Consider the following 143,384-nt stretch of genomic DNA (forward strand, 5'->3'; position numbering starts at 1 on the left):
ACTGTGGGAATCCAAATGTGGTTAAATCTTTGCAAGAAGGTTCATCCCAATAATGCCAGCTGTAGGATCCCTGTGGATTGGGGAATAATCCATAATCATCCCACAAGAAGCAGAAGTGCTCTCTGGAAGAATTCACAGGAGATGGTTGTTGCAAGCCTGGAGGTGCATCAGAGCATGAGACGCTGAAGAACACAGTCCTTGGCTTCCATATGAACAGGGGAGGGCCAGGCTTTTATAAACTGCAAGGAAAAGATAGGTGGAAGAAAAAGATTTACATGTTGGAGCACATCTAGCCCATGTCTAAAGCTGGCATTCATGTCTGGGAATTTGTTCAAGGACAGTTACTCCAGCAGAGGAACAAGTGGAGTCTGCAATGTCAGGAGAGCAAGGGCTGGTGCAAGTGAAAACTACCTGAGTTTGGACTGGGGCTCCTCTGCCCGGCTCATCATCACTGCTGCTGTTTCCTCAGGGCAGGGAATATTTCTCAGGGCCTCGTCTTCCTTCTAAGGGAGAGGACTAAAATTTTTCCACAAGTGGAAGAAGAAAACTGCCTAGAAATTGATCTTAATAAGTAGCTGGCACTTGAAGCGGTAGAGCATGTCTATCTAGGAGTAGTTATGCTGCTTTTTAGACTTCAGCAGCACCTCAGCTGGTCTCCTAGTAAACAGGCATCTGCTTTGCTCTGATACCTTTCTTTCATCACTTATGGAGTGCATTGTATCTGGAATTGAATACTGTGTGTTTTGGAGGAAATCCACCATCTTGAGTTTGCCCTTCCCTTCGTTTTGTAGCCTGTTACCTGCACAGGGATGTGGCAGCAACTTCAAGTTTTGTGTGCAGTGACAGGAGTAGAATTATCAAGGTCTTTTAGACTTCAATCACATTAAAGGTGAAAAAAATATTAAATCTGGGACTAAAAATAACTTTTTTTTTATCCCTTCTGAGATCAGAATTAAGTGTGCCACAGTAGGAATAACAATTCTTATATTCCAATTCACCATAAAACCTCAGAACTACTAAACAATAACCTGAGGATTTGATGAAAAATCTCATCTAACAAGAGCAGTCTTTTCTTTCCAGTGAATCTCTGCACACATGCAGAGATAACTCACTCCCAGCTCACAGAATAACTTCAACAAGGAATCAGACTGCCAAGATAACCTGGCTCTACCTTTACCTTCCCTATATTTGTGCCTTCCAAAATGTGCAGGGTGAGTCAAGGAGCCTGACCCCTGCAGCCCAGTTTTGGGACTGTGGTTTCCACATTCAGGCCAGTTTTTTTTGTTTTTTTTTTTTTTTTTTCAAAATACAGAGTCTAAAACTGGCCTTATATTCCTGTAGCACAGGGAAAACAACTGGCTAAAGGGGAGGCTACAGCTCTCAGTACAGTATTTAGTCTTTAAAAAGCACTTAAAGGAATGCGCAACATTTTGAAGAAAAATGGTAAAGAATTTGGAGCCTTATTGCTTGTGAGTGTGTTAAGAACTTCTGCTAAAACATCTGTCCTTTGAGAGTGCTCTTTCTTCTGAAAAGGGCAACTGCCTCACTTCTGCTGATTGTATTTACAAAGGGTAAAGAGAGGTTTTGCTGTACCCTTAATGGACAGAGGCTAGTGGCAAATCTTGCTATTTCATAAATCTCAGCATTCCTCATGGTGTCTGCTGTCAGAATCGATTAGGAGTAAGTGCTTGGACTGCAGAGCTGTGGAGGGGCGGTGCGTCTCCTGCAGTGCCATGCAAAGCCAGGCAGAGAGTCCTCCAGCACGGGGGGTGGGGTGGGTGTGTGCCCAGGCACCCGGGAAAGCAGCCCCCGGTCCCTGCAGTGGGGACAGCACAGGCAGCGGCTCCTCGCACAGCCAGCCAACAGCTGAGCTGGGAAACATGAGTGATGGCTGGTAGGGGCCAGAGCTGAGTCATCTGTAATATAATCATAAGGAAACACACATTTTTCCTGAGAGAAAATCAATAGAACTTTGCACTTTTCCTTGTAATATTTCCAGTCTGCGCCATCAGCCACAGCTCGCTCACAGTTATACTGCCATAAATTCACTGCGAGTTAATGGATTTCTACAAAAATGAATGGATTTAAAGCAGTGTAACAGAGCTGAGGCTAGAGCCATGTACATGTAAAAATGCATGGAGCAAAAGTAGTTTCACAGCACACAGCTGACCTTTAAAGTGCCAACACCTACCAAGTAAAAACAAAAATTAGCTAGTTCCTGGTGTGCTCCTTTTCTGGCAAAAGTCCCAAGGCAAATGAAGTCTGCAGTGCTGAAAGCCTCGCTGTGCATGGCAAGAGGGCCAGACCCACCGAAAGGAAGATGGGTGAGTGAGCAGCTTCACGCTGTGATGGAGAGTGCAAAAGACTGTCTGAACATGTCATTTGTCATTTCCTGCATAAAACATTTTGGAGCCTAGTCTCACTTAGAATTAGTAAGTAAGTAAATAATGTGCTCCCAAACTGGTGTGTCAAAACTAGGTTGGTTAATGTATGAGCTGCCTCCGTTGCATTTGTTACTCCGCAGCAAATTTCATGCTTAGCCAGAGGCTGGCAAAGTTCATTTATTCATTATCCCCAAACTTTGGGCAGTTATTATTCAAACTCCCCTAGTACATCTATTTAATAAGAAGAGAACAGAAAATTGATGGGATCAGAAATGTTAAAGTCTTAATTAATGCTTTTAGCAAAGACTGATTGGAGGGGGGTTGTTGTGCGAATATTAATGTGCCACAAGCGTGTGTGCTGGCTGGCGTCGCTGAGCACGGGGAGGGTTCTGCCAGCCCTGCCAGGGAGCTCAGCCCCTGCACCCCAGTGAGCTGAGGGCCCAGGGGGACACCATTCGTGTCACCCCGGGGGCTCTGTGCCACCAGGGCAGGGAAAACCAGTGCTGCACAGCATGGGAGTGCGCTGAAATACCAGCGTACGTGAATTATAGCTGATAATGAATAAAGCGGGTGTTTAAATGATAGAACATTGGTTTACAGCAGGAAAAAGACGTGGGATTTTAATTCTTTGCTGTTCTGGGGCTTTGGTGGTGTTTCTGTCTCTCAGCAGCCACGCAGGGCTGCAGGTCACTGAGCTGTGGTGGGGGGATGCCGGGCATCCATGGGCATCACTCACTGAACAGATGCCCCGAGGCAGCACCCAGGGCTGTGGGCACACGGGGACCAGTTTGGGGTCTGTGCACACAGGAGAGGTTACAATTATTCCATAAGAAAATTAACTGGCCTTAAAACAAAGGGAATGGGATGAAGGCTGGAAGAATCACAGCAAGGCAGGAGGGTGGCCCTGAGGGCCCCCAGACGTGCCCCAGAGCAGCAGCAGCCACGTGGTTTGACAGGGGGTGGGGAAGAGGAAGGGTGGCCAGGGGGGTTTGTTGCTGGGTTTAGATCATGATTTTAAAACCCAGCAATCTCTGTTGAGTAAAGATGGATATTGTTATAAATGAAGCCAGGCAGGGAAAATGTGTGCTTCAGATCTGCATCAGTGACAGTCCAAAATTTAGCACTGGACAAGGGGGCTTTTTTAAAGGATCTGTCCTAATGCCAATGAATGGATTGAAATCTCCTATTTCTCCTCTGGTGAGCGCCTGCCTACTAATTATAGCAATTATGGACATTCTAAGCAAAACACAGTTGCATTCAGAGTGGAATCGAAGAGGACTTTGATGTAGAGTTATTTCATGGATTTCCCTATTTGTTGCCTATAGATTTCCTTTCTTGTTATTGTATAAATGGGTGGTAAATCTCACATCAAAAATCATCTATAGCATAATACAAACTAAATTGCCAAGATCATGATAAGTGACTCAAAAATGTTTACAGCTCAGTTGAGGATTATACTTTTCCAATAGGAAATTTCTGGAATCTACTCTAGGGAAGGTGGGAAAGAGGGTGTTAAGCAACTTTTTTTTCTGTTCCATGAGCAGACCTCTCAAAAACTTTAATTCATCTCTGTATTAGTATTACCCTTGAAATAGGAAGCAGCAGGTTAAGACTTTGAGAATGCTATGCAGGATTTAAAAACAGATGACCACAAAAATGGGCTCTTATTTTTGAATTTCTTTGTTATTTTCCTTGGAAATCTGAAGTCATTGTGGTTTTTTAACAAAATAGAATGTGAATTCTCCATTATTAATATTCTTCAGGCTTGTTAGTTGCTCTGACAATCCAGTTAGAATCATGACTCATTTTGGGGTTTAGGATGATCAACATAGTATGTAGGGAGGTGATGGTATTTAGGCTGATGGTCAAAGTCAACTGTTTGACAAAAATTAGTAGGTTATTTCTGATTTCCAAGTGCTATGTTTTTATAATAGCTTTTAATTTCTTCTCTTTTTTTAACAAAGTCCTGTATTCACAGGCTGTGTTAGACAAGACATTTAGCTCTCAATTCCCATGGCAGAGTCTTTTATTAATGTATATGCTGTAATTTAGTGACTTACTGTTCCGGGCAGTTGCATTTCAGTGCTTCCAGAGTTGTCAGAGCTGATCCAAGTGACTGATACCTGTCAGTATGTCATTAATCAGCTGTCTTTGCAGCGTTACAAATGTGTCATGTCTGTGCTCTCAGGCCGGGTCTGAGGGAGGTCAGTGCCAGGACTGACACCCTGCCTCGGCTCGCCCCATTCTTCCCTCACAAGAGCAACCTGGTGGGTTGCTGTGCCTGAGAGATGAGGAGCTTGGCCAGATGTCAGCAAAGGACCAGAGAACTAAATTACCCCCTGGGACACTCTGATGCCTTCTGATGGCATCAGGCAGCCCTGGGCTGGGGGATACTCAGTCCTCTGAGACCTGCACTCGGAGAATCAGTTCTCTGGAGCCTACAGAGCATCACCAACGTGGTGGTGAGGACTTAATTCTTCTCTGCCTTCTGGGATCTCCTCACAAGCACTGAAAGCAGGATGGCAGGGGCTGTATTCCCTGGCCTCCAATGGCCAGTGCAGCTCAGGAAACCTCTTTCCCTGTATCCCAGGGCACTGCTCAGCCTGGCATGCCCTGGTCTGGCAGGACAGCCACCACTTCTCCCCCAGCTTTGAGTAGGCAAGGACAGTGGGAGCACAAGGCCACCCATCAGTTCCTGAAGGGACCCTCAAGTGCCTCAGGATTTAAAAGCCTGCTTTCCTCAGGTAAACCAATCCTGTGTCTCTGACAGGAATTAGGGTGTTGTTGAAACCCCCCACATTGCTATACTGAATTTGCAGTGCCCTGAGCTCTGGCAGGTTGGCACTACCTGCTCAGTGTGTCTCATTGTGACTAAGCCAAGCAGTACACGAGCTCAGGAGCTGTGCTTGCTTGGGAATGCTGATAAATCTTTGGACAAAGACACAGTGTGCACATCTAAATCCAAGTCAAGCCAAGGAATAACTGTACTGAATGATGATCTAGGCCCAGCTATGTCTGTCAGTGATACCTGTTAGCCTGAGGGGAATGCAGCACTTGAGAAAGTGCACAAGAGAAGGTAAAGGCAACAAAATCAAACGAGACAATGAAAATTTACAATTTGATAAAGGAAACATCAGTTACTTTATGGTCTTTACCAGATACACTCCTGTTTGTTATTCATTTATGTTAATTCAGTGCAAGGCAGTAAAAGTACAATCATTCGGTGCTACAAATAATAACAATAGTGTAATCCATTTACAGACTGCTTGGATATAATTTCAACTTTTATAGTGTAGTGGTATGAAAGTCTCAAGTTAGTTAAATGCACAGCAAGGTGCTAATTGCAATGCTGGTTAAAATCAACCTCCATTTATGGTTAAGTTGCTGATAATGACTTTGCACCCCAGCTATCCACGTCCCACTGAAGTCTGCAGCCAGACACCTTACAGAGGGACATCTTTTAATAATTAATAACCCTGGCTTAGAGAAGAAAGCAGGATTTGACAAGACAGGAAGACCAAAACTGAGTACCTACGAGTGCATTAATCCCGTGAGGGTCTGTTGATGTGACCACCTTGCAGTTTTCCAGCACATAGGGAGAGGTAGAAGGTGGGCTCACCCTGCTGCTGCCAGGGCTGAGGGCTCCAACCCCAGCAAAGAACAGTCAGCCACCACACCAGGCACCTGTCAAAATCAGAACTGTAACATGATTTAATATCAAGACTGAGTAAAAGGAACTAAATCCATCTTGCCATGGTGTCAAATGTGAGCAGATGAACTTTTTGCAATATTTTTTTAAGAACGTGAACTCTCTTTATTAACCTGAGTTAATTATTTTATTACCAGGGAGGTCTTGTGCTGTGAGACTAAAGCATTTCACTAAAGTAAACCATCTCAAAAGCAAATGCTTGGAGCCTTGCTGGGTTCAAAGAGTGTTTGTCAACCTGTTTGTAAATGGGCACGGAAAAGTCAACCCAGTTTAGGCTCATTACCCCGGGTAATTCAAACCTTGCCACTGCAGGTTTCTGGAGCAGAGCAGCACCAGAGAAAGCACTGCTCATGTTCAGGGCCATGAAAATGCCATGTGTTCACCCAGCACGTTTCCCTTCATTCAGTACTGATCTCTGTTGCTGCTGGCATTTACTGAGCTTGGGGAAATCATCCGTCCAGTTTGTTGTTTACAGCTGGGAATGTGACTGCAAATGGCAAGGGAGCAGGGGAGCCACAGGGACCACTTCCCTGGGGACACTGAATGTCACCTTCTGTGGGGTCTCAGGAGTAGGAGACAGATGTGCTGCATGGCCTGCTCAGGGAATGGGCTCAGTGAGCTCTGCAGTCATGCTGAAGCCATTTATTTCTATTTTAGCAACACTCAACATTCCCGAAACAGATGGATGGAGCTGATGGACAGGTGAATAAGCAAGAGCAGCACGATTAGCCACAGCTCAAAGTTTCACTCTGCTCCAAAACAAGCTTTTCTCAGTGGAGAAAAAGAGGTGGGGGGGGGGGGTGAGTGTTTTTCCTTCATGTGCTGAACCAAGAAGCAGAATAAGGTGTTTTCCCAAATAAATGCGCTGATAATGGTTTTCGTCATGCATCCCTAACTAATTGGGGGGCGATGAAGTGCATAATTCCAATGCTATCAAGCCTGAGGGCTTAAAGAAAAGCTTAACTCTGCCTGCAAAGCAGAGTGGAGATAGCTGGTGTGACAACTGCCTATCAGTGGGCTGCAGGCTTTCAAACCAGCTGCGACACAGGGGTCCTGTCTGACTGCAGCTCCAATTCTGCCCACAGTCCTGCCTCCTGGGTTCAGCATCGTCACTCCATGGCCAATAAGGCCTTAAATAGGCACAATGCACGGCTTATTTCAGGAGGAAATATTTTAACAGCACAGGTGACTGTCATGCATGCATTAAGAAAACCAGGACACAGCATACCAAATTTAGTTTAGCTACAGTAAAATAACTGAAACAGAGCAATGCTGACCCCAGCTAGTGAATGGTGAGACCTGGCTTTTGCTGCACAGGAGAGATTAGGTTCTTCTGATTTGTTTTCCTCCCTGTCTCTATATATTTCATATATATAGCATATAGTCACATAAATATAGCATATATTTAGTATTCAGATGTTTGAGACAAAACCCCAACATTTTAGAAACAGAAGTGTCCTTCAAGCTCAGCAGCACAAACTGTGGTCTCACAGAAATAGCAATTGCAAGTGGAAAATAGCCCCTGCTGTGCAACACCTCCACTTTGTTATATTGTAATACATTTTCTTGTTTTTCATGTGACCCTGCCAGTATGTAAAAATGGTTGTTGACAGTTTCTTTGGTTTGGTTTTATTATGATGTAATTTATGGGATGCTGAAAGTCTGCAAGTACTTGTACTTGACTGACATTTCTCTGAGAGTCAAAAGATTGCTCTTGTATACTTGACTGAGATTAAAATGGGTAGACTGCTTATAGCTGTATTCTGCTTTCAAAGTGCAGGATTGGATAGCTTCCATTAAATTGTTATTTTCAGTTATTATTAGCTCCTAAATCAGTTAATATAATTCCTTTCCCATAATGAATGCACAGCATTGTAAGCCTAAATGCCATATTTTCTATTGATCTATTTCCACAACCTGTTTAGTGAAATAATTAAAATGATTTACAAGGCTGACCCAATATCTTAGTGGTTTAGTAAATCACACTGCCATCTGGGATGCTCAGCTGGTTTTAAGATCCCAGCTCCTGGCAGCAGCAGGACCTGGGAGCAGAGCTGTAGGACGTGCTGTGCTGCTCCTGAAGGTGTGCTGGGCTCTGGAAACACTTCCTCCAGTGCTCAGGGAGAACAAGGGCTCCAGCTGCTTTGCTCAGTCATCACCTCTTTTCAAAGAAGGGAAATTTCTTGGTGCTACCCAGCCAGAGCAGAATCTGAGTTCAAAGAAGGGAAATTTCTTGGTGCTACCCAGCCAGAGTAAAATCTGAGCTGCAATCCGCAGGGAAGTATCTACACTAGCAACTTGAACATCCTTGTTTTCTATCCCCAGAACTGACCCCACGTGTCTGTGCTGACACCAAAAGCATCTCAGCTGTGGAGCTTGGTTTTTTACATGCAAGACAATGTGTGGGAAATTATCATTTCTATCTTCTGTTTTTGTTGTTTTAACTTATTAGAAGAGGACAACTATAAATACGTTGTCTGTTTAAATGTCAGGCTTATGGAAGGGCTCAGTTGGATTCAGTACTGTCAGGACAAAGATGAACTAAGGCATGCCCTGAAGTCTCTTACAGTCTCTGGAAGTCCCTTTGGTAATCTCAGAGTCCCCCATGTGACTCCTCAGGTGATAGGGAGGGCTTCATTAAGATGATCTCTGCACACAGGAGCCCCTTCTGTGATAATACAGGTTCTCCTGACTCCTCCATGTCTCCCACAGCTCTTACAGACAAACACACAGAGCTCACGCTGGTAGGGCTTAGAGGATATTCCTGGGTTTGCTCCTAGCTCACCTCCCAGTGTTATGGAAACACCAACAGAGAGCCCTTGAAGGAGGGGCAGAAGGACAATGCAGCAGTGCCTGGGAGGAGACACAGTAGCCAGACTCTCTGGCAAGAGTGGCAAGAGCAAACTCTACTAAAAATACTATAATGAAAAGCAGGTAACAACCCTCTTTCTCATGAAAAGTGCGGATTTGGACAGCTGCAGTCTGGAACAAAAGGGATTGAGGTGACTTCTGTGGAATCAGGGCAATGGCTGCAAAGCAGGGAGTGTGCACCAAGGGCCAGCCCTCGTGGGGATCTCAGCTCTTCAGGGTCCTGCCCTGGCCAGGCAGGCAGGGAGGATATCCCTTGGGTACACCTGTATGGGCAGGAAGGGCACAGACCTCCATCCTGGAAGGACAGAGCCCATAGTTCTGAAATCAGTGTTTGAGAACCACTTATAATGCCTCCACTTGCAACCCCTGAGCAAGCCTTGACTTCACTTTTAGCATCTAGTGTATTTATTTTTAGTTCTATTATTTTGCATAATTACACAAAGAAAAGAGAAAAACATCCTAAACAAAACTTTAAAATTTGAAGACAGTTGTTGGATGCACTTTGCAGCAGATGTCATTATCTTCCTTCCCTGACCCTGACCCACAACCATTTCTATTTTGCTTTAAATGGACCTGCAATTTCATCAGATGTATTCAGCTGGAACTCCTTTTTGTTAAATAAACTTTACCCTTTTGCAGACTGCTCCAAGCTCTGAAAAGAAACATTCCTTGCTTGTGACTGTTCCAAAATGTAGGTCTGAAATTCATAAAGGAAGTGTTGGTAAATGGGCTGTAATCATACCGAAAGACAAGTAAGTATTCTTCCTCTAAGGCAGAAGAAAATAAAGGAAAATCTGCTTTGCTTCTGCTGCCTCAATGCTGATAATTTTACAGATCAGAGGGCTTTTTTTTAGAAAGAAGCCTGCTGTGCTGCAGTGTGTGTTTCAGTGCTGAAATACCTGTCGTAAAGCTTTTAATGTCACAGTTGGACATGTAAATCAGGGCCTCATTTCATGACCTGACACTGCTGGCAGCAGAGGGTCTGTGCCCTGGCACACACCGCCACAGGCAGCAGCACCCCGGGGTTCACCACGGCGCAGAGCACGCAATGGTGATGGTGTGTCTGTCCTCCAACACGGGCAGCTGTGCCTCTGAGAGCTGGAGGGGTGTCCATGAGAGCTCCATGGCTGGGACAAATAGGATCGAAGTGATACAAGAGCCAAAAACGACCTCAGAGAGGGACTCACTGCCTGAGTGCACGGCGGGGTCACAGTGCCCTCCTCACTGCCTCCCACCTCAGGTGAACATCCCCACTTTGATGTCTGTCTGGCCTCAGGGCTGGTTTTCTTCCAGAACAGGACAACCACAAACCAGAAGGTGCTGGGCAGCTCTGTGGGTGGTGTGTGCCCCATGGCTAAAGCAGAGGGATCCTGAGCAGAGACTGGCTCACTGCCCTGAGCCCAGAGGGCACGCACAGCTCTGCTGGTGATCACCAGCACGCTCTTTCATGCAGGTTAGCCCTTTCCTGCAGCTTCTCCGTGCACCTGCCAAAGCATCCTTGTGCTTACTGTAGTCCCTAATAACCTCTGTTCTTCCTGTAGGTGGGATCCACCACTGCAGCACTCCTCATTTCACACTCACATAACTCTCAGAAATCCTTTAAACCACAGTAACACAGAGTAACTCGAGCTACCTGCTAACTAGGGCTCTGTACTTACTGAGCTGTGGCAAAGCCAAGGAGCCCCTGGCAGCTGTCTGCAAGTGTGCCTTGGGTCAGGTATAAGCCTGTGATTAGTTAATTCTGTTTAGAGGATCTGATTAAATGAGACATTTTCTCTCCCATTTTCACACCCTGTTCTGTTTTTAATAAGTATAAGGTGCTTGATAATCTCCACCACCTGAAATGATCACTGGCAGGATGAAAGCTCTACCCCTCCCACCCTTGCCATTTTGTCCCACTGCAAAACTTATAAATTAATCCCATGCTAAAATTAACATATATTGCTGAGGCAAATGAATTGGCATCTCCATGTATATCTATTAGTTTCCAGCATTTCCTGAGAGGGTTTTCATTTAATTACCAGCCTGACAGGCTAACTCACTCCCGAACTGCAGCCACATTTATTACTTTTATCTCCTTGGACACCTGCCTCTCTCCATGGTTTATCAGATTCCTACAGAAGAGGGGGACAGAATATTTTCTATTGCACCAGGTTATTGTTTCTTTAAAAGGCACTTACCAGAGCACAGACCTCAAACAGGGTGGTTGTGTGGTTTTTTTTGGTTGGCTTTGGATGAGCTTTTTTCTTTTTCAATTATAGGAGCACTGCAGCAGCGTTAACCCTCTCACTGCCCCACCACACTCCAGCAGTTCAGAAGAAATCGGATTACAGATAGGGAGCTGAAAGCCTCACCTCCAGCTCCGTGCAAGCAGCTGACCACCACTCATAAAGACCCTGCCTGCAGTGGGAGCCCAAGCCCTCAGATGATGTGGCTGCTTTTCACACTCCCACGGAGGAAAACTTCATGTGAAAAAGCTGAGAGATTCCTGAGCATGGCTCAGTGCCCTCCACTGCAGTCCAGTGACAGGGATCTACCTGAATTCCTCTGGATGGTTTGGATCACAGTTTATATATATAGTCGCTGATGCCTCTATAGTTGGTTGACTAAAAGTCAACACAGATACATGGAACATTATAAAAATAATTCTGTCTACATGCATTACCAGCATAGACACAGGCAGCACTAGGGGTTATCAGCACTCTGGGTGATTACACACCACCCCGTTACAGCTGGGTATCACAGCTCTTCTCTTGGATTGCCTCTGGCAGCAGCTCAGGACCCTTCTAGTTCAGGTGCTGAGTGTGGCCACAGGGCTCATTCAGCCCAGTCTCAACAGACAAATAGATTCCCCTTGTTTTTCTCTGGGTCACACTTCCTGAGACACACAGATCCCCTGGGCAGGGCTCTCGTGAGCTGGTGTGTTGTGACAGACACGCTCAGATCCCAGTGGAACCATGGTTCCTTGGAAGGTGAGCCCTTCCTGTGTGTGCACTCAGCACTGCATCCCTTTGGAGATGCTCAAGCTAATGTGCCTTGTTAAAAGGAATGGCTCGATCCTGACAGCCTCAGTGTGCTGCTTCCAAAGAGTCTGGCAGGAACAGAGCCTTGCTGGTAGTGATGCCTTGGAGAAAGGCACCTCATTACAGGGGAAAAATGAGAAATTTGTATCTGTTTCATTATTGAACCTGTTTAACTTCCTTGGGATTTCATGCCAGTTCCTAACTCCAGGCACAGTGGGTGTTTGGCACAAGCACCTGCTGGCTGTGAGCTGTGCAGGAGGAGGCTGTGCTGGGGACGCTGCCCTGCGTGGCTGGAGCCTCCTGCTTCTTCATGGGTCAGGGTAGCAGAGGCAGCGCCCATGGCCCCATCCAGAGCCCCCTGAGCCTCAAGCAGTTTGTGCTTAAGCACCTGCTGGGAAACGCAGCTTAAAGATGTTCAGTGAAACAAGAATTATTTTAACATACCTTGCCTTGTGCAAAATGTGCCCCTTCCTTCCTGTCACCACAGTCCCAGTAAAAACTGGTTTGACTGACTCCAGGGCCTTGGGGCTGAGTTACACACAGCACGTGTAACACTCCTGTTTATGTCTAGGAGCTCATGGTGTGGGGTCCTTGAGCTCGTGGGTGCTCTGGCAGCACCCAGGGGTTTGAGGTGACCAGAGGAAGCAGCCTGGCTGACACAGATTTGACCTACAATGGGTTAAGAAAAAAAAATCTCTAGAAAAAAGCCCAAACAGTCTTTATTAAAATCCACCATAGTTGATTTTTGACTCTAAAGCCTTTTTATTTGTATAGGTTTTCAAATTTTAATGAATTATGTTAATTTTATGTAGTTTAACCAAAACCAAATTAAATACATTAAACTGTTCAATCTGCTACAGCTCCAGTGACTATTATCACTTTATAATTTATTATTTTTAATACTCGTTTTTGCATCATACATCCCTATCCCATATGAGCCAATGTTAATTACATTTTAAAATAAAATATTCAGCAAGATCTAAATGAGACTCAAAGCATAGCAAAAGTAATGACTGGGAGACAGACTGTCATGAAATAATACATGAAAGCCTAATGCTGGTATTAATTAGTAAATACAAGCTGTTCAGGAGGAGCAGTGGTGTGTGTTTGGATCATACATGATCCTAGCATGCAGCAAAACCAAATATCAGCTGCCAAAGCCTCGGCTTTCTGACTGCTCATTGGTGTTTGGGGGAGCGAGTGCCGCTATTTTAGCGCTGCTCAGCAAGGCAAGGCTGGGTAGTTCTAGTTTGCAGTAGTTATCTCCAGGTATTCTAGGGTCACCCATATTTTAAATATTTTAAGACGGATATAGCTTCTTATTATGACATAAGAATCTACTGGTGTTTAAAAAGTGGCCTTCTTAACTCGTGGTGAAATTGAATTCCTCCAAAATCCTCTTTCCACTGATAATGTTACTGTGATTCAGAAGAGGTTGTTGTACGAGAGATCTGGAGTCCTGCATGCTAAACCGAGCTGCAAACAGGCACATTTCTTCCAAAAGAGGAAACAATTTGTAAACTTTTTTTTTTTTTTTTTTTTTTTTCCCCACTCGAAGCAGTGAGCTGAATTCCAAAAGCCGCAGCACTGCACAGTCTCGGGCTGCCCTCTAGTGCGAGCAGCCGCAGGGACAGGGCACCAGCCTGCCAAAAACCTGCCCTGCCTCACGCTTTGCTTTTTAGAACACGGCTTTTAAATCACTGGGATTTTCCGAAAACATTTCGGGATTATTATTTGCTTCTGATTTCTGTGCCACTGAGATCTATTTGGATTATGTTTCCAAGGGCTTTCTTGTTTCTGTCAGGCACAGACAAGCCAGTCTTTTGTCTCTGCCCTGAAGCAGCAGCTGCAACTCGAGATGAGAAGGAGCCAGGACTGCAAGGAAATAATGAACCTTCAGCTGGGAAATACAGTTTATCAGCTCAGGGCGGCGGTAAGAACACAATGATGCCAGGGACATACATCTCATCCTAAGCCCAGTTAAGGATGAGCTGATAAATCAGAAAAACTTACAGGAAAATATATGGAAAAGAAACATTTGAGGGATACAGGTTACTTCAGAAGACGATGCCATCTAAAATCAGTCAACCCAGCCCATAATGCAGGAGTCTGGGCTTCCACACAACAAAACTTACAAACTTTCCTCTAGCAAACCTACACTGACACGAGATGAAAATTCAAACACTCCACATACCTACTGGGCTGGACAGCAGTTTTCCCCCTGCCCACCCACCACCACACCCAGACACAACCCTTTCCTAGACGGGTTTTTCCAGGGAACCCCAAGTATTGACTCCCTGGAAAGGTACCACTGATGCCAGGCAGCGCTGGCCTGGCTGCACAGCCAGGGCTGGGAGGAAGCAGGTGTGCCAAGGTGCCCTCAAACCGCTGGCACTGAGCAGCTCCACGTTCCCTCCAGCCCCAGAGGAGATGTCAGCAGGAGCGGGTCAAGGCCTGGTGCAGGCAGGAGGTGCTGGGACAGTGGCAGGGCTGACCCCACACTGCTGCCTCTGTGCAGCCATAGGAGGGGGGTCTGAATTGTATTAACAGCTTGATACCTGGACAGAGGAAATCAGATCAGAGGCCTTTAAATGGAAATTATTTTCATGAGTACAGATGTCCCTAAGGAACAAATTCAGCTGCTAATACAATTTGGCTAAGAGGAATAAACTATATTGATCTTGAGAGCTCAAATGCTTGCTGAGACAGTCTTCTAGAGAATTACAGTATTTATTTCTTGTATCACTGGCAGTCAGCAAAAGTGTAACAGTGATTACAGCCCGGTGACTTTTTACACACACCAGTTAACTTCACATTCATCTCTTGCTTCAGTTCATAATTACTTTTCTTTAAAAAAACCACAGATCTGCTATTCTTGTGTCGCACAAATATCTTCAGCTACTGCTTCTGGTCACTCTGCATCTCAAGTTTTAGCTTTCTGTCACTATAAAGCTCATTCTGTAACTACTCCACAGCCACCCAGCTTTCCCAGGACACTGGGAAAGGACACTGTTCCTCAGCCTGATCTGCACATGCGTTTTTGCAGAGTAACAACTCCAACAGGTACAGCAATATCCTCCCCTTGGGCACACAGGTAGATTGTGTCCATGGTGGGGGTTTGCATAGGTGGGTTTTTTCATTATAATTTTTAGAGAAAAATATATAAAGCCATACATATATATTTAATAGGATAAGAAACACCAATATATATATTGGTGTATATTGGTGTATATATATATACACCAATATATATATATAGGTGTATAAATTTGTATTAATAATATATATTAGGGAATTATCAGAACAAATCTATTCCATGGCAACTTTCTTGAAGTAAAAAGCTTCAAAACTCTAAGACAGTAAGACAGGCAGAGCAGGTAATGTTGCACATTACAAAACAGGCATTACAGTTATTTTGTTGACATATTTTCACTTCATTTTGTATTCACATTTTACCCATCTCTCCTCATTTCTCTGAGCCTTCTCTTTCTTATCTACAAACTGTCTTTGCCTGTTCTCTGGTTTCTCAGTTTCTTCCCCTATTCTTTTTCATGTTTATTTGATGGGAGTCCTCAACCCCTGACACGGAGCCTTCTTGCTGGGGACACACACTTACACACCGTGATCTCACTGCCTCTCACGTTATACCTGAAGATAGAGTGGGAAATGAAGATGTAGAGCTGTTGGAAGAGACTGGTTTCCCCAGGCACCAGTTTAGCTTGGATCGTTGGATTTACAACACCAGCACCGCCAACACTGATTTGACTATTAATCCCTGAAGTGCCCTAGGAAATGCAGCATAAATCCAGCCAAGGAGCACTCATACGGCCCTAAAGACCCATAGCGCTTATCCTGGTACTCCATTCATGAAAATTGATCTTCTCTTTGTAGCAATGACAACTCAAGGAGTCCATGCTTTGTGAAACCCAGAGATTCACTTGCCGTGGTAATGCACTGCCAGGAGGTCTGTGGTACAAACCAGCCAGCGTTCACACTTAGTACTCTGCAGAGAGCGGCCCTTTCTCCTTTACACACACACACACAGATCTACTATTTCATTCCCTGACAGGGATCATTTTAGTACCTCTGAGCCCCACAGCAGCACTCAACAAAATCACCATGTCTTCTACAGGCTGCCTCAGTAACTCCCTCACCACGCATCCTTTACCAAGCAGAGCTTAATTAAGTGCTAAGCCAATATCCCCACGTGACAAGAATATAAACCTCATCTGTATTTGGAGAACACTCATGTCTGAGCAGAGAAACACATGAGCTGGGACTGGGCTGGCGAGGAAAGGAAATAGGCTTCTCTGCTTTCAAGGTACCTCTGTGTTGTAAGTGAGCAGGACTTTGTCCTATCCCAGGAGGGAAGAGAAGGTAAACCTCATAGAGAGTGGAATCTTCCTGGTTTTTGGACCTTGATTTTTTAGAAACATGAGGACAGACTTTAAACAAAGATCTCACGTTGCTGGATGTGTCATTCCAAGCACAGATTTGACACACTGTTCACTGCCGAGAACAGAGCCAGGCACTGGCTGGAGAGGCCTTGAAGGATAGGCTGGAACTAGGAAAGACTTTTCTCCTACCAAGAGAAGTGGGATGGGAAGAACTCTGGCAGTGAGCAGAGAGGGCCTGTGCCTGCCCATGGCCCAGGGAGCTCAGGCAGTGGCTGACTCCAGCACATTTGTAAATCCTGGGAGAGATCTCCAGAAAAAATGAGGCAACAAAAAGTGGAAGGTGAGAGGACTGTAGGATGGAAGGGTAGAAATGGGTGTCCCAGCATCTCTGGTGGGAGTGACTGCAGGATTAGAGAGAAGTGGGGGTTGACATGTCCAGGCTGCCCATCACCAGTGTCCAGGCTCTGAATCAGTGCTGTTATTACAGGAAGGACACTAACAAATCAATACTCAAACAACAGACTTGTCTGCTCCAAATCTCCATGACCAAACTGAAGTGGTGGATGACTACAGAAAATAAGGTGGCCCATGTTACAGAAGGTATGATTGACAAGACTTTTTTCTTTAAAAGACATTTCCCTATGATTGTAACTGAAATATCTGCTGCTCAACTTCCTCTCCCAATTCAGAGACTTTATTAGTACAAAAGCAATAAATAACAGCCAAATTTCATTTGTAAGACTGTTTCTTTGTCTTTGGCTAGAAATAATGTTAATTTTGTATACCAATCTCTGCTCAAATAAAACCTTGACTTGAGTAATAGTAATAACATGACTGTTCAGACATCCAGCAGAAGTTCAAGGTCTTAAGTCATCCCCACCTAAATGAATTAATCTAAAAATCTAATCTAACAATCTACCCTGACCACAGAGCCCCTCTTTGTAGAACCTCATGGCTGCAATAACCACGGTCACTTCCCTGGTTTACATTCTTTTCTTTGGATTTTGGTCTCAGCAATGGCTTCCCTGTGAACCAGCATCCAGCACGGTCTGTGTTTTATGAGGGACACTGAGCTCTTCAGGATCCCAGTGCCAGCCACGTTAGGGAATAAGCCAGGAATGCTGGTGTATGTAGGGAGGTTCCTCTTCCTGGGACATAAAAGTCTTGGTTACCTCTAGCAGTGCAGCCTCCAAAATTTGAGGTTAAGGCAGGGATTTGCTACTCTAAACAGATGACATTTCTTTTGATACGCTGAGTAGTATGAACTCTCTATGAAAAGCTTTTTAGCAAGCAGAATGAGACTGGTCAACCTCCAATCCCAGATCAAGCATTGGGCCACCTAAAGGGGGTATTCGGCGTGTCGGGAGCGTTGTCCTGAAATCCCACCTGACAGTGCTCCATGCCCTCTTTTATCTTGCTGTCCTGGAGTGGGAACCCCCTTTCCTGGAAGTTCTCCAAGGTTTCGTGTCAGGACCTTCACACGGGTGGATGTTTGAGACATCTCTCTCAGCGCCCGGGCGGTCTCCCCGTGCCCTCCTTCCCAGCCAAGGTGAGTCTCACCTCGTGAACCAGCACCAGAGACCCAGCTCGGGTGGGCTTGGTTTTCTGCTTGGTCTCCTATACACACACACACACACACACACACACACACACACACACAAACACACGCGCTTTTTCTGGCTCCCATTTGCTGAAAAACTTTCGGTGTGATGTTTTTTTTTTCTTCCCCTCTGTCCCTGCCGCCCAGGGCAGGGTTGGAGGGCGAGGGCTGGGCTCCCCCATTGCCTCCACGCCTCCGCGCGTCCCTGCGGGCTCTGCCGGGAGGTCCTTCATCCCACGGTAAGGCGCCGTTCCGGGTGTATTCCCGGTGTGTTCCCTGTATATTCCCATTCCACTCCCGTTCCCAGCCCCGTCGCTGTCACCGAACCCCGGCGGGTCCCGCGGGCGGTGGCGCCGCCTGGCGGCCGGCACGGGCAGCGGCGCTGTGCGCAGGCGGCGCCGCACGCGCCGTCATCGCCCCGCGCCGGCAGCGCCGCGGCCGCCATGGAGGGTGAGGGGTGGGGGAGAGGGAGAGGGAGAGACGAGGGGAGCGGAGCGGTGAGCCATGGAGAGTGAGGGGTGTAGGAGCGAGGGATGGAGGGAGAGGGACGCGGGGTGATGGAGGGCGAGCGGTGGAGGGAGAGGAGCGGGCGGCGCTGGGGGGGTGGTGAGAGAATCATCGAATCAGATGGGTTGGGAAGGACCTCTGAGATCATCGAGTCCAGCCCTTGATCCCCTACCACCGCAGTTACCAGACTGTGGCACTAAGGGCCACGTCCAGTCTCTTCCTAAACACCTCCAGGGACGGAGAATCCACCGCCTCCCTGGGCAGCCCATTCCAGTGGGTGATGGAGGCTGAGAGGGATGGAGGGGGGAGAGGGATCGAGGGCGAGCGGTGGAGGACGAGGGAGTGAAGAGGGATCGAGGGCGAGCGGTGGAGGGTGTGAGGGATGCGGAGTGAGCGGTGGAGGGTGAGGGAAGGTGGGCGATGGAGGGCTAACCCCGCTCGGCCGTGCCCCGCAGAGCAGCTGTACCGCCGGCTGCCGCCCGAGGACACCGGGGACCTGCGGATACAGGTACCGAGGGGCCCGGGAGCGCCGCGCCGGGGGGGGGGGAACTTCATTTAAATGAGCTGGTTTAAAGTCTCCATTAACATATCTCTAGCCTCAAGGCTCAGAAGAGGCCAAGGAGTTTGTACATGCTGTCCTGAAGCGTAGCATGCCCCAAATGAAGGATGAAGCCATTCAGGAGTTTTTAACTCGGAAAGCTCTAGTTCTTGAGTATTATCCAAAAAAAAAGACTAAGCAAAAGAGGAGGAAGGCGAAAGGTTTTACTGCCAAGCAGAGGCGGGAGCTGCGCCTGTTTGAAATTGAACCTGAACAGCAGAGGTAAGACCTTGAATGTCTTCTGTGTGTAGAAAAAGTGGAAGTACATCAGAAGTATGGAAAAGCAGCAGCATGTGCACGTGGATACGAACCCTTCAGTATGTAAACTCGGTCTGAGATGATGCTTGTGGTATTTCACCGTAAGAAACAGTTCTTTCGTCTGTATAGCTGGAAAGTTCATTTCTGTTTGTTACTAATTCTGTTTCCTTTTGTATATCTAAATATCACATGAAACCAAACCCAAATATAATTGCCTCTGATTTCACTTTTTAAAGTTGGACTGCCTGTGACTGGAGAGTCAAAATTCTGCATAAGGTCCCTCAATGCATGTTGAATGAAGCCCCTGCTTCAGGGGAGTTAGTGGGGAGATAAAAGAGTAGAAATCTCTTCAGTCTTAGGTGTAGTCTGATCCTCTAAAACACATCAGTTCTTTAAGTTGGTATAGAGGAGCATGCTTGTTTTATGAAGTAAACCAGCAGTTTGGAGTGGGTCACCCTTCAGGTATATTGAGAACAGATTGTATATATCTTATAAATGTCGGTCTTAGCTCTGTTGGAAATACAATCTGTTGACCACTTCAGTAAACAAACAATAGTTTTTCTATAACTTACGTTCTGTGTATTATTGTATGTCTTTTTTCCTGCAGGTATGCCATCTTCCTGCCACTCCATGAGCTCTGGAAACAGTACATCAGAGACCTGTGCCACGGACTCAAGCCAGACACGTAAGTTGAGTTACTTTAGGATTAACGTGGTTTTGATTTAGTGGATACTTCCAGGTTTACTGAGTTACTGCTTGAAACACTGTGCTTAATTGATAAGGGTATGTACTGTTTCTGTAAGCTTTGATCATGATTACAACTGTCATGGTCTCATTCTGTTAACCTGACTTTCTATATGATTTTTTCCCCCTTCTTTCTGATCCCCCACTATTCTTCAAGGCAACCCCATATGATTCAGAGCAAACTGCTAAAAGCTGATCTCCATGGAGCTATTGTTACAGGTATTGTTTGTTTGCTTTTATATCATCTGAAGTTAAGTAGATGTTCCTGTAGTTCAGGTGCTTTCAGTATCATTAACTCTAAAATCATATATCATACAGATCATACATTGATGGATTATTTCTCTCCTTAAAATGCTAATGATCTTTTAACTGCTCCAAAAATCGTGTTGTTAGTTAAAAAGGTTAACTGCATGTTTTGCCAGTGATGACTGTAAGTCCATTATTTCACAGTACTGCAAACTAATTTTTAAGATCATGAGGCAACAGGAGAAGAGCAAACAAACTACATCTGAAATTTTCTAATACACATTTCTGTTCTTTCAGTCACAAAATCAAAGTGCCCCTCTTATGTTGGGATAACAGGAATCATTCTACAGGAGTTTAAACATGTCTTCAAAATTATCACTAAAGAGGACAAATTAAAAGGTATATAAGACATTTTTTTCAGTGCTTTTACAACTAGAATTGTCAAAAATTTCTTAAACACGCTGTTCATCTTGCACCTCTGAGTGCATAGAATTGGAGAAGTGTCTTTACTGACCACCCAACGGCCCAGTACCTTACCAAAAAGGCATCTCACTTTTTAAAAAAAAGGCATTTTCATTGAACCCAGCATGATTATGCCCATGGCTCATTCCTCTGGTTCACCTTAGATGTTCCCTGCAACACTTAACTGCATGCACTTGAAAGAGGACTAACTTTGGTAATTACAGTTAAATTTGGAGGTTTGGGTTGTTTTTGTTCTCTTGCTGCACTATAAACACCTTGAAATGTGGCAAACCTCAAGTGAATACAAGTGAGTAACATCCCCTAGTATATCAGTATGTTTTCATGACAGGGATTCACATTAGCCCACTTTGTTCAGTTTGTTTCCTTTTGCACTTTCAGTTGTTCCCAAACTCAACAACGTATTTAGCTTGGAGACTGATGGATTCATTTCCTACATCTATGGAAGCAAGTTCCTGCTGAGAGCAAGCGAGCGATCTGCAAAAAAATTCAAGGTGAAAGGAACCATTGACCTATGATTTCATGGAAAATCAGGAGTATTAATAGAAATATCTGCTGTTTTCCTGCCATTTAAAGAGATGGAAAATGGAACAGCCATGTGAAATGTTTTTAAAGCATTTTATTCTCATTCTTAAAGAATGAGCAATATCCATTGTCTTTAAGCAAGACTGTTGGAGTTGGTGTATCTGTTTTGTTACTTGTATGTAATATTCTGGCTTTTATTAAACTTATATGATATTAGTGTTGATTACCTGACTTCTGTTTCAATTTATACTTGTAAATTTGCACGACAAAAATTACACCTTGTAACTCTGATAAATTGCCCAGATTACAATCTCTCATCAACTGGGCAGGTTTGACTTGTTTGGGAGGTGGAAGTGACCCCTGTGTTTAGATCATTCAACGTTTTTCTGTTATAAAAATGCTCCTGTGGTGTTTATGTTTTAAATGTAGTTTTCAGAAGCTTTCAGTTTCAAGAAGAAATGAAAGACTTGTGTGTAGGAAGAGTTTTTCCCTGTCCCCAAGCATTTGTAGCCAACCAGGGCCATTTCTTTAAAGAGAACAGAGCTGTTCCTCACACACATCACAGGCCAAAGAAAGCTGAGTAACTGGGGTTAGGAGAACAGCTAGAGCTCTTAAGTGCACTGCAGGGCACAGGAGCCAGAGATCATTGCCACCTCCAACCACAGTCCTATAAAAACAAACAAACAAAAAAGGAGGGTTTTTTGTAAAAAAAAAACAAAACACCTAACTAGCCTCCAAATCTCCCACTTCCTTTGGAATCAGGAAATAAAAGCACTTGGTACAGAAATAAATCTTTGTTGCAATTACATGAAGTGCTGCCCTTGAGATGGGGAAAACTGTTTTTACCAGAGATATTTTATGCAGGGAAACACTTGACACCAATGAGAATTTCGGTCTGTGAAGTAAGAACAAGATGTGTTGAAGTTGTTAGACCCAAGTTGTTATTCTACCTTGTGCCCATTGCTCCTTTGAATGTTCTCTAAAATGAAATCTCTTGGTTTCCTGTAAGAGGTCAGAAGATAAAACAAACAAAGAGGTAGAAAACATAAATCATAGCAGAAACCTTCAGGACAATAACCTAATTTTAATTTTGTTCACAGCCTTCAGTGTAACATCTAATTAAGACATCTGTTAAATGCCTATAATATTAAATTAATAGGGGGAAGCTAATAGAACTTTATTGGCATAGTCCGGTTAATTAACATTAGGGCCCTTTAATGGATGTCTTAAAGAGACATTAATGGGAATGCCATACAAATTAGAATTAGGCACAATCACGTTTCATTGTGCTGTGAAGGACAAAACATGTTCTACCATAGGGACACATAGATGAACATGACACAACTTCTCAGAGCTACTGGCATTTCCATTTTTTAACCAAAAAAGACAAACACTGCCCAGCGGTGCCTTGTGATAAATAAGAGCAGGGCTTTTGTCATTTACAGTGGAGAGTGCCCAGGAGGTGTTCAAAGGGCTCCTCAAGGTGGTCAGGGTAGTGGCACAGAAAGACAGGTAACAGATGAAGAATAACAAGAGCTGAACAGCCCACACATTCAAGACTCCTTTACTGCAGCAGGTAGATCACCTGCAGAGGCCTTTTTGCAGTGACTCAGAGGTGTTCCAAGCAGCCCAGCCGCGATCGCTGTCCACCCACCAGCACATCAAGACAACCCCTGTCCCGCCTGCCTTCTCCAGGACATGGCCTTGTGGTCACCTGTCCCTGGAACACCTTACACTCCCCACTGCTTGTCAAGGAACTTCCCTAGAAACTGGGAAACATGAAAATGACAGCTCACCAGCCCTCCCCTGCCGATTCATGGCCATTCTCCACCTCTTCATTAGCTGAGACAGTAAATACTTAATGGATTTAATATTGGAAAATTGGAGAACTAATCACAGCTGTCTCTAATAGGCTTCTTCCTTCATGTGTTCCACTCTGAATTGCACTCAGCAGACACGTTTTTTTGTAATGATTTTTATACCTGAACTCTCACTAAAGAAGAGACTAACGAGGGAATAACAACAATGAACAATGTCTCACTACCCTACACACATTTCTACTTTCCTATTACTGTGTATATATAATATATTTATAGCCAATATGTATATTTATAGCCAATATGAACTAAAACAATTGTAAACAATCCAAATTTTGAACACTTAAGCAAGAATGGAAAAACAAAACAAAAAAAATCCCATAATTTCTGTTTAAAACCTCAAAATAATTCATTGTAGGAAATGTCTGAAATTAAAGCTGTCACATCCAAGAAAACACACAGAATATTCTGTTTGAGGGGGGTTTTATACTTCATCTTAAAGATGGATTACACAACAATACAGTGGAAACCCCCAAAAACCTTCTGAGACTCTCCTTTGGAAACTCATAATAAATCACTGAAATAACAGCAGCACGTTGCTGATATTAACTATTTATTCAAGCCACCCAATGTTTTAAAGAAGCATAAGAGAGAGTATAAAATTCTGATCCAGACCATGCTCCCCTTCCTTAACTCTGTCATTCCTATGGTAACTAACTCCAGTTCTAAGTCACTTTCCCTACTGTGTGTAATGAAAATGTATTATTTTGGTGAGGTAGTGGACTGGTTTAATTAAATCAATGGGCAAAAGTGAAAAATAGCAGATCAAGCATCCACTGCTGCTGAGAGGAGCAGTTACATCTGGCAAACACAAACCTCCTGGGCTGCAGAACAAACAGGACTTGAAGCTCCACCTTCAGATGGATTTTGACACCTACCTCTGCACACACTGCCTGCTGGATGGGGATTATGGAGTACCCAGCAACATTTAATGCTGAATTAAGAGCTCTCCCTCTTAAGAGAGCTCTCTGGTGCTTTATATTATTACTTAGATAAGATACAATACCTTATAGCCATTAAGAAGAGGGGGAAAAATGGGTATACAATTAATTGAAATAACCGATAGGAAAAGGCACGGGCTTGAACTTTACAGTCTATCCTGTTCTGCTCCTCAGCCTGTTTTTAGGCTATTGCTTTTTTTCATTCTGCTAAGAACTACTCCCATAGCACCTAACTATTACCAAACCATACTGATATAAAACATGTTATTTTCATGTACTTTCAAGCACTGACCAATAGCCATCCCCTTCTACAGGCAGCTGAACAGCACGTTAAGGATCTGCAGTACAGGCCTGTTAATCTGAAATCCCTTCCTGCTGTATTAGTCAATAAATTCAGCCTTATTTCTTCCAGCTCTCAGAATAAGCTCCCACTCTCATGACATATGTGCATACTTTTGACTGAGGAACTAATCTTGAAAGATTCAAAAATACATAGTAATATAGTTAGAACATTATTTGTAATATTCATATCAAAGGGCTTTGGCTTCACCTCAAAAATTTTAAATCAACCAAAATTGAATATAAATGATAAAGTCCTTATATGCTTGTTAAAGACAAGACTTCAAAAACAAAACCTCAAGCACGAATGCCTTCACTTGACTGATTCAGGGCTTCTCAGCTGAGCCTTGTGGCTCTGGGGCCACAGGCTTGTAACAGAATGTTTAGGGAAATGTTATTTGTTGTGTGTGGGAGTCCAGCTGCCAACACACAACTCTGGCTAGAAGCTCCTTGGACATTCTCTTCTGTAAACACAGTGTCAGCCCCAAAATAGACTCCACTTTATAGCACTATCACTCTGGGAGGGAGGGAAAAAATAGGCTTATGCACTTCTTGTAAATGTTAGAATAATCCCATCAATCTGAATAAAATGAATTTTTTTTTTTTTGGTGAAATTGTCTGCAACACTCTGCCATGCATATTCTTCCTCTAAAGGATTATTTCAAAATTATGGACTCAGAAATGTTCAGCTGGATAGTTCTTGGGTGGCTGAGGTGCTCACTGAAGAATTTAAATGATGTAATAGCTATTGAACACCCCATTATATGGCTGCCTAATTAATGTGAATGATAGTTATGTCTTACTCACAGAAGATTATTTTACACGGAGGAAAATCTACTCACTGCCACAGTAGCCATTTCGATAGTTTTTATAGGAGCAGTTGCATTATGGCTTCATTGAGTAAAAGGTAAGTAGCCGTCCTAAATAATGAAGATTGAAGGTTTAATAGTCCCAATAAAGAATCCTGCAGGTTTTTTATTTCAAAAATTAGAGTTTGATTGCAAGCGTATGATAATGAGAGGGAAAAGAGCACTGGTATGTGCAATCCTTTCGGTTCCTTGGGAACTTCCTGCAGAAATACAGAAGAATAAGGACAGCAAAAAAAGAAAATAAGCCCTTCTTTACTTTTCATGACAGCATGTCCAAGCTCCAAGCCTGTCCCCGTGGCACCATTTCAGTGGATGAGGATGTGCTGGATTGCTCCTGTTACACTCACAAGGCTGACATGACTGCAACAGCTGCAGGCGGCTGATCACGTACACACAAATAACCTCAAAAAACGTGAAGAGCCCAGCTTAGACCCATTTGAATGATGATATGCAGACATAAGCCAGCCCTGCAAACTTGTCTCAGAATTGTAGCCTATTACAGCAACCCTTTTTTTTGTGAGGCAATAGTCAAGGGACTCGGCATTTCTGTTACGAGACCCTATTTCCAGGGTTATATATCAGAGATTATAACAGCTATAAAAATTCAAATGAGATTTAAAACTTGGCACGAGCCTTCTCGCTTGGGATCTAATATTTTTTAAGCAAATCTTTGCAGGAAAAGCTAAAAGTTTACTTGATTCACTTGTTATTTTAGGTCTCTGTTGGTACATAATTCTCTATCTAGATTCTTAGGTGCCCCCCATCGCAGTTACCTGAGTAATCTCTTTTCACAGCTGCATTTTCAGAGTGGCAATTCAAAGCCAGGACAATTGATTTGGCATTTGTTTCTCCAAACACCAAACTTTCAGGAAGGGTTTTAAAAGAACTTCTGTTCCAAAGCAGCCACTTTTTTTTCAGCTATAAAGCACCACATGTGTTTTAGTGAGTAAAAAGTGGCAACAACATTAACCTGAATTATGGTAACAATGACTACAAAACAAGCTGTCTGGGGATTTGCAAACACAATTTCCAGATGTCTGCAAAAGATCTGATTTATCAAATACACTCCAGGCAGGATTTGTTGTGGGTTTGTACTTCCTAATAAAAGAGGTCTGTGGTATTTATTTACTATTAGTGCCAGTGAAAGGTGCTACCCTTGTGATATCTTTCAGAAAGATGAGTGTATCCCTTTTAAATAATCCACGGGATACACAGAGAGACACAGACTTCAGAAATTAGACCTTGGAATTACCAATGAAACAGGATGCAGCTGAAGGTTAAGTATAAGGAGAGGGAAAAAGGGTTGTAGGCATTGGAGGCAGCCTCAAGAAAAAGTCTCAGATAGTGCCAAGGGGAAGTCCAGTGTACTGGACCTGGCTGCAGGGACAGGTTAGAAGCCCTAAGTGCAAACTATGGAGGATGCAATTGTATTTTGTCAGCACAGCCTGTGGCCATTTAAAATGCTTCCCTCTGTGTGGGGCCTTAAAAGCACCGCAATGAAGAGTAAAGGCCACTTCCACCTCTAGCTTTGATCCACAGCCTGGCTGCTGAGGCTGTGATGGGCAGCCCTGGCTTAGTGCTCACTTTAGGAATGATTTTTGTGATATGACTCCTTGCCACACAAGTGCTGGACTGACATGAACACACTGTTTCCAAGCAGGCCCCCACACAGCCCTCCCCACAGATAAATGCAAGCTTGAAATACATCATCACTTGTGTTAGTGATGTCAGAGTGGCACAGGTACAAGCAGAAACAGTGGGACCAGTACATTACATTTATATTCCCTCACCTTCACTGTCACAGTTCAGCCATGCAGTAGTTGGACTGAAAACAAGTGCTTTACACAAAGAATATCAGAGGTTTTTATCCTAGACTCACTATCCAGGGGTGGGGGGGAAACTTACATATGTACACAGAAGTAAAATAGGTAAAACACCTGGTCCATATTTTTAATTTAGCATTTACAGAGCAATACCTCCTATTTGCAATGACTTGAAAATAACAGCTTTAGGACAGCACCACATCAAGACAATTATCTTTTTTTTTTGGTTTGTTGAGTTGTTTTTTGGTTTTTTTACAGCAACAAAGTTGAGCCAATTCTTTGGGATTATTTAGAAAACCCAAGGCTTACCCAGAGAATGATAGCACCTCCTGGTTTTGAACAATGACTTACTTCTGATTAAAGGAAAATGAGTTACTAAGGTGAACAGATTGAGTAATCAAGCTCAATTAAGCATGCGCAATATGCACTGTTACAACATTCACTGTTTGGTGAAGTAATAAAACAGCTTTATTTTCTTTTGACTTCTGGTAGCCTACCTCCAAAAACCATTCACTCCTATTTCTACCCAGCTAGCATTTCCATGAGGATGCATCATGAATTTCAGCTGCTTTGCCAAAGATACTATTGCGGAGGAAAACAAAGGAAAACATTCTACTGCTATAACCAGGAGACAATACCAGCACCCACACAGGCATCAAGCTGCACGGGTACAGCCCATACTCTGATCAAACATTGCTTTCATAGAGGACAGCAGGGTTGTGCTTTAGAAGACAAGACACTTTGGGGGTTACAAGTCTGAAAGTTTCAAAAGGCAGTTTTCTTCCCACACAGAAGAATGGTTTGTATCTTCAGGAAAACTACATTAATAGCTTGCAGCTTGACCCCAGGACACATTCATTTTAGTGTATTATTATTAATTCTTTTGCTGCTGTTTTTGTTGTTGCTAACACAGAAATTATACAGAAATCTTAACCTCAGTCTATATCCAGAGCAACGCATTTTGCTTTGGTACCAGAAGATGGAGCCACATGCTCACAGTTTTAAAGCGATTTTTTTTTTCCTGCTCTGCCAGAAAACCCACCCATGAAAGCAGACAGTGCCTAGAAACTGCTCCCTTACCTTACATGAACTTGCCTTTTACTGCGTCTGTGTGTACAGCTAATCTGGTGCGTGCGTTACCCCATGTCAGCTGCCTCGCTCAGATGTTTCCATAACAACTCCATTTTCCCTGCTGCAAATATATTTTCTGAATTGCCTACCGTGTCAAAATGAAATCAGGAAACAGAACCAAACGAATCCAGGCATTTCCAGCTGCTAAAATATCACCCTTTTCATCCCCTTCATGAAAGAATATACTCCTAAAGGGAGCCACACATATCCCAGAACCACCAACATAAGACTCCTAACTCCTCATCTTCTTAAAAGGCCAAATAATGCAGATATAATATCATGTTTATTCTGTGTCCCAAAGCTCAAAAATATGTGCTCAGATGAGAGAACAGGCTAGGTTTGTGCTCTGCAAACCCCAACACCAGGCATGGTGGAGCATCTCCTTTTTTTTGGGGGGGGGCTTCTTTGACAAGTCAGTTTTGAAGCAGCCCCCGTCCACTGCCCCACAGTGCATCCTGTGCTGGTGGCAGCTGCTCCACAGGCAGGGCAGGCAGGGAGAAGGCAGGGACAAGGCCAGACAAGTGAGAGCAAGTCTGCTAAACCCTGCCCCTCATCCCCTGCACCCAGCCATCTCCAGTAAGATGAAAAGAGCCTTTGTAAAATGACATACATCAGTGGGGAAGACAAACTCTTCGCTAAAGGTATTAAAGCCTGTTAGGGCTTTCCTTTGTTGGCTACTTGTGTCAGCTGTATGAGCAGCCAGTCCTAGAGAGTCAGATCAAAGCAAGATAATGGCATTCCTAATAAAGCCAGCAGAGATCTTTCAGGTGAAAATGTTTATTGTTTGAGAACACTGTCAGGTTCTTTCATGTCCTTTCCTGACCTGGCAATGTCCCAGGTTACTACAGAACTGCTTTAAATACACAGGTTTTATTATTCTTTTTGCTGCTCTTTCAGACTGATCTCAGGCAACTAGTTTTACTCTCATTCATTTCCTCAGTACAATGCTGTAACCTCTTTATAATAAATCCTCCACCACAACATTTAACATCTCTCTAATGTGGCATTAAAAATTAAGCCAGCAAAACATTCTATCAAAGTGTTCATAAAAAAAAAAAAAAAAAAAAAAAAAAAAAAAAAAAAAAAAAAAAAAAAAAGACATAATTTCATTTTTACAAAATCTAAATAGGGAGAAAGCACACTGCCTCTATAGTTCTGAATACTGCAACTTATATCAGCAGAGGATATTCACACATGGCTTCAGTTCCCACCAGTCCTTGAGGAACCACCCTCTGATGGGGAAAACCAGAAGGATGTGCATAACATTGAGTGGAGCCCACAATGAGAGACATTGACACAAGTGTCACCCTCTATCCAGAGCTTGTGGGTACCACAAGAAGACTTTGGCATCTGGAACAACTAGAGTAAACTTTACCATTAATTCTCAGTTTTTATTTAAAAAATTGTACTTGCAAGTTTATCTCCACCAGTTAAAGGCACCCTGAGCAACAAATTTGAAGAGAATGTTGTAACAACCCTTTCTGCTCCCAGTGCTGTGGCCAAAAGCCCAATAAAGCTTTGGCTGCCAGGGTTTCTGGGCAGTGGCTCCAGCACTACCTGTATGACTTTCAGACAAACACTCAAAAACTTGGATTTGCTTCCTCTGCCTGTAACATGTGAACAATCCTCAAAGTCCTTAGGGCAGCACGGCATTTAGGAATTGCCTTGGGGCTATGCAAGCACTCTGTAGGTGTAAGGGAGCTTGGGATCGGGGTGCTGTGGCATTCCTCAACACAAACTAAAGGACTTTCCTCCCATCTGCAGTTGGGGTCCCTTGCAGAGCAGCCACAGCTGTAACAGTTCCCAATCAAACTGCAGGACCTGGAGACATCTCAGCCATGTACCCAGAGCAGGCAGAGATCAGCTGTGTGCAAAACTCCCAAAAAATGGATGTACCCTGCACCCACCAGGCTTAATCCGTGTTAGACTGTGGAACCCACCAAGGCGCCACTTGTGTGGTGTGCAATGTGTATCCCAAACACATCACCCACACTGCTCATGCTCTCCCTACTGGCAATCCCAGACAGCAGTACAGGATTCCTAGGGAAGAGCTGCCCTGAAATGATGCAAGCTGAGGAAATCCCCAGGAGGAGCAGAAAAGGCCACACTGATGATTGACTCCCGTGTCTGCAAGATGGATGAGAACTTGAACCCCTTTCTAAGGGACCAAACATATCACTTAATAAAAACAAGGCATCCTACAATGAACCTCTCTTGCCCATATTTATTCCCCTCTAAACACAGCAGTGCACAGATTATAGGAAATGGTTTTACATTTAACTTCAACCCCAAGTGGTAAAGAAACGGATTGTATCTCACAATGTAAATTTGCATCTACCATAATTTAATGGATGTTTTATACATTCTATCTGCTACTGTGTTTTTATGGAAAGGCAAAAAAATTACTTGGGAATTTGTTTTTAATTAAGCAATAAGGCTCAATGGGGTACTGCTATCATGCAATAAAACCACTCCTGGGGTGTTGTGAGGCATTTGGTCCAGATGAGTGCTTCAAATCACCCCCAGATTGTGATTAGATGATTACTCCCTGGAGTTAATATTAGATGGTTCTCTCTAGAGTTGTCTTATTGCTATTATAAAAAGTCTTCAACATGGGGAAACTAAGTAGTTTTTGTGCTTGAAGAAGATGAAGTTTGCAGTTTCCACTGTTGAGTGGCTGTGTGAGCTGTGTGGGTCCCATAGATCAAATCACCTATTTAGCTAGCGTGAAAGATCATCTCGGGGCATTTCTTTGACCCAAACAGTTTTACAATTAAGTGGCTTTCTTCTTCTTTTTTTTTTTTTTTTTTTTTTTTTTTTTTTTTTTTTTTTTTTTTTTTTTTTTTTTTTTTTTTTTTTTTTTTTTTTTTTTTTTTTTTTTTTTTTTTTTTTTTTTTGTCTAGGAGATGGAAGGATATAAAGAGCAAACAACTCCACAATAAAGCAATCCCAAGACAAGGTGCAGAGGAATTTGATTCAGAGATATGTATTACGGGCTTTATCTTTTTGTAGGGAATAATGAATCCTAATCGTTATTATGCTAATGGTATTAATGAAGGCTAATGCATGCGGCAGCAGCAAGAGATTCTCCTAGGTTGGGTACATGAGGAGGTACACGGCCTGAGGTGCTTGTGGGGACTCCCAAGATAATGAATTCAAACAACCCAAATGGTAGAGAGACAAACTGCAGTGCCTTCCCCTGCCTACCCCCAGCTGCTCTTCAGGGTTGAGAAAAGAAATATTTCATTCTGAAAACAGACAGAAAACTCCAAAACAAATGAAAATCCCCAACAAATCAAAAACAAAATAAAATAAAATAAAAAAAAAAAACCAAACAAACCAAAAACAACAACAAAAAAAACCCCAACAACGACATAACACAGAGCTTCCTGTGTTTCAATTTACCAGTAAGAGAGAAATCTCAAGAAAACATTCACTCTTGCAAAACTCTCCCCAAAAGGCAGGATGGTACCACACGCACATGGACAATTTTTGCACAGCTTGAACTGAAGTACAGACCAGAATCCTCAGCTCCTCCTTCAGGTGTCCCTCAACTGCCCACCACATACATCCTATTACACAACAATGTTTCTCAACCAGACAACAATTTTTACACTTCACAAATTAAGGTGTGATAATTCAAACATCGTCTATGTCACATCTTATACACCCTGCACAGCCCAGTCAGCAAAACAATCTCTTTTTTCCCCCCTTCCACTTTCACAGAGCTCTTTGCAGATGCACTTGATGGGTGAAACTTCCCCGGGCAATCACAGCAGCCTCCCTGCACAAAAGGCACTGTTGTGAGGCAAGGCACACGTCCCTTATTTTTCCTTTTGGGGCAACACACACACTCGGCCTGGGCATCAGTTCCAAAGGAGAGAGACCAAAGCATGTTCTTCACATAAATAGAAGCTATATCCATGGGCAAAGCAAGGTTCAGGAATGAAACTCTTTTATGCCTTTGACTAATCAGTCAATCATAGGTGAGCACATATACATCTTCTTGAGTTAACTAGTGATTATCACACTCTTGCTCCCTGTGCTTTTTCCCCACTTCCATATTTAAAATGCCTAATCTACCTCAGTTTAGTGTTTGAAACACACATTTGTTCACTAAGATTTATCTTGTGCAATAAAAGCACACTGAATATGAGATCACAGTTTAGACAGTAGGAAAAGAGTTCAGAAGAACATGCACAGAATGGTGTATTCTGGAAGGAAGGCTGAACCCAGAAGATGCAGTACTCACTCATAGCATGCTGCAAAATGCATTCAGCAGCTTTTTTAGACACATCTCTTTTCTCCACGTTCATTTCATATGTTTTTCCTTTAATATTACACCTCTCTCCGCACTAAACACCTGCATCTTGTCACAGTTCTGGCATTTCATATTCTCTTACCTCAGCTCTTCCTCACCTTTGCCTTTTGTATGTTGTCTGGAGCCTGTTCCCATTACTGGGGAGCACTACTTGGAAACAGTGGTCTGGCAGCATGTCAAACTGCTTGTTTGGCAGTCTGTGCTCACCCATCCCACCCCTCAGGAGAGCACAAACTTCTAAGCTCTCCTGTTGTAAAGCCCTGCCCTGGGCAATTCCTGGGTGCAACTTAAGAGATGCATCACGGCCAGCCCACTTGATCAACCCACTCAAAAAATAGGCACAAAGCTCATGCTGCTAAGGATGAAAGAAAACATGAGTTATTCACAGCATGCAAAAAAACTGAGAGTAGGTAACCTGGGTTAAAAAACAAACAAACAAACAAACAAAAAAACCAAACTCAAACAAACCTTTTCCACTGAAACATAACTCTTTCCTTGTTTGGTTCTTCTCACTTTTCGGCTACAAACTGCCCTTGCTGCCTTCAACAGCCCACGTGGGAGAAGCCACAGAGCTGTCAGGGGACACTGGGAGGAGGCAGGGAAAGGGCTGCCAGGTGAGGGTATTTCTGCATCACAAGATGAGGGGCATCCACACTCCTGGCAGCCCCAGCTCCCCACTCACCCCTTCCCACAGCCAGGTCCAGCGTGCCCTGCTGACACTCACCACACTTCTGCACACTCTCCACTTGACCCCGTGACCATAAATCAGCGTATTTGGTTCACTCATGGTTTTAAATCCCCAGTTTTATCTTGTCTCCTGCTCACAGTACACTCTATCAGGCAGAATGCTACGCACTGGTCACATCATATAAAGATTTTTTCAGTGACAAAATGCCCTCAGTATTTTACAGTTAAGAAGGGGATATAAATGGAACTACATATTATATGCTGGTCCAAAACAGAAACCAGAACTCTTATCAAGCTTTGGATCAGATCTTCTAACCACTTTTGTGATTACAGTTACAAACCACTATGAAGAGAACCAGATGTTAACACCAAAATTGGCTTTGCATTCCTCTCTCTCCCTGTATGTTTCACCACTGCTATTTATCACTGAAAATTTAGAAGGAACAAGCAAAATACCCCATGCCTTCACTAAGATCCACAGGCAACTGCTAAAGCTTAGTTCAAACACCAGCATACAGCCTAGAGCTGATATAGCTTTCAAATCATTCTCTTAGTGCTGCTCCTTCTTTTTTTTCCTATAACCCAACCACGAGCAAATGTGTATTATGTATTTATACACAGCATTTAAATTTCGTCTCTGCTGTTTACCTGCTTGGTCGTTATCAGTTATTCAAGACTGAAGTTCCAACTCCGAGGGCCACACACAGCACTGCACACTTGTAGCCAGGGGAGCAGGGATCTGAGATCTGAGCAGGGAAGGACAAGGCACAGCAAACACCAAGGCTCTTATCATGTGAATTTGTGACATTACAATCCGCAGGTGTGAGTGGTTTTGTGGTCCTTGCACACAACAGCCTTTGTAAAGGTCACAGATTTGTGAGCTGGGACATGACCCTGTGAGGAGGCACACGGGCTGTGAGTCAGGAGCTCTGGGGGGATGTTCCTCACCCACCCAAGTGACTCACTCTGAGCCAGAGCCTGTTGCTACTGAAGACAACAGCAAATAACCCACTATTCCTGTGTCAGTGATCAAAGGCCATATGACCATACATAACTCTCCAGGAGTGTAACTGTGAAGTGGTACAAACCCTCACACAATTATCAGAGGAGCAGGCAGATCTCAAAAATTGCTTCCAGAAGTACTTTCACCACTCTGACAATCATTTTGCAGCCAGGCTCCCTGAACCACTCAAGAAGTGGGTAATTTCCTGCATGAGGGTCGAGATATGTCTCAGAGACACAAGCACGCTCTAAAACAGTTTTGCTGGGTGGTGGTTTCATGGCATGTGGACTAGTGAGAATTTGGAAGCTTACACTCTGAAATTTTCAGTCTGTACCAACAGAGCCGAGCAGGGCTCTGCTTTCTGCACTGTCAGACTTGGAAGCAACTCATTTCTAAAGCACAGAGATGATGTTGGTAGGGCTTTAAAGATACAAATCAATCACAGCAAATCACACATTTATAAAATAGGCTGATTAGCTGAATCCACTGGGAGCCAGATCAGACAAAGATTCATCCCTCCATGCACAGCACGCTCTTGCAGAGCACAGGACAGAGGTCATTCATGCTTACAAGAAACATGTATAATGAACACACTTTGTCTTATTCCCTCATTAAGAGTATTCCAAGCTCAGTTCAATAAAATCTCCATTGCTAAAAGGTGTCTTGTCCACTGATGAAATGCCCCATGTAGTCAATTAGTAAAAACCACTGTCATATGATCACAGTGGGTTCCTAACACTCCAAACTGAATCTAAATATTGAGTTTTATTCAGAAGAATTTTATCAAATGCCTAGGTTGTTGTTTCTCTTTTTTTTTTTTTTTAACACGCACTAAACATACACTGAACTCAGAATTTAACAGATGTTTTTGTTACTATTATAATCTAATCTTTTTCTGCAGGCTGTTGTAGTAATTTTGCCACTAGAAGATAATAAAAAAACATTTTCTCCCCTGCAGAGCTTACCTTTGGCTGACTCAGCTGAGCAGCTGCAGTTGCCTTTCCTTGCTTTGAAATTATTGCATCCCAATTGGGCAAGATATTTCTGCTACTGAGAAACAAGTGGTTTTGGAGAAAATGCCAGAGGCAATAGATCAGATAAAGTCTCTTTACCTTGCTCGAGTTGCATTAAAAGCTGGTAATTTGTGCTGCAGCTTTTTCAAGTGGTCCCACAAATGTTTGCTTTTGCAGCCAGATGAAAAGAGCTCCTGAGTCTGCCTATCAAACAGCTCTTAAGATTACTGGTGAAACTCAGAGTTTGTATCTCAGTAAGAAATTCAAACAAGGATGTAACAGCTTCCAAAACAAACAAACAAAATACCAACAGAAAGTCAGCTCTGGAGTGCAAGTGCTTCATAATGACTGCGTGCCCAGCGTGGATCTCAGGGCTTCCCTCGCCTCATGCAACAGTTCCCTGAACACGCCTCCACTTCTGACTGAAGACGGAGAAAGAAAAAAAAACACATCAAATATCAGGTTGTTGGGCTAACCCAGTGCTGTGTTTGGCTGATGTGTTGTCCAGGTGAGCATACTGAGAAACAACAAGAAAAATAAACCAAAGTATTACATCTCAGTAATAAAGACTATGATTAAGATAACATGAGAGCAAATTCAGAATAATTTACACATAAGAGAAAAAAAACAGTTTCAACATAATAATCTGTGGCTTGTTAGGTCTGAATTAGTCTGCTAAGACAAATTCCGAGGTATTTATTTTAGTGCCTTGTAAAGTTGCATAGTTATCATGTAAAACTAATTATTTCCATAGTTAGATCATATTAAAAAATTTTTTTTGAGAATTAATTTATAAGCTGGGCAGATATCCCCAGACCTAGTACACTGCTTGCAAGGTAGCCAGGACAGAGGTAGCTGGTAGCCAGGCTCAACACAAAACTGCTCCCAGCTGCAAGAATGTCTGCAAAGGCAGCCCACCCTCCTCCCACTGACAGATCACTCAGTCCTGCTCTTCTACAGAAAAGGCAAGAGGACAGAAAAGGCCCCACAGGAAAGCCCCGAGGATAACCTGAGTCTGTGCTCAGCCCAGCCTGCCCTCTGTCCTGAGCTCTCCCAGGTTTTTAGAGGTTTGTAAACGATCTGTGACTCTCTCTGTAATCCTCCCTCATACACTGCTAGGCAGCCACAGACTGCAATTAACTTAGTCCACGTCCTCCTTCATCTGCTCATCTAACACAAACACAAAGTGTGAAAAAATAAGGTCTTGTGGAAACTCCCATGGCTGCCCAAGCACTTTAGCTCTAAAGTGCACCATAAGTTTCTCAGCCCACATTATTATTTCCAAAGAAAATTAAAACCTGGAAAAAAAAATATTTCTAATACCTTGACAGGTCCATCAGTTCCCATTAAAAATAGAAAAGCTATTACAGAAAGTGAGAAAGCACCTGAATTATAGATCAGCACAGGCCTGGGCAGCTGGGGGTTGTGTTATTTCACCAGACAAGGGCCAGAGCTCAGCTGCCCTGCATCCTGTGGCATCTGCAGTGGGTGCTGGGGAATGCCCATGGCCTCTGCCCACTCATCCCACCAACCTCATGGTAGCAACATGTGGTGGCCTGCGGCCCATACAGTGGGAGAGAGGAATGCAAAGGATTTCCCTGCAAAGCCAATTTCGGTGTTAACAGCTTGCTCTCTTCACAGTGGTCTGTAACTGTAATCACAAAAGTGGTCAGAAGATCTGATCTAAAGCTTGGTAAGAGTTCTGGTTTCTCTTCTGATGTGGAGTTCCATTTATATCCTCCTTCTAAACTGCAAAATACCGAGAGCATTTTACCACTGAAATAATCTTTATATGATGTCATGCCTGTGCACCATCCTCCACGACAGGGTATCCTGCGAGCAGGAGACACGATCAAACTTGGAAACTTAAAAACCACGAGCGAACCAAATAGTACACCGATTTGGGCGCATCTTCGCGACACTCGTGGGGTCAAGAGGAGGGTGTGCAGGAGCGCGGTGGATGTCAGCAGGCACACGCAGCCCCGGGGGAACCCCGGGAACAAGCAGCCCTCGGGCACAGAGACCCACGGCACCCACGCACCCCCGCGGAGCGGCAGCCCCGTCCCGCCGTGCCCATTGGCCGCGGTGGCGGTGGGCGGGCCGCGGGGCCGCGGCGGGGCCGGCCCGGGGAGCGCGGCGGATCCGCCCGGTGCGGGCGGCGGGAGCGCGGCCGGGGGAGGTCTGGGAGGTACGGCCGGAGCGGGGTCCGGGCCGGGCGGGGGGGTCTGCGCGGGGCTGGGCGGGCGGTGCGGAGCGGGACAGCGCTGGGAGAGCTCCGGGACAGTCGGGGGGTTCCGCGGGGACGGGACGGGACGGGACGAGGCGGGGGGAGCGGGACGGACTGGCGGCCGCTCCGCCCGCGGGGGGACAGAGCGACCGGGGGGGTGGGGCTCGTCCTGGGGGTCCCGCGGCGTGTCCTGCCCACCCAGGGGTCTCGTCCCGCGTGTGCGGTGCCTGCAGCCCCGCGGGGTCTGTGCGTGACCCGAGCGCCGCTCGGAGGGGCGGGTTTGTTGGGGTTTTTAAGAGGGTCTCTTTAAATTACCAAGTTTGGCCGTGTGCCAGAATCCCAGAAAGTGCGCCCTCCGCGGAGCTGTAAGGGGAACCCCCGCCTGGGCTGTGCGCCTCTTCCAAAGGGACGCACAGCGGGCTCTGGGGCGCTGGGAGGGACAGGGAATTAATTGTCTCTTCCCTCGGTGGTCGCCCACCCTGGCCAGCCAGCCCGCGTGTCGTTCCCACGAGCCCTTGTCCAGCCTGAGCGTGGCCAAGTGTTGTCACATTGGTCCTGTCAGCTCCAGCGCCCGAGAGTTCCTGACGGGGGGCTTTTCCCTGTGCCTCGGGGAGGGGAGCAGAAGGTGCTGTTCTGCCTGGGGATGTGTGCATGGATAGAGCAAGGGAGAGGGAGGGAGCGAGGCATTTCCTTGAGTTTCGGGTTTTCCTTCCTCCCTTCCTATGCTGCTGGGGCGCCTCTGAGCCTGGCTGGCACTCGCAAGAGCCACAGCTGAACTCAGCCTGCCAACGAGTGGGTTTGGTAGCATCAGTCTGAGCTCCTCAAAAGCCGCTGCTCGGCAAGTCCTTTTGTCCTGGCCCTGTGCTGAACGTGGCAAGAAGCTTGGTAGCTCAGTCCATACCCCGCCAGGGCTGGTGACATTCTCAAAGTCGTAATGTGACAGCCAGTCCCAAAATGTACATGTGCTGAATTTGGTTCTTCATGAGCATGGCAGAAAGGGGGTTGCCAGAGCCTGACCCCTTTCCACCCAGCAGTTACAGCATGCCGGGAAAGAGGGAGAGGCAAGCTGAAATCCCCTCAGGCAGGAGAAGGAGAGGAACTCTGGTTTGCTTGCTCTGAGTGCCTGCTCTGGCGGCTGCGTCCTGCCTACTGTGCCTGGTGAGCAAGAGCTTATGCCAGCCCTAACTCCAGGAGACATTGCTCAGCTGAGCAAAGCAGAAAGAGGGAGTAAGGGAGAGCTGCAGAGAGATGAGGCTTGGGGCATTTTCTGCTGTCAGAGCTCAGCAGTCAGATCTCAGTGCGCTGATCCTCATGGACCATCCCATGCATGTGGTGTGCATTAGGTATGCAATGGATACCAGGACTGTCACCTCTGTCTGATGGCAAGAGCAGAAGGATCAGGTAGAACAGCTCACTACATCAGTACACCTAAGCCTTAGATACACACAGTCCTGAAAAACATACCCCAGACTCGGTGACCCAGGAACTTAAGTCGAAATGCTCTGCCTGGCATGCATCAACATGGCTGTTTATAATCCCAAGTGAACAAGCACTCATTGTTAAAAGTCGTGGCGTGCTTACTTCTGGAGTGGAGTGCCAAGCAGTATTTTTTTCCTTTGAGTATCAGTCATACTCACTGCTTAGTCTTTGATCACATGCAGAACCAACAGATCTTGATGAAAATAACCAGCCCCAAAATTTGCCATGCCAAAAGCCTCTGAAAAGCAGCATGGTGGTAAAGTACATCTTCCCACCCTCATTTCAGCTGGATAAGATGCTGCTGTATGTGGCACATGGACACACGTAGCACTTGGTAATAAGCACTGTGACCCTGCTGACCTGACATGGCAAACAGGAAAAAAATATTTACCAAAAGCAATAAAATAGATTAGACTTCATATGCTCATTTTGTTCCAAAGGGAGAGGCTCTCATCTCCCAGGAAAGGCGACCAGAATAACACTCAGCAGCTATCTTTATTTACCCAATTCACAAAGTACTTGCATTCCAAAGCCAAACTGTGCATTATTTTCAATGACTCACAATATTGACATGAAATTGGGTTTTATGTGGTTAGTCAAGCTGAGCACTCTCTGGAACTCAGGGCAGGATTGATCTGGCTTGTGGTGGGATGTGGTGAGTCACCCTCTCAGATGGCTGTTGCCCACCCACACAAGTGGATATGCTTAACACTGTCCCAGCTCCATGCAATGCATTCTAGTGCTTTGAGGCCCTGAGGATACACATCCTTCTCTCCAGTTTGAGGCTCTTCAGGAGCACTGGCCACTCAATGTTTCTTTGTGAAAGCTATTTCTACAGGGTAGGTCACTTCATTTAGGTCTCCCAGGGCTAAACCTGGGTCTTGGCCTTGTGCCTTTTTACCCTGCCGTGCTCTAGAGAAGAAAATTCTGGGAACTCAACAGAATTGACTTGTCTATCTGCCAGATAGCTCAGGCAAGAGGTGAATGGTGTGCAGCAGCCTTCAGCAGCAGCTGTGTGGTTTCCCTTCCAGCATAGTGAAAGGGTGATTTGGGGTGAAGGGCAAGGGTAGAATGTAAATCATCGTTGTCCCAAACACACAGGACCAGGCGTGCTGTCATCCTCCTCTTCCTTTTCTCCTCCAGCCTCCACAGTAGCAGGCACTCTGGACAAGGAGGACAGGGAAAGCAGTGAAGGGTGGCTCTGCATTAGTGGCTCAGTGAACCAGGGCAACACACATCCCTGTGATCTCGGAGCTGCCTCGTGATGGCTGAGATACCTCTCTGGAGGAGGAAGTGACTCACATTCCCATGGCCAGCTGGCCTGGGGCAGCTCCTTCAATGCATGAGGGGAAGGGGCAACACAAAATGAACTTACAAGGAATGCCTTCCTTACTCCAAACTACCTTCCTTACTGCAAACATTTGCTTTCACTTCAAAGTTACCCTTACCTAGGTTTTCTAGTAAAACAGAAACCAACAGACTAACAAAACTCCAGATTGAGAACTCCAGATGAGAAGGAGGGTGCGGAGTTGTGGGAGGGATGATCGTGCTGCATTCCACTTCCCCTTCAGCAGAGAGCAGAACTGTTTTCAGAATGATGTGTCTTGCAACTGGAAGCACTGGCAGCCCTGGGGTAATGGAGTAAAGGCTTGCTCATATATATTCACATATTCACACTAACAGGGCCTTTTCTCTTTTTTTCTGTTTTTATCATGCAGGGAGGACCAGTGGGAACAAGTGATACCCCAGTGTTTCATTTTGTTCCTGCCTCAGCTCTGGCCCAAAATGGGGCTATGGGGGGGGGGGGTGTCTGTAATTAATCCTTGAGAAAGCAGGTGTGCAGTCAGAAATGGAAGGCTTGCTCCCAAAACCATGGATCTCCTCCCTGAGCCCGTGTCTAGCCCATCATAACTTATCTCCCAGCACCAAGAGGGATTGACAGGGCAGGTCCTGGTACCCTTCAGGTGTCACAGTACCATGACTCCTTAGTACTTAGATCTGCATGAAAGCAGGTTCAGAGCAAGCAGCTTCCTTTACTAAGGGCACAGAGTTATACTGGTGAAAAGCACAGCTGTAATGGAAGAGCTGGCTCTGCCTTCAGGGGCTTCCATTGCTGCAAACTGAACTATCCCAGTACAGACTGGGCTGTTGCAAAGTGAGGCCAGAAAGTTTGGAACGTTAATTTTAAAAAGTAACAAGCTAAAGTGCGGAGTGCTCGGGAGATTACTTGTACCCTGGGGTTGCCTTAGGAGCATCTCACCTGTGCAGACATTACCTGCTCACCCCCACCCAGTGCAGATGTTTGCAGCTTCACCACTTCCCTCTTTGTTTTCCTCTCTCCAGAGTGAGCTGGAGATGGTGGACCATCTTGCAAACACCGAGATCAACAGCCAGCGCATTGCTGCTGTGGAAAACTGCTTTGGGGCTTCCGGGCAGCCCTTAGCCTTGCCTGGAAGGGTCCTTCTAGGAGAAGGGATTTTAACCAAAGAATGCCGCAAGAAACCAAAGCCTCGCATATTCTTCCTTTTCAACGACATCCTCGTCTACGGCAGCATAGTCATCAACAAAAGGAAGTACAACTCCCAGCACATCATTCCCCTTGAAGATGTCACTTTGGAGACGCTGCCAGACACTTTGCAGATGAAGAACCGCTGGATGATCAAAACCTCCAAGAAGTCCTTCGTGGTTTCCGCGGCCTCCCTGACGGAGCGGAAGGAGTGGATCAGCCATCTGGAGGAGTGCATCAGGCACCTGCTGACGAAGACAGGCCGGCAGCCCTCCACGGAGCACGCTGCTCCCTGGATCCCAGACAAGGCGACGGACATCTGCATGCGCTGCACGCAGACCAAGTTCTCCACGCTCACCCGAAGGCACCACTGCCGCAAGTGCGGCTTCGTCGTCTGCGCTGACTGCTCCAGGCAGAGGTTCCTGATGCCCCGGCTGTCCCCCAAGCCCCTGAGGGTCTGCAACCTGTGCTACAGGCAGCTGCTGGCAGAGAAGAAGAAGGAGGCAGAGGCAGATCTGAGGCAGGCGGAGCCGATCTGCTCTGCCATCCAGGGCTACGAACCCTGCAGCGGCGATGACAGCGACAAGTCTGACGACGACAAAGCTGACCGGTGGCCAGCAGACACGGAGTTTTATACCTCACCAGTGTCCTGGTCGTCTTTCCATAGCTGACCTCCCTGGGAGCCGGTGGAGTTTACACATTGGGAAGCCGATGTCTGGCCTCCAGTGTGTGTCCTTGATGTTTTCTCTGGAGGCCGTGCCTAGGAAGGTGGATCTGGGCCTCTGTATATGGTGCCTGTGGGGGAAGCAGAGACGAGGTTGCCCCTCTGAGAACGTGTCTTATACGACGTGTGTGCAGAGAAGAACAGCTCAGTGAATAGCAGGGACTGGGGCACAGACCTGCAGATCAGTCATGGCCAATCGAGCTTGCCCTTCAGTGCCTTAGCCTTCCTCTCCACAAAAACACAGCAATACTAACTCCTGTTTTGAAGTGTTTTGAGATTGGCTCTTGGGAGAAAAAGAAGCAAGAAGTCCTGGAGTTGGACACGCTTGCCTGCTCGCAGTGTGTTCCTCTGTCGTGGCAGAGGGGCCGTTTTCCATGAACGTTGCCGGAGATTGTCACTGCAAGAGTGCCAGCCCCAGGGAATCGCTGCTCATCCTGGCATGGTAAGGCTGGCACTGGCTTCTGTGTCTACACCTGGGTCTCTCAATGTTGGAAACACTGAGAGAATGGTGCTCTGAATGAGGCTTGGTGTGGGCAGCCCTAGCAAAGCACTGAGCATCCAGCTCTCACATGGAAAGAGACCGTGGGGGTGGTACCAGGACAGGAGGGAGGAAAGAGAGGAGAAAGGGACAGGTAAAATTACACTGAGCAGTGAAATAAGGAGATAGGGATGTACTAATGTACTAAAGTTGGCTCAGCTAAGTTGAGTTGACTGCAGAGCCCAGATCTCAAATACAAATATCAGATTACTAGAAACTTGAAGAACTCAAGCCTACCCGGTAAAAGAGCAGCCCAGGGAAGACTTTTAACAAGTCTTGAAAAATCCAGGAAAATATTTCCCCAAATTAAGATCCTATGAAGTACAGCACTCCAACTTCCCCTTCCCTCCTTGGCTGCTGCCCAAGGCATTGAATTCTCACTTGTGGGCTCACCTCTTGTCTGTCAGTCTCACAAGTCCAAAGTTAAAGTCCTTTATGTACCTCAAGGATCGGAGCCAAAGACTTTACAGTTAACTTGAGATCAACTTTAAAGTTCAAATTAAGTTAGAAATAAGCTGTGTTTAACCAAGTATTCTATCATAATGTAGCATGGGAATAAATATACAGGAAATCAGACAACAGCAATTTTTTTGCAGCAGACATTTCTACAATCTCCAATATTACTTTTAGTGTATTTTTCTATCATGTATTTTATGCTCTGGAAAAGCAACATGGCTGGGAATACATGGGCCAATGTTATAAACTGTTTTCTTACCATGACCTGTTACAAGCAGTGCATCGCTTGACAGACAGCCAGACTTTGGGTTTTTTAAATTTCAGTTCAAATTGATCATTCTTAATGTCTTTGATAAACTGCCACTGTTCCAATGAATTTGTATCACTTGACTGTGTGTGAATAAAGATATGGCCAACAGGAAGAAGCCAGGAAAACAGGACAATAAAGTGTGTTGTTATTGAACAAGAGTCTTAAACAAGAGCTGGGATTCAGGCCTGGCTGACCAGCACGAGTTCAGACTCCTCAGCTGAGGGGAAACTGCTCTGGGTTTCTATTTACTGCCTGAAGGTAAGGGTGAGTGAAAAAAAAAATCTGAATCTGATGCTTCCTTTCTATTTATGCCATGTTATCATCTGACAGACTTTCCCCAGGTCTTTAGCAATCCCCTGCAGTAGTCTGTATTAATTGGAATGGTATTTTTCCGGTGGGGACACAGCTTAGAGTGGGCCAACAAACCTTATGACCTAAGCAGATGTTTTTGGGTTTTAAAGCAATAAGTACACCGAGTTCTGTTTTTTCCATCACTCTCCAAGCTTAGTTCCTAACTCTGCACAGCAGTGACTGTTTTTACAATGCCTCCCACCCACCAGAAGGGTGTACATGCTATGCAAACAGAAAATGACCTTAAAAATAAACAGCCATTTAAAATGGCTCACAAGCCAAAAATAGCCCAGCTGCTGAATCCGTGTCCATTGCGGACGTTCCAGTTCCCTGCTCCTGAAGTGAAACTCCCAGTTTCGTCCTGGTAACTGGCTCCAGAGATGTATTCCAGTTTTGAACCTAATCCTTAGTTCTCTTTGAGATCAGCTTTTCTTTATCTCATGTGTTCAAAGGTCTTACAATTATCAGCCCCGAAAGAGCTATGAACTGTTTTTATCCACTAATGAGAGACAGACATGCCTCTAGCGAATGCCTTCTTGGTGAGCAAGAGCTTTTCTTAATCACAGCAGGAAAAAAAAAAGTCTGAAAAACCAAACAAACTCTACCAAAAACAACCCACCCCCTTTGTTTTGATGGCCTCTGGGGAAACACACACACCTTCCAGCCCCTGGTACAGCTCCAGCCCTCAGGGTGGAAGAGCTGGGACACACCTGAGTTAACCGGTAAGGGTGGCTCACATCACATACACTGCAATTCTGAAACAGTGTTTCGGAGGTGCCCAGGAGCACTTGCACTTTCAGAGGCTTCTCAGGCACTGCCTCGTGTGTTGCACTTTGTTCTCCCCTTTCATTCCCTGCTGGTATCCAGCTCCCAGCTCTGAGCTGTGCAGGAAGCATCAGGCATTGCGGAGCAGCTCCTGCCGGGCAGGGAGGCATGGAAAGGCTGGAGGCGGCCACAGGTTCAAGAGGACACCTGCCATGGAAGCCCCAAGAAACCCAGTGACTCTTCAAACTGTTAATGTGTATGGTAAAAGGATCCTGCCCAGGAAGACGTGGGGAAATTTAAATAAAGCCGCTCCCCCTCTTCCTGTAGCTCTGTTAGCCAAGTTGCGGAGCTCAGCACTGGGATTAGAGCCTGGGGCTCCTGGCTTCTGGCCTGCTGAACACATGGGTTTTACATCACAGGCAGTGCTGTTACAGTCCAGCCTAGAGTCTTCCAGCCTGATTCAATCTCCAGTGCATTAATGGGGCACTTCCTGATGGTTTGGGTTTTTTCTTTTTTTAGCTAAATAAACGCCTTTACCAGAGATTTGTTACAGTTTGCAGCCCCAGGCAACTACAAAAAGAGCAGTAGCTTGAGTGCTCACCTTGGGAAACATCTGCAGGATGGGGGTTTTGTGGGGTCACCTCCTCCTCCTGCAGGGCTCCCAAGCAAGGAGATCCCAGTGGGGATCAGTTGCCAGAAGGGATTCCATGCTCAGCCCCTGCCTGAAGGTGTCACGATCCAAAGGGCACAGCAGGGTGAAGCTGTCCCTGCTGCACTCCAGCCTTGGCACTGCCTGATCCTGGGGTGTGCTGCCTCAGGAAACCATACTGGCTGAAAAATGCTCCTTCTGCTTCCTCAAGTAGAAACTGGAGCCCAGGCACATTTAGAAAAATCCAAGAGTTTTTTGGCCTGCAGGAAAATGGTTCCTTTTCAGCTAGACACACACGAGCCAGTGTACAGTCCCTGTAGCTGTCAGGAGTGAGAACACTAGTGTGCTGAACATGGAGAGCAAAACAAACATTAGTGTCAGAGCTGCTGAAACCGCTGGGAATCCTCCAGCACAGAGGAAAACAGAGCTAAGGACCATGCAGTAAAGCATGAAATAATAAAAATTCTCTTGTGCTCTTCAGGCAGCTGGAAGGGGAGGAAGAGGATGGCACTGGTGCAGCAGCCAGTCACAAAAGCCCAAGGAAAGGCAATAGGGAGATTTGATCTGTGAATAAACTGAAAGGATCAAAGAGGTTCAATGAAACCCATGTGTTCTGCCATCCCAAGGCACAGCCCAGGCACACCGCAGCTCCCATCATGGTGCTGACTCAGCATTCACAAGCATTCAGCCAGGAGAAATAAGCCAGCTGCTCAGCCAGAGCCTTGCTCCAGTTACTCAAACACTGTTTCCATCCAAGCTGGAATTCTGGCTCTGCCACAGCCCACAGCCTCTTCCGACTCACTGCTGCTGCAAGGCAGTTTCCCATGTTCCTCAGCCTGGGATTTTTGATTAGCAGGAGGAACTGAGGAGCACAGATGGTCCCAGCTGCTGCTGAGCTGTGAAGTGATGTGTCTCCAATGAAAAATACAGGCTTCTGTTTTTGAGTCTTTCTGCTCCAGGCCGTGGACTGTAAGAAAGGTGTTGGCAGGGAGATGTTACACTACTGTCACTTCCATGGTGGACACAATACATCAAAGCAGCTCCAAGAAAGCCTTGCCTGAGAGCTGAGTGCTGGAGCTGCTCTCCGGAGCCCCCAGGGAGGAACACTGTGCTCCAGGGCAGCACAGGCTGCACACTGTGGTGTAAAGCACTGCGGGGCAACACACAGCCAGGTCTGCTCCATGTGGCACATCACAGGCAGGAACAACCCCACTGCCACACAGGTGTGTGGGAAGGAGCCTCTTCTGCCTGTGCACTTTTTCATAAAACCTCACAGCAGCCAGTGCTGTGATCCTGTGCAGCAGCTGGAGGAGAAGAGGCAGGCAGGGAGGTGGTATCGAGTGCTGAGGAATGTGGACTCTGATGTTGGCATTTGGCTTCATTTCCAGTAAGGCCCAGAAGCAACGAAGCAATAACCAGGTTTTCCGTAACCTCTTACGGAGAGGTTTATGGCCGAGTTACACAACCTCCCCAGCCTGCTACTGTAGGAAGAAGAGAGAGAAAGGAGGAGAGGAGTTAGATAAGAGGTTTTACTTTAGCAGAACACTCACGTGCAGTTCCTTCTGTTGTACGGTCAAACCAACCTGGGGCAGAGCATCTGCTGCCATCAGCAATCCTGCTGCCAGGGATCCTGCTGCCCAGACTGCCCCATGCAGCAAGGGAATGCTGCTGGCTTTGTCTAGCCTCTCCTTTTTCTTTTTTTTTTCCCTAAACACGATGTGTTTTGATGAGAACTTTTGGCAAGCAATGTATTTGAGAAGCAAAAGGCGTTAACTCAAGGCTAGACAGGTCTCTTTTCTTCTAACAGCAACAAGAAAAAAAAGTCACACGTGGTTTCTACAGGAAGACTTACACATTGTGTAAGAACAGAGCTTCATATATGAAGGATCTTCCAGAGGCACCAGAGGGAAAAGTAAGTGTGGCACTGATGCCTCTCCATGGATTTGTTCCCCCTCCCATTGAGGCCTGCAGGAGGAACCACGTCCCCCAACACACATCGCATCCTCGTGCAGTCTTCAGCCTGCGATGGCCACCTCACAGGCCAAGCTGGACGAGCCCCTGAGCCTGCCTGAGCTGCACATCACCCATGTGTGGCCCGTGGGTTCTGCCAGAGCTCCAGAGCGAGCCCTGTGCCCGGCAGTGTGCAGGAGGGCAGTGCTTTGTGAGCACAACCATTCTCAAATGTCTCAAATGGCTCAAACCGCTCGAGGTGTGAGCCAGCAAACCAAGCCACAAACCAGAACCACCAGCACCCAGGTCACAGCTTCCTGGCTCCATCAAAGCCTCTGACTTGATGAGCGTTCAGTAGCAAGTTCCACACAAACCAACGTGAGTCTTCAGATCCTTCCAAAGACGTCCTTGAGCTCACTTGTTTACTGTTTGAGCAGCCCAGGCAGCCCAGCAGTTTTGCTGTGAGTGGTGTTCATAGTTCAAAGGTCTTTTATATGCCACCATAAGGCCTTGCACATCCTGTGCAGCCAGCCCTGCTCCCCAGGTACCCAGCACCAGCCCTCCAGTCCAGCCTCTATGGCTGGGGCCACGGAACCAGGGCAGCTGCCCCGTCATCTTCCTCCCACACAGCTCCGTGGGCAGCAGGGAGCCTCCCACCACCTGGAGGGTTGTCTTCTCTGTGGGGAGAGGCTGTTTTTCACTGGCTCGGCAGGACCCAGCTGTTCTCCTTGACACACTCCTAAGCACAGCTGTCTGCACACCCCAGGGGAGCACAGTGGGGAGTGATGCTGTGCATTAACCCTGCCAGGGCCCCTGCAGCACAGCTTCCTGCTGCAGTTCATACGGGGGAGATGCCTTACCCGTAAACCTCAGCAGAGACAGGCTGGTTCAGTCACATCCGGCCCGAGGTTGGGGGAGGACTTGTCCTGCAGGGTGTCCTGCTGCCCCTGCATTTGTTCATTCCACCAGTACCAGGTTCAAGGCAGATACAACACCTGAGACCGAGCAAGCCCCTCTGTCTGTGCTGGGTCCCACAGGCACTGGGGATGTCACAGTCTGCAGCCATCTGTTTGCAAGGAAACAGCTTGAACGATGAGAGGCTCTACAAAATCCACTGGCAAAGAGCTATGGTGCTAATCTGGGGAGGATGACATCACACTTTGCTACTGCAAGACTTCAGCAGCACCGCTGCTGTCCCTATAATACAGTAGTTAAGATATGTTACCTCCATAAAAATGGGGTCTGTAATGCAGCTGGTGTAGCCCCCGAGCTGGGGCAGCCCTCACAGCATGGCCCTGGAGCCCAAGGACAGCCCTCTGGAGCAGCAGCTCTGCCAGCACCCTGGCAATCACCAGCACCCTGGCAATCACCAAGCAAGCACCCCTCACACCACCTGACATTCTCCCCCTCTCCTCGGGGGCACACAGTAGCCAAAGCCCAGCACGTGGCTGTGTCACAGAAGGGATTCTAAAGGATGTGTTTGTTGGTTGAGACCTGACAAGTTAGGGGTAAAAACAGGGTCGCTCCTCTACACAGCTTCCCCTCATTTCAGTGCCCTCACCACTCAGAAGAACCATCTGGGCAATGCATGAAGAATGGGGGAGCCCCCAGCACTGTAAATGCTGTTCCCTATGGGAGATGGGGAAGGGTCCTGTGCTGGAAGCAAGCAGAGGAGCTGGTCATTACCTGAGCACAAGCAATGCAGCTCCCTGGAAATAAACTTTCACAGGCTGGTCCAGAACAGATGTGGTGTTAACAGCTGTGTGAGCAAAATCACCTCCAGTACAGCTCTGCCTCCCACCCAACAGCACTTGAACTGTCTCCTCCTGCTCATCCACCAGGATTTGCCTCTGGAGGCTGGATTTTCCTGGTGCCAGGTGTCCCAGCTACACCGGTAGGATGCAGCTACAGTGGGCAGGGCATCCCTCCATCTGAACCAGCCCTGCACAACAGGTGCCTCTGTGAGCTGTGGGTTCCTGGCTGCAGGTTTAGGAAGAACAGCAAGACAGGGGAGGAGAAGGAGAATTTTAAATCAGTTCAGTGAGAACCCTTAAACATTCAAAATGAAACATGAGGAACTTGACCCATGTAATCTCTGTCAAACAATTTCCCTTTTGCAAAATAAAGTAGTAGCATGACCATGTTTTAATACAACTTCCACTTTATAAGGGTATGAATAAAGGAGTTTTTCTTCTTTAAAAATACTGCTGAGTGCTTTGGATTCTGGAGGTATTTTCCATGCGATGCAAGCAATAACAATATTTGGTTTAATTTTTAAGTTCATATTGCAGTTCTGAGACCATGAAATAACTGATTGCAACTGATGGACCAAGAGAGGTTAGTGTCTCCCACCTCTGTTTAATCGCTTTTCTGTACACAGGAAAGCACTCAGGGAGGAAGGCTCCACTCCTGAGTGGGATAAAAGGCACAAAGGCAAATGGGCAGGTCCTCCCTATCACAGGAAAACCCTTTTGTACAATACAAAGCATACCACGCTTTGTTCAGAGCACGATTGCTTTGGCAGCACATACGTCGTATTCTACTCACAGCAGCACATATGTTGGCACAACACTGCAGAAATGGTGTGCAGCATGGGTTTGGGAGAACATGAAAGCAGACTTAATAAACTAGAGCCAGAGTTCACCTGTCCCAAAATCACGAGGGAGGCACCTACAGAGCGATACTTCTGCTGCTTTAGTCTCTTCTCAGGCCCTGGTGAGAAACTTTTGGAGGCAGTGGTTGGTTCTGGACCTGTGTGACCAACCCCCTCTGACATCAAGCTGCCTAATCGCTTTCTGAACACATTTCTGTTTTGGCACCTAGAGCATCCTGTGCCAATGAGCTCCACAATTCCCTGTTACACTGTGTGAACAAGCACTTCCTTTCACCTCTGCAGTTCTGTGGGTGCACTCTGCCTTCTCTGCCACGGCATTATTCCTCCTGTTCATCCCTGTGCCATTCACAGATGTTACCAAATCTCTCCCCTTTAAGTGTCTTCTCCAGGTTGAACAGTTTAAATCAGCACATCTTTCTTTACACGAGTGCCCTCTAATACTGTGTTATCCTTCCGTGTATCTTTCCTAGCTCTGTAATGCCCTTTTTGGCTCCAAAAGGAGTAACCTGAGTGAATCAAACAGCCTGCATAGACTATTCAAGATGTGGCTGCTACCTGGATTTATTCAGTGACCTAACTACATTCACTACCTTCTCAGTTTCCTTTCCCATCTCTCCTAACCTTCCCATTGTCTTCTGACCCACTGCTGAGCACCGTGCTTGTATTGTCAGAAATCTGCCCAGTGACCTGAAGATCCTTCCTGAGAGAAAATAGGCCACTCAGAGCTCAGCACTGTACAATCAGGGTTATCTTTCTTCTGGTGGCATTTACCAGTACCACAGTTCTGCTGACTGCAGGCTCGTGAGGGCGTTTGCAGCTGCTGTTTTCCATGAATGTCCAAGGCTCCCAAAGATGCACCAAGGCCAACCAAAAGGCACGGGGCAGCTTTGAAGCTGGCCCAGCTGTCGGGATGTGAGCAGCCAGTCATTGGTTAATTGATTTCCTGTTTGTTATCTGAAGACACCATCCAATTTTGGTTTATTGCACAACAATGCAGCACAGTTACATTACACACAACAGAAACACATACCTTTTTCACAAGGCAGCTTAATTAGTTAGCAGGCAGCAGAGCACTTTGAAGACGTAAAGCACTCTGAGAGTGCTCCTTATTATCCTCGGTCTACTTATCCTTAGTGGCACAATGTGAAGGCTGATCTTCGCCCTGTACTCACCGGGGATGTGCTGCTGCCATTGTCAGCGGCACCAGCCCCACGGGGCCGGGCTGGGCAAATGAAAGCCCAAAATTAGGATTAGACTCAGCCTCAGTACAGGCTCCTGCAGAGTTAAACTTCAGAGCCGGCAGAAAGCCTCAAGTATGCAGGCGGCTGCCAGTTTGCTGTGGTTGTGGAGCAAATATTTTTATACACGGATTCCTGGAGAGAATGGCTAGGAAAAGGCATGCAAGCCCCTTTTATGGAAACCAGCAAAATCACATCCAGGAGCCTGCCTCGCCAGCACCCTGGTTAGCCTTTCATTACCGACTTTGTTCCTGCATAAGCAATTAATAAACTGCAGTTTGGTCAAGAGGCTGCTGCGTGAACTCTGGCTCACAAACAGGCACAGAGCAGGCAGCTGATTCCTCCCAATGCTCCAACAAGTATTCAGCTTCCACATTGTATTTGCTGAACTGTTTTGCTCTGTTCCTTGCTTTCTTGAGTAACAAATCATTTGCTCTTGCACTCTATATCTCTCCCAAACCCAAATATTACATTCAGCTGTTGCATCTTTTTTATCCTTGCCCTAAGAGGGAGCAAACCTTTAAGTTAAGATTTTGAAAACCTGGTTATGCAGGGCTTCAAATTTACCTGGAAGTGCAAGGTAGAAGCAAGGGAGATGGGCCCCTCATTTTTGGCCAGGAAGAATAGGATTCTTAGAGTCAGAAGGGTTTGAGTAAATGCAGATGGCAGTCAAAAGTCTTATTTTGTTATAATGACCCCAAATTACCAAGATTATTCATAATATTTCACTGACTGATTATTCATCATATCTCACTGACTGATACAGAAACAACAAGCCTTTCATTCTGTCTCCATATTACACCTACAAGGTAATCTGAGAATGCTCTACTCCCAAAGCAGCATGTCAGAGTATAGGAATGATTTAATTTCACCCTAAATCACTCCTGCTCACTGAGGCTGATAAGGAAATAAGGAGTACAAAACATTTTCACTCTGCTAGACACTCCTGTGCAGGGTCTAATTAGTTAAGGTCAAACACTAGTGTAGATTTTTCATTCCCCTGCCACAAAGAATGTAGTTCCATTTCAGAACTTAGCAGTTTCTTCTTTGTCTCAACTGCTGTGAACTTCTACTAACACTTATTACATTCCTTCTTTGATGCTTATGTCCTGACAGCAGGATCAGAGAATGGTCAGCTGTACAGCAGGGCTATCACATTTCTGTAACACACCATTTCCTATTGATAGGTTACAAAACGTTTAACAAAAAAACCTCCATATAGGATCTAGATGGGAAGTTACTCAAGGTCACTCAGCAAACAAGCAGAAGAGCAAAAGAAGGCGATACCTCTTCTGAGGCCCAGCAAAATGGGCTTGCCCTCAAACCACACTGCTTTCCCTGCCGACAGATGAAGGGTAATCTTGGGTGAAAGATCAGCAGTGACGCGGAGGGAATTGCAAAGGTACAGGTGCCCGAATGCAGTGTCTTTACGGAATGCTGAAAGCTGTAATGCTCACATTAAATCCTTCTGCTGAACAGTCATCCAACGAAATGAATACCTTCATTTTTGCAGACTTCAGAATAATTTTATATATTTACCTCGTAGGCTCTTCTGGAATTCATAAATCACACTTAATGAGAAGTATTAGCACACACTTACTGCAATTACGTGATGAATGTTTGATTTCTGGCTTACAGCCTGAAAAATACATAGATTTCTGTGATCTCTAGAAAGGTAGAGATGAAACCTCATGTTTTAATTAGGGGCTAATAGCTTTAGTTCACTGTAATGCAAAGGCCTTTGGTTTTTTTAAAAGCTTTCCAACCCAGCTGAAAGTCTGCTCTTCAATTAGTCTGGAGCTATACATCAGCTGATCAAGCAATGACAGCCTAAGAAGTTATTGCTTTCTCTGTAAGAGCTTTTACTTGGGGGAAAAAAAGCATGGCTTTTACATCCTGTGGCTGCACAAGTGCTGCTAAACTGCTGATGAAGACCAAGCTCAGCAGGTCCTACCACTGCAGCTACACAGTTTCAAACCCCTGAGTCTGCCCGGATTCCAATAGTGAGCACTGCTGGAGCTGCTGCAAAATTCAACCTCCACGTGAACCTGCAGTTTTTAACAGAAATATTAATTTTGCAAAAAATAATGTATGACTGGAAGCATCTGTGTGTGAAAGCACCAGAACAACAATTAACAGAGAGGCCTATCTGGATGAGGAGGGATGCCATTCCATCAAATGGAGAATACATTCCCAGACGTGAGTGCCCGGCAGAGATGGTTGCACAGCACCCCCTCCTGCCAGCAGCCCTCAGGAGCCCTGAGAGAGATGGAGACTGTCTCTTTTGGGGGCGTTCTTCTCCAGCAAAGCCCCTCTGTAGGTGCAGGGTGTGCAGCCCTGGGAGGACAGAGCCCTTGGAAAAACTGCCCATGGAACACTAATCCCTGTTACTTTTCATACTGGAGCACAAAGTAGAGATGACATGACAAATACGAGACCTTCCTTTGTGAGGGCATATTTCACACTGCAGAACTCAGCTCTGAGGTTCACAGTAGCTCTGTCTGCTCACCTTTTGGGCAGATCACTGCTGCTGGTGAACTTCTCACTGCCTGCTGCACGCTCAGCATCAGCCAGTTCATGGGATCTCAGGACTGCTTCCAGAGCTCTTGTGCACTCCAGAGGCAGGGGGTAAATACAGGATCTCATCACAACCCTGTGAAACCTCCAGCTAATGAGAACTGGAGTATCTAACTAAGCAGAGATGTGAGCCACACCAGCACTGTTCTCTATGGAGTCATAGAGCATGCTGAGTTGGAAGGGACACATCAGGATCATCGAGTCCAACTCCTGGTCCTGCACAGGACACCCCAAGAGCCACACCATTAGCCTGAAAGTGTTGTCCAAATACTTCTGGAGCTCTGTCAAGCTTGGTGCTGTGACCACTGCCCTGGGGAGCCTGTTCAGTGTCCAATCACCCTCTGGGTGAAAAACTTCTTCCTGATATCCAAACTAAACCTCCCCTGACTCAGCTCCACCTGTTTCCTCGAGTCCTCTCACTGGGCTCGAGTAAAAAGATCAGTGCCTGCCCCTCTGCTTCCCCTTGTGAGGACGTTGAAGACCACAATGAGATCTCCCCTCAGTCTCCTTTTCTCCAGGCTGAACAGACCAAGCACCCTCACCCACTCCTCATACGGCTTCCTTTCCAGGCCCTTCCCCATCCTCGTGGCCTCCTTTGGATGCTCTCTAACAGTTTAATGTCTTTTTTATATTGTTCAAGGCCTCTGTTGCAGTTCTCATGCTGCTCCAGAGGATCAAGCTGGGGAGCCCCTGCCATGCATTGGGAATGGGACCTTTAGGAAGTTTGTGCTTTGACAGTGACCAGCAAAAGACAGGATTTCCTCAGTCCCGCAGGATCTTGGCAATCAGCAGTTACACACAGGCCGCTCCAAAGGTTGTGTGGGCCCAGGCAGAGCTGCTGCAGGTGCAGACTCGAAGGTGACGGAACTGAACAAGGAAATGCAGCTCTCCAATAAACAAACTCCTCCCTGCCTCGCCAATTCTACTGCGGTCAATCCATCTTCGCAAACTGGCTGCTGCTCAGCTCTCAAAATCCACTTGTCCTCCAGTAATCACGAAGTAAACCGCCCTCCTCTGCCTGATTGTGTATTTTCTCACTATAATTAAACGTGACATGCAGCTGCAGTAAATATTTGTGCTGTCATAGCTCACATATGATTATGACCAAAAAAACAACTTCAGCAGGGAATGCATATAAATTCTAGTCTAGTCTGTAGCTGGGCTGATATTTGCAGTCAAATACAAATTCACTAAAGCCAGGAATTTGACAGAGTAAGAGCAAAAAAAGAACTTAATCTTACTTTTCATGGAAAAGGTAACTGTGTTATCCATATACTGAGGCAGCCTTGAAAGGATGAGTTTAAAAAATAATCTGCCACTAGATGGCACATCTCAATTACTAATCTATATTTGAATTCAGGATTGCCTTTTAAGAATATATATATACTCCCTCTCTTTGCTAACATAACACTTTGTGTTGCTTTCTATTTTGACATCAGAAAGCTTAAAAAAAAACCCACATAGAAAAAAAAAAGGAACTGCAAACTAAAAATACACCACCTGCCAGTGAAAACCTAGCTTGATTCTGTCACATCTTCAACCAAACCAGGTTAATAACCAGCATCACAGATGGTTTCTTTACATAAATATGTACATTTCCCCATAGTGACTCTTTCAGCTGCTTCCCAAAACTGCTGGCACCGTGTTACCTTGTTTCCTTGGCAATAGCTGTGCCTTACACTCAGCCTGAACGTTATACAGCTGGAGTGGATTTCAGAAGATGCCATCCCCTGCCTGTGGCTGTTTCCAGCACCAACAAGGGATGCAGGGGTGGACAGCCACATCTTTACCAAAGAACAGCAACAGATGGATATTAGAGACATTCTTGGGCAGCTGGTCTTTTCCTCAGATGATCTAATCTGCTGAAGAGTTCTTTTAACTTGCCCAAATCCCCACATAAGGCTACATACCAAATATCATGGTGACCTTGATATGGCAGCACAGGGCTATAGACAGAGCAATAAAGGTACAATTTGAACTTTCAGCAGCATTCAGCAACGTGAATTGTCAAGAACTACCACCACACAAACAACAAAACCGTTGTGGGTGCCATGCCCGTTCTCCATCAGTAATTAAGGGTCTCTGCAATCAAAAGAGGTTATTTCCTAATTCTCCTATGTCCAAACTCATTAAAGATGAACACTTCAGCTCATTTCTCCTCTTCTATTGCCAGCAGTAAAATGTGTCTCACACCAATCTCCAAACCTACTGCTACCACTCTGAAAACCTGCCACCTTCTGAGAAGTTTCAAGAGCATCAAACCTGCTAAATAATGATTCAGAAAACAAACAGAATCCAATTCATTTTTTCCTGATTCTACTCCAGTCATCTGAAAAACTCTAGAAGTTAAATTTAATATAATGACTGAGACCATGCTACTCTGTGGCATGGAGTCTAAAGCTCAGCAGCATTGGGGTTTGACATAAACCAGATTAGCAACTACATGGACATTTCTCTTGGTATCCATATGGCACATGCCCCCTTTATACCACAGCGAAGGCTAAAAGATTGTAGTTCTTGCCAGTTTATAATTTCTATGGGGGTAATAAAAAGTGTTTCAAGGAGTACTCCAAGAAAGAGAATAACACAGAAGAGCAGAGGCTGAGACTCACATGATCACTAGTTCCATCCACACTGCTACAAGTGATAAAAATCAATTCACTACTTATGTTTGGGCCCAAATTTATGAATACCTGTAAAATGAAGGTCATGATATTGATGTCTGAACTACTCTGAAACTTGTAATCATCTCTTTAAATACTAAACATTATCACAGATGAACTGGAACCCCCATCTTTCCTATGGCCTGCTCTGCACTCGGATGTCAGCTCCTCTCATTCTGGGTTTGAACAGCCGAGCATAAGATGGCAAGTTCCATCCCACTGGATCATTCAATCATCTGCCACTGTTAGCAGTGTGTTATTAAAGGGAAATACTAAATTAATTTGTGACATATTTAGAAAATTGCAAATAGAAGTAATTCCAGTCATAAAAATAGTATTTTAAAACACATATACAAAGTTTGTAAAATCTTTAAAAAGCTGCAGTGTGTGTAATCTGTCAGTGAAACAGAAAACCCACTCATTTCAGACTTGGCATTATGAAACTGTGACAAGGTTAAGAGTGCCCACTTATCATTCACTTTCCCTTTCACACCACTGAAAGTGTTATCAAATGCTGAGAACAATCACTGCCCTGCGCTCCACTGAATTTATCAATGGCAAATGGTACCTCCAGAAGTCAATTAATCAAATGTATACAACAGCAACTTCTGAGTTTAAAGCTTTATCATTTAAACCTCAACTTCTAGAAACCTTACCACACATAGAGAGCTAGACCTTTATTTTAAGCAAAAAATGAACTGCCAGAGCAGTTTCACTTGTTTTTACATAGAAAGAAGGCACACCTGCACATTTTTCTACTTCCAAACTTCTTTTACAAGTGCCTTGAAACCAAATGTGAACAACTGGCTGGGACATTCAGCAACATGGCATTTGAGCTTACAGTAATAACTGCAGCTGGCACATCCCTCTACCCCACCACCACCACTGCTGCCAACTGCTGGCTGCCCAGTACAGGCCTGGCTTCCTTCTTAAAGAGTTCATTTCATTTAACACAAAACACAGATCACTAGGATGCTTCTTATGAATATTTTAATGAAAACAGAGGACCAGCTGTTCAGATTCAGTCAAGAAACCAATGCTGAAATAACAACCCTGATGCTAGGGCCAATATAAAGGCAGCAGACTCAGCTCCCCGGTTTTTAAAAAGAATATTCTTGCCATGCCTTCCCATTATAGGGCACCAGAAACTTGGTGAGAATGAAACTGAAAACTGAACTGAAATTGTTCACAGTTTGTTTTCTTGTTGCTTGAAATCTTGTTTAGGCATCTGCTTCACTTCTTACATAAAGAAATAAATAACTCAAGAATTACAATAAAAATGTGACCAACAACATAGTAAGGATTGAGTCCTTTGAGTTCACAGTAGAAGAACATATTGTCTTATAATTTCCCTTGGCAAGACTGAAACAGACAGTAGGTAAAACCCTTCAAAGTGCCCTATATACTTTGGCACCTTATTGTCATTCACAGAAAAAAATTAAAGCACTTACACAAACAGAAATAAATCTCCTAAATAAAACACAATGACTTTAAAAATTTTGACTAGTGATAGATTAACATAAGGGAAACATAATTCCCTTCAGCTATCTGAATTAGTCCTAGTGCAAAGTAATTAAAAATTACATAGCAAGTCAGTGTCAGTTAATGCTGCAATCTAACACTATCCCTAAAAATCCACACAAAACAAAAATAATAAAAAAAAAATCCTAAACACCAAACCCAACACCCAAACAATAGTCAGATCTGCCTATATTTATAATTAGGTAACTAATAATTGCTATGTTGCAGAATCACAACTGTCAATAAAATCCATTACAGTGTGAAAGGCGTGCTCTGCAAAGGTTCATTCTCCGTACTCTATCTGTGCCCTCAGCTCTTTGGAGAGGTAGTTGACCAGCACTGCTGTGAGCTTCTGCTGCAGACTAGCATTGCCCATGACCAGAGCAGTCAGCTGCACGACATCAGTCCAGTCTAAGTGCCTGATAACATCAACAGCTTCACCATAGAGTTTCTGCTGCTCAGTAGGAGGCAATTCCAGTAAAATCTGAGGGACTGGCTTGAACTGTCCAGAAGTCATCCAGGCACCAAGCAATCCACCAAATGCTCCACCTAGAAAAGACAGAGAGTTGTTGGTCTTTACCAGTTAAAGACCGAAATTCCATCCACAGTCTTCATCAACAACATTCCCACCTTTATTATGTGTCTTCTTTAACTAGGTTTATACACAATACTCAAAGCACTCAGAAGGATTTCTAAAGCACCTTACATTCACAGCAATCACAAAGAAACTCTTTACACAACCAATGCTAATACTTTCAAGCTAGAAATCAGAAACAGAACACTCCCCAGGACACTGGTCTCTTTAAGATAAGCTCTACTACTAAATAAAACCATGCCTAAGGAAAACACCAGACCAACAACTGCCTTATCAGTGTCATTAACACTACTCTTACTAAAGATTCCCAGACTGATCCAAGTTTTCTGCTTCTTTAGAGTCACACACTGCAGCCTCTACTCCCATGAAGTCCAGCCCTGAAGGTGCTCAGAGACCAAACCCATTAGACACATTCATGCTTTCATCTACCAAACCCACCCCCCACCCACACCAGCTGGACAGGACACGCTCGGGGTCAGTAGAGGGTTCCAGGTCATCAAGGGAACAGCAGAGGGATCCTCTACAGCTGCTGTGACTGGGGCTGCTGCTGGGAAAGCAGCCTGGCAGTCCTACACACTGTTCTCTGACACCAGCCTGACATGCACCACAGCAATGCACAGGACTGACACCTGCCCAGAGCACACACCCTGCTGAAGGAAGGAGAACCCTCACCATGGAGAGGTGTCAGAACCCACCCTCCCTCCAAACTGCCACCCCCAGCAACTGCTCCTAAAAAGTCATTTATGCACTCCCAGGGATGCAGTTTTTCATTAGACAAAAATTCTGTAATTTGCAGCTTTTCCTCAGTTGGCAGTTTTTCCCATGATACCACAGAAATACTTGAAAGCCTACGATGGCTGAATTCATCTTCAAGGGACTTTTATGAGAACATCAATACCTGATTTAGGGGCACTTAATGCAAAAGGCACTAAAAGTATTGATGTCTAAGCTCCACATCCATTGGCACAAGATTTGTTATGTGATCACACTTTTCCCCCCCAGGCAACACACCCACAGTCCATTCTTCTCAGAGCAAGCAGTTCTTAGAAAGCAGGATTGCTCCAAGTTCCTCCAGTTTCTGTTGCAGATGGAAGGTAACTCATCCTCTAATTCTTAATGCAAGGCAGCAAGAAGTACAATGCCTGCTACCCAGTCCCACAGTCATCCAGGCTGTTTGAAACTGTAAATGAAAGTATTTAGTGTCCTAAATACTCAGGGTTATTTATACATACTTGGGACTGGGAGACATTAGGAAGGCCTAAACAAACACTTAAGAGGGAACATATCCAAGAATAACTTCAGTGTTTCTCATCACCTCACTCAAGAATGAGGCCACTTACATTATTGCATTATTATCTTTACTTCTGATTTTAAGCTTACAAATTTCTTACAAAAGCTTAATTTCCCTTCTTTGTCCCTGACAGCTTCAGTCATGTTTGTCAAAACACTATTTTGGCTATTAATTAAGCTTTGTACTTGTAATAGGAGTAAGTACATAGCTTCACTTTGCATTTTCTGTTATCACTTCTCACATACAATTTCCTTATTTTTTTGTAACTCAGCCTTGCTAACCCTCACACAGGAATATTGCAATTCACTCCAATACCAATAAGCCCGTGAAATTGCTGGAATTGCTTGCAGGAGTAAGAAGCATTCAAGGACCAGAGCTGACAGGACTTCATTGACAAGGCAGCTTTTAAACTTAGACAACTCTTAATTCAAGAGTTACAGAGGAGAGACAGCTCTTTACTATTAGACTTCGCCTTTCCTGTAATTTTGCATATTAGGAAAAAAACCAAAGTGACAGGGGATAATGAATCCCAGAGGGCAAAAAATTCATCAAGAAATTATTGCAGGAACTTTTAAAATAAAGAAATAAACATAATTTTTAAAAAGATCATTCGGAAGATGATCCTGTCCCATGCTAAGGCTAAGGATGCTTACTCACCTCACTCTACACCTTAGCTTGCTTTCTTCTGTGCCACCAGGTACCAACATCCCCCCTATTGCTGCCATCATCTCTGTGCTCCTTCCTCCCTGCCTCACTCCTCTCCTCTTCACTCCCCACTGGGGCACGAAATCTCAACACTGAATGCCCCTTTCCTTCAACCTACACCTACTACACAGACTGCCAAGTTTCTCCACTCAGGGATTTAACCACCCTCTTGTTCCCAAAGCAAAACACACTTACCTACAGCGATTCCAGGGGGACCTCCCATCAGACCCCCAAGAAAGGCTGTGGCACCTGCCAGCAGTGCTCCCCGACCAGAGTGCTTGACAGCAGCTTTCATCCCCCTCGCCTCAGAGACGTGGCAGAGCAGCTGCATCACATCATCAACAGGGATGGGCATCTTGGCCAGTTAAGATCCTGGAAAGAACGTTGTAAGTTATCTTCTGATCACTGCAACAGAGATTAAATCTGGCTGCTAAACGAATTTCAGGAATAAAACCGGTGTTCATGAGACTGTAAGACAAAAAGGACAGATGCACAGGAAATACTGTGTGCAAAACTGCTTTCTCTTTCGGTTCTGGGAAAACTAACTCTATTGGCAAGCAGCTGACAATAACTGAACTGTAAACGAAACCTCAGAGGAGACCAGAAAAAACTGGGTTTCACAGAAATGTCACAGAATATTCTGAGTTGAAAGGGACCCAACATGGATCATCAAGTCCAGCTCTCAAGTGAATGGCCCAACAGGGACTGAACTCACAACCTAGGGTGTTATTAGCACCAAGCTCTAACCAGCTGAGCTGAGAAATTCAGTGATTCAATGCTATGCAGTTCTACAGTATATGGCTTTTACCGTGAGCAATTCTCACGTGTGTTCAGCATCACACACAACTCTGGGAAAAAGACAAAGCAGAGCCTTACTCTACCACAACCAGCAGACTGTAAATGACAAATCAGTCAGGTATTTTCTCCCTGTCCTAATTCTTGCTACAAATCAGTTGGTTATTTTCACATACCAGTTCTTCTCCCTGTTTTGTTACAGGCTTAAATGCTTCCATGCTGATTTCTGAAGGTAGAAGGCTCTCTGTAGAAACCAAAGAGCTGAGGAAGGGACAGATTACAGAAGGAAAGTCAGAGGAAAGACCTGGGACTGGGAATAAACGCTCTGGAGACAGCCCATCAGAAATGCAGGGGTGTATGTTACAGCAGTCAGGACTTAGAGCACACACACCAGACAACTCTCATCTAAGAGGAGGCAGAGAGAGGGGACCTGTTACACACTGTGACATGTCCTCAACACAGAGCAGAGACCTGTCCCTGAGAATGAACTCTCTGAGACCAAAACTTTTCCACCCCATTCACTTGCTACTGCTGCTCATTTAGCAAATACCTCCCACCCTGCACACCAAATGAGGAAAGGGCTTGCAGGGATAAAAAAAAAAGTATTTGATAGAATTAAAAACATAATCACATATACACAAGCAGCAGATTTCTTGTTGTACATGTAATATCAGCACTATAGAACAGATAGGCGTTTGATTTTCAGCCCCTAGAACATCTCTTATCCCAGCCCATGCCAACCTGTCTTCAAGTCTTTCTTGAATAGATCTCAGTGCAAAGTGAAAGTGGAGTGGTATCACACCATTTTTCATATTAAAAATTAACTACTGTGGCAGCAGCAGCTTTCTTTTGCAGTAAAATGGCTGACTGCAAATCATCCACATCCCTGCAGTATGCAAGCACTGCTGACACTAAACAAAAGTCTGGGTTTTGGGAAGGGACTGCTTATACTCCACAGCAGCAAAGAGGCACAGTAGGAAATTCATCAAATAGTTGATTTCTCTCACTACTTCATTCATCTTCATGCCAGTCTAAAGAAAACATCCTAGTGTCATCATTTTACCACTGTTGCTTTTGGGTTTTTGGCAGGCCCACGGCACAGCAGTGGATCAGCATGGCAGTGTGCGCTGGTTAGAGACAGCAGAGCGACATGCTCTGCTTCCAGAGTTACACATCATCTCATTCAGTGGGATTCAAGCTCAGAGTAATAAACAAATGGCTGCTCTGTCTGACCTAGAATAGGGAAAAAACTCCAACCACCCAAATATACAACTGGTACAGCTCACACTGCCAAGCCTGGGAATGATGGAAAATGAGACAATTAAGTGTTTGCCTTTACCCTCCTAGCAAAGGGTGAGCAGTTTGCCACTCAGGAATAACCTCCTCACCAGCACCAGGGCAGCCTTAAGTGCTGCGGGATTCACTTCCTCCCCTCAGGGAGACAGAAGGTGAATCCTGCTTGTCCTGCACCTCCTTAGCATGCCCTAGGACTAATCCAATGTGCTGAAATGAATTTGCATCTTCTCTGAGGGCTAAACCCAACAAATGTCTCACATGAAGCTCTACAGCATGAAGGCTCTGCAGCACGGGAGGGACAACACGAGTTGGAGAGCTGGCAACACACACGGCTCTCGCTGAGTGTTATCTGCTTTCCCCCAGTAAAACCAACGGAATTCCACAATTTCCTAAACCAATCTCACTGTAATAGATGTGAAATGATGTTCTGTGAGCAGAGACACCCAAAGCTGAAGCCCCAGGCTACTGCAGCAGGCCGAAGCTGGCTGCCCATAGAAAACCGCCCGCCTTACTCCATCCTCCACACAGCCAACACCAGGACGTGTTCTTGCACTGACGTGGCATTGCAAGCAGTGCAAAGGTGATCAGCTCTACCCTGGGGTTCCTCTGAATAAATAAAACACCCTTTCGTGACCAGCTTCGAAGTGCAATTGGCCTAAAGGTGAAAAAAACCAGACTGTAATAAAAATAGAAGTCCCACTGCTATCTGGTGGTGTGAGCATGGCAAACACACGAATTCATAACTGCTTATCAGGTAAAGCAGAAACATGCTGGAATGCAAGTAACCATAAGCAGTCTTTCCACAGTGAATTATTTTACAGTTTTACTCCTCTCAAGAAGAAAAAACTTCCCTGAAGGAAATTTCCACTCACAAAATCAACACTTATTTGGGGTTTTTTTGGCTTTACTGAATAAAGTTCTTGACACAGAAAAGCTATTCCTGCTTAATTCTGAATGTGAGCGAGCATAACACTCAAAAGTCTCAGACATTACAAGGAGCATTCATTTCTCTCAACTCTTACAAGTATTTTTATGATCTCTTAGCATACTCCCTGTATTTTAAATCCTGCAGTGAACATTAGTGAATACAGTAGCTGATGCTCAGCACATACAAGTTGTCTTTTTTAAACTGTACATACAGAGCACTAGTGGGAGCCACTGAAACATAAACCACGTATTACAACATGTAAAGTAATCCCAGATTCCTACATTCAGCACAAAGACACATGAGTGGATCAACATCGTAGAGATGTTTTACGAAGTCATATCATTAAGAATTTCTTGGAAAATTTCAGGTTCCAGTGAAGAATCAAGGTGCTCAATCAGGCAATTTTCAGTAAGCAATACTTTCTTAATCATGCACTGCAGGCCATCAAAGCAGGATATTTTCACAATACAATAACAGAATAGAACAAAAGGAGCTGTAAGTTTTGTGTGTCAGAGGTAGAATCAGACGATAGCCAAAAATATTTACAGACTCTGACTGTGTAACTGACACGTAAACAAAAGTGCAATTTGATCCTATTACCAAATTATTCCCTACAGAATTCAACAGATGTTAAGAAATACCAGGATTGTGAAATACTGGATTTGCTCTAATGGAGAAATAGAAATGTCAACATCCTTAAGACTGTGCCCAGCTTTCAGAGCTGTCGAGGGGTCCCCACAGCTCCTACTGACTTCACATGGCACTGAGAATCTTCAGCACTTCGAGAAAAAAACAAAACCAAACCCAAGAGTTTTGGAACACGAAGCCATTGAGAAAGCACGATTTGTTGTTTAACTGACCTTCCTTTGTTGTTCTACTGCATTCCTTTTATATTTGTCGTCTCCCCCAAATACTCATCCGAGATATCAGACTCTGTACTTCTCTCTAAATTAGACGATGCTCTCTCTTTCACCTCAAAGATAGGGGATCAAAGTGAGCAGGGATCCTGCTCTCCCTATTCAAAGGGAATGGTAACATCATGTGTTTGTATCTCAACTTTGAACATACAACCAACAGGTTTTCCTAAGAAGAAGAATGCCATATGAAGAATTAAAATAACAGCATTGTACCAAATTCACTCAAATTCCTGCTAATGCAAAAAATTAAAGAGGGTCCTCAGATTACCCTGTGGTGTGAACCTCATTTCAGCTCTTCCCAGTTTTACACTCCCATCTCATCACCCTACTTCCCCCTTCACAGAATGATGACTTTAGACAAGCAAAAGCGCTTTTAACCCTTGGGCTCACTGTCCTTCCCAAATGAACACCTTCCCAAATGTCCCCACGGGAGATTTTCTAACCAGATATTCTAACACAGCCTGGCCCACCACCCAGCTGTCCTCACTGCTCCTTACAGCCTCTTACTGAGTTAACTGAGAAAACTCTTCAGTAAACATCTCTGCAATGTGCACAGCATAAAAAAAAAACAAATTCCAAACCCACCAGGCAAAGAGGGCATAGATCTAAGTCCCCTTACCTGGAGCTATCTTTATTGTGGTGGACACCATTTGGTGATAAGCAAGGATGTGAGGTGAGAATCTCCACACAAGTGCTAGAAAGCATACAAGTGCTCTCTGAAGATCTTCAGACTGTTTAACTTCAAGGGCTCAGCAAACATTTATGCAAGCATGTGTGTCCAGATCACACAGGACTATTTCTTGTCTCAATTGTACAGCAACAGCTCTATCTGTACTGCAACTTTTTATAAGGAACATCAGAACAGCACCGGAGCAAAACCACTACCTTGCAAAACAAGGTACTCAGCAGCCGAGGCAGACTCAAGAACACGACTTCACAAACTACAGTGGGCACAGAGATGTGACCTGATGATTGACCAGGCCAGAAGTTCATTAACTATTTCAATAAAAGCAGGTGGATAGACGGGGGATCAACACATTCCCATCTGCAAAGAACGACTGTCTCATCACTGGTCCCTACACATACTGTTGGCTTGAGGAGCACCTGTGCTCCTAAATCATCACTTTCTGAAAATCCTACCTTTAGAGCCTGGTCTAGTACCTGAAATCCACAAAGCACGTGGTCTGTCTGATTTAAATCATGTCTGGCATGGGCAGCCAGTAAAACTTGGTTTAAATACACCAGTTTTAAACCTGCTCTGCATTTGTAATTTTAGGTTATTTTGCTAAGAAGGGTTTACTCCTACTTAGTGGTGTAAAGATTAAAACATGCTGATTGCCATTCTTATCTCAGCTTTCAGTACTCTTCTTTCCCAAACATGAGGATTCACTACCTCTACAAATATTTACTGTAATAATATAATTATGTTGCTGACTATAAATTTATTTAGATGTTCGATTTTTTAGTTTCAATTATATTAGGAGAGGGTAAAAAACTCTTGTATTTGTTAGACAATCTGAATTCAATTGAAATGCATTAAAGAGCATTTTAATATTGTTTTGTAAGAACTGCGACCCTAAGAGCATTGCTTACTTCTTCTGTGTATTTATCAAAGCATGTAAATTTATCAAAGCATTTAATTGGTTTATTTAACACAAGAGGCAACAAATTTACTCATTAGATTACAACAAACCACTTCTAGGAACACAGAAGATCATTGTACAAGGCCCCCGGATGCCTAAAAATGCAGGTAAATATTCAGTGGGAACTATGTCATTCCACTGATATAGAAGGAAATTTGGCATCTAACCTGTCTAGGCGCGTAGGATATCCAGTTCACCTGGTCTGCTGAATTACACGGTATCTGTGAAAGACCGGCCATAACTCCTTCCGCCCCTGAAGTTTTACACACATACTCAATGTCTTTCGAATTTATAAATTAAGAATGATTTTTTTTTTCCATTTCCTAACCAGTTTCTCCATTTTCAAGGCTGTGTTCAACAAAGTTACAGGCCACTTGCATCAGCTAGCTGATACTGGAGCCAACAATCAGACTTACAGTTAAGAAAGAAAAGAGAGCTGACATCAAGAATACACAAATAGCAGAGCTGTTGCCCTGTAGAGGTTTTTGGTGCAGCACGCTGCAGTGGTATCTTCAAAATCTAAACTAAGCCTGAAAATTAAAGATGTTTTCCCTGACTCACTGCAAAAAAAAAACCATAAAACTTCACCTCATTAAAATTAATCAACGTATTCTGAATGTTTCAAAATTTATTAAAAACGTTATGACTAAAATAGGCTGAGCATAAAATGTAATTATGAGCCCTTTCAAACAGACGAAATTTAATTACACTTCAGCCAGCTTTTTATTTATTTTCCTACAGCGCCCCGTTCCAGGTTTACTATTGCTTGAAGAGACGCTCCGGCCTAAACGTGACTTGCGAGAGGCGAAGAGAAATCAGTTCACTCAAACCGCACCAAAGTTCCTCCAAACCCCACCCAAACCCACCTGGGCGCGTTCCTGGGTCACCGGCTCCGGGTGGCCCTGCCCGCGGCCGCCGGGCCCTGATGGTTCCCTGAGCCTAAGGGGGGTTCGGTGGGGCCTGAACGTCTCTAAGGGTGTAATCCCTGTATCCAAAGGATGCCCCCGGCTCCAGGGATGGCCCCAGGGGCTGGAGCGGCTCCCGCGGCCCCGCAGCCCCCGGCGGCCTCTCCGGGCCCTCCCCGGGAGGGAACCCCGCGGGCCGGGCCGGGGCTATCCGGGGAGCGGAGCGGGCACAGCAGGGCCCGCTCGGGCTCAGCTCCGTCCGCCGCGGCCCTTCCCTCCTTCTCTCCTCCACCTCCTCCTCCCTTCCATCCTCCTTCCCCCGCCTACCTCCGCGGCAGCGCCCGGCTCCGGGCCCGGCCGGGCACGACACTGCGGCGGCGCCGGAGGAGGGGCGGCCCCGCAGCGCAGCCGCCGGCCCTGCCCGCGCCGGGCTGACACCGCCGCTCGGCCGGGCTGACACCGCCCGGGCTCTGCTGGGCTCGGCCGGGCTGACACCGCCCGGGCTCTGCTGGGCTCGGCTCGGGTCGGCTCCGCCGGGCCCGGGAAGCAATCCCGGGCCGTCCGCGGGCACCGGGCTGTGCAGCCGCCGCCTCCTCCCGCCCCCGGGCTCAACCCGCTCCCGGGTGCGGCTGCTCCTCCGGGGACACTCCCCGGCCCCTGTGCCGGGTGGGGCACTGCCACGAGGGCAGGGGACAGGCCGAGGTGCTCAGGGGGATGGAGCGCCTCTCCTGCCAGGAAAGGCTGGGAGGATCGGGATTGCTGGGACGGCTTCGGGGTGACCTCATTGCGGCCTTTCCGTGCCCGGAGGGAGCCTACAAGGAAGATGGAGAGAGACTATTGACAAGAGTGACAGGACAAGGGGGAATGGCTTCACACTGACAGAGACTAGGGTTAGATTAGATATTAGGAAGAAATTCCTCCCTGTGAGGGTGGTGAGGCCCTGGCAAAGGTTGCCCAGGGAAGCTGTGGCTGCCCCATCCCTGGCAGTGTCCAAGGGCAGGTTGTACGGGGTTTGGAACAACCTGGGATAGTGGAAGGTGTCCCTGCCCGTGGCAGAGGATTGTAATGAGATGATCATCAAGGTCCCCTTCCAACCCAAACTGTTCTATGATTTAATGATTTTAGGAACCTGTTTATGGAACAGCACATCCCGATCCCAGCTGAGCTGGGATACAGGACAAGGAAGAGAGGAGCTGTTAGGACATCCCTGGCCCTGCTCTGAGAATTTAATCTCAGAATATTTTTGCGTGGTTTTCACCCGGGTTTGTTTCAGTCACCAGCTCAGAAAAGTGCAGTGTGCCAGTCTGATAGAGCACCACGAGTAATCAAACAAGCGTTACAACAGCTGTGCCACATATGGCTCCTGAAATATCACACTGGTTTGTAACACCAGTACAATCTTGGAAAAATTACTGCCTAATGTTAAAAATGCTGCCATTTCCCCAAGAGTGGGTTATTAACAGAGGGTTTTGGTTTTGTAAACTAAGCCTTCATTATGATTTTGTTTCTGATTTAAGGTAAACCATCTCCCCTGTTCCATGTTGAAAAGACAAAAAAGCAGGATGAGGAAATGAAGGAGAAATACAACTCACAATTTCTGTCCCTTTCCTGTGGCTGCACTGGGGACTTCTTAACCTCCCCATGCTTTATACGATCACATAAAATAACTCTCTGTGTAACAACTCAAAATGTTACAGGTCTACTGGTGCTCTTGATTTTTACGATTTGGATGTAAAAGGCAAATGTAATTCCTAAAATGAACAAAGAACCTAAATGCCACGTACATTTTAAAAAGTAACACCCCAAATTCCAGCTGTAAGCAGCCTTCCAAGGGGCAATATTAAAAGCAATGAAGTTTGCCAACCAGCAAAGGAGGGAATTTTTATCACTTTATTCCAAAACTGAATGATTACTTCACTACTCCAGTTAAAAATAAACACAGATTTTAGGGCCACATCAGCAGGTATTTATTAGGTCTATTTTTTAAATGTGATAAAAGTTACTAAAATGAAAATTTAAGATAACAATGCAAAGTGTATCCTGGAAGGATATACACAAATCATGCTACATTCATACAAACTCATGACTGTTGAAGTCAACGGGAATGTGCTGCCCGGCGGCTCCACCTGGCGGCTTCCTACTCCTCGGGAGCATCTCCTCACCTGTAACCTCAGGAAATCCCCCACCTCCTCCCCTGTGTCCTTGGGAGAGCCTGCACCTCCGAATGCCAGCAGGAACAGCTCTGCTCCGTGCGTCTCCGGGCATCTGTGTGTTCTGCCTGGATCTGTCACTTGTTCCAGAATGTATTTATGCACCTCAACACGCACCCTTCACAAGAAATTAGTACCTGAGAGAGGTGTTCACGTGCTTTTTAATTCCAGGAGCTGGTGGAGTGAGAGCAGTTCAAGGTGGTCCTGCTCCAAATCAGATCCTGTCAATCCCTCATTGTATTCTCTCTATATTAAGGGACTGGAGCATCTCTCTTTTGAGAAAAGGCTGAGGGAGTTGGGCTGTTCAGTCTTGAGAAGACACATCTGAGAGGGGACCTCATCAGTATGTAGAAATATCTAAAGGGGGAGTGCCAAGAAGATGGACCAGGCTCTGCTCAGGGGTGCCCAGCAATAGGACAAGAGGCAACGGTAGGAACTGATGCCCAGGAAGTTCCACCTGAACATGAGAAAAAACTTCTTTCCTGTGCAGTGACTGAGCACTGGAAGTGATTGTCCAGAGAGGGTGAGGAGTCTCCCTCACAGGGGATAGTCAAGAACTGTCTGGACACAATCCAGTGCCACGTATGTGCTCTGGGATGACACTGCCTGGGCAGGGAAGCTGGACCAGATGACCCACTGAGGTCCCTTTCAACCTGACCCATTCTGTGATTCTGTATTCTCTGCAGTGTGCTGGGCTCTTAGAAGTACTAGACGTCATCGCTCTTCCTACATCTCTTTTATCAGCACTGATTCACTATTTAATTTCCTGTATCAGGATGTTTTACATATTTTTCCTCTTCAGGTTACTAGGAACTCCACGCTTTTAAAAACCAAGACAAAAAAGCACATTCCCTGTCACCCCCCAGAAGAGTCATCTGTCATAGGCAGGTATCAGAAATCAATCACAGCAATGGTGCACCGGCATTCTGGTCTGATGAGCCACTTGGCAGGTTTTTGTCAAGTCCTTCCCTAACATACAGCAGAACCCAAAATAGCTGCAGGCCTGTTCAGCCTGTCCTCAGTGTGCTGCATTCATTGCACATTTTCACAGCTTTTGACATACTAAGAGAGAGGCCAAGGGGCACCATGAAGGATTTCAGCTGGAGATGGGCTGTTGCTACCAAAACAATGATTCATTCTGGCTTCCAGCGTGCTCCTTTCAACATCTCAAGAAAATGCCCATCAGAAGCACACTCAGTCTAAAGGAACCGGCCAGAAACACCTGATCCAATTATCTGGCATACCTATTACCTTCACAGGAAACCATGACAGATTCTTTTTTTATGATGAGGCACTTAATCTTGTTGGACAGAAAGAAGCTGTTTCTCTAAATTTTCTTCTGTGCTAGAGATTCACAGAGAAACCAGGGGGATTAGGCAACTGTATGTGACAGATTTCGTTTCATTGCTTCACTTAGTTACACTTTTTGTTTTCTTAAAATCTTTGTTTATTTGTTTGTTTTTAAATCACAATGGCAAGACAAAAGCCATTCCAAACTTGGGGCACGCGTTAAGTAATATTCATCCATTTGCCTAAGTTTGCAAAGCACCTAAAAATACCCCTGAGGTTTCTCTTTTGTATCGATGCATTGCTTGGACATGGGCGGGTATGGTTTAATTTACAGTCTTAGATCAAAGCAAGGAGAAAAGAGGGAAAAGGAAGAAATGTCATACGTTCTCTAGAACACATCGTGAGAGTGGTCCACAGAGAAGAAAGGAATGGAAGCTGAAACAAAGCAGGTTTCTGATCACATCTGAGTTCAGAAGGGTATGAGATTTCTCTCCTTTCCCCCTGAAATCTGGGAAACCCTCTGTTGCAGTGATGAAAAGCTGTTTTGCTTATATCTTTTTGATGTCCAGGGCTCTAGACAAGCTCCATCTCTCCCTTGGTGCTGTAATGCCCTAGTATGTGTGCTCTTACAGTGTCACAGCTCTCACAGTGTCATAACAGCAGCTGTTCTGGAAGAGTCTGCTTCATATTATAGTGATAATTTGAACGTTTTCCTTCCTGACAACACAACAGTTTTATAACTTCTGAGTTTCCTCATATTATACCCTGGATTGCCAGAAAAATGGGGAGCCTTCACAAGATCAAACAAGGCACAACTGTATCAAAAAAGAAAATGAATATGAAAGTAATGCTGCAGCATTTAAATCCTTAAAACAGAGCCACTTAGTAAGGGAAATTTTGCAACTGTAGAATGGCTGTTTAAAAGGAATGAGAAAAGGCAACATTTCTAAAAGCAGGAACATAACTCTAATTGTCACCTATTAACACTCTTCACCTCTGAGCTCGAAGGTGTAAATAATGCAGCAGAAATGACCCAATCGCTTCAGGAAGACACAATAGCAGGTTACTGAGACCCACTACAAGCAAAGCATATGCTTGATGGCAAATCTTTTCCCCATTTCCTACATTAGATATTCATCAGGGTCTGACTTCTAATTGAATGCAAATAAAGAATATAACAGGTTTTTGCATATGAAGTGAAGCTATAGAACATCTGCCTCTTCACAGCCTTTCAATGTACCTTATGTGACATTAAGCAAAGAAGAGGTTTGCCTCATCAGCTTGTAGGAAACCGTGAATTTGAAGAACAGTTTGACTGAACTAAATCATTCCACTGCTGCTGTAAAAGGTGTCTCTCTGATCCCCCCCGTGCAGTCCTAGGTGATAAAATGCCAAGTTGGGCAAAATCAGTTTCAATGCCAAAGAGATGGACTGCTGGTGCAGAAGGTCACAAAACACTATTAATTGCCTTATATCATCTCAGTCTTGAAAGATGATCCAGAAATATAGGCTGGTGCTTTGGAATAGAGCACACATTGCTGGCTAGAGCTATCCAAGCAAGCTGTTAAAGGTACTTAAAGCATAACCTTACCTGCAAATGGTATAACCTATCTCCTTCTTCTTTAGACTCTTTTACAGCAGTCATTTATTCTGGTTTTTTACTTCCTCGGCAGCCTAATTCACTAATTGTGTTTACTGGTACAGAGAAGTCATTTTGTGACCTTTTCAGAAAAAAAAGCTACAGCCATTCTGTGTCCTGAAAATTAGCTTACATGTTTATATGTTATAGCATATATGAACACTGAAGTGGAAATAAAATCCTGGCTAAAAAAATAGCTACACAAAATACCTGCAAGCTTGCCACTCTTTTGCAGAATGTATCTAAGAAGAGTGCATCTGAGGTTTCTTCAAACCCCTAATTAAAGGGCATACATAAAGTAGACAAATGTCAAAATCAGATCTAAAATGTCTGTTGTAAATTCAGTTAAGGAACAAAGCATTCTAGTATCAAGGATGGATGACATTTGAAGGTGTCTGGAACAACATCAGTGATACATTTCCGTGCTTGGTACTATTTAGTGGTCTGAGAAACGTGTACCATAATGTGTACTGATGCTTGTCCGAAAATAGTAAATGTTCAGCTACATGTAATTCTGGCCCCCAACATACAGAACAATTCTCTCCGGCATTTCTGGGTCTGAGTTCTGACAGTGTGGCAGGCAGGAGGGGAGCTCACAGTCAGACAGGGAGAGGGGTGGAAGAGGCAAGCTTGTACAGATTGCATTGCCTGATTTTTTATCATATGCTAAGTTGGAGGCAAGAAGATAAAAAAGGTGTTCCTATCTACAATGATGGGCCACATTCAAAGCTTCCATAAGTCACTGCAAATATTCAAATGTGCTACAATGAGATTTTCAGACTTACACAGTTACTATTTTAATATTGTCTCCTGGGTCACCTCTTAGCATAACGTGCAACCACAAAGGTGTCATCATCTGGATCACCTAATGCCTATGTGGCTGCAACAGGGGTCTCTGAAGAGCTAAGCCAAATGAAGAGCAGTGTTTATACCATATTTATAGTTGTTCTATAACATGATGTAGACTTTAGAAACAAAAAGAACTGGAAACTCTTTGCAAACTATGAAGGGGCCCTTTGCTGGCTTTCTGCAGCCCTCATTTTGAGAACCACTGCCTTAAAAAATGCTACAGATGACTGCATAAGGAGTAAAGTGATGTGCATTCAAACCCAGTAACGGGCATAATTTATACAGAACAGCAAATGGCAAATGACTTTACCTACAACAGTGTGCAGATACATAAACACAAGAGGTAAGTGCCTCTACTGGCGTAGAGGGCACTGCCCAAGCAGGTGACTGAATGCTAGAAAGGGAAAGAACTGGGCAGCTCTTTTTCTATGATAAGTTCCAGGGGATTCTTCATTCTGCCCTAAGCTGACAAGCAATAATTTCTCAAAAGTCTGTTGGAAAGACTCACAGCAGGATGTGCCAATCCAGCTATACCACGGAAGGATAAAAGGCCAAGATTTTGCTGCTGTCAGAATAAACAACTGTCCTTAATTCCCGTCAAACAGTAGCTGTGTCTCTGCTAGTATTTGAAACGTGTGTAACATGTTGTTATGTTACACCTCCACAGCCAGCACTATTACTCTTTTTTTCCAGCCTATATTCCCATCGTGCATCATAGAAAAACCCACAGGGGATGAAAGAGAACCCTGAGTCCACACCCAAGAACAGAGCCCAGTAAAAGCAAGAAATTATAAAATCTACTGAAGAGATTTTCTTCAGGAAGATCACAGGTCTCATGCTTTAGCTTGTGGCCTGCTCCTTTGCCAGCAGGTTCAGAGAGAGTGATCTGAGCGAGCTAAGTGATTTCTTTCACGTAAGCTGCTCATGATGACTACAGAAACCTCAAGGATTACAGTGCACAAACAATGGGAGAAAAGCTGCTTCAAATAATACACCCAGACAATGGAGTTGCCATTATGGTAGCAATGCAAAATATAGACAGGGATTTAAATGAAACGGGTGATATCTGTATACTTTGGAGGGCTCACGTGTGCCAAATTTGGCAGCATGAGTGTTCATATTGCTTGTTGCTCCACCCCTTGAACAATGAGGCTAAACCCCATATGTGCAGGAGTTGGTAGAGCACAAGCAGTTTTGCTAATCATGCTGCATGCAAAAGCAAAAAGACAAAGGAAACTAGCAATGCTTAGACTAACATTGGGGAAATAATTAAGCATGAATGAAATATTGTATGTGGATTTGAAATGAATGTTCTTGGAAACAATTGTGCTGTTTCAGTTGTGCTGCTTTCCCCCCTAAGTTTCACAAAGTAATTTGCATGTCATTTAAATAAATACCATAAATTATTGCAAACTTTTTGTTTTTATTTACATAAAACAAAGTGCTCATTTCCATTATTGTTCGGATTACCTGACAAGAGTGAAATGCAGAGGTCTGAGAGGAAACTTGTCTCTCCCCAAAGTATTAGAGGTTTCTCATGCGTGAGAGAGCCAGAAAGCAGGACCCCATCTTCAGCTTTGCCTTACATAGACAAGGAATGCTCTGTACATAAAACAGAGATATGGGATCAGATCCCCCAGCTGATCCAAGCTGGAGTGGCGAGCTGGTTGAGGGTATCGGCTGCCTTGTACCTGTCTGAGTTTCATGGCCCTTCCTGAACATAACAGCCTCAGCACTGCCTGTCCTGCTGGCCAGGCCTGCTTTGTCTGGGATACCTCAGTTCTTTGCAGGTTAAGCACACACAGAAAACAACATTTCCTCTCCAGCCATACAGAACTCGGCAGAATCCACAGAGGATGCTCAGTACGGCTGTCACACGCTGGGAGGTCAGGACACTGTTAACTTGTGTTTCTCTGATGAATCCTCCGCCTCTCTTCGAGAACTCATATGAGGTTACCTTCAGCCACCACAACTTACAGTTCCATTATTCTGTACTATTCTCTGATGCTCATATTGCTTTCACTTTCTTTCAGTGCTACCCACACGTCACCAGTTTGATTTCACCTCTGATAAATATTTGCCTTCCTTCTTGACTATGTAATTACACTCTCTCACAGTCCTTCTCAAAACTGCTTTCTCCTCTCACCCCATCATGGGGTCAACAGCAGCCAATTCAGAACCCTTGACATTCTGTGTGTTCAGACAATTCAAAAGAAATCAAATTACTGAAATACACAAATCCAGGAAAAAATGAAGGCATGGTAGCCTTAAATGTTAGGAAGGTGCACATTTCTCTACAGGATTATATAGAGCCTGTTGGCAACTGAAAATCAAACACAGGAACCATCACCTGAAAAACCAAGTGACCTAACATTCCACAGAAAGAGGAATTTAATAGATAATATAAATTTTAGTGTTCTGGGTACAAGACAGTAAATGATGATTTGAGTTTCTGACCTTTGAAGCCCATCTGCATGCTTCCTCCTCAGTGTTTGTATTTACATCTGGTTGCTTTCTCCCGTCCAAATGGGAACCCAACAAATATTCTCCTCTCTTCTCACATAAGCCTGGGCTGCTTTTCCCCGTGATCTGTTGTTAAATATGTCAAACACTGTAGATTGCAAGCCAGGTGAACTCATTATACAGATGTTCTTTTCACAGAGAAGTTGCCTGTAGTTTCAATTTCTAAGGATGTTTTTTGTTTTGTAAACTCACTTCCCATCTTGGATATGAAGGCATTTAGGCACTTACTTTCCTGGCTTTGCTTACTGGAATCCTAAGATGTGCACAAAGAAAGTAAAACTGACTGGGTCTAACTTCGTGGTTTCGAGATATCACTAGGGTGTGCTGTAGATCATGAAATTTCAGTAAAGCACAGTTAACAGGGAAAAATCTAGCTGCTACACTAAATATTTTAAATTAATTACAAACACAGAAACAACACTGACTCAAATTCCTTTTAAAACAACATACACACTCAGGAGACATAACATCTTTAAAATTAAAAACATCTTTGTACACGGGCTTGGTCAGCCCAGTGTGATACACAACAGAAAACTAACTAGAGGCAGGCAGATAATCACACACCTAAACTGCACGTAGATAACTAAAATTCAGGCACACAGTCTGGTGGGAGTTGAAAAATTGGGTCTAGAACCAATACCCATAACAAACCAGATAACAAGATAATAAGGGATCCTTTGTGGAAAACTTTCTTTGAAAAAAACAACTATGAGACTATAAAAGCCACTGAAACACACAGAGGTAAGGCCTGGGGTGCAGAATCAGGGGATGAACTGTAATTACCTACACGAATTAATTTATATAAGCAATGTTGATGAAATTTCCAGTGAGAAGAACAGCGGGACTGGGCCAAATTCATCTCAGGAGACTGGCACCTCTCAGGTATCAGCTCTTAGTACAAGCGTACCCAGAAAGCAGCCTGGGGAGGAAGGAAAGTGTCAGCTCCCATCTCTGGGCTTCTAGTCCCTGCAGGAGCAGGGAACACTTGATACAACCTACACCCAACCACCTATGAGAGAGCACCTTCCTCCTCTTGCACCCGTAACCTTCAGGCTAGGAAAGAAATACACACCCTGGCACCCCATCCTTCAGTGCCCATCAGCTCCCAGGATGGCCATGGAGTGATGGTGGGATCATGAACCCAGCGCATTAAGGTTTTTAAGCACAGCTAACTTGAAGCATATATTTACACTAACAACCACAGACTCAAATGCAAATTTAAAAAGAAGCACCTATTGAAATATGAACAAAAGCTTAACTGGGGCCCCAACTGTCAAGACATATCCAGGATGCCACAGTTAGTGGTAACAGCAAACAGGATTGTCAAGTGATGCTTCGGCAATCTCTATGAACTAAGTTTGGTAGTCTTGCACCATGAACCACATATTCATTATTATAACAATTTGTATTTCTATTTGTAGCATCTAGGGAACCCCAATCAGGGCTCTATTGTGTGACAGACTGTACAAGCACACAAAAATAGGATGGCTTTTATAATGAGTACATCACAAGCCCCACTACCATAATTAACATTGATTAGCATCGATGCAAACAGCATGGGAAGACAAAGATTGAGCCAGTTTGGAAGCTGAGGTACTCTCTCACCCTTTAAGGTGGCTCCTCTGGTTCCCAACTGCAGAACAGAGGGGAGGCTGTTTCACTGGGGCAGACTGCAGCCTCCAGTGCTCCCAGGAGCACATTCTAGGACACAGGATTCAAAGAGGCATCTTTGTCACTTACTAAGCCAGTTTCTACCACAGGCAAGTACGTGGCAACCACCACCATCAATTCTGATCGAAAAGGACCGTTGGCAGCCTCTGATCTACTCAGTGTGTTAGAAAAGACCCCAGAAAGCCAGATCCACTTAAAATCTCAAAAGAGTGACCCCAATGGGCATGGGATGTGGAGCTGCATGTAATAAACTTCCTCTCTCCAACAAACAGCCCTTGCTAGGACTGTAGCTATCACATGCATCTCATCCCAAGAATATGGGATATTGAATATGTTGATTGTGTTACTGAAATTACCTTCAGCAACCAAACTGAGATTTCAGACCCAAAACCTTCCTAGGAACCCTCCTCTCCTCCAAAATGTTCCTGCACTTCCTTTATTGCGTAACCTAACAAAATACAGACACCTGGAAATTTACTGCCACATTCAGCACCAGGGAAAATATATCCACAGAAAATGCCTTCACACTAGAAATTTTGTTCAGTTCCCCATGTCATAACCTGCAGTCTGCTCTCTCTTCAGACTTGCTGCTTGTTTCAAGAATTCTCACATGCTTTAAACTGAACATGGATGTAAATATTTGCAGGATTAAACTGTAGCCACAATTTCAATTGCAATCAGGATACATTTGTGTGCTCAACTGTACTTGGGGTCCAGTGTTTTGCTATTTTTTTGCTGTTCTGGTAAAGTTTCTTAATTTGTTTTGGGTGATTTTTTTCTAATATACTTCCTACAATTTCACTCACAGGGAAATGAAACATAATTCTATAAAGCCTAAAAATAAACTTGGATCTGCTAAAAAATTCATCATTTCACTCCCAGGCTTCCACCAGCTGGGCTTGTCTGCTTTAGGTTTGACACCCCTGAGAGCTACAAGCATGAGTTACAAAGATGAGCAAGTTTACATGAGAATGATGAAAAGATCCAATTTTTTAAATCTTTACTTTGCCAAAATACTGTCCAGGGCACTCACTACTTGAAGACCTTTATTTTTGGCAATTTCTCACTCCCCTTTAATACAGTACTTCTGTTATTTGCGGATTTGGAGAGGTAATATCCAAATACATATGCTGCTTTACATGTACTTCTTTCAGGTTTGCTCATTACATTCGTTAAACTATTTAATTCTCAAGGATCTACTGGAGATACACTGAAGACCCCCTGAACACCAGTTAAGAATAAACCAGTAATGAGAATAAATTACACATGCATATCAATTACTACAAGTCCTGTAAGGAGTGAGACCTTTCTACATCAACATCTGCTGCAGAATTAAATCTGATACATTAATAAAGCTCTCCCCACCCAAACCAAACAATGGAAGTGTAACAGTTACCCGATCAGTTAAAAGAATAAACCTTTCAAATAAATAAATTTGCGCTTCACCAATTTATGTCACTGTGGTACTTAAGGCGAAACCTTTTAAAGGAATAGATTTACTGTGCATACAGATCTCCACTGGGTATGTGTAATTATGCAAAGGAAAGGCATTACTTTTAAAGTGGATGAATGGCTGATACTTTTTGATTTACTGCTAGAAACAGAAAAATGGTAATGGCATGAAATAAGCATTTGCAAAACCGTTGTGGCAGACGGAAAATGTTTGATTTACCTAGGGCATCCATCAGGTTCTATATTTTAGATCAAAGTAGATAAATGGAAAGGCAAATGGATATTTGAAAAAAAAAAAAATCTACTGCCTTTCTGTCAGCCCTGCAAGTAAGTTAAATGTTTGGATGAGGAAAAAGCCCAAGGCTCTTTGGATGGAAGGAAGTAATGATTCATCACAGGTCTGGCAACTACAGCTTTCTGTATTTACCTGAAAAGGTGACATGGAAATCGTTGTCACTGTCTCATTCTGGGCTTGATTTTAGAGGTGATTTGAAGGCACTGGCAGAGCTCAGCATTTCCACCTGATACTGGAAACAGACAATGAGTATCCTGGGTCATATTTTCCTCTCAAGTTCTAATTGTTCATTTTCTTTTTCTCTCCTCTACTGTTTGAGTTTACATTGGTGAAGAAAATGTGTTCCAGTTAAGACACACACCCCCAAAATTGGAACCCACTGCCTTCTCAGATCCTGCTGAAGTTTGTGCCATAGGAAAGCACACTGAAGGTGGGGTAAGGCTTATGCACAATTACCTGTGACAAGTCAGGAGATCAAAAAAAACAGTTTCTTCCTGCGCCAGAATTCTTCCAAGAGGTTCCCAGTGAAAAGCACGATGTCTGATTGTGACATGATCCTGTTTTGAACTTCTCCTATACCAGAATGCATCTCCAGGAGCTGTGTAGTGTCCAGCCCTTAGAGCATCACCAGCCTGGTGGTACATGTGTTGCACAGATGGTCTGAAACATGCAGAGTTAATCCAAAATGTTTGGGACACATCCAATTTGTTATGCTTGTGAAAATCCACAGGAGGGCACATGCACAGGAGCCCCAGCCACATGGGATGCACTGTGAGTGTGCACACCACGTGCAGTGGCCATTTCCAGTTAGTGTCAGATTTGCTGTTCGTGCACAGTAGAAAGGATTTGCTCATGTGCTGGGAAAAGGCTGGGATTACTAGACATCTGGAAATCTTGACAAACATACATAATCCTTGAACATAACCCTCTTGACAAAATGTCTGGTGTGGGAAGGACACATCTGGAGAAATTAAACATATGTCCCTCTGCCTGCTCCATCAGGAAATAATGGAGAGTAAGGTGTGGCCTCTCCAGCTCTCTCCACAGTATTTGGAACATGAACAGCAAATCCACCAGCTACTTTTGCATCCAGTTATTCTGTGGGTGAATAAATTCTACAGAAGAGTCCCCCAGCTCTTAAAAAGGCCAAAGACCAATCAAAACTCACATATCTTGCCTAGACAGGTAAAAAGCCAGCAGTATTGTAATTACACAAGAACAGGGAGCTGCTCTCTAGGAAGCTCATTTCATACAAGTATCATAACAAAACAGGCAGACTTCTGGTCCTTGGTGACTTACATGGCCTATTTTTTAACTCAGTAGCTTATCCTCGACCACCGAAATACTGGAACAGGTTACCCAGAGAGGTTGTGGAAACACTATCCTCGCAGATATTTGTAACCCGTCTGGACAAGATCCTGAGCAACCTGTTCTCACTGAGTGTGCTTTGAGCTGGTGGGTCAGACTAGATGATGGTCTTTACAACCTCTCCTGTTCTCTAATTCTGTGGTGAAGAACTTTCCCTTCAGTTTTGTAGATGCCCTTCCTTCCAAGAAGTAGCTGATTGATCATAATACCTACCCTAAGCCATGGTTATCACTCTATACAGAGTTCAAAGATGCTGTGTTTGTGGAGCAGGCCAAATCCTCTGCAGTGATAAACCTGAAATTACTAAAAAAAGAAAAAAGTAGTTTTACCAACAAGAGACCAAGAGGGATGTTGCTGGCCCTCTGATGCAATCCAGTGTCTGTGACTTTACATACACAGCTCCACAGAGGAGCTGGAAGCCAACACATCTTCATACCAGGCTCAGCAAGCACCCCCAGACCCTTTCACACCTACATGCCCTTCAATCTTCCCTCTTCTCTCCCCAAGCTTCTCTTTAGTTATGTCTGCCTGAAATAACAACCCCACCACAGACTTCCACATACATAAAACTCTTCAAATGAAGACTCATGACTGTAAGACCACCAAATTCAGGATACATGTACAGCTACATGTCAATGTACCTCTGTGAGCTGCAGATTTGTTCCCATCCAGGGACACCAGAAAGTTGTGCACTGTCTGTAGAAAAAGTCATTGCAAGCTTCCATGCAAGGAACAAAATAAGCATTAAAATATTGAGCTAGAAGTAAGGCCAGACCGTATTTCTCCTCTTGCAATAAATCAGCACTATATGTATATATTAAATCCAATCCCTTGATGTGTCCAGTTTCAGTGATAAAAACTTAGTGAGCAGGGCAAAAGTTATTGGGTAGAGATCAATATTCTTGCTTGTTGTCCTTGATTGGCAATAATGTGACGCTTTCTCCTTGACTGTAAGAGGTGCTTTTGTGATTTGGGAGCGTAAAGAAATTCTGTACTCGACAGATTTATACAGTAGGAATACGCTAATGTCCTTTGACCCGCTTAAGAATAAATACGACCTACCAAATTGTCATTTTTATGGGTATTTACAACTGAGGCACTTTGTAAACCTTAGGACTAATATTTCCCAAAGGAAATCTGTGCTCTCGAATCTTGATAAATTATTGAAAAATACAAGGCACTACCAGCCCTACAAATTTTCTCTTCTATTTCTCCTATTTTTAGTTACACAGGAGTTGTCAAGGCAGATTGGACCACTGATCTATTTCACCAGGTATGTTGCTGCAGCCGTGGTTAGCCAGAGGAATCCTGTAATATTTTTGGCTATTTGATCAAGGCAGTATAAAAAACAAACCTATTTCCTGAAACTTGAAGGTTTTTTTGATGCACGACTGAAATATTAGTTATATAATTCTTTAAATTCTCAAATTACTGTTAGAAGAGTATTACAAACTCTAATTTCCACAGCTCAAATGCCACCAGCTGCATTTGCTCTCATGAATGCCTCAGCTGATAAACAGGAGTAAGAATAAGCAAGGAGTAGAATAAGCCATCCCAGTTCACCCAAACTCCAGTGCTGTCTGATGGATGTAGGGCAGATATTCCAGTAATTTAATAACTTGTTGCTGACCAACTAAATCCTTAGTTTCTTAACTCTGCAGGCCAAGTGACCCAGAAGCCTTCACTTGATTGGTGTATCTCAGCTCCACTTCACCTCACTTACCCACCCACTTGCCTCACAAATTTCTTCCACCATCTTTAGGCTGTCTCTGCCCATAAATGCTTTCAGAAAAGACAAAGTAACTCCCCACAGAGGAGAGATGGAAACTAATGAGATGAGGACCTCTGCCCTTCATAAGCCTCCTCTGAAAGATGGCAGCACATGACTACACCTCTATAGCTTGGTCTTAAGGAAACAGAAGTTTTTGACACAGAACTGATTATTAACATTGTCATCCATGACAGAATAGTTGAAAGCTATTTCCTTTTATCCTTCTTTGCCATCTGAAAGTTGACGAAAAGTCAACACTACTCCGGGCAGTGTCTAAGACACGAGACTTACAGAAGCTTATTGTTTCACCTCTCGGTTATATCCCTGCACAACAGCACAGAAGCTCTCAAAGACTTTCAATACATCAGATTCTGACTAAAGCATCATGACGTGGCACTCGGCTCTACTTTTACTCCATTTCTAAGGGCAGCTGCTTTTCTATTTTTCTTTGCGCATCTGTGGACAACAAAATCTTTTCTCTCTCACAAGAATGTCTTCATTAAGTCAGTTTCTGCCTTCAGCTTATTCTTAGTCTTCTGCATACTATAATCTATGTATATGCACAAGAAAGGCTTGAGAAGCAGACTGAATGAGCAGGAAGCTGGAATAAACAATGAGGCAGGAACTGCAGGAAACTTAAGCATCTTTTCTTGCCTTTACTGCGCTGCCTTCCTTTTCATCCTTGTTTACTGCTGAATTTGGGATTCCTCCTACATTTGTATGAAATAGGATTTCAGTGTCCTCTGTTCTGTGACCTCTTTCTGACAGCAGCATGACATGGCACATCTAATAGGGTGACTGTGGCACAACGTCAAACAATTCTGAGTTTAAACTACTACCTTGAACAGTTGTTTTCATATCAGATTTGGCATATTTAGATATGCAAAGTTTCTTGTACACTTAACTTACACTTTTACACTTCATGTCGTTTACTAAGTAATAAAAAGGTCCTAAGTGCCCACCAGTTCATCAGCTCCTACTCCCTATTATGGATTTTCCATTTCCCTTTGCACAGGTAGTAGAACAGAAGCAAAAATTGCATTTTAATAAACAAAACATTCAATAACCCAGTAATCCATGCACCTAGCAGCATTTCTGTCCCATTCATTTCAAGAAGAGTGAAGTCCTTTGAAAAAAGAAACTGTAAAACACTAACATTTGATGACACTGAATTTATTTTGTGAAACAACGAAAATCTGACAGTGACAGGAAGGACAGGAGTTAAACATAGATAGGGAATTTCAGCCCAAATCAGCAAATCCCTTCTTGACACCTTGAAAAATACCTGATATAAGATGAACAAATTTTTTAATCAAGATAATTACCCTCACACATCTTTTCCTATCCTTAAGTGTTTAACAAGGAACATCTTAGGCTCTCCTTAGCTCTACTACTTCTAAAGATCCAAACTGTAAGCAAAGAAACAGATTATGTTGTGAATTGCAACCCTTCTGCCTCACGTGAAAGGCTTTCCTGTTTGCATTGAAAGAAAGACTTTTTTCTCCCGAAAATTATCTGTGCATTTAAAAATTAGGGTGAAAAAGCATCTACTACTCTTGAGATTTCACTAGAAACCGTCTGGCCTTACTTTTAGTTCGGCTGCACCAGGGGAGGTTTAGGTTGGATATTACAGAAAACATCTTCAGCAAAAGGGTGGTCAATTCTACTACACACCATGGCATTGCAGCCCAGAACAGGAATATCTCAGCCCAGTTCTCCACCCTTTCTGAAAAATATGTCCTTTAAGTCACAGAGACAAGCACTGTTAATGCGCAACAAAAAAGCCACGGCCAGTTCTGTTCCTAAACTCAACTTTCAAGTTCCTCAGCACAGCAAACACTGTCAGGGCAAAGGCACAGGTAGTAAGTGATCTTTAAAGGTTTCTTTTTAGAGATATATACATCTAAATCCGCTCTTGATCCACAGAGCTGAGAATCTCAAGTCTAGATTTTTCTACAGGTATCACCTCCCATACTGCCATAATTATCCTGCAAAACATCAGCTTTCACTTAGAAAAAAGTATCTCCCTAAGCACACAACAGCAGGGATGATCTTGGAAACACACCCCAGGTGCAAACTCAGAAGTCTTAGCTGAAGAGGCTGCAAACAACCTGAAACTACAGCAAACATCCCCATTCACTTCTCTCAGAGGAGCCATGAAACGCAGCAACCTGTTATGGACTTCAAGACTTTGCTAAAGCCGAATATTTTGGTTTCCTTTGCTCTTCCTGCTCTGCCAGGACTTGCCCTCAAGTTCTTTAGATTCCCCAGTCTCCCCACAGTGAGCAGTGCATTGGAAAAGGTGCAGCAAACAAGAACTGGACTCTAAGTTGTAATTAGGGAATCTGCAGAGTCAAAATAGTGGGATGAAAGAACACCCCAGAAGCTGGGTAAGTTGCCAAAATAGCACTTAAGAAAATCTCTGAAAATTACCCATAAATCTTACAAGTTTATATATTTTCAGCACCAAAACAGGTAAAAATCCATTTGTCATATTAAGTACAGATAAAAATATTCAAGTTTTATGGATGGAATGAGAGTTTATGAAGATTTATACATTGATTTAGACTACAAAGTCTATTATTAGCAGTGAGTTTTATTTACCTGTAATTTCACTAAGGAGACCCCACTGTACTAGGTATCTTTCCTGTTCTAAAGGTGATATTGAATCTTCATGCAAAGTCATTTTGCTACACAAATGGACACTTACGTTCTCTCTGTTGGGATCATAAGATAACAGCAGGAACCACATGTGAAGTTTGGGTGGGCAATTACTGTTATATTTTCACAATCTATTGCTGGGGTTTTTTTTTCTGTTCAGCACAGAACAGACAGAAGTAAGAACAGTAACCATGTAAGAGCAAAATCTGAGAGAAAGAAGAGATCCAACAAGAAATGGAGGCTACTATCTGACATTTTAAAAGGGCAAATTGAAAGCAATCAACACCCAACAGAACGCTCAATGTAAGATGAGGTGATAGCTTAGGCTATACTTAGGATAGTGTAATGAGGCTAACAAGTGCTGTGTGTTTTAATGTAAATTAACACAAGATAATCTCTTCACATATTTAAGTGATGCACTTCAAGTTAATTAATACATATTTAATAGAAGTCTTCTTGAACAGCTGTTATTTACTTCTGGAGTTTCTACACATTAGCACTGCCTGCTTTGTTCTGCTCTGAAGTTGTTCATGCTCCAAAGTACTTTAACAACTTGGGCTGTATAAAAATTGAACAGTCTTCCCAAAAGAGACAGGCTTTCTGATAACTTCATATTTTTGCGTTAAATATTCAAACACTTTCTGAACAAAAGGTCAAATTCTACTTACAGCATCTGTGTGAAACAGGCAAGCAGATGCTTTATGCTGCTAGACAAATACTTTTGGCACAAAGAATGATGTAGAGCTGGCGATCAGTCACGTTTTCAGGCTTTAAAATCAGCTTTCCTTTACTTCTGTTCCCTAAATTCTGCACTTGCCACTCATATGTACGAAAACAGACCCAAATTATGGCCTCCTTCCACAAGTATTACACAGTGGTGTGTTAAATGAAATCCTGACAGTGAAAGTGCTGTCTACAGCACTGACTGCATGTTATGAGTATTACACCAACTCATTAGGGCCTCTGCCTTAAACAACTGCTGCACATGACATTACTGCCTTTACCCCTTGCATACAGCACTCAAGAAGTTCTCACTTACCCCCACTGGATTTATTCAGGTGAAAATCCATTTGAGTTTCAAGCACTTCTGAGTTTTTAGGAATAAGCAGAAACCAGTTCAAAAACCACACTGGTAACACATTTTCCCACTCACAGTGATGAACATGACTTTTGACAACAGTCACCAGTTTCTCTGAAAACAACTATCATCACTGAACAACTATCAATACACTGAACAAGCAGTGTATCAATTCAGCTGACTACTTGAAGATTTTTACTCTTGTTACGACTGGCAAGTGCTCATTGCTTGCATGTCAGCCTTTCCAGCTTACAGGTTTACTGAAAGGAACTTTCAAATTGGCAACAATTATATGGATATGTACCTGCTGGGACAACCTTCATTAAATCTTCTGTGCAATGATGTATGGAAAACTGTACAACTTGTGAAAGGCCTGAAAAGAGTCCTAAATGCACAAAGATCAAACACATTTACTCATTTAAGCACAGTGATATTACTGGTATCTTTTTTTTTTTAACTTAATGTCCTGTTTTTCATAATAGAGGGCATAAAACTGGCACTCATTACTTAGGCTAAGGCTTTAAAGACTAAACTGGATCAATGCATGACCTGGTAAATAAGCTGTGGCTGAATGAATGTGAGCAAGACAGATTTAGAGGGCATCTTCATGATCCTTAAATAATTTTGCACCAGTAGCCTGGAGTCATGAGTTGTAGATGCAAGGAATGAGGAAGATGATATAAATTCTCCACCCACCACTCCCACAAGCATGGCTGGTACAAGACTGGGTTAGGTTTCAGCTAGAATGAGATTCCTGACCCCCGTAAGGCCACAGGAATCTTCAGAGCAGCATGGGCACTCTGCCAGCTGACACAAAAACACGTTTGTACACTTGCTTTGATATTTGCAATATAACTTCCATTAGCATCAGCTGAAGCTTCATCACAAAGGAAAGAGAGAGATCCCAGAGGACAAACTTCACTCCCAGTCCCAAGGAATGAAAACATTTGCCCACATTTTATACAGCCATGACATAACAGGTATTCCTTGGGTTCTTTGACTCTTCCTTGGAGCTAAAAGATCAAATTCAAGAGGAATCTCTTACAACATACACTGTGAGAGTGAGAGTAATATTTTTCCTCCGTATTTTACAGGAAAAATGAAAATCTGTGTTTAACCATCAGCTTTGGCAGAAAGGTTTCTATCATACTTTTATCTCATGTATTGGAAGGAACTTGGCAGTTTTTAATATCACTAATACTAGTCTGGAGAGGTACAAAGCTGGAGGCACTTGCTGGAAAATAATAAACCTTTATTAAAATTTCCAATTTTGGCAAAAACATTTTGACTAAATTCCAACTCCACTTAAAGTGTAATTAAATATTTACATTTATTCTCTAATAAGCATTGTAAGTAAATCAATATCCCAATTATCTTAAACTTTTGTGTGTCATACAATCACTTCATTTTTGTAATAAATGCACAATTCTAATGAAAAAATAATGATCTTGAACTTTAAAAGAGCCCTTCATTTGAAGAGATGAAAGTGCTGTACACCCGTTCATTCATTATATCTTACAGCCCCTGTGTGATGTAGGTACTATTATCATTTTACAGAAGGGGAAACTGAAAGCCTAATTAACTTGTCCAATTTACAATACTTTTAGCAGTAAACTTAGGGCATCCTATTGTACTTAAAGGCAAAACAGAACTCAGCTCACCTGTGACAAATATTTACTATAAATTCCTTAACTCCGTAAGAATTTCAGTTATAGGAGAGGATATATCACACAAGCCTTCAGGATTGGGTTTGCGTGGATGATGGCTTTGAGCACCCCAGAAATGTGCTGCCTAGGAGCCAACAGAGCACCAGTTCACTGCAAAGCGTCACCGTGTTTCCCAGCTAGTTATGGAGATGTCGTGCATTTTTATTTGATGTTATTCACCAGCCCGCCACACATTTGTGCTTTAACTCTGTACAATCTACCGTACTGCATTTATACACTCACACAAGCAAATACTGTTTACTGACAAGCTCATTCCCTCAGTGGACTTATGTGCTCCATAAATTTCTTTACTCGGTCAGGATCAACAGCATTTGCCCAATAACCTTCTTTCTTGAAATACGAACCAATTATTAGAGCATTTGCATCCAAGTAATTCCCTACATTCTCCAGAGTCACTCCAGACCCAATCAGCACAGGAATCTTCACAGCTTGCTTAACCTCTGAAGAGAAGAAAACCAAAATTAGGGTTAAACCCTGTCTTCGAAATTCAATTGATAAAGACATTAATTTGCCTAGTTTTTCAACAAAAAAAGCTATCAAGAAATTCATGATCACAGTATTTATTACTTTACTACAGAATGAAACAAGTTGTCTAGAAAAAACACCTTTAGCTGTAAACAGCTGTTAAGAAAAAAAATCTCACTTTTTACATTATGTTCTATGAAACACTTCATATATTTGCTTGTATGAAAAACAGCTGGGATCATACAGACACCAGTGATAGCTCCATCCAGTGTTCCAAAAATCAAAAGCTAGAAAGAGAAGTGGTCTTTATCACTCCTAGAAATGTCATAGAACAAAAAAGCCACTTATTTTTCCTATATGCAGTGTTATTTAATCATCTGACGTTTTACCTAGCCCCAATAGGAGAAATAGCAAGAAAAGAGGCTCAAAATATTATAGATCCACTTCATCTGTCAGCACAGGGGTGGATCTCAGCCCACGGCCCTGGTGAGTACGTTCACTGTGAAACGTGTGTGTTCTCACAGTGCAGAAACTTCTCCAGGGCTCAGTTACCAGAGTTCACATCTTCTGGAATAAAACCAAAAAGGGATGGCTGTTTTGAGCATGGAAAGGCTCCCCATAGATAACTGAAATGTTATTACAGTCTTTGCTGCAGAACTTGGGTCAGTACTAGCTTGAGGGGAGGGAAGGCCAGTTCAAGCATCCCTCTCTCATCCTACCATTTCAAACTGACCATCCTAAGAGTCACTCATAGGGCTGGATGCTCCATGCCTTGGAGAAACGTTGTGAGGCATTATTTCTGACCTTTAAAAAACATATAAATTGGCTTAATTGGTGATTATCTGATGTAAGGTGGTTATAGCTTGAGGTAACTAGGGGAAAGCACATATGCAACAAATAAAAGTCTGCTTCAAACCACTGCTTAAATGAAGTTTCATCAGAAGCCTAACTTATTAATTATGCTTCAGGGAAGACTAATTATTTACCACCTTCCTACTTCACTGAAGAAAGGGGATCAATTAAAATGCTCTTGAATCTCTTTTTAGGTCACGTGCACTACCATTTTTCCATCTAGGAACAATAACCCTTCTTAAAAACATTTTTACATAAAAATGAAACCATTCCACACAGCCCTTCCTGAAAATGTAAACCAGATCACATGGATCATGCTTATGTGATTGAAACTTTAGTTATTTCTATGCATATTTGATACTCTTAGTCATTCTGCTTACAGCAACAGTTCATTTTTAGTTATTTATAGCATGATTACTGATACCCTCTTCCAGAAAAATCAGATTTTTTGGTATAATATCTATGCGCTCTTAGAAATACCTTATCTGCTTTATACTGATACCAATGCAAAATTAAGGTGCTACAACTGACCAGAGATTTGTGCAGCAGTACTCCAGTGTATCCCCAGAGGAACTGTGCTTCAAGTCAATATTTGCTTTTATGACAAGTGCATAAGGCACATTAGCAGGTAGTGGATTCATAATTATTTCACATCAGCAGGAAAAATGAGGAGCCAAATAATTAAATAGAGCATATTCACATGGGTCTGAGGCAATAGCTCAGCCCCACTAGGCAAAGAGAAAAACCCTGAGACTGATCTGAAACTCTAAAACACCCCAAAGCTTTCCAAAGTAGCGAGGTATCCAACTGCTGCTGTGATCCACACATGACACATGGAGTCCACACTCATCTCCTGTGCTGGAGATTTATTCAGACTGACAATGTGAAGAACGGCAAAGGGAGTGCTCAGTGTGCAGTGAGACTGTGTTACCTCATTAGGAATGCTACAGATGCTACTTTTAAAGTCCTTTCCAAGCACATCAAGCCTAAAGTTGATTAGTAGAAGGTGATTTGTCTATTGGCTGTGTTAATACAAATTCTAACCTGTAAAAGAAAATAAAGCAACAGCAGTGAGACGTGCTTTCGTATGGCAATGTTCAGGCACTGTCAAAATGTCTCTAAACACAGAGCTTTGCTTTAAATCTCTCAGCTTTCTTGGCTGTTCTTTTTCTGATTTTTTTCTTTGTTTGACACAGTGAGGAAAAGGAGACAATTTTGTGATGTTACAGTAACAAGACTGAAGTTTACACAACTCGCATGTTTCCCCGTTTCCACGGGCTGTAACTAGAGGGCACTGTGCTCTTTCTTGTGGCAGCACAGCTGCAGACAGGTCTTTAATAAAATCCAATGAAATAGTGCTTGGTTGCAAAGCACAATGAAAGCATTTGAACTATGGTATGCACAAGTTTCGTGAAATAAAGGCCAAATGCTCCTAGCTTGAAAACAATGACGAAGAGCAGTGTAAAAATAAGCACCACAGTGCCAATAACTTGCTCGACTACTCTTCTTTAACAGCTTTTTCATTGCAGTGATCACTGTACCATACACAACACTATGTTTATGGTAATGCTCCACTGTAACACATTTTTGGTTTTTAATTCAAAGGACTTGTTCTCTGCCATTAAATCTAGGGCTCAGAAAAAGTACTGATCACTCACGTCTCCTGTTTATCTCTGAGGGTACCACAAAGGCAGCAGCCTCTATTTTGACCATCAAAAGATGAGAGGGTGAATCAGTCTTGATGCCCCTTTTATGAACAATAATTAAGGAGGTGACAGTCACAGCCAGCTGTTGGATTTCATTATGTACCTGTTTTCCACTGGTTACTCAGCTGAGGCACTTTGCTTTGTGCAAAGAGATTAACTGAGCAGTCATTACACAAAGCTTTGGTCACTTAAAATACAGACTGAATGCAAAGCAGGTATTGCAGCAGTTATATCCAAAGGAAAAAATCTGGTAGATTCACACACTCCAACCAAAGAACATTCCACAAAGCAGAAAACTGGAACAAACTTCTACAAGCTCTTAAATGAAAAGATGGTTTGTTAATGAATTGCAATTTAAAGCGCTCAGCTATAATTCTTGCTCCTTAACAACCTGAAGTCTGGTTTTCAGACCTCATACTCCATCGACCACTGGTGCCCTGGTGTGCCCAGGCAGCCCTGAAGCAAAGCCTGCCAGCCTGTGCAAGGAGAGGTGCTGGAAGCTGCCTATAGAAGGGAGCGACACAAAGTACAAGCACAGTTCTCTGTCTTGACAGGGAAGCACTCACTTCCCACAGCCCATCACAAATCAGTCAATTCCACACAAAGACACAAAGGCAAAACCACTTCTGTGTTACTGCACAACAAAGCTGGAAAAAAGACATGACGAAAATCTCATCTGTCTCTCGGTTCTGCTTTCAAGAGATGCTTTGCAGTGTGATGAAAGGTGCCCAATTGTGTGTATCACTGTAATACAGCACTTCCAGGGCTGCATAAATTCGTGAAATGCAAAATTTCACTCACATCAACACCAACTTTGTAGCATGTAGATCTGATCCCTTTTAAGAATCTCCTGACATAGATATGCCTAATTTGTCATTTCCTTATACTGTGGAATATTGATTTTTAAGTTATTCTCTTAACAGTTTTAAGACAACATCCTTCTCATGAGAGGGCCTGCTAACATCCAGAATGCTGTGATCTAAGTAAAATAAACCCATGATCTGCAGACTCTTGCTTTCATAACACAAATCCAAACACAAAATTAATGTGTACTTCATTACAGCTGCCAACTCTGATTCATTTTGTTCTTTGGACCCAGAAGGAGAACAAGACAGAGACTGACATGTTTGTTCACATGAAAGAAAAGCAGAAGCCATGGTACTGTCTGGTTGAAAGTCCTGTGACAAAAAAAACTCTGGGCCTACAGATCAGGTTTTGCTCTCTGATGCAGGAAATCAGTGGAGGTTGCACATGCATATGTGAGAGCAGAATTTAACCTAGGATTTTGCCCAAAGACTTATCAAATTTTTTTTTAATGATTTAATCTGTATTAATACATTAACTGCAGACAGGTCTGGAGCTCTAGATTAAGGAAATTTTGCAGTCTCTAAAGGATGCTTAGCTTTCATCATCACCTGTTCAATGTATCAACATTCATTTTAAATGCTTTTAAGCATGTATGATAGATATTAAACCCTGAAAACACTGAATGATTTCACGTTATTTAAGAAGATGCTTGAGGTCCAGGTAATCTGCGGCAAGTAAAGTACATTTTTCATGCTGATCTGTTAGCAAAAGTTGAATACAATACACTGCACGGGAACTATGTTAAAGCATGTCAGAAAGAGTAAAACCTTAAAAATACACATTCTACTTAATGTAGTGAGACATTCAAATTCAAGCCATTAATCTAAATTAAAATTAGTGATGAAAATTAAATGTCCCCATGATGGAACTTTAATTCTAGCATGGGAGCAATACAGTTTCATGAAGACAGCCCAAACTTATGCCAATATAAAAATATGAAGAATCATAGCACTCCTGCAAAGGTCAGAACTCAGAGGTCAAATGAGCCTCCCCTGATAAGAAGTCCACACCACTTAAAAATTATTTTGATGTTAATATCCTCCTATCTACCCATGAACTTGTGTTCTTTCTGAACATCTTCCAAGCCATACTTTCCCTGGTATTACTGTTTGAAATGCTGCCTCATCAAAATGCCCCTCTCCTTGCAGGACTTTCATTTTCACTGTGAAAGGTAAGAATGCTGAACTCTTCAATGGAAAGATTCATAGTTAGTTAGATTCCTAATAAAGCAATAAAGTAGCTTTTTCTTATATTAGGACTTTTTAGGAATTAAACAGAGAATTTTTTTTTTTGGTCATTTAAGCTTCAGCATCATACAAAAGCTTGAAATAACTGTCGTTTTTGTCCTGCCAAACCACTGTTTAGAAACATACCACAGCCAATCTGAACTGAACAGCACCTCAAACTGTATAAAACCAAACCCCACGGTGAAAAGTTTCTTCTCTTCCCACCCCCCGCCCCACCTTAAGGAAGGTACAGATTTCCCCTTAAGTGAATATATGGATTTCTACATGAATGCAGAGTTCAGTGCCTGCTGAGCAAGCCTTGTGTGACATCCCTCACCTTGCAGCTCGCAGGGATCCGCAGGCAGTGCCGTGGCTGTGCCGGTCAGCACCACCCCATCGGCCAGGAAGAGCTGGGCAGCCTGTGCTGTCTGGGCCACGCTGACATCGGCCGTCAGAGCGTGGGCACTGCAACAGCAGGACCCTGGTTACTGTCAGCACACATTTGATACCCACATCCTGCAATCTAGACTGTGTTTCTTCTGCCAGCACAATCCAAGGCAGGCTTTGCGAGGGAGGGTGAGTGTCCTGGTTTAAATTGGGAAGTAACATCACAATCCAAGCAGGAGTTAAAGATCAATCTCAACAACCACTTCCATCAGAACTGATGGACCTGTTGCTCCAGGTCTCCTGTCTCTAAAGAGTGATTGCTGAGTGTGAGCCACCAAGTGTCAATTGAGACGGCTGCTTACATGTCGAGCACCTGTGTTTCAGAAATGTTGAGCACACAGAGCTCTCTGACTTCAAGTGGGAGCTGTGGATGTTCATTCATAAATCAGATCCTGCTGCCTAGAACAGAATCAACAGCCTCCACGTCATTGCACAAGTCCAACTAACTGAAAGTATAGTTATTACCTATGATATAATCACAGGAATCATCTTACACAGCAATTACAAGCATCAATTACCTGCAACCCAGCTGTTCAACAGCAGGCTTTGATGTATGGGTGACACGCTTTGAAACCTATAGAAATAGCAGCTATTAACTTCAGCAGTCCTAAACTTGGAAGGAATTCCAGCCATTGCTGGTTCAACATCTGACTGTTGTTTCTGTATTTCCATCTAAATAGAAAACAAAAGCTATGGCCAACACGTTGCACTGCTGAGTGGTGAAGGCACCAACCCCCTCATGAATCAGTCTGCACGGACAACACTTGGGAAAGGGTTATTAGAGGGTTAAAAAGTGATATGATGCAATCAATTTATTTTACAGAAAAGACTAATGAAATGTATTTTATTTATATATATCAAAAATCATTAGAAAGAAAACACTCTGAAAGTACCTGAAAAGCTTAATTTGACCACACTGCATTGTTTAGTTTCTATTTTGAAATTTATTACTTTTTTATTATATATTTAAGATCTTTCAGACTTGGCTATTCTCATGATTACTCACATACTACACACAAACATTTTAATTAGGTTATTTAGCATGTATAATACATAGCACTTGAGCAGTTCTTCTGGGGAAAAAAAAAACAAAAGACTGACATCTAAATTGCTGAACGTGCCATGTGACAGGTAAGATAAAGTAGCAGCAGAAAAGAAACTGGATTTGTTTGTCATAAGTTTCTTCTGTTTGATAATCATAGAACATAACCTGTATGTAGACTGCACTGATTTAAGTAGAAGAAATCAGTATTATTGGCAGGAAAGAGGAGAAAGATTTTTAAAATGCCAAAATATTATGATTTGGATGCTTTTATATAGCAACTGCTTACATGACTAAAAAATAACCTTAGATACATAACTTTCAGAAAAAAAATTTCTTTACACATAATAGGCATATACACAAATCTCACTTAATACCAGATGCAAGACTTTTACAATCTGCATTTTTAAATCCTAAATGTTAAAAAATTACAAACTTCACAGATAGAGCAACCAGCAACTTAGAGGTGCAAATTTATCTCTAAATCTATTCCTTAACAGCACTGCAAGACCTTGCTTAAATAATAAACTCCCTATATCATTAATGGTCCTGACACTAAATCTGCACTAATCAGAAATTGGGGAAAAATATAAAACCATGGTTATATTCATATTTACAAAAAAATATTGCTTATATTTACCTATGTTTCTTTTTAATATCGGCAAAAATCTGAATGTTCTCTGCTCCAACTTGTTTTCTGTATCGTAGCAGGTCACCTGCACAGGCATTTATAATCCCTTCATCAGCCACATGAGAAAACACAAACCCTTCAGCCCGGATAAAATCAAGACCTGAAAACAATAAAAAGCAGTATTTTAAAGCCTAGGAAACAGAAATACTAAACCCAAACAGAATCTACCTTACTGCCCTCTTAATTTGATCCCAACACAAGTTCTTTCACATGTTCTAAGACTAACAAACATTGTTTTTCCACAAATTTAAGTTTTACACGCTTTCTTTTCACCCATATTCTGACCTCTTTTGCATCTAACAGGTCTGATCTCTCCCACCAATTTTCTCCCTATCCCTGTGGTTCCCTTCTTTTTCATCCCTCAGTTTGTTCTTGTGTGGCTCAGAAAAAGCAGCTGCACACCCTGCCCTTCCTCTTGCCAGTGGGCATACACTGACAGAGGAGCAGGTAGGTCAAAACACAGCTCCTTTGTCCTAATAACCTGTTTTCTCTCTCCAAAAAGGGCCATTAGCTTGCATTTCTTCCCTTTTTCCAGAAATTCTTTCCCAACATCTATTCCCCTGTTAAATGTGCCTCAAGTTGGCCATCAGGTCAAAAACCATCAAGGACACAGACACAGAGGAATAGCATTGTTATCTTTCTTTACGAAATTAGGCATGAAAACACAATCTGAAACGCAACCCAGCTGACTCCATCTGAATGTAGCATGTTTTCTAAAGAGCACCCCATCAATAAATTACTTCCAGAGCTGTGCCAAAGGTACAAAAAGGTTTGGGAAGAGTGAAACATTTTACACTGTACTCCAAACTTAATCTGACCATCAATTCTACCATCTCTGCAACACAGGTTCCACCATATTCATTAATGTTTTACACTAGGAAGGTTTTGTGAGATACGTATTTAAGAGGAAGACTATGAATAGGAATTACTTCACACAGGCCATTCACTGATTATCAGGGACCCCTACACAGCCTTGAAATATCTGTTGTAATACTGGAGCCTTGGACCATAATGTAATAAGCCAAAGTTGTGAGGCACAAGACTGAATCCTGACTCCCTCATTGTACTCCCCTCTTCTCCCAAGTCTTTCAGAGCCCTGAAGTTTATTTCACCCATCACTTAACATCTGCATAGAAGTTCTGCACTCATCTTGTGCAGTTTTGCTGTTATTCCATTGCTTTAGAGGGCTCTTCTGAGCCCTACTGAAGCTCTGCTGCTGCTCCAGCTTTGGAATCAGCTGCACATTTAATTAGAGCTGACATCATACCAAGGAAAGCAATGCATGTGGAAGCAGCCATCAGGAATGCAGTCCCATCCACCAGAGAACTGCTTAGGCAACAGAGGCATCACCTTAGCACATTTCAGATACAAAGAGAAATGATCTCGAAAATTTATTTACCAAATGACAAGGTGCCTGTTTATTTTAAAATTTCAGTTTCATTCCCAAAGACCTGAAGTTGCAGAAACAGAAGCTTATGCCTGATGGAGAAGAGCCTGTATTGCTTAGCAACACAGACTCCAGCTAACAAGAAACATCACAGATGGATGCCAAATGAAATGCAAGCTGCCCTGTGCCTTGAGATAAGCGGCTGAGAAGCATGGAATATTCTCAGGAACCAAAGACAGGAGTGTGCCACAAGTACAGCTACAGGTGTTTGTTGACATCAGGTAAATAAACACACTGCAAACATCCTGATTGAGACTTCTGCACCTGGGAACAAAACCTCGAGGTTCTATTACAACACCCAAGCTTACAGAACAATTCAGAGTTAAATAAGAAAAATTATTTCTCTAACCATAAGACTACTGATGGGTCCAGAGACATGTTACACTTTCACAGCAATAAGTGCTTAACTCAGGACAGGAGCTATTCATTGAGTAATTTCATTAATTAAGGTTTGTTGACACTTGGTTTGTGTTTCCTTAATGTAGTAATTTAAGACTTTTTGCTGAACATTAGTATAGCACTCAGTTTAACAAGGCTGCACTCCTGATCTGGGTTTTTGGAGGCCATGAAAATACAAATTTTAACCAAGTGTAATAGGTGCAGGCACTGTATCATTATCCTTCTGTTTTATGAAGCCATAATCAGATTCCGCTAATGAATTCATTTTTACGCTCATAAACTTGTGAGAATGATACTACTGCTTACTTTCACATTTGGCAAGTTGAAAAGTAATAGCTGCTGAATAGTTACCAGGCAGTCCCGTTTCTGACTTATATGGGAACAAAAGAATTTGTAGTCTCACTGGATAAGAAGAACAAGAAGTCTCCAATGAAACCTAATAAGTAGAACTTTAACATTATATTAAGAACATGGAATCAAGTAACCAGCCACAGCAGGGCCTGCTCAAGAAACTCGAACTTTTCTCTTTCTCAAAAGTGAGTCCCCCACTCTTTTCCTACCATTGCCCCACACCTTTGCTGAAGCACCCTGAACAAAAACAATTTTGCTGGCATTCCACCCTTGAATGCCTAATTGAATAAATAAATGTTCCCTAAACAACCAAATTAAATGAAAAAAAGAAAATCTCGACCTCCTCAGATGCCTCATCCCCCGATTTATTACTGTTATTTTCAGATCTATCCAATACCTTGCCAAGCTGCTGGGAAAATTCAGTAATTTCATCTGTTACTATTTGGCTACCCACAACACATTTATTAGCATAACCACATGTTGCTGAAGTTGAGCTCCTAGTCACACTGTAAACCTGCTGATTTTCCCCTGCCCTTTACAAAATAAATCATTACCTTCTCCTAAAGACCATTTATAAATTCCCTGTGTGATTCTCTTCAGGGCGGTTATTTCTACCAAATATAGGAATTTCCACAGGGAAAATGAAGTGAGTGGATAGGAGTCATAGTAGAAGATGCTACATATGCTTTTTAGCTAAAACACCTTTAGCAAGTTATTTCTGTAGTGAAAGCACGCAGGACTTCCTTTATTAATATCTACCTATTAAAATTGTATTGACAATTAAGTCACTACTAAGTTGCTACAGTAAAACTACTCAGAGATTTTCTACCTACAAAGTAGCACTCACTTTGCAATGATTTTGCTTAAAGTGATTTTTTTTTTTTTTTTGCTTTCCTGTTCAGTGAACTTGAGACAATCATTTTTAGAGAAGTGCAATGAAATGCATTAAACACAGGCCCTTCCTGGCTGGTGTTCTCCAGTTACAGAGCAAATAGTGCAGAACAGTAGTAGAGCTGAGCAAAACCCAAGCCCTCCAGGAATCCTCTCCCTCATTAATAATTGCTGAGAAGAGAAATATATTGTTCCCACACTATATCCCTTACCTAGTGATGATTTTTGCTCCTCAAAGGACGCACAACTCATTAACAATCTGACCATTGCTTTTAAAAATAAGGTGTGTAATATTTTTGCAAACACCTTTGTCCCTCAAGTATCCCACATGAATGCAATCTCTAAAAACAAACTGGATTCTGTTAGCATTTTTATTTTAAATTTTCATATAGGTTCTGCTGCAGCAATAAAAAACAGGTTTTGTCAGTTTGTCAAGTAGCTTTGAAAGTGGCAACTTCCAATTTTAAAGCACACAAAACAAATCTGAGACCAAAATACTTCTGCTAACAAGAATGTAAACCTTTCAGAATATATCTGGCATAATTATTACTGTCACTGCAGAGAGGTTACCCAACATTATTTTACCTGAAGTGTGGTTTTCAGTTAACACCAGCATCTTCTGCCTGGCTGTATAAAATTTTTACACTCAAAAATGTGCAACCTTACTGCAATTACATATGCAATTTGGGCAAAAGCTGTGCATTAACCCTCAATCTATGAATTTAGGAAGTACAAGCTTTCCACATTAAGCCAATCACCATGTTTAGTTTTTCATATGTAACATTCCGTGATGTAAAATTACTTCGGTAAGCAGTAGGAGCAGAAAGGTTAGCAAGTCTAGGATTCATGCAATAAAGATAGATTAATGTATATTTAATTCCCCCAAATGCAATTTAAGTAGTTTGGCTATCTGAACGCTCATTTTTTGTTATTATATAAAAAGCTTCATTCCATCCATTCATTAAAAAGAGACAACGAAAACTCAGTTTTAATGGATAACAGTAGTAGCAACAACACATAATTAGATGCTGAAACAGGATGCTTAACCACAGCGGGTTAACTTGATCCTCAAATACAATTTAACTGAAGTAAATAGAGTTGCACCAAAGGTGGCTTTTAGACATCAGTAGGTTTAAACTAATCATTACATTTAGGCAAGTTTCACCTAGAAAGCTGCTGCAGCGGCCTTGGGATTTTCAGCTGCCTCCAACTGAAGCAACACACAAGTATCATCTATTACAATCAAGCAGGCATCTTTCTCAAAAGTCTAATTTCTGTTTTTTCAGGGTACAGTGAGCTCTTCATGTCTCATTTTTCATGGTATCTATGTTAGCACAATGCTCAATTTGCGGAGAGTAAATGCCATGGCAAACAACAGTAATAACTGATGAGTCATTTCTATTTACCTGCAGCCAGAGCCACTGCTATTGCCTGGTGGTTTGCAGCGCTCAGGACCTGGACACCCACTGGGAGATGGGGACAGCTCTGCCTCACTGCAGCACCAACCACTGTCATTGCTGCAGTGACTTCTGGCCCAGGACACACCATGTACGGGAGGTCATGCATGTTTTCTACAATCAAGCCATCCTGTGGAGATTGTTATACAAAAATATGATTACACCGTGCAAAAAAACAAAAAGGAACTTAAAACACATGGCTAGTTTACCCTAACCCTGTTTTGTATGATGAGGCACACAGGTTTAAAGGTTTTCCTTCAAAGGCAGGATTATCTGCAGTAAATTGTGTTGATGCATTTGATGCCCACAACCACTTATAAAAGTGCTTTCATCAACAGCATGGTGTTCGCAGGGAAATCATGAGGAGAAACAAATGTAGGTTTAATTATGCGTTCATCAATTTGGTTTCCTTTGATCCATCCTAAAATGTGAACTACGGGCAAATGAGTTAAATCTTATACTTCATTAAAAATAGTGTAAAGTCAAATTTCAGTTATCCAAGGGGAATACAGGATATTGAGTATATTTGGATAACAGAGGATTTGGAGATAATCAGGGCAATTTTCAATTCAATTAATGTCAGAAAATAAGTGTTATTTTGGATAAATAAAGGAATTTTTTGTTTGTTGTTCATATTTGTAGTGTGCCTAATACCACAGTACTAACTATTGATATTTCTCCCATTCCATATTCAGAATTACTGGAAGGAAGATAATGCTATTTATTATCTATTAGACCTCTCCTTCCAGATAGACATACTCTTAGCAAACAGTGGAGTGATGATAAAATACTCTGCTAATACAATTTATGCAATTTATTGAAAATCTTTGTACATTACCTGGTACCATGCATTCTCTAATCATTGTGTACCGGAAAGTTTTCAACGACAAATCATACATAATTTTGTCCAGGACTAATAACAAAAGTAAAAGTATAGCCTTGAAACATGTTCCAGGCCTGATATTTTGCATTCACAGGGAGAATATTACAAGAAACTAGACACTTCTCATGAGATTAATTCCAAAAATTCAAAAAGTTTAATAGACAAACTAACTGCACACATAGAAAATAAATTCTGCTCTTTAGAATCTTATTACACATCTTAATCCTTTAAAATGAGAGCTTTATGTTTCAAAGATATTGTAACTGAACCAGAAGAGAAAAAAAACATTTAGGGGAGCTAGGATCTGCAAAACAGACAAGAATCAACCTAAACAGGACAGATGTGAAGAAAGGTGACTGGGAATGGGACTTCCAGCATTCAGCTCCCAAAGAGCCACACAGCAGCCAAAAAAGCAAGAGGATGGGCTGGCAGAATTCCACAGAAATTCCACAGTGAAACTGAGCTTTCTGTGAGTTGCTACTGCTTTCATAGTTCAGGATTTGCATAAAGCCGATTATTCCATTAGATACATTAATGAATTAATTAATTTAATAAATTATAAAAAACCCAAACCATAGTATTGTGCATAACAAGTATCTGATTGAGTTTCAGCTCATAATGCAGGTATATGGGAGGATTCCAAAATTTCTCTCTTCTGCCTCAAACTTACTATCTTCACTTTTCAGCAACTGTCTCTTCCTATGGCCTGAAGGTCCACAATTACACTGAACATTTTTGGTAGTACTTTAATAATGTGTTATTCTTTTGGTACCATCCGATAGACTACGTTCTTTTGCATAGTCTGTTTTGTTTAATTAAAAAAAGAACAACATATGTTCTGCAATACAGAAAGCAGAATTACAGAGGCATTAAGTCAAAGCTTTCTTTTACATTTTATATAAAAATATAACACCACAGATTTCTGTGTTTACTGAATTGATATGTATATAAGACAGACTTCTGTACTATCAGACAGCTAATTAAAATAGGGAAAAAAACAGTTATGCTAAATTAAAGTTCTTGGAACTTAAGCTTACAGTTTAGAAGTCTGTGGAAACAGCTACTGCATTATATCCTCCAAAGCAGAATTTATTTAGATAGTATGAGACAAAACTCTAGCAAATACCTTTTGTGTTCCTTTTCCACTCAATATTAAGATAACTTAAGTGTTGCTTATATGTAATAGCCTTATTATTAGTAACTCTCAAACAATGTATTTCCTTTTTAGCTTGAATTACTTCTGAAGTGCTACATATGTGCAAAGTGCCCTTTGTATCACAGTTAGCTATTGAAAAAAATAAGTCATTTAAATAGCTCTCTGATTATATAGAGAAAAAATTTCCTTAGCTTTATTCCACTTACAGAAACAATCTCTTAACACACTTCAGCCCCCCAGGTACCAGAGAAGAAAAGCCTCAAAAATAGCCACAACACTATAAACTACAACAGGTGTAATAGTTGTACAAGTTTTAACTCAGCATAGACCTGATGTAACTTTTCCCCAGGGCAACTTTAACCCCAGTGCTTCCTCCAACAGAAAGGTTTTACCTGCAAACCTGTACACACCAACACACACCTCTGCAAGCTCAACAGCCCTACTCAGTTCCTGCAGCAAGAAAAGGGGGAGGAGTTTGCACCACACCCTTTATTCTACAGGCTCAGGTGTGTAATGAGACTGTTACAGCTTTTGCCTCATCACAGACACGTGCCCCTTATAAAGGAAATCAGGTGCCTTTGCAGAGCATTTACTTGCTGTCTCTAAGCACAGCTTCCCAACAATGCCTTTAAAACCTCACCTCCAGAGCAGATCACTGCCTTAAGAGAGGTAATTATCTTATGTTCTCCTACACATACTATAGGAGGCAGCTGTGGGAAGGTTTGTCTGCTGGTTTATTTCGCTGTAATTCAAAATGTTCTCCTCTGTCATCCAAGTGATAACTACCTATATTGTTCCATACAGGAATACTAGTTTATTCTGTCTTGGCTACTGTTAAATTATTAGCATTTTGAATTCAAATTATCACTGTAGTTATAAGAGTAACAGGCTTAAAATTCTTTATTAAAAAAAAAAAAAAGTAAAACATAGTAGCAACTGTTTTAATATCAGCTACCGAAATAGCTACAGTTAGGAAACAGCAACCTGTAGTCAAATAATCTTTATGAATGCAATCAGAGGCAACTTATGCTCTATTTTCTGGCTAGAAAGCAAGTGCCAGCCAGGCTGAATGGAATTAATAAAAGTTAACTTGAACATATATTTTGCATCTTTCTTAAACAAAAGCAGGTACAAACTGGAGGGATTGTAATGCCCCATACTCTGCTGCTTACAAAATCTTGTCTAGGGAATTTCATTGTTTAGCAACACACAAGTACAAAGCGCATACATTTTGAGCACAGATGGCTTCCTAACTGAGCACTCACTTGTTTTCATTACTGTGCTCTAATATCACAAATTTTTCATATTTATTATGTTAAGCTGCTAATGTGTCAGACAACTCACCTTCCTCTGAATATACCAGGATTTACTTCCAAGCGCAATGCATATGGAACGAACAAGACCATATACTTCATTTTTCCAGGTTAACAGCAATTCAAGCAACTTAAGACAATAGGTAAACATCTAATAGCAGCAAATGGTTATGTATCCTCTTAAAGGCTATTGTAGGCAGCATTTGGAAACACTGTCAGTAAAAACATCCATGGGAAAAAAACCCTTTTTTAAGTTTTTCTAGCTCTTCTTCCACAAGAAAAACAGACAGCTTAACAGTTCATTTGGAATACTGAGCAAGAAACACAAATATATTCCCACTACAAAAGCAGGACAGTTTGGAAGAGGGGTGATCTCTGTGCAAAAGCTGGGAAGATCCTGAAATATTTATCATGAAAATCTGCATTTCTCTCAAAGTACCAGGAAAAACTAAAGAAGTGAATTGCAGAAAGGATTAGGCAACCACAGTGAACTTATAGAGGCTCTCCTGACATTTATAGCATTAATAAAGGATTTGTTTGTTATATTGCTGCAACACTATTTTGTACAGACCTTTAGAATAAAGACTGCTGTGGAATGCACAGTGGCTTTTACAGGAAATAAACTAAGCATAACTTTAAGCCCTGAGTTTGTCCAAATGTTTAGAGAAATGACTGCATTTACCTCATCTGTCTACCCGACAGGTAGGTTTAAAAATATATTTAAGTTCAAATAATTGCAGAATGTATTACAACTGCCAAAAAGATGAAGATTAAAAGCCAAAATAAAGTTTTATGTTAGTACTGTTTTAAAGCTTGTTTTAAAGCTTGTCTTAAAGCTGTTCCAGCTTTGTGAAGGCCAACAGTGGAAGTAACTGCTTCTGTACCCTCCCTCACCTTCAGGTGTACTTGGTGTCTTCCTCCTGCTGCTACAGGATTCATTGTGTAGTTATTATGTAAGGGAAATGGGTAAACAGGCAGTAGAATGTGGGGCAATGGCTTTATGAGTTATAGATTACTTGTGCAACCACTTCCTCTGACACAGGAAGACAGAGACTAGTATTTGCCACTCTTCTGATGTAGGTCAAATCACCTCATGGTGATATTGTAGCAACAAAATATAAAGTGACAGTACAGCAAACAGAGCTATTTCACACCTGTTCCTTCAGCTGGCATGAAAAGGAAGAAAACTTACTCATTCTGTTCAACTTGCAGTTAAGAGACTCTTCTAACTGGGTGGACATCTTGCACGTGCTCATCTGGTTCACAGGCACTGAAGCCCACCTATGTAAACATCATTCTACCACAGTGGTGCTTATCCTTTCAAAACAATTCTATTCTCAGCATTCTTGCCTAATTAGTGCTCTGCCCATAACCTACTTTGTGTGACTTGTCTTGCATTTTGACCTGGGTCTTTATAATTTAGACTAAGCTCCTGCATTCAATTTTGTTCCCTCTGTAAAGTATCACTCTAGTTTATACATTAAAATCTTTCACCCTGCTTGTTATTGAAGTTTTGCTGAAAACACCAGTGACTGCTTGTTCACCGAAGACATTTTCAAAACTCATACACCACCATAAAATGTTCACAATGCTGTGAACAGGTCAGAGAAAAAGCACATCAACACCCCTAGACATGGTGTAATGAAATGTTTAAAACATACCTGACCTTTCAAAAGGACACACACCTTGTTAAAATCTACTGACCTATGAAGATTACTACAGCACTTAAGGTTCAACAGCAATTCTGCCTCTTCTTGCCTCTAGCTGAGATTGGCATTATGAGCCTCCTCTTCTGGATGTGCAAAACAGAGGCATATGTGCTGCTGGGGGCCTGAAGAGTTAAAGAGGGCAGAGAAGGGCCTAAGCTTTATTTTTGCAGTCCCTGGATTATCTGTGTTATTTTGATACAGACACAAAGGTGGAGTGATCCTGCACCCTACAGGTGCCTGAGGTATGGATGCAGCATATCAGCTGTGCCCATGGCAATCCTCCAGGACTCCATGAAACCAGAGTGCTGTACAGAGCTAAAAATACACTTGCTTGTCAGACTGGATGGATGAAGCATTTTACAGCCAGAGACCTAGAATGCCACCAATAATCCATGCTGCAGTCCACTTTACTTTTTTTTCCTCTTACCCCTTCAATTGACTTGACTCTTAGAGATTGATGGTCATCCAACTTAACTTGAATTGTACAACTTGAATCTAAACTTTTTTAACTATTTTGGCTGCAAATGATAATTATTTTATGGGATTTTTTTTTTTTTTTTGTAATCTAGAAGGTGTACTTACTGTGTTGAAATAAAAGACGTGTATTTAAACATCTCCCTAATGCTTTTGGTGAAGTACAGGACCAATTAAAAATATTGGCTATGCAGAAGTGGTTTTGTTTAATGGCTGCCATAGGAAGAAGGAAACCAAAACTTACAATTCCAGCATCCCTGTAAGCTTCTGCCTCTTGACAAGCTTGATCAACGATCTGGGCCAATGGCAGAGAACTTCTTGGGGTCCCTGCAAGAATAATGCTGCATACTCCAGGGCACAAACCAAACACAGGGGCAGTGATAGCTCTTGGGTAGGACAGCTACAGGGATTGGCATGCTGAAATAGGGAGACATAGGGTAAACTTGCTAAAGGGCTGCTCTGTCTCGTGGTGACACACCTTAGTGACATCTCTTTCCTTAGCTGAACTTGGCACATCTGCTGTAACCATTCAGCTCCTAAATCTAATTCATACACCTGAGGAATGTCTGCTACAATACCTTATTGCACCAGGTCTGCTCTTAGCTTGCTATTCCTGCACTTGCTAGAGTTTATCCTGCGTTAGTGATGCTCTGGACAATACAACCTATGGGCAAGACCAGCCTCTAGGTCTGCAGAATACCAGTGCTAAACACCAGTGAGTTTAAAATCAGTTAAAGCTATCTTGAATCTGCAAAGCTGATTTTATCTGATCTTCAGCACATGTTCCATGGCAGAAATGAACACACATGGATTTTGTTGGAGTTCCATGAGTTTCCACTGAGATCAACTCCAAAGTAGTTTCTGATATTTAGGCTCCTAAATCAGGCAGTGTGACAGTCTGGAATGGGGGCTGTGCTGAGCTCTCTGACAGCTTTGTTAGATTTCACAGCGTGGGGAAGGCTGGACAGTGCCTGGGGGCTGCTTCTGGGAAAACGTGGAGCAGGGTGAGCTCTGGGCCCCAGCCCGTCAAGGTTGCTGTGATCAGCTCCGCTCCCCCTGAGCCCTTGGAAAGGGGGACGAGAAGGCCAGGCTAGCACAGACCCGCCTGCTGTCTGAGCTTCCCACTGTGAGAGCTCAATCCAATCTGTACTCTGTCCTAATGCCCATTGGTGCAGCTCCCTAACCACTGCTTCTTAAAACACTGAGCTCACCAATACCAAACCTTTGTTTTCTCAGTGTCGCTCCTTACGGGGATCCGTCTCCTGCCTTTTTTACCTCAGAAACGGGGAGATGCCCAAACTTAGGGCACTTCACAAGAGGCCCGTGGCGGCGGCTGAAGGGGCTGAAGAGGCTTCCAGCGGCGCGGGCTTTACTCGGGGGGCCGCAGTCGGGCCGAGGGGCGACACCGACGAGTGGGGACCCATCCTGGTCCCGGGTCGGGTCTGGGTGAGGATCCTGCCGGCCGTGCCGCCCGCCCAGCGCTTACCTGGCAGCGCTCCCACGTGCACCATCCCAATGACCGCCGCCTTCAGCCGCCCGAACAGCGCGGGCCGCCGCACGACCTGCGGGGAGGGGAAGGAAGGAGGGCGTGAGCGGAGCGGGGCCGGGCCGGGAATCTGGATCGGGATTGGGATGGGGATCCCGGTCTCGTTCCCGCTCCGCTCACCCCGGACATGTCCCACGTGCCGCGCTCTCAGCTTCCGGGTTCGCGTCAGGGACCCGCCCTTGGCCCCGCCCCTTTCCCCACACAGGCCCTGCCCTGACAGCCCTTAGTCCCGCCCCTTTCCGACACAGGGCCCCGCCCCGTCTCCCTTAGTCCCGCCCATTTCTCCCCGGCCTCGCCCCTCTCGTCCTTGGCCCCGCCCCGTTCGGCCCCGGCCCCGCCCCTCAGGCCCCGCGCGCGGGCCCCGCGCCGCTCCCGCGCGCGGGCGGCCCCGCCCCGCCCCGCCCGTCCCCGCGCGCGGGCCCACGTGCGCGGGGGGGGCGGCCCGCGCTCCGGCGCGCGGTTAAATGTCCCGCCGGGCGCGGCGCGCGCACGGAGCGGAGCGGCCGCGCCGTGAGGGGCAGGAGGCGCCCGGCCGAGCCCGCCCCGCGCTCCCGCCTCGGCCGGCCCCGCCGGCTGCCCCCCGCGCACCCGCCGACCACCCGCCGGCGCACCCGCTTCCCCCGCCCGGGAAAGGGGCCGGCGCGGCGGTGAGTGAGCGCAGCGCGGGCGGGCGGGGGGAGCCGGCGGGGCCGGCCCGTTCCGCGCCTCCGCCGCCCTTTGTGGGCGCCGCGTCCCGGGCCCGCTCGGCCGCGTCCCGTCCCGGCTGGGCCCGGCGGGCACCATGCGCCGGCAGAGGTGAGTGCGCCAGGCCGGGCCCCGCGGGCACCCCCGGGAGGATCCCGCGGCCGCTCAGCTCCCCCTCTCTCGGCAGTGACCGCGCGGAGGAGAAGGGCCCCGCCAGGGCGGACGGCGGTGCGGACGGGGCCATGCGAGCCCGCAAGAGGAAAGCTGATGTGGCCACGGTGAGTGCGGGCCGTGGCTGCGCCCGGGCCCTCGCCGCCTTTTGTTGGGGTGCGGGGCCATGCGCTGCGCTGGGATGTGCCCCTCGGGGACCGACAGCTGCTGGCCCCGCGGTTTGTGCTCCGGAAATTATATACTGCTTTTTGTAGTTCTTACAGGATCCCGATGAAGAAATTGCCAAAATGGAGCTGACTAGAAAAAAGCAGTGTGCAAACCAGGTAATTGATTTGGCTTCTGGTAATCTTATGTAGCCCTGTTATTGTTTTGCAGTGCCTCGTTATTATTGCAGACGTGGTGAAACACGTATGCAGCTGCCACATGGTGCACAGCAGTGGGCAAGGGAGACTGCAGGCCCTGGTGATGGAGCCTGTAAAACACTTCGATTCATACACGTTGCTTTGGAGTCTTTGCAAGAGACAAGGCCTGGTGTGTTGGTCTGAAACATGCTAATACTTCAGTATGTTTAACTGTCCAGGGATTGCAAGGGTGCACCTGAGAGAAGTCTTAATATGCATTTAGGCCTACTCTGCATCGACTTCTCTAGAGAGTTGCTAAAGTACAGTCATGTGCTCATGTAGCTTGCTGGCCAAACAGCAGACATTTCAGCATGTAAACAGAATCATCTCTTGAGGTGGTTCTCCTTGCAGTCATGTCTCTACTTTGTTACCTGGAAGAGGGAAGAATCCCATTACAAAAGGGTCATTATACTGACAAAGTTCCTGATTAGAACTTTGAAGTGTATTCTAGGTACTAATGGTGTGGTAAAATAAGCTTCATTTCTCTGTAGAATGAAGGGATAATTTCTTTAAAGTCACTGATGAAAATCAATCCTGCAATGGAGGTTGATCATGACCACTGCCAGTTTTCTCAGTAAGACATTTGAAATGATATGAGTTAAAAAGCGAAAACTACCTTTAGGGGTGTCCTCTAGTTCCCTTTGTGTGCTCTCTGTGTTCTTCAAAACAGAGATGCTTTTGGTATCTCTACTGCATGCCATGTTGGTGTGTGGTATTGAGAGCATGTACACTGAGATGCCCACTCTAAATAAAAGAGAGTAGCCTGTGTTCTGGAACAGGTTTATTGGTTAATTCCTCTCCTTTTTTTTTTTTTGTCTGCATGCACACACAGGCTCGCTCAGTCATTGTCACTGAGACTTGAGCCTGTCACTGCACACACAGGGTGATACTTAAGTTGCAGAAGTCAGGACCGGGCTGTGCAGGCTGCACTCATTTGGTACGCGAGGCTGTGCATAATGTGGCACATCTAACCAGAAGTGGCAGCTGGAAGTTCTAAGACTGAAGTGGTACCATAACAGATGGGCATCATTGTTTGGAATGGCCTCTGCTTGTTGCAACTGCGTACACTAGTTATCAGTCAACATATTAAGCAGGGCTCAAATGGTGAGCATTTAATGAGGGGATCTCTCCTTCCCTTCTGTCTTTCTTTTGCGCAGTATATTAAACTAATTTCTCACCTCTGACAAGGAAGAGCTGCCTGTCCTTCACCACAGCTTTCTCCTTCACTAAAAGATTCATTCTGTTTGAGCTGAGCAAGACCTTCTTGTGCATGTTTATTGCATAATAATAAGGTATTGCTAAAAAATCTCAAGAGGACCCCAATTTTACCTTTTTCCAGAAAGACAGTGGAAAGAAACTTGAAGTATGTTTTGCATACATTGACCTTCCACTTTGAAAGTAGATAAAGATTTCCAATTTTGTCTTCTTGTTTGTGTCCTTGGCTTGGTAACTGTTTAATGATACTTCAGGAGTGATAGGTAAACTAAAATTTATATAATTTAGGTGGTAGGCATTAAAAATGTTTACTTGGGAATATTCTGAGTTAAGCATAGAATGCTCGTGGGATTTGACCCTTTGATTCTGTAAACCATAAATAATATAGCTATCTATGTATCTTTCCCTTCATAGAGAAGGGTTTTTTTGTTGTGACAAAGTAGCCAGATTGTTACAGATCTGGTTAAAAAAGCTAACATTTGGCTGCACAGCAGCAGCTCTTCAGTCTATGGTGTGACACAAGCTATTCTCTGATATAAATTGCCATGGACCACTAATGAGAATATGTTTACGGTTCCAGCAGCAGTATAGCAGGCTTGTATGATAGCCAGGGCAATAGTTATTCTGTTGAGACACGACAATTCTAAAATGCAAGCAGCTATAAATCCACTGCAGCCCATACCACATGACTTGTACATTAAATAAATTGTTTACTGACACTAGTTTATCCACAAAGCAAAATATCATGGTCACATCCCACTTTATGACATCTTCATAGTCAATTCATTAGTTTGCTTCTGTGGAACATAAGGCCTCAGTTCTTAATTAGGATGCTGTTACCCTTTATGTGATGAAGGGTGGCTATATCATCAGGTCTGTGACAGCAGAATATTGCATAAATTCTGTGTTTGATTTTAGAGAACTGGCACTGCTGTAATTCTGCTAGCAATTCTCATATTAATTCTGGCTGCTTTCTGTGGATGAATACACTTCCAAGGCTCCATGTAAAACAAAGTTCATCTAACTAAATTAATCTGTGCACTTGTGATACAAATTACATGGCCACCTCCATCTGAAGTGGAGAATTGAATCTAGAAGTTAGTTTGTTTAGATGAAACTAACTAATGTTTTCAGGTGTAAAGGTGGAGTAAACTCTCAGGAAATAGTTTTGATCAGTTTCTCGCTAAACATTTTTCGGAATCTGATCTTAGTGTTGTCAAACTATTCCACCAACACTGGTTTGAAAATATCTTTGATTAATGTATATTAACTTCAGAAGATCCAATATAAAAAAACCAAAACAAATCCTGCAAAGAAACAACTTACAAGTCTTCAGACAAACAGATAAAGAATGTAAACTGTATCCAGGCTGAGAGCTTGACTTGAGCCTAATCTGAGTCAGGGTAATATTGTAGTAGAAGCTTCTGTACCATTGAGAAAGAATTAGATCAACTTAATAATGTGAGGTGCTCTTCTCTCTCCTGTTTATCAATTCTGGAATCCCTTTCCAATGGTGGAGAAAAACCGAATACTTTGAACTAATGCATCCTGTGAGTGAAAAATGGCTGGAGTTGTAGGTCTTAACTACTTCTGGTGGGCAAACAAGGGCTGTGGTCTAGTGATCGATACCAGTGTCTCTGTTACAGGGTGCTGCTTTTAGGATGAGATAAACAGGTCTGTCTACCTCCCGTTCCCCTGCCTTTGATTTTCATGCTGAGAATCCTCTGACTTAGCTGTTTGAATGCAGTTCTGAGTCATCTTCCTCTTCTGCTGCCCTCCATGTCCCGAGTCTGTGGAAGCTGCTTCTGGTGGCTCCTGGCTCACAGTGACATGCACAGGTGTCCTAGCAGCTTGTGTTCTTAGGAGTGGTTTCTTCACTGCCTGGCCTGTAAGCAGTGACCCCAGTGGTCATGACTGCTCTGTTTTGTGTCTGTCCTATATCCTGAAGGTTGCTCCAAAGATGCATTTCTATGGATGTTTGTATCAGTGAATGGTGACATGCTGCAGAAAACTGAGGCCTGATAATGTCTGAGCTTTAAAAAAACCCACCACTGAACTCATGGGTTTTCGTTGTTTAGAACTCCGATGGACTTCATATCACCTACCTTCTGCCCTTGGTGCTCCTCTCCTGAGGAACTTTCTCATATGCTCAGTTTAATTTCTCCAATCTGTGTCTCTGTATCTGAAATATTAGTGTGGGTGTCGCCAAGCTTTCCTGCTGGGCTCCACAGAGATTTGAAGAGGCAGTTTTCCCCACTGATTTTTTTGCTTGCATCTTACTTCAGCTCCTGTTTGCCTCAGAAATAAGCCCAGGACTGTAGTATCTCCTCTGTTACGCTGCACAGATTCTTGGTAACATCTTTGCTTTCTGACAGGTCCCTGCTTTTAAACTGGCTCTGTGCAAGCCCAGAGGAAGTTCTTAATGGTTTCCTCACACCCTCCCCACCCTAAACTGTTTCTTTACTCAGTGATGGCTCCTATTTCCTTACAGTTACAGTGGGATGTAATGCAGTTTCTTGATATTATATTTCTCAATTTTGATTGAATGTCTTGCTAAATCTGCTTTAGAGGCTCAAAAGTCTGATAATGCTCGTTCCCTCAGCTAGAATCTGTGTCAGAGTTTTGGTGTTCCCTCACCTACACTGATTCAGACTCATGTCACCCTCCCCAGTAGCCTCTTTCTTTTGAGGGCCCTACACATTCGTTTCCTCTTTGTCTCTAGCTAAGCTATATACTTTGTGTTGTTTGCATCTTTTCCCCTGGTTGTCTTGTAAAGTGACATTATGTAGTCAAAAACTTTGTTTTCCCCTTCTTCTCATAACACTGAAGAGGCTCTTGACCTTTACTTCTATTTTGTTATAGAAGATTCAGGGTGGTGAAGTCTTTTCAGTAACTGTTGTTGCATGTGGTATGTGAGGTGTCAACTTTGAGAACTTTGTGGAGCAGATCTCCGGTCCTTCAGAAGCTACTGGTGTAGTAGGCACCTTTAAATAGATATTATATAATATACTACTTTTCTGTTGGTTTGCTGATTAACTGATAAGACAGCACTTCTCCAAAGGCTGTTGGCAGCTAGGCTTGCTGTGCAATTTGGAGAACAAAGTGTGACTAAAGTCTAGTTGGGAGGGAGGACAAAAATTAACTGAAAGCAATGCTGATGTGACTCTTTCATTCAAATTTTCAGTTTGTAAGGAGTCTGTAATTTTTAAGATAAAGATACTATTCCCTCTTCTTGCCTTCCCCCACCCAAATACAATTGCGGCATAGCTGGGTATGTAGCTGTGCTAGGTTTGCATGTGGAACTCTAAGAAGAGGACTAAAAGGACTGATCTGTGTCAGTAACTCAAAGTACAAAACAGCCTTAGCTGTGAGCAAACTGAAATGTGGTTTTGGTTTCATAAATCCAGTGGTTTCAGCTTCTGAAGCTGGTGCAGGAGGTGCCCATTTTGGTGGGAAGTGATGTCATTTGTAGGAAGGACAGGGCAGAAATCAGGTGTGGAAGCTTCTTTGTGAGGGGCAAAGTTTCATGCAGTGTTTTGCTTATTAGCACCTAATGATTCTTCTGATTTTTTTTTGAAGTTTTTTCTAAGCACATTAGAAATCTTATTAGGGAGTTCTCTCCTTTCAGCAGGGCAGGACAGATCAGTTTGCAGCAAAATGGCTGACCTCACTGTTAAGCAGAAATGCCAGATTTTAATTTGCTTAGGCATGATGACATGGTGCTGGCTTTGTATTCTACTGCAAATAAAACAAGTAGTATTTTCCTGGGAAATTGTGTGACGTGTACAACAAGATCTTGTTTGAGTAAGACAGGAGAAAAGCAAACCTAAACTTAAGTTCTAGTCCAAATAAAAGTTAAAGGACATACAGGTGAAGAGCTGGATGTCTGTTTGCAGACCTTAGCGAAATTCTGCATATGAAATTGTCAACTTGATAGTTCAGTGGCAGTTGCTTAAAATGCACTTGCTTTATTCTGAAAACAATTGGATCGTAAGTGCTTTGGTCTTTTATTTTAACACTGCTAGATGAATAAGTAAGAAATTCTATAAACTACTGTTTTTCTGTGTTCACTATCTGAGATGGTTTACATGTAACCGTGACTTCAGGCATCCTATCTACATGTTCCTTAACAGAAATCCCAACCTCGTATTTGGGTCATAAAGTTCCATCTGCCTGTTCTTCACCTGAGAGCAAGTATGTTTTTGGTAAAAACAAAATGCAGTGTGACAATAGGAGACTGACTTGGATAGTCTTCCATGAAACAGTTGTGGTCTTTGAAAAGGGTGAATATTCTCCAGCTCTAGATGCAAATTTTCTCTACTCTCAGCAACAGCCAGGTACTCAGCACTGGAGAGGCCACACCTGTAGTGCTGCATCCACTTCTGGGCTCCCCAGTACAGGAGAGACTGGAACATACTGGGAAGAGTCCAGAAAAGGTCCACTAAGATGATTCAGGAACCAGAGCACCTTTCCTACAAGGAAGGTTGGGGGATCTAGAGCTGTTTAGCCTGGAGAAAAGAAAGCTAATGGAGGTTGTATCAATTGTATATAAATATTTGAAGGGAGGATGTAAAGAAGACGGAGCCAGGCTCTTTTCAGTGATGGGACAAGAGGAGATGGATACAAACTGAAGCACAAGACATTACCTCTGAACATCACAGAACACTTTTTACTGTGATAGTAACCAAGGATTGGCACAGGTTGCCCAAAGAGGCTGGGGAGTCTCCATCCTTGGAGATGCCCAGGACCATGTCCAGAAGGCTTTTGAGTAACTGGCTCTTGGTGACTCTGCTTGAGCAGGGAGGTTGGGCAAAATGAGCTCCAGAGGTACTTTGGAGCCTTTACCATTCCATGCAGTTTGAAGAGATGATCGTATAGCTTGTCATAGTTTTCATGCCATTGTCTTTTTTTCTACTTACAACTATTATCTAAAAATGCACAGTGTAAAATCTATTTCATTTATTAGATGTCCTGGAATAACATTCACGAGAATGCCCATATGCTAATTCCTACTCCGGATAAAGATGATGATCCAGTTAGCCTTAATTACTCTCGCTTTATACATCTGAGTGTTGTTCCAACCAGAGCCACCCCATTACCAGCTCTAGGGTAAGTGTGCTGCTTTCTGCTGCTACTCTGCCTTCCTCTTGGCTGATGATTCAAGACTAAACCTTGATCTGTCTTAGCTGGGCAAACAGGGACGACGTATGGAAAAACATGATAAACAAAGAAGAGACCTATGTGAGAGATAAGCTTTATATGCAAAGGCACCCTCAGCTGCAACCTAAAATGAGGGCAATCCTTCTAGACTGGCTAATGGAGGTAAGCTTTCCTGTGGTTGTGAGTGTTTCAAGTGTGCTTTTGTTGAAGTGCACTAATAACTGTCATGAGTGCACTTAATGATCTTTGCGTTTAGCTCCAGATACTTGTATTCATCTTAAATTTTGTCAATAAATCGCACCAAACTTTAAGAGTATATGATGTATTGAGTTGGTTTGCAAACTGACAATATATTCTGTTATTCATTTAGATTGATAGTGGATAATAGTCAATTTTTGCCTAACACACTGTAAGCTTTTTAAGGTCATGCTGCAGATCAAAGCTGGACAAATGATTATGAAAGTCACTGTAAGAGGGAAGGTGGGGTAGCTTAGAGATCAGATCCATCTCACAACCTTTTTATCCATTTTTGACATGTGGAATGTGCTACACCTCCTCTCTGTGAGTCTTTTTTGCTGTCTGGATGACTTGGTGGCATAATCTCTTAATTCTAAAGTACTTGTGAGAATTTGCTCTTTTGAAATGTTGGAATGATGCATCTTTGCAAAAAAATGAGGAACTAATGTTCTGACATTGTTGAAACATATGGTTGCATTTCCTAAAAGGGTTTTCCCTATGATCTTTTTTTTTTTTTTCTTGGAAGTTACTGTAGTGGCAGTCATCTTTATTCAAAGGAAACTGTGTAACTCATGCTCTTAGTTAACATGTTACTTCACAATAGCAGTGAAGCAGAAAGCAAATATGAATTTTAGATCTATCTCTAACTTTTTTTTAATACATGTATAGCATCTGGTTTTGACTCTTTAACAGTGTTCTTGACCTTTGCGATCTCTGTCTCCCCAGGTTTGTGAAGCCTACAAGCTTCACAGAGAAACTTTTTATTTAGCACAAGATTTCTTTGATCGGTTTATGGCAACGCAACAGGATGTTGTAAAAACACTATTGCAGCTTATTGGTGTCACTTCTTTATTCATAGCAGCAAAGCTTGAGGTAAGTACCTCCAGCTTTACTCACACATAAAAATGTGGGTGTACACTCATTGTACACTAGGCACATTTTGGCAGGTTTTATGGAGTTTGTTGCTATGACTTTTTCAGCTGGGAGACAGGAAAAAGGTCCTTTTTTCTTTTCAACACTCCTATATTTTTTTTTAGGAGGGTGAAAAATTGTACAGTGATGTTAGCTAGTTTTATCTTATTAGAGAATTCAGTGCTAGAATAAATCTAAAGTTTTAATTGCTGTTGCTAAATGAATTTTTAGCTGGCTGCTGTATACAGAGACCACTTGTTGCAGTTCTGTTGTCAGTAGAATACCTACTGCACAATAGTCTGAGCTATTCTTTATTTACTGGAACAAATTGAACTATTAAAATATGCAGAGCTTTTCAAGTTCTCACTGTTAGTCATTTAGGAAAGCTATTCTTCGATCTGCTCTTATCAAGCAAGAGATAAAAGGCCTTTTCTTTAGGATGTTTGAAAAAATCTGGATGCCAGTTATGATACAGTCACAGTGGTGCTGTAGTCAAACATAATGCAGTTTGTACTTATCTACCCAAAGTGAAAGTTAAAGGCTATGATGAACAAAAATCAGTGTCTATTAAAGGCATAAGAGAACAGCAGAATTTGGAAATGGGGGTGGTTCTTTCCCCTTCCTTGCTCTCTTTTGAAAGTGGGTTGTTCTTTTTATTTCTTTTTTAAATATTTTTTTGATTTAAGATGAGACTAGTTACATCCTATGGCACAAATCAAATACATGGTCTCCTGTCTTCCAGGAAATTTACCCACCCAAGTTGCACCAGTTTGCCTATGTTACAGATGGAGCCTGTACCGAAGATGAAATCATCAGTATGGAGTTGATAATTATGAAGGTACTATTTAAAAGTGGGATTAGTTCCACTTCAGTTTTTAAAAATGTATAGTATGATCAGACTAAAAGCAGAGCACCTCAGTTCATCTGATGTGGTGCTAAGAGGCACAATTTCTCTTATTAATTAGAAAACAGTATAGTAAGTGATCCAAAGCATCCTCTCGTATGTGTGTATTAACTAAAAGATTTGTTCCCCGACCCTGTCAGCAGGAAGAGGTACAGGAAAGGATATGATTAGTGTGTTTCAAAGATGCCTTAATCTGAGAGCTTCTGATCTGGAGTATACAAAGTTGCATGGTTTAGGTTAGGAGCTCTTTGTTGACACTGAAGTCTTGTGTATATCTGCTCTTTCAGGCTCTTAATTGGAACTTAAATCCATTGACAGTTGTATCGTGGCTAAACGTTTACATGCAAGTTGCATATTTAAATGAGCTTTACGAGGTAATGCTGCCACAATATCCTCAGCAGATATTTGTACAAATAACAGAGGTAAGACTGATTTCCTTCAAGTGCTGCTTCACCTGGAAAAGTTTTCTTCTGCTATGCTCATTAAATATGTATTGTCTCCTAGCTCTTGGATCTCTGTGTGCTGGATATTGGCTGCTTGGAATATACATACGGAATACTTGCAGCTTCTGCTTTGTATCACTTCTCTTCGTCTGAGCTGATGCAGAAGGTTTCAGGTACTGGCATTTATAAACTATGTCTGATGTATTGACAGTGATTATGTCTTCCTTCAGGCAGATAAGCATGTGCCTTGTCTTCCAGGTTATGAATTCTGTGAGATAGAGGAATGTGTGAAATGGATGGTCCCGTTTGCGATGGCCCTAAGGGAAGTAGGAAGCTCCAAACTCAAACACTTTAGTGGAATAGCTCCCGAAGATTTGCACAATATACAGACGCACATAAACAGCTTTGATTTGCTGGTATGGATGAGCATGATGGGGACAAAATCTGTCTGGGAAATCTCTGAAGTCTTGTTTCTTCTTTGGTTAGAACATGCAGTACACTTCAGGGAAGCATTATCAGGTTGATGCTGGGTGTATTTGGATGACAGGAGGCATAAGGTTGGACTTCAGTTCCAAAATTTTGGGGACAGAGACTTGTCTTGGGACTGACTTGTTCAGTATTAAGTTTAAAAAGAGGATTGTAATCTCAAATGGCAGATAATTACCCTGGAAATCAGAAGTGTATTTCTACCCTTTGGAGTATTTTAAATACTGTGTATTAGACCTTTCTCTAGGAAATACAGATAATCGAGTCTTCTTTGGTGATAAAGGGAAAAACGAAGACTGATCACTTGAGACTGATCTTGTGGGAATGTTGTGTGACAGTGGTAGCTGACAAGCAGTTGAGCAAGAGTGGTTTTTTAGTGTGAGAATCTTGCAGAGGATCAAAATCTTGTCCAACAAATTGTGGTTAATCTTAGCTATTGGGGCTGTTTTTCTCATTGGGTTCTTTAATTGTAGTAGAAGTTAAAGTTTGTCCTCTTCAGTTTCTGGATTTTGCTTTCTTGAAGGTACCAGAATGTTTGTATCTTATGAATACCTAATGCTAATCGTCAGATTCCAAAAGTTAATAATAATAATAAGTACAATACAACTATAGTTATAAGACAACTGCAAGTAACTGTTTTGTACTGTGTATGATTTATCAGTTACTGTTAGAGAGGTTTGATACAGAGATGCATTTCCAGATGAGCAGTCTATCAAGTTATGAAACACTGAATTATATTGTTCTGTTGCATAGATACACCAAAGTAAAGATTCCTTTTTTTCCTGTACTTTCAGGACAGAGCTCAAGCAAAACAAGCCATATTGGCTGAGCAAAATAGGACTTCACCTTTCCCTACTGGTGTACTTACACCACCACAAAGTAGTAAGAAACTGTCTTCTGGATTACAATCAATATGACTTTGGAAACTGTTGACAGACAGTTTTGCTGAAGTGCCTGTTCTGCTGGTTTTCGCTCCTGCTCCATTACAGAAATGCTGCCGGTGAAGTTCATAAGCTTTTATGGAATCTGAAAAGGAAACCTTGCTTTCATGTGACAGAAGAGTTTCTCTATTTGAAATAGTTTTATTGAATGTTAAAATATTTTTAAAGAGATGGATCAAGTACACCAGCCACTTGAAAGAACACCGAAGTGTGCTCCAGATGCTGCTACGGAGGGTGATGCTTGATCCACCGTTCAGAAAAAGGGCTTGAAGTTTAAATTAGTTCCTGTCCCTGTTTGTCCTTTGGGTAATCTGTCCCCTAGTGATAAATGGGCAAAATTTGCTGTGGAAGACAACATTTCAAAGCCTCTTTTTTGAATGGCTGGCTTACAACTTGATGCCTTTTAAAAAACTTTTTATTGTAAAAGCTGCTATGTGTCTGTGTATTCATTTTTAATAAAAATGCTGTCTAAGACAGCTGGTTTTATGTATACTTTTATTTTTCTTTTAATTATGATCAGCTAAGGTTTTTTCAGACTGTGACCACTAGTAGTGTGGGAGTTGGGGATGAATAATGTGGTAACTATTGCTTTATTTATTTACCACTATTGGCTTATCAATTGAAACCTTTGTTTTGGGTTCTAAGGTAAAATTGTCATGTTGGGCTACTTGGATTTCCACTAGCCAGATGCAGGAGGCTAGGGAGGGGATAATAAACATGACAAGTATATCCTTCCACAACACACTTGTAATCATCAGCATATTGGGAAATTCTTGACTCATTGTCTGGCTTGTTACCCTTTTGTGATGGTTAATGAGAGGTGATCAGCAGGAAAAGTCTACCTCTTAAAACATAATCTTTGAAATATTGGGATTTTGGCATAGTATCTGTGAAAATAATCATCTGTGCAAAATGAAATTCTGGAGAGATGTGTGCCTTTTTACAGGAAGGTCCTTGGTCTTTGCAATGCCTGAGAACCTCAGAAGTCCTAGCAGGACATTTTCTGGAAAGCCATGGTTCTGGAGAAGAGGGGAATACAGAAATAATTGGTTGCCTGTTTTTTCTTGTGATGTTTGCTTTGAAGGACTGTTCAACAATACTTAAAGCTGTTATGAGACTACCAGAATTCATCATGACCTGCTGCAGATAACTTAAATGCTACAACACTTAATACTTCAGGAAGCTCCTACTCTGTTAGTTAGTTTTTCTAAACATTAGTTCCCAACAAGGCTGCTTTTTATTATTTTTTTGGTTATTCTCCCTCTTTCTCTTCCCTGACCCAGTATTCTGATAAATGTTAAAGCTTTAATGTAATAAAAATGCCTGTGGTAACTAAGGGTAAGCAAATTATTTGATGCTGCTGGCTTTTTTTACCTTGCAATGAATGGTTGTAAGTCCTGTGCTAACAAAGTAAGTGTAAATGTGAACTGAACAAGTTTGCTGTTGAGGGTTTAATTTCTCAGAATTACATGTCCTAGACAAAGAAATTCCTATTTGCCAATTATTGAAAAAGTTTGTAACATTGAAGGACTTGTCAAGAAATATTTTGGTATTTTGTCCTTAAATTTAGAACACAAAATGGGGATGGGTGGGGGAAACAGTAACTCTCCTGAAAGGTAGTCTCTAGGTTTAATTACTAAATCACCAGGCAAGCTTCAGTACTAATCCTTTTGCTGTCGCTTTTCAGTTCTTGGTCCCTTTCACCTGTTTCACAAAAGAAATTGGAATTGTAACTGGCATCTTAAAAATGAGGATTGCATTTTTAACTGTTCCAGAAAATATTCTGCAGTAACATTACAGATATGGTGAACTCCAACTTCCTGTTTATGGTAAATATTAACTATGGTTCATACGTGTGCAAGAGTGAATGCAGGCGTTCCGTGGGTTCTCTGGGCTGTGTGGGAAATCAGGATCTCAGATATATAGATGTATTTATATATATATATAAATGAATGAAACTGTTCGGATAACAGGCCTCTAAATTTGATCTTCAGAGATCCTGCTAATTTTATAACTCTTTCTTGTCTGAAAGGTCAACTTGCTTTTATTCCTATTGGAAGCAGTCTGTTCCGAGCATGGAGATCAGGGCTTTGCAGCTTCCCAGGTAAGAATGCAGTCAACGTGCCAGAGATGCAGCTCTTTCCACATGGGGTGACTTACCTCGAGAGCTGTTTTCTTGCTTTCTCTTTTATCTCCATTTCTGGTTGTCTTGCAACACACGTGGATACTGTGTCTGTCTGAGTGTGGTTCTGTCTTTCTACAGTAGCTTTAAAAAAAATTATGCAGGAGTTGCCACAGGCTGAGAAACATTTTAGGGAGGAACCATGCAGCTGAGTGTAAGGAAGACGGTTGTCCCTATTGGAAAAAACAAACAAAAAAACCACCAAGTCCAAGAAGGAGTTTCTTCCATATCTGCCTATGGATCCTATTCTCCTAAATTCTCTCTGATCCTGGCCCAAGCTGGCTCGGGGAGGCAAGGGGGCAATTCTGCCTGGCTAGGTAAGAGAAAAGGGTTTGGTGTGTTTATAACTGGGCTAAAGTTGGTGCAACAAAGTTGGTGCAAAGCTAAAGTTGGAGCTAATATCAAATAATGTGTTCCTGCAAGCTGTCTTTGACTCCTCAGTGTGTTACCCTGAGAGGTGGGAGGGGGCTGCAGGGAGGACCGCTGCAGGGTGATGCGGGAGGCTCGATGGCACTGGGCAGCCCTGAGAAAGCAATTTAGCTGAGCAGTGCTGCACACTCCAACTGGAAAATGTCTCTCTCTTTAATAGCTACAGACCAGCATAAAGCATGCTCCAAAGTAAATTGAATTTCCAGTAACCCAGGTGGCATGTGATTATCTTCCTCCTCCTGAAAGGTTTGTGATAACGATGTATCAAACCCTCACCTTGGTCTGAAAGCTGGGGGCACTGGAGAAACTGAACAAGAGAATCGAATCCAGTGCTAATTTTTGTATCATTGCTACTATAAAATGGGAAGTTGGTGGTGGCTGTGGCTGTATTGAAGGGAATGGCCCCAAATGAGTAAGCTGAGGCTGCAGCTGGGGAGGAGGAGCACTGGTGGGCAGAAAGGATGGAGGTGTGGTGTTTCCCACTGTGAGTCTGCCAGATACTCGGTTTGGAAGTGCTGTAGCTACCTAACAGCAGTTCATGGAAATAGTTCTGCATAGCTTGTCTGCTCTAAAGCAGGAGGATGGTCTCTCTGTGGCTGTCTGCCCCTTTCTAGGTCTCAGGTCAGCATCTCCTCTTGGTTGTCAGGAATTTCAAAGGAGAGGGTTTGTTACACCCCTGACTGCTCGAGGTGGAGCCCACGGGAGCTGCAGGTCCTGCAGGTTCTCGTGGCCTGACTCAGGTTTCCCTCCATTCCTGGGTGCTGTTGCCTTCCTGTTCAGCACAGCTGCCTCCTCTCCCAGCAGCAGCAGCCTGAATTCAGGCTGGGTGGAACACTCCCTTCGACCAGGCTGTGACATTGGACCCTGTGCAAGTTACAGCAGCGTTCCCTCCTGGGGGAGGAGTCAGGGCACCTGAACGTTTGCTTGGGAGTTGTCAAAGGCCACAGTGGGCTTTCTTCCCGGTTGGAATGGCAGGAACACCCAATCAGGGCACTGCAAGGTAAAAGTCTTAGGAAATAATCAGGGGGGTCAATGTGCAGTGCAGCAGGGTTGACAAGTGCGCAGGTTGACATTGGATGGAGCCACCTTACCTTGTTTGTCGGCATAAATCTTCTGTTCTGGAACTGCTTCCTCTAGGTGTTTAACAACGTGCATTTAATGCATCAGATTACTCATACCCTCATCTTCCAAAACTTCCTCCCTCACAATCCTTTCCCCTCAAAAAAAAAAAAGGGAGACACTAGCATATACTGTGAAATAACACAGGTTAGCTCAGACCTTGTCTAGCCTTGAATTTATTGGGGATTAAGCACAGCTCCTCCTTGCTGGCAAGACCAAGGTCGTATTGTATTCTCTCTGGGGAGACTTTTTGCTCGGGTTTGACACATAAATAGAGGATGCAGCTCCAATGTGTGCTGCCTGTGCAGGAACCAACACAGCTCTTCCTCCCTCTTCTGGTCTTCCTGCCCTCACCCCAGCCATGGGGTGGGCAGTCAAGGTGGAGTAATTGAGAGGTTTGGAGGTTTGATTTCACTTTTTTATGTGTCACGGCAGGAGATAACTGCACAAATGTGAGAAGACTTTAATATCCATTCCTTGTTACAGCAATTTGTGAAACTTCTGTGCTTTGAAGTTAAAAGCACAGCACTTGCTTGGCTTAGGATATATTTGCTTGGAATACAAGGAAAAATTACGTGCAGAGCTTCCTCTGCCTGGTGCTTGTACAGTGAGATGTGCCCCAGCCCCTGCTCCTGGGGTGAAGGTGAGCAGGTGCCTGACAAGATCTGTCTTTGTCTGAGGGAAGGATTTTCTTTATCAGCATGTGTTCCTGTGATGTCTTATTAGTCTCAAATGTTACATTTCTGCCTTGGCCTTGGCTGGAGAAGTAATTCTTAAATTCCCATGAGCACTGGAAAGAGGAGGAGGTGATGTGTTTATGGACAGTGGCTGTGGAGAGGAAATGGTTCTCTAAATGGACTTAATGTCTTTCTGGCAATATTGCAGTTTGTCTACGCTTTGTTTAAAAATAAATATTCAGCCACATATACATTTATACTACAAAGGCAAAATCAAAGGATCAAATGTTTGGTTTTCTTACAAACTGTATATGATAACATTCCTTGAAACTGAAATGATAATGGATTTAATCAAGAGCTAAACAATTTTCCTAAAAGAGAAAAGCAACAAGCCTAAACATTTCCTAAAATGCAGCTAATGGCCACCCCACAGGCATGATTTTCCTGGTGCTAAAAGCATAGCTGGTGTATCATATTTTCTTCTACTGGAGGCAGATTATTTTATTTTCAGGAGGTTCAGGGGCCCAGAGTAACCTGTGTACAGATGTGAGTTTGCAGAAAGAAGCTGTTGATGGCGTAAGGATGCAAAATCCACTGAAGTTGAGAGAGTGAGACTGTGGTTGATCTGCATGAGCAGGCAGCATACATTGCTCTGGATTTAAGATTGTTGCCTTTTTTCTTAAATTGGGATGAAAGAGGCCTCACGTAGAACTAAAAATAAGTGGTTTGGCTGGAAATTAGGCATTCACCACAAAGAGAGTAAAAATGTAATAAAACTGTAGGAACGGGTTTGGGCTCCCCCCTCCCAAGGCAAAAAAAGAAGTAGGGACAGCTGTGATTTGCCAGGTTATCGTGTTCAGACTCCAGTTACACGAACTTACCTATCGTGTGCTCTGCGTGTAACCAGGATAAATGGGCTGAGTGTTCTTGGATTGAATCCCAGAACAGCAATATCAGACAGAGAAGAGTAATATGGTGCTTTATTTTCTAGTTCTGTGTAAGATGTTTGGATTTATTTTTTTTTTCAGAGGGGGTACTCCACCAAGACACCAGCCTCTGCAGCTCAGCGCCTCAGCCCAATTTTTCTGTGTGTTAACAGTTATTGATCATGACAAGAGTTAGAAGATAACCTTTCTCTTTTCACCCCAATATCCATCTTCTACTACTTACCAGATGCCAACGTAATATTTGGACTGTGCATCTCACAGTGAGGTTTGGTTGTTACACTTGGGTTTAAGATCAGTCTGAGAATAAACAAGTTGCTTTCTCACCTCAGCCAGACCTGCCAAATGCTGCTGTCTGATGAGGGTAAAGCTGATGTTTCTGGGCTTATGGGAGGCACCCCTCTTACCTCTGCCAGAATGATGATGATTTTATTTGAGCACAGTAGAGGGCAAGTGAAAACCTTTTATATCTCAGATTGGGAAGTCTGGTTGTCAGCCACAGGCTTGTGAGAGCAAAGAAAAATGTTTTAGTTTTGCCCAAAATCTTGCAGAATGAAGAATGCTGTGAGGAAAGGTTAGCTGATCCTGCATGGTGTTATTAGTATTCTGGGCTTCAGTCAGGAGATTAATAATAGCCACAGACAGTGTCTCTTCATATTAAAGTGTCTTCACATGAGTAGTTTGGGTGAGTGCAAAAGGACTGCAAGGCACAAGCAAGCTGTCTTGTCTCGCCCCAACTGACAATGAGTCAACACTTTAATATAAAGAAGAGACAGTTGGTAACAGTCATTAACATAACAAAGTGCCCTATAGATCACTCCAAATTCATTTGACTGTTTTTAAGCAAATGTTTTCCCCTGAGAAGTGGCAACGGAACAGTTTGTTGAATGTTTTGCTGCCTGGGCCACCCTGTTCTGCTGGGAGTGGGAGAGGTGCTGCTGTGGGATTGCTGGTCTGGAATGGTATTTGCTTGCAGTGACAATGTGCAGACATTTTTTTTTTTTTTTTTTTTAGCCTGATTTCCTACCAAAGCTGGACTCATGGGGTGTTTTTTTCTTCGTGGTTCCTCCCCCCACTTCCCTGTCTGTTGGCTTCCTCCACTGGACAACTTAAAGGAAATCTGACTTCTGTTTATACAGGTAAGAAGAAAAAGGAGTCAGATAGGCTGCTGATCTTCTATGGGAAGGAGAGGCATAGGCTCAGCCACTCTGCTCTATCCTTGGCCAGACCACAGAGGAGTGACAGCAGGGGCTCTGTGCTGGCAGGATGAAAGGTGGGAAGAGAGGAAGAAGGAATGGGGACAGTCATGATGTGCATCTGGTATTGAAGAGGGATGGGTAGAGGCTAAGAGTAGCTCCAAGGAGGGAGGAAATGCCATGCACAAAAGCAGGTTTATTACTGGTCCTCATGGAGAAAATTGCTTAACTTCTTTCCCTGCCATGGTGTTGGGACGATGCACTGAATTCAACATACCAGGAAGCCATTGTGCATCTGCCCAGAACAGCCTGGTTTTGTTGTTGCACTTCCATGTGCTCCTGAACTATGGTAGGACTCCAGGTTTCTCCTGCCATTTCTGAGGGCTGCCTGCCAGTGGCAAGAGGGCTGAGGTTGCTGGCTCCTGCAGTGGGTTTGGATCCTGCTGCTGCCCAGTGGACTTGGCTCCCTAGCTGCCTGCCAAAAGAGAGCCCACCTTTCCTGGGGCTGACCTTATGGAAAGGATTGACTCTGGAGAAGGTAAAATAATGGAATCTGGGACATGTTGCTGGCTGACAGCCGAATGGCACCTTGAGTAGAGATACTGAAGCAACCCAGCTGGGGGTAGCTCTGAGAGGCATCACTTCACCACCATAAATGAGCACCTGACTTTGAGTGCCCACAGACAGGTCATCACCTTGAGGGCGGCAGCAGCAGGCACGTGGGACGCTGGTTTGGGGATGGCTGTGTGTGCTTTGGGACTTGTTGCTGGCAAGCACAGGAGAGAAACCCCTGATTCTCCCCAGCTGTTGTCAGAGGGGAACCAGAGGAGTCCTTTCCGTGCCGGGGTGTCCGTGTGTGCTGGGCGGCCGTCTCTGGGGGTGCGTGAACGCGTCCCTTTGTGCGGGGCTGTGCCAGGGCTGTGTGCTCCTTCAGGGGTGTGGAGAGCACTGGAAGACGCCCGTGTGGGACCTGGCTGTGGAGGGGCCGTGGCTGTGGCGGGAGCAGCTCGGCGGCCCCACGCTCATCGAGTTAATTGGGGCTGCGCTGTGGGGCCCGAGGAACGCGAGGTGGACGGGATTCTCACGGCGTGGGGAGGCTGCGGCGACGGCCGGGACCCCGCCAGATCATTAACGTCAATTAAGTACAGAATGTGTAGATTACTGACATGTTATTGTTAGGACTCTGAAGGAAATATAATTAATAAACTCCCCCCACCCTCCAAGAGGCAGCCCTTTGTGCTCCCTGCCGGTAATGTCTATCTCCTCCCGCAGCCCCACGCTCCTTTCAGCAGCCCCGGACAGCATTAACATTTGAATTAACATAAAATCACTTTCTGAAATCTGTTAACATTTATAATGTTGCTGTACTTTGCCTGATCGTTGCGTTTTTTCTGTCAGTTTGAGCTCGGTGAGGTTTTTTTTTTTTCAAGTGATACCAAACATAGACCCATTATGCTGCAAAAATCGCATATTTGTTTAATGATTTCCCATTGGTATCTTTGTTGCTATGAACCAAAGCATTAAATAGAAGCCAGCACGTTAATACTGTGTTGTTCTACATAATAAATTTGAATATCCCCCAATGAATATTTTTAACAGGAGTTTTCTGAATAAAATGCATATGTGCCAGGGTATTAGTAATTACTTAAAATCAGTTTTTGACATTTAATGTTGACATCTAAAATATTTCCTTTAATTTTTGGTTGCCTCTGCAAACAGAAATGATGGCATTCGTCCTAAGGAAGGCTGGGTGGACAAATAACACTTTTACTCACAATGAAATGAAAAGCAATAAAGAAAATGTGCTAGATGTCAACAGTAAAGCATATCTTCTCTCCACGTATTATGAGGAGAATATACCCCAAAATATGCGTACACACACAAAAATCCTTCAAGTGACTTAATATGCCTGGATATTAATGGTTTGAACGTTAATCTGTTGCAATGGTTCCATTTTTTGAAAATTGGCTATTTAAATACATTATTACCTCAATAAATTCTCTATGGTCACTGTGGTAGCCATAGTATGAAAAATAATCATCATAAATCTGAATTTACAAAATATCTCCAAAATTGCACAGTTTTGCTGAGAGAAACAGAAGATGAAGTGCATATTATTTAACTCGATATATTTTGTCCTTGCAGGAGTTGCTTGTCTAAAAAAACCAGCAGATGGAGTCTGTTGGAGGACATGAGGGTCTGGCAGCAGCCTGAGAAACCAGCTCGATTTTGTAAGCGAGTGATGACTGAGAGCCTTTACCATGTGAGATGTGGCTGGAAACCTCTGCTGAAGAAGTCTGTGGATGCTGAAGTGCCTGCCTTTGCAGGATGCAGCTTTTCTGGGCACCCAGGTGAGTCAGTACGAGATCTGCCCCCACAGAAGGGATCCTGGTAGCAGGATTTGGCAGGGAGTGGTCAAACAGGGCTTGTGCTGTTGCTCCGTCTTTCTGCTGCGTGGTGGAAAACCCAACGGGCTGTGATGTCAGCCCAGCCAGCTGGTACTTTTCAGTGTTAGCAGCTCTGCATTAAACTGCACAGTAGCATCAGAGCCAAGGCCATCTGATGCCCTGGGTGGTCACTGCTGGCCTGGTGAGGTGGGCTGGAGGCTGAGGATGTGGAATGGCTCATCTCCATGGGCCCTCAGGGGCAGGAGAGGCCAGGGCAGAGCCCGTGTGCCAGGCTTGTGTGTGCCATCAGGTGGACTGGGAAAGCCCTTGTCTCTCCTCTTAGATTTCACTACTTTTTAATTAAAATAATGATGAGAAAAAGCATGGAGCACCTTTGTACTTTTGCATCCCGGAGTGTCTCTCATTATGCACAGACACAGGTTTGTCCCTGGATGTCCTGGGATTTTTAACAGGGAGAGGCTTGTTGTTTGCTTGGTGTTACCTACTTTTGGATTTCTTTGGCTGCACTGTCACTCAGCTACCGGTGTTCAACAAAAGTAGACCTCGGTGAGACAAAGTTCACAAAGGCTGGTGGAATACTGACCCTGTTAATCAATGCGAAGTTTTGTTGTTGCTCTTTTTCCTTTCACACAAATTCTTACAACCAGAGTAAACTGTGCATACTGCCTCAGAGGATGTATTCAGGTTGTTCAGCCACACACATATAAGGACAAGGAAAGAAACCAAAAGACTCTTGAGTCCTTCCCAAGCCCTGAGACCCTGCAGCAGAATGTGAAGAGCATGCCCAGGCAGCAAGCACAGCACAGGCACCCCCTTTCACAGGGGGCAGACTCCAGACCTGTGTATGTAGAGAGCAATCCTTGCCTAGCGCAGAGCCAGGCATCTCTGTAGCTTTAGGAATATAGCAATGGGATTAGCTTTGCTGCTCAACCCTCAAAAAGCTGAGCACCCTATGAATTACAGCCTTTCCTTTCATATCTGCAGCTGACTTTGACATGTGTAGCTGCAGCTGGCCCTACCTCTACAGTTTTATTTGATAAATCTGATTGATGAGGGTTTTTTAATTCCTCTCAATCTATTTAAATTAAAGAAAAAAAAAGAAAGAGAAGTTGAAAAGTGCTGTAATTGCAAGCAAGCACTATAGAAACCTACAGCTAGCAGGCACACTTCAAAGGGAATGGGGCCAGCCTAGACCCTTTCGTTGCTGGCTAGTGAGGGCTTCAAATGTGCCTGCAAGGTAGCTGTGTTTTGATTTTGATCCGTACCAAAAGAGCCTAATTGGAAGATGCTGGGTGGGTCGATGCCTCTTCAGTCTGATGAGCAGAGCCTGTTGATAGAACAGATGCCAGAGGTGGATCCCTGACATGATGGAATGGGTGTCCTGGCAGCTGGGAGCTCTCTTCCAGGCTCTCTGTGCAGGCACTGCCTCCTCTTCTGCCTGTGGAGCTCTGGTTTGTGTTTGGTCAGTAACAAGGAGAAGTTTCCTCCTCAAGGAGCTTGATGCATGTAAACCCTTGATGCTACAGAGCAGCCTGGCTGTGCTTGGTGACGCTGGGAGCTCACCTCCCTCCGGTCCTCAGGCACAGGCCGTGTGCTCTGAGCTCACGTGCTCTGGGCAGCAGGAGGGGCATTGCTCTCCTTGGCACTTGTACCTGGCTGCTCTATGCCCTTGTGTCCACTCACACAGTGATGTGGCCACTGCCTGGGCTTCTGGGCACGCTGAGCCAGCTGCCTGCACACCCTCCTGCTGCCTGGCTGCATCAGCACTGTCCTGCCTAATCCCTCCACACGTGAGGAATGGGGCTTGGAGAGCAGCAGCCGCCTTCCCTGGCTCTCCCACTGCCTTCCCCAGCGTGCTCCCCTGTGTGGCTGGTGAATTAAGCAACTAATTTTCATCAGTGTCAATGCACCTTGCACCTAACTCCAAACTATCAATTAAAGTTATTGATTCTGATCAGCAAGGGTATAAATTCCCACAGAAACTGAGAAAGCAGGTACTAAAATGTATAGAGACAGTCAGTTTAATGCAGCTGCAGATTAAAGCAACTGATTCATCATCTTTTACCTTTTCAAACACTAATCCTTGGGGTGTGGGTCTGGACACACTCCTGTGTGTTTGGAGTCTTTTGATTTTGTCTGAGCGGGACAGGTTTGAGCTGCAAGCCTCCAGCTGCTGCCCCAACAGCTCCTCAGAAACAGGTTTTGGGGTTTTTTTTGGTTCAGCTGATTCATTCTACATTATGATTAATTATTGTGCAAAGATAATTTTGTGTTTATTGGTCTGGGATGTGAGAATTTATCCCTTTTTTTCCTGATGCTGCAAACACAGGCAGTAGCAAAGGGTTACTATTTTTCACCAACTTCTGCTGTGGATTCTTGTGTGGCTTTTCTCAGCCTGCTCACCGAGTTTGGTCTTTAGCTCACATTCCCTCCACAAGGTATCAGTCTATATATCTGTGCTCTGGAGAAGGTACTTAACATTTTTATGATCTAATTTCACCTGACTGAAGGTTGCATCCAAACCGTCATTGACTGTTAGAATAATTTGTCCTGGAGTATACAGAAAAGATGCTTCATCCTTTGCTATTTGGTCTGAGTTGATTCAGGGTGCAGGAACATTGGCATTCCTCTGCAGCAGGAGTGACCTGTGTCTGCCCAATGCATAGCAGCACTTTAAAAAGCTAGTAGTGTGTTCGAGCTAAGAGTGAGGGAGAATAGGAAAGAATATTATAATTGTGCATAACAGAAATTTCTATAATTAAAAATGGAATTCTCTGGCATTGGAGCAGAAATAGCAATTTTCTACCCAGTGAAGCTCCAAATTATTTTAGAGGAAATTAGATGTATTCTCCTGGACTGCGATCACTCTGAAAGATTTTTTTGATGCTAAACTGTCTCTGAATATTGGAAAGAGCAAACCATGTTTTCCTCACCTGCTGCCAGCTTGGAAGTGGAAACATCAGTGTCAGAAGTGTCATGGCTTTTGGATTTGTTGTACAGTTTTCTCTTCACATGATTATAACCTGGGAAATACCTTTTATAACCACTGTGTATTTCATGCACACACTTTTTCATTGTGTTTGAGCTGGGATGGCTGTTGGCTTTATATGCAGCTGCATCCTGAGGAGCTACTTTTATGGATTAGTAGTTGAAAGGTGCAGGAGGTTCTGTGCCCAGGACAGAGAGCTCTGTGTGAGCAGAGACCTTCAGAGCAGGCTGAGATGCCAGAGTGTCCAGGAGCTGTGTGGCCCAGGGACTCCCAGATGAGCCATCTTAGTCCCCCCAATGCAGTGCAAAACTGAAGAACAGTTGATTTTTCTTGGTGTTTTTTTCCCCCTGTTTGTTCAGAATTAGCTTGTGCGGAAATCAACCGTTTCGGCACAACACCCAGTACCTTTCTGGCTTTTTTTGGCTTTCACAAACCTGATCTTCTGCATACCAGAAGGCTGCCTAGATGTGCCCTGGAGATAATGGTGATGAAATATTTGGGATATGTCTGTGTGAACACTTTCACTAGGTTGCCCTCCTGAGCATCCTTTGGAAAAGTGGTGGAGGGAGGGGCTCCTCTGGCTGAACTTGGCTATGATGTGTTTGGTGCAAATCATAAGACAGTGATGGGTGTTTGCGTCCATTAGCTCTGATGTAAATATTGCTGCTCTGCCCTGGCCATTGACAGTGTTTTCCGCTCAGCAGCCCAGTGCCAGGCACTGAGAGGCTGTTCCAGTGCAGAGACTGTCTGGCCCAGCCTCTGACCTGCTGCTGTGGAGAAGGGTGACTTTGTGCTTAATGTACTGGGTGGGCACTCAAGGCAAATCCTGGTTCTGTCACTAACTTCTACCTGGGATAAATCATTTAATCTCATTTTCTCTCTTCCTTAATCTCTCTAGCTCCCCTTTTGGGGAGAGAGGTGGGAGCAGCAACAATAACCTCCTTTGTCTTATCTCTAGGGCTATATTTCTAATAAAGTGTGGCACCAGGCATCTTCCATTTAAAGGGATGCCTTCTGAAAACAGGTCTGTTTTTACTTGGCAGTGAAGATTTAAGCCCATACTGACCAGGGCTTGTACCTCTGTTGGGGTATTAGGTCTTTGCTGTGATGCAGCAGGTGGTAACACACATTGCTGCAAGAGCCCGGTGGTGCTGCTGGTCCTTCCACCTCTCCCCTCACTGGCTCTGCTCTGCTTTTCCCAAGGAAACTCTCCAGCTGTCCCCTAATGTCTGTGTTAAAGCAAGAGCCAGCCAAAAACTGCCCTACCTAACAGCATGAGGAGATCAGGCGAGGGAACATATTTTTTCTTGCAGAGCTGACATAATTGTTTAAAGCAAACAGACAGCTCAACATTTTTACTAACTTACAAAATCTGGCATCTCGGGAGAACGTGTTTGGACTCAGCAAGGCCATTTTCACAGGGAAAGCATTGTCATTAATCTGCATGTTTGGCATTGCTGCTGGAGAGCCTCCTTTTCTGCTTTGAACGAGATGTATATTCATGGCCTGAAAGTTGCCTGGTTTTGTTTTTCTGCGGGCCGCGGGTTCTGCTGGGGAGGGATGTCCGTGCGCAGGCACTCGGCTCTCCCAGCTGCACCAGCACAAAAGCTCTGGTCACTGCTGCTGGATTGTCGAGCTGAGTGTGAGCTGTGATTGTATCAAGGCCAATGCAATCATATCACCTGCCAGTCTGGGGAAAAATAGGGTCTCAATAAGATGACGAGTGAATGATGTGGTCAGAATTAAAAGGATAAACAGCATCTTTCCCTTAATGAGCTCTGTTTAACATGTGAGAAGCCCACACATGCTTTATCTGTATTCTGACCAGCGAGGAGCCTTGCCCAGACTTCATACAACAATTCATCACGGCCGATTTGTGCAAGGCATATTTGAGATGTGAGATGTGTGACTCAACCTCTTTTATTCCCTCATTAATTTTCTATTCTGCCTGAAATGGGTTCTTAGAGTGCTCATCACCAGGGTGTAAGCTGGTGAAAATGGGGCACTGGGATTTCTGCTCTTACTTTTGTCATGTGCTTGGATAAAGGGGCAGATGTACAAACACCTGGGGTAGGCAGGCTGGCCACGTGTGTCACCAGCACCTGCTTCCACCTGCAACTGCTCCCATGCATGTGCAAGTCTGAGAACAGGGGCTGATCACTCGTGAGTTGTTGACAGCCTTCCCAAGGAAACTGGGCTAAAAAGTTGGAGTTTGAAGTTTTTATCTCATGTTGGTATTTTTTGAAGACCTCACCTGAAAGTGCTTGAAGATACGGTTTGTTTGGTGAACTTGTGTGTACATCCGTGTCTCTCACATGGATTTGCTTCCCTGCTCCGGTCCTTCTCTCCCTTTCAACACTCCTACACATGCCTCTCACTGTGTCTTTGTGTTGCACACTTTATATATCACTCTGCTGTGATGTGTATTAACTACTCAGACTCCCAAGGGCCTCAGAAGATGAATGGCTTTATCTATAGGATTCCAGTAATAATCCATTTGTGTATGAAATGTGCTCCTCAGTATTAGTGCCTCGCAGAGGGCTGGCATTATCTGATAGCTGCAGAGGAGGCTACGGGCAGCAACTGTATTCTGAGCTGTGCCTCGGGCTCTCCCGATAACTCCTGACAAGTCACTTAAATCCTTTGTAGTTCACTGTATCCAAAGGCAGATATCTCTCAGCTCGATGGATAGGCAGGGTATTGCGCAGCTTCCTGAGCTAACACCTGTGAAGCACCTCAGGCTCCGGGGAAGTGCAACCAGTGACTCCAAGCAGTGAGTCCAGACACCTTCCTGGGAGATGTGGTGGTGTAAGAGGGCTCGGTGACGCCCAGGACGTGTTAGAGAAGAGCCTGCGTCACGTACCCTCCTACAAATGCCCCCCTCAGATGAAACTGGGCTTTTCCAGTCACTTCAGGTAATGCCTGTAGCAGCATGGCAGCTCACTCCAGTGTGCAGGGTATTGTCCACTGGCTTCAGATTTAATTTCAGATGATCTTAGTCCACCAGGCAAAAAAACGCAGCCCGTGCCAATCAAGAAGTACAGAGCACACAGTAAGCACAGTTCAAAAGCTGCATTACCCTTATCTATTAGTAATGATCAATTAGCATGAAGGTCAGTGGGCAGCCTGGAAATGAGTCAGATAAGAAGGGCAGAAGGAGGACTTGAATGGAAAGGAAATTTTTGATTCATATTCAGCGTTTAAAGTCATAACTCTGTAACAGTGGGGGCGGAGGGTAGCGTTAAGTAGTCCTGCTGTCACACTGACTCAAAGAGAGTGTAAATCACACTGGGAGAGTGTTGTGGCTTTTTTCTGGTGCTAGAGCATTATATTGTACCACAGAAGGTATTTCAAGTTGCAAGAAGTCCTCCTTGCCCTCCACTTCACCTGAAAATCCCTGGCCAGTTTGACCCCTCGGCACAGCACAGCACACAGGGCTGGAGGTTGCCATCGGTGCCACCAAAGGCTTAAAATTCTGATCCCTGGTTTGCACCAAAGTGAGTGGATTGACAGAGAAGGACGGTGCAGGCTGGGGTGGGGCCTCAGTGGTTTCCTGGGCGTCATCCAAGCAGGACATACCATTCAATACAATGGTAATGTTTTTGGTGAAGAAGAAAGGACAACTTGTAGCTAATTAACTTGCAGATTTTGCACAGATGATCCGAGTGTGCCCTTCAGGAAGGGAGCTAGCCCTAAGCACAGGAGCCTCCTCCCAAGCCAGGTAAAGGGGATCTTCCTCATAAGATACATAAAAGGTGTTCCTGAGAATAAGAACTGATGTCTGAAGCAGCGTCTCTGGATTAACACAGACAAGCGAACCGTGGCGCTTGCCACAGATTTCAGACAGTGTGATACAATCTTTCTTGTTTTCTCATGTTTACGTATCCCAGGTTTTCTGTGTTGCTGCGGGGCAGGTTGGTGGATGGGTGGGAAATCAATCTGTCACTTTCCAGCGTGTGAAGTTTATTTCTACTTCCCCTTCTCCCACGCATCCGTACACGTGCCTGCGTGCCAAGGCTTAACGAGACACCGCACCTCCTTGGGCAGGGGTGTGCGCAGGGACACATGTGCACTGTGCTTCCAGCTTCTGTTCCTGAAATACCATATGGTCTGGCCCACGAGCTTAAAATATCCCGGTGAAGCGATGTTTTAAAGCATGAGAGCGCTACATGCAGGGTTTCTTCTGTTTTCTGGAGGCTAATTAACCCCTTAAAGAGAGAGACAGTAATGAAATAGGTGCTCCTGGTACCAGGCAACTGCACTGCCTGTTGAAGATGATGAAACATAAGTACAAAAGAGAACAGGTAGGGGTAGGCTAAACCCGGTGTTCCTGCCTCTGACAGTTTACTTTGATGAATGCACTCATTCACTCAGCCTCACCATTTGGATCCTGCATAATCAGAGATAACAGGCGGATGGTTTGCATGAATAACTAAGTTTGTCATGTTTAATTTTCTTTAAAAAAAGAAACAGCAGTTGCTTTACCCTCATCCTTCAGGCCCAATACATATTTATAAATTGTCAGGAAATGAAAAGCCTTTTAACAGCACGCAACAAGCATGCAAAGCTACCAGGAGCAATAACTGGGAGAGCAGTGAGTGTGAGGAGCAGTGCAGCCCACCTGCAGCTCCTGTGGGCTCACCTCATGTCACCTGGGAAGGTGGTGTGGGCAGAGGATGCTGAGCAGGCTGTCTAAATTGTTAGGAAGCGTGGCACAGATCCTTGTTTTGTGTTCTGCAGACGGTGTCTTCTGACAACTTGACACTGTGCATCAAGTTGAAACTGAAAAATAGACTTGTGTTTGGCAGTTAGCTTGCTGGCACTTCAGCATCTGACTGTGCTGCTTAATATTTGATAGGGTGATTGCTTTATTGTGCCTATCCCATCACTGACAAATTCTTAAAACCTACAGAAGGTGCAGCTGGAGTTTGCATGGAGCAAAATGGTGGAGGAATGTCTTCTGCAGAGTGCTGCTCCCAGCAGCCACATTGTGCCCTTCAAAGCTGGTCCCAGCTGCCCTGGGAGCTGTGCACAGTGGAAACACAAAGGTGAAAGGACTGAGTCACTGCTGAGATGGCTTTGATCCAGGGCCAGCCCTTCCCAGCCTGTGCCAGGCATCGGTGTGGGCATTGTGGCTGCTGTTGAACACTGCTAATATTGCAATTAAAAAAAATCCAGTCTCTTCATTGAGCAAATGATTTCTGCAGAGAATAGTGTGATATATTAAAATGTCTGTGTAGAAAGCTCCCAAGGGAGAAATTCAGAAGAAGAAAGATTGGATCACTAAAACTGAGAGGGAAAGCAGGACTCGCTAATGTGACGCTGAAAGAAGAAGACCAAATCTAGTTAGAGGGTCTTCTAACCAGCATGGCTTTTCTCATAATCATCCTATCAAGATGATCTTTGCAATAGGCGACCTCTGACTTCAGTACCAATATATATGTCACCAGACACAAATCCCTCAAGAGCTAACTCAATGATATTTCAAGTAAAAACTACTAGGCAGAAGCACAATCTGATTACTGGCGTGTATGCAGCCTGGGAGGCATGGAAGATCTATGAATGTTGAAGCCAGGGAGAAGCACAGGGGCAGGATCACACAGGGCCCTTGGCAGTGGTCCTGCTGGCTGCCCACCACTGCCCTTCCACGAGTCCCACTGGTGGCACGTGGCATCTTACCACAAATCCCCAAAGAAAAGGATTCTTGAGCTGGTTAGAGATCCTCCTGCTGGGTTTTAATTTGACTTTAGCACTATTTAAAATTATCTTAGAGTTGCTTTAAGTTACAATGACTTCCTGAAAAGCCCCAGGTTGCTGGCAGCGTGGGTGCTGGGATTGCTTGACATCCTTAGGGAGCCAAAATCCCGTTTTGCCCCACCTGCTTGGGCTACAAAACCCCTGCTGAGCAGCCCAGTGTTAAAAGATACTGTGCATGTGTGCTTGAATTCATAGTGGATTTAATGGTAAAAATTATAAATCTTACCAAAAATACCGCTGAGGTGAAAAGTATGAAGTGTTTGCCACGGATGGTTGTCTAGGGAATAGAGAATAATGAAACAGCAAATTCAAAACCACAAGGGCCTCTAAAATGCTGTTTCCCTGCTACAAATATACTACAGAAAAATCTTTAAAACATCAGTCCCCCTCACTTTTATAGACCATGCTTCACCAGGCGCTTGTGCATGCGCTTGGTTTCCAGCGTGTGAGCTGTTCTGGATGCTCTGGGAAGAGCGTGGGCTTGGAGTGCTGGCATGTGGTAATGTTTGGCTGGATCAGCCCACGGGGAACGCCCGTGGGAATCTGGCAGAGGGTGGTTGTGTGGAGCCTGATTCTCATTTACATGGAGGTGGCTGTACATGGCTCCCTGGGCGAGCAGGGCTCTTGCAGTGAGCATAAGTGTGTGTGAACACTAAACCATGTAATTAATTTAAAATCCTCTCAAGTTAACCCCAAATAGTCCCATATAGACATTGTGGTGCTGGTAGACCACAGGCAACACCCTTGTCCTTCCCTGCAAAGGTGCCAGCAGGCATCCCACAGCCAGAGTGGGGCTGTCTCGTGTTGCTGCCTTCCCACCCTGGCCGCAATCCCGTACATCGCCAGAGGAGCCACGTCCCACCCCTCCTCTCTGAGCATCTCATCTGCTGTCTAGACTGGAGAGCCTGGTCTCAAACAGAGACGTTAACATTTCTGTTAATAGGGATCTCTGTGTTGCTACATAGTCTGAATTGGCCTCTATTACTTATTAATGAAGATCCAAAAGTGCATGTACTTAAGACCTTGCTTAGCTAAGGGGAGTCTTCTAGGGCCAATTTGAGTCCTATTTAATGACTAATGGCTATTGAGACATAATGTCCACTAAGCAGATATCACATCCTATTTAGTATTTAATGTTTAAATATTTAATTAATTAAACACTGCCAAATATTTAATTAAACGCCATCAGAGCCATCCTGACACTTCCACTATGCATAATGCAAAGGAAATCAGGGCTGTCCTTACCAGCCCCACAAGTGATGCAGATTCAGCCTTACTCATAAATAGCTGGGGTTTGTGTAGCCAAAATACCTGCAGTCATACACAACACCGAGGGTGGGTTTTTAAAAACCTCTCTTTTTTTTTTTATTTTTTTCCCTTTTTTTTCCCTAAATGAGCTGAACTAAATGCTTTGTTAGTAAATCAAGCTCTGAAGTGACATGTAGGCAGAGCAGTGGTACCGTGTGCCGCACTGCAACAAGAATGCTATGCTTGTATATTGACTTTTAATTATTTAAAAGTAAATGATTGCTACTTAGCATGGCATACCTGCCAGCAGTTTACACTAGTTTTGCTTAAATATTTACTCTGCTATTCAATAAAAAATGAATCTACTGAAGCAAAAAATGAGAACATACCATATCATGTGACCCTTCTCCTACCTGTGGCATGCCAACTTCACAAAGATTTATTCACAAAGAGATGCTAGATTTTGATGGTTTCCCTGGACTGAGCCAAAATACAGGTTAAAATTATCCAGTTTGACATGAAGTACAGCCAGGTCATAATTATCAGCTTTTGACATTTGATTTCATATTTACTTACGGAAACTTGGCACTTAGAAATATAAAGATATTTAAATCCCAGTTTCAGAATCTGGACACCCAGCAGGTACAGAATCATTTAGGGCTGAATTGCTTATTTGAATATTTTATTACCAAGCTCCAACCTCTGATGCATGCTGAAGCTGCTGGGTCGTGTTTCATCACTCCCAGCCTGTGTGGGGATGTCTCACTTTAATGTTCCCACATGGGATCTCTTGCTAACAAGGAATGTGGCTACCAGTTGGAGAAACCATTAAAGTCACATCGTTTTTATGCTTGGATTCAAGCCATTTATTAATGAAATGAGGATACATATTTTGGGCTTTCTTTAGGAGTTCTTACATGATCTTATTGGCTGCTCCAGACAAATTATCTTTCACTGTAAAGAGCTGATGCTCCAGTTGCTCAAATTGGGTTTTACTTATATAAACAGGAAAAAAAATTGGACTCAATGCTGTAAAAAGCTTCTATTGTTAGGGGACCTTTATCTCTCAAGTTCAGTGATGCTTTGCTTTGTCCATTTGCATTTATTGAACAATCATTTGCCTGAACAGCCAGGAGTTTGCCTACATCTATAGGCTGCTGGGATGTTTTGAATTTTCATGTTCTCTTGCCCACTCAAGCAATAACCTGAGATTCATTCCTTTCACCTCCCTGCTCCTTACAGTCTTTTAAACAAAGTTATATTGCCACCCAAGGTATGGGGTGGGGGGAGGTAAAATGCCATTGTGCCCGTGCTTTGCCCAAAATTAAATGCTAAAACTGAGCAGGATGCAGGACTTATCCACCTCATTTAATGTAACAGGCACTTGATGGTCTTGCTTGATGTATCTTTTAATTACCTTTTACTTTATCTCATGTATGAACATGTAACCTCCCCAGCTCATTTAAAGCGGGCAGTGTCTATCGGAGATGCAAAGGTGGCCGGGGAAGCGGCTGCTCTGAGCAGAGAGGGGAGGGATGGGAATGCTGGGATGCTTGGGCCTTTGGGTTGGGTGGGAAGGCAAGGTGGGATAAATGAGGGAGAAGGCACTGGCTCTTCAGAAACGAACTTCTCTGGCAAAGCCGGGGGCTGGGAGCGCTCTGCCAGCGCAGCGTGTGCCTCTGCACTCGCCGCAGCTACCCGGGGACTCGGTCCCAGCTGCAGCCCAGGCCTTTCTGTGCTCATTTATTATTCAGCACGTCTTGACTGCTTAATTGAGGAGATGTGTAGCAGTCTCTATCAGCGCGTGAGCTCTTTTGGGGAGAAAATCAGTGTGGACGGCGATTCCATCTCTGTATTCTCGATTTATAAGGAAAAACTCCTTCCTCCATTTGCCATCGCCCCGCAGGTCCCCGATGGCGAGTACTAGCCGCTGAATTTTGATGGTGCCCTCTCTGGCATCGCTGATCGTGCCTTGTGGCTGCAGCCAAAGCCAACCCCACTTGTCCCAGCCAGGGTTGGTCCCTCCTGCCTGCTCGGGCTGTCACAGCCCCGTGTCCCCCTGCCTGTGGCGCCTGAGGACATGGCTCCCAGAGGAGGATGCCTACTGCAACTGTGATGGTTGGTCCCTGGACGCACCTCGTGGGAAATGTCTTAATTTTGCCCCAGCTGGAAAATAAAAGAGGAGAAGAGGAATCGCTTTCTGCCTGTGGCACATGGGGTGGGCGAAGGACCATGTAAGCCCCAGCGTCCCACCACCCCGAGAGCCTCTCAGGCTGAGCCCCGTCCCCGCTCCCCCGAGGGTTTGTTCTCGGGAAGCAAAGGTATCCCAGGTACAATTTTCTCCTGTTGTGACGTTTAAAAGATCTCAACAACGAGAAGGAGGAGAGGGAGCTTGAGCCCTGGCAGCGCTGAGCAGCCTCGCAGCGAGCAGCGAGCCCCAGGGACAGCCTAGGGATGTCCCCGCACCGCCCCAGGTACCGCCTAGGGATGCTCCGGTACTGCCCGGGAATTGTTCCCGCACCGCCCCAAGTACCGCCTGGGGGTGTTCCCGCATCTCCCAGCACCACCTGAGGATGCTCTCCGCCGCCCCAGGTGCCGCCTGGGGTTGCTCCCGCACCGCCCAGCGCTGCCAGAGGACCCCGCCGGTCCCGCCGCACCGTGAAACCCACCGGGAGGCGGCTCGTCCCGCGGAGCCCGCCGGCTCTCGGCGCGACGGGGGCCGGGCTGTCCCGGCAGAGCCCCCGCCCGCCGCCGGCCCCGCCGCCGCATTCCAAAGGGTCTGCTGCCACCTCGTGGGCCGCGCCGGGCCCCGCCGAGCCCCGCGTCCTCCCCGCGGCACCCGCGTCCTCCCCGCGGTACCCGCATCCTCCCCGCGGTACCCACAGACTCCCCCCCGCAGCCTCACCGTTCCGTCCCCACCACCCCAAAAGTACAAGTTTCTCGTGCAGGAAATTGCCCGGCCCCGAGATCCTCACCCGGGGCCTCCGCACGGACACGCGGGAACTCTTGGTCTCTTCTGTGGTTTTGTTCTCCACGTGAATGAAGTTTGGCGTGAAAGCAACTCACTGAGGCACAACCACTGCATCCTTTAGAACAGCTGGTGCAGCTGTGGATTAGGATTCTCCCCATTACGGTGACTAAACTAAACCACTGTGCCCAGTCTCAAAATACAAAGCTCAAAACCACTTGGCTCAACTGGGGTTCATCTTTTCTTTTCCTCTCAGGTACATGAACTACTACTGGAAACACAATGTTTTTGAACTTACTTGTTTATAGTCAGCGATTTTCTGCTTGCATAAGGACTTAAATAAATGTGTAGATGGAAAAGGCCATTTTTTTTCCCCTCCATGGTCTCAAAATGTATATATTACATTTCATTGTTTCACATAAGGTTTTATCAGGCATGTTGTTTTCACTGCACATCCTGACTTAATGCAATGTGGCCTACAAAAATTAGTCATAACACAGTACATCAGCCAGGAAGAGACAAACATTTCCATAAACTGCATGTTCCATCAGTGCGTCAGTACAGCCTATAGGCAGATGGTTTTGTCCAGATTCAGTGGAATCACATGTTTTCCAGATGGCTCCATGTTCACAAATAATGTTTTCCCATACAACTCTGACCCGGAAATGGGTCAAACTCAGTCTTGAAGCAAAGGTATATTAGAAACAAATGTGCCGCTCTTCCTCCCTGCCCCATTTCTGGGTGAGCACACTGCAAATTGTTGGGGAGAAATGTCCTTAATCCCAAAAATAGGCTTTAGGGTAGTTGAAGATTCACTGGCTTCCATGCTGATTTGTTGGCTGTGCACAGCCCTGACCACACTGGGCAAACGTGCTGCAGGGGCCATGCTCCCCCTGGGCTGCCACAGCAGGTGGCCCCTCGACCTCCAAGGACAGGGTGAGCACTTGGTGGGATCTCAGCCAACATCCCATCCCTGTGAAGTATGTCTGGCCACAGGTTCCTCTTTGCCCTAGGGCAGTGCTTTCCATGCACGGTGCTCATCTCCTGGCAGGTATCCCTGGGCACTCGCCCGCCCTCTGGCTTCGTCCCCCCTTTTTACAGAGGCAAAAAAAGAGCTGGTGAGCTGCTCTGGTCATCACTCACCACCCTGTACCCTGTTTCCCAAGGAAGCTGGGCTGCTGCCCCAGCAGGGCCAGCAGGATGTTCAGGCAATGCTGGGAGGGAACATGGGATCCAGCAGCTGTGGCCCCCATGCCCGGACCCCCCGCGCGGTGTTCTGCGGGTCAGCTCCACTCTCCTCACTGCGGAAATGATTGTCAGTTGATCCTTCACTACTTCAGTGATGCTGATCAGCTTTTGAACTGCTGCAAATGAGGCCAATCAGCATTACTTTCGTTTCATTACTTCAAGAGCTTACTCATAAATTTCCTCTTATCCTGCTTCCCCTTTGGTCTGGAATTAGCCACAGCACTTGCTACGAGCTGCTGTACCCAGTTCTCCTCCACTGGAGCCGTTTGATCTTTCCTAGGTTTAGTAATCAACTGGCAAACACGCCTTATCTTGTTTGACTTAAAGCAATACACCTTCTTGCCCGTTTTTCTGTGCATTGCACATGTGGTGCTGCTGGGAAAGAGGGGAACTAGCTGCAGCACTCAACTGACCTCAGTATAACACAGGAGAGAATGAATTGGCAACGAGTCCATAAAATAATTAACAACATCTTTCACTTAGCTGTGTGAATTTTATTACTTGGATGTTAAAAACGGGGAGGATGGATTTCATTGCAGATGAAAGGGTGGTTCCCCCCCGTTACTACCGAGCAGCCCATGGCTCAGTGCGCAGTGGGGATGGGTTTGACAGAAACACACTTCTGGGCTGAAAGTCAGCGTGTTCCTGAAAAGACACAACTGGAATGTAAAATTTTCACACTATTTCATTGGTGTTGGGGTAAGTTGAAACAAGGTGATGGATGGCTCCAACCACACTCCTCCCCAAAGTGTCCCTTACTTGGACAGTTGGTCCAGGGAGCTGAGATGGCTCTCCCAGCCTACAGATAATTAAAAACAGTGTTGGTGTAAAGTAGTTGTAACAAATTCAAAGCCCTTCAAATATGTTTCCCTGTCAAGAGAGAGCAGAAAAGGGTAATTTTCAGAGGTATTTTGCCTTGACTTTCCTGATACGTACAGTATCTCAGCCAGCTTTCCACAGAGAGCGAGCAGCAACTGTCTTTCTTTCTAACAATTAATTTTTTATAAAATACAGGTTAAAAAATTAATTGATTTCATGATGTTAGAATCTTCTTTAAAGGTTGATGAATAAAGTGAGTATTGAAACTGCTGAGACACATAAAAGGCACCAGGGCAGACTATCTGTGCAGCTGGTGCTGAGTCCAAGCCTCCCTGCCATGGGCAAGAGGGTGAGGGAGCCCTGGGAATGCACCCACTCCATCCAAACTCCATCCACCTGCCCTTTTGGGATGGGCCATTTCCTGATGAAACACAAATGGCTCCACTTGCCATAAATTACAGATTTTTCAGGGGAGTTCTGTGTGCTTGTGAGCCTTTTTAGGGGTTGAGCTCTTGCCCTCCACCTCTTTGTTTTGCAATCCTGGCCTTGGAGTAGACCCAAGGCAAATAATTATTGCTTCATGCTGTGCTGCTGGCTGGAGAGGTAAGGTGTGACCTCATCTTCCCTCTGTGTGTGTGGATCTGCAGGCCTGCAGGGATCCTCTGGGGCAGGAAAGCAGCAAGCAGGAGCCTGGTGCTTGGCTGTGTGCGAGGGCTGGCTCTGGTGGTATGTTGTGATGGCTGGGAAGTTTCCCACTTTTCTGCTCTTGCAGTGTGACGGTTTTTACTAAAAACCCCCTTTTTCAGAGTAATGTGATGCGTGGCGCTGGAGCCCAGCCTGAGGGCTCTGGCCGTGCTGTTAACACTGCGCTCGAGGGAAGCGCATTCTGGTGACTCCCGTTTATCATGTATAAAATGGGGATAATAATAACCTATGTCACAGGGGTGTTGCAAGACTTAATTAATTAGTATTTGCAAAGAGCTTTCAGATAATTGGATTAGAGGTGCTATATTAACACAAACTGTTATTGTTATTATTTATTTATTATGTAGTTGTAGAGTTCATCTGGCAGGATGTTTTTGCTGATCTAGCTTGCAGATGTAAACAGAGGAGATTGCATTGAGTAAAGGGAGCAAAAGAAGCAAATTTCTATTCTAGCTCTTGCTTGTGACCTCCTGAAGGCTAACCCACACCCAGAGGCTGAGCAACATTTACAGGGAAGTTTTGAGTGGTGCCTCCTGCACTGGGAGAATCTTCACATTTCTGGAAGCTGCCCAGAAAAGGAGTGGGGTGAAGTTCCATAGTTTGGGAGGCTGTTTTACAACATTCTAAGTTTAGCTTTCCTTCCTAAGCACCTTTCAGCCCCTGTGTGAGGCACAGGATGATGATGTGGAAGGAGAC

General features: G+C 43.9%; 5 protein-coding genes across 10 annotated transcripts; 3 read left to right on the plus strand and 2 right to left on the minus strand.

Moving 5' to 3' along the window:
• Window positions 1-18,391: 18,391 nt before the first annotated feature.
• On the plus strand, window positions 18,392-21,633 carry POP4 (POP4 homolog, ribonuclease P/MRP subunit). Of its 2 annotated transcripts, none has more exons than XM_027895765.1 (7): window positions 18,392-18,434; window positions 18,947-18,999; window positions 19,088-19,311; window positions 19,955-20,032; window positions 20,249-20,310; window positions 20,635-20,736; window positions 21,199-21,633. In XM_027895765.1, the coding sequence occupies exons 1-7, from the start codon at window positions 18,428-18,430 to the stop codon at window positions 21,333-21,335; spliced, it is 663 nt and encodes a 220-aa protein (XP_027751566.1). In that variant the 5' UTR covers window positions 18,392-18,427; the 3' UTR covers window positions 21,336-21,633. The 2 variants fall into 2 exon arrangements, with proteins under 2 accessions (XP_027751566.1, XP_027751567.1); XM_027895766.1 differs by lacking the exon at window positions 18,392-18,434 and adding an exon at window positions 18,452-18,493 and having other exon boundaries at window positions 18,945-18,999.
• A 15,858-nt stretch (window positions 21,634-37,491) lies between these two features.
• Window positions 37,492-43,716, plus strand: PLEKHF1 (pleckstrin homology and FYVE domain containing 1). The gene is made up of 2 exons (XM_027895779.1): window positions 37,492-37,534; window positions 41,396-43,716. Exon 2 carries the CDS (start codon window positions 41,408-41,410, stop codon window positions 42,227-42,229), a length of 822 nt encoding a protein of 273 aa, XP_027751580.1. The 5' UTR covers window positions 37,492-37,534; window positions 41,396-41,407; the 3' UTR covers window positions 42,230-43,716.
• A 13,283-nt stretch (window positions 43,717-56,999) lies between these two features.
• On the minus strand, window positions 57,000-67,411 carry CUNH19orf12 (chromosome unknown C19orf12 homolog). Its single transcript, XM_027895772.1, has 3 exons — window positions 67,317-67,411; window positions 60,701-60,877; window positions 57,000-58,463 (listed from the first exon to the last, which is right to left on the minus strand). The coding sequence occupies exons 2-3, from the start codon at window positions 60,858-60,860 to the stop codon at window positions 58,198-58,200; spliced, it is 426 nt and encodes a 141-aa protein (XP_027751573.1). The 5' UTR covers window positions 60,861-60,877; window positions 67,317-67,411; the 3' UTR covers window positions 57,000-58,197.
• A 3,642-nt stretch (window positions 67,412-71,053) lies between these two features.
• LOC114063483 (uncharacterized protein F13E9.13, mitochondrial-like) lies at window positions 71,054-106,614 on the minus strand. Of its 4 annotated transcripts, none has more exons than XM_027895771.1 (8): window positions 106,566-106,614; window positions 106,386-106,461; window positions 105,144-105,226; window positions 99,314-99,494; window positions 94,769-94,919; window positions 92,977-93,104; window positions 87,868-87,963; window positions 71,054-71,304 (listed from the first exon to the last, which is right to left on the minus strand). In XM_027895771.1, exons 1-8 carry the CDS (start codon window positions 106,572-106,574, stop codon window positions 71,282-71,284), a joined length of 747 nt encoding a protein of 248 aa, XP_027751572.1. In that variant the 5' UTR covers window positions 106,575-106,614; the 3' UTR covers window positions 71,054-71,281. The 4 variants fall into 4 exon arrangements, with proteins under 4 accessions (XP_027751572.1, XP_027751569.1, XP_027751570.1 ...); XM_027895768.1 differs by lacking the exon at window positions 71,054-71,304 and adding an exon at window positions 86,921-87,030; XM_027895769.1 differs by lacking the exon at window positions 71,054-71,304 and adding an exon at window positions 87,065-87,587.
• Window positions 106,615-107,050: 436 nt separating this feature from the next.
• CCNE1 (cyclin E1) lies at window positions 107,051-119,346 on the plus strand. 2 transcript variants are annotated; one of them, XM_027895777.1, is made up of 11 exons: window positions 107,051-107,240; window positions 107,317-107,407; window positions 107,555-107,623; window positions 113,883-114,025; window positions 114,103-114,238; window positions 115,040-115,186; window positions 115,968-116,063; window positions 116,417-116,551; window positions 116,634-116,745; window positions 116,831-116,988; window positions 117,853-118,268. In XM_027895777.1, exons 1-11 carry the CDS (start codon window positions 107,227-107,229, stop codon window positions 117,973-117,975), a joined length of 1,224 nt encoding a protein of 407 aa, XP_027751578.1. In that variant the 5' UTR covers window positions 107,051-107,226; the 3' UTR covers window positions 117,976-118,268. The 2 variants fall into 2 exon arrangements, with proteins under 2 accessions (XP_027751578.1, XP_027751576.1); XM_027895775.1 differs by having other exon boundaries at window positions 107,210-107,240; window positions 107,299-107,407; window positions 117,853-119,346.
• Window positions 119,347-143,384: the final 24,038 nt, after the last annotated feature.

Source organism: Empidonax traillii, unplaced genomic scaffold (genome assembly GCF_003031625.1).
Source record: "Empidonax traillii isolate 1590-97213 ecotype Southwest subspecies unplaced genomic scaffold, ASM303162v1 scaffold467:size475155, whole genome shotgun sequence".
Lineage (NCBI taxonomy): Eukaryota > Metazoa > Chordata > Aves > Passeriformes > Tyrannidae > Empidonax > Empidonax traillii.

Coding starts and splice junctions, on each gene's coding strand:
- POP4 (XM_027895765.1), top strand. Junction 19,000..19,087: donor CCGGGGACCTGCGGATACAG/GTACCGAGGGGC, acceptor ACATATCTCTAG/CCTCAAGGCTCAGAAGAGGC. Junction 20,033..20,248: donor CACGGACTCAAGCCAGACAC/GTAAGTTGAGTT, acceptor CTATTCTTCAAG/GCAACCCCATATGATTCAGA.
- PLEKHF1 (XM_027895779.1), top strand. CDS start 41,408: ATGGTGGACCATCTTGCAAACACCGAGATCAACAGCCAGCGCATTGCT.
- CUNH19orf12 (XM_027895772.1), bottom strand. CDS start 60,860: ATGCCCATCCCTGTTGATGATGTGATGCAGCTGCTCTGCCACGTCTCT. Junction 58,464..60,700: donor TCCCCCTGGAATCGCTGTAG/GTAAGTGTGTTT, acceptor TGTCTTTTCTAG/GTGGAGCATTTGGTGGATTG.
- LOC114063483 (XM_027895767.1), bottom strand. Junction 94,920..99,313: donor AGCAGTGGCTCTGGCTGCAG/GTAAATAGAAAT, acceptor TATTGTTTTCAG/GTCTTGATTTTATCCGGGCT. Junction 93,105..94,768: donor GATATTAAAAAGAAACATAG/GTAAATATAAGC, acceptor CTGCTGTTGCAG/TGCCCACGCTCTGACGGCCG.
- CCNE1 (XM_027895775.1), top strand. Junction 114,026..114,102: donor ACCCCATTACCAGCTCTAGG/GTAAGTGTGCTG, acceptor GATCTGTCTTAG/CTGGGCAAACAGGGACGACG. Junction 116,746..116,830: donor GCTGATGCAGAAGGTTTCAG/GTACTGGCATTT, acceptor CTTGTCTTCCAG/GTTATGAATTCTGTGAGATA.